At 42.9% G+C, this 142,268-nt stretch overlaps 3 protein-coding genes, 3 long non-coding RNA genes and 1 pseudogene across 11 annotated transcripts in view; 4 read left to right on the top strand and 3 right to left on the bottom strand.

Moving 5' to 3' along the window:
• Positions 1-7,355, top strand: part of LOC310916754 (myosin heavy chain, skeletal muscle, adult-like) — a 16,410-nt pseudogene extending 9,055 nt beyond the window's left edge. Inside the window, exons 21-38 of the transcript XR_014592760.1 lie at positions 871-1,113; positions 1,220-1,396; positions 1,482-1,627; positions 1,715-1,805; positions 1,894-2,283; positions 2,434-2,560; positions 2,738-2,856; positions 3,328-3,524; positions 3,879-4,062; positions 4,149-4,314; positions 4,486-4,610; positions 4,760-5,068; positions 5,163-5,366; positions 5,634-5,759; positions 5,854-6,024; positions 6,112-6,216; positions 6,358-6,453; positions 7,043-7,355. The product of XR_014592760.1 is annotated as a myosin heavy chain, skeletal muscle, adult-like (transcript). The remainder of the gene's footprint in view (positions 1-870; positions 1,114-1,219; positions 1,397-1,481; positions 1,628-1,714; positions 1,806-1,893; positions 2,284-2,433; positions 2,561-2,737; positions 2,857-3,327; positions 3,525-3,878; positions 4,063-4,148; positions 4,315-4,485; positions 4,611-4,759; positions 5,069-5,162; positions 5,367-5,633; positions 5,760-5,853; positions 6,025-6,111; positions 6,217-6,357; positions 6,454-7,042) is intronic.
• A 24,038-nt stretch (positions 7,356-31,393) lies between these two features.
• Positions 31,394-74,263, top strand: LOC310916752 (myosin heavy chain, skeletal muscle, adult-like). 3 transcript variants are annotated; one of them, XM_083874544.1, is made up of 40 exons: positions 31,394-31,449; positions 31,642-31,689; positions 33,036-33,276; positions 33,361-33,504; positions 33,596-33,752; positions 34,070-34,097; positions 34,196-34,313; positions 34,407-34,499; positions 34,722-34,785; positions 34,971-35,069; positions 35,172-35,275; positions 35,351-35,489; positions 36,128-36,246; positions 36,346-36,495; positions 37,157-37,327; positions 37,472-37,781; positions 37,936-38,018; positions 38,524-38,611; positions 38,705-38,822; positions 38,980-39,103; positions 39,183-39,319; positions 39,422-39,677; positions 40,607-40,849; positions 41,040-41,216; positions 41,302-41,447; positions 41,535-41,625; positions 41,709-42,098; positions 42,336-42,462; positions 42,562-42,680; positions 42,945-43,141; positions 43,507-43,690; positions 43,771-43,936; positions 44,108-44,232; positions 44,383-44,691; positions 45,424-45,627; positions 45,961-46,086; positions 46,181-46,351; positions 46,439-46,543; positions 46,672-46,767; positions 47,359-47,637. In XM_083874544.1, exons 3-40 carry the CDS (start codon positions 33,073-33,075, stop codon positions 47,509-47,511), a joined length of 5,835 nt encoding a protein of 1,944 aa, XP_083730670.1. In that variant the 5' UTR covers positions 31,394-31,449; positions 31,642-31,689; positions 33,036-33,072; the 3' UTR covers positions 47,512-47,637. The 3 variants fall into 3 exon arrangements, with proteins under 3 accessions (XP_083730670.1, XP_083730669.1, XP_083730671.1); XM_083874545.1 differs by lacking the exons at positions 31,394-31,449; positions 31,642-31,689; positions 33,036-33,276; ... (35 more) ...; positions 46,672-46,767; positions 47,359-47,637 and adding exons at positions 57,960-58,019; positions 58,216-58,262; positions 60,205-60,446; ... (35 more) ...; positions 73,250-73,345; positions 73,740-74,263; XM_083874543.1 differs by having other exon boundaries at positions 38,524-38,822.
• LOC310916759 lies at positions 46,554-51,417 on the bottom strand. Its single transcript, XR_014591348.1, has 3 exons — positions 51,373-51,417; positions 48,607-48,734; positions 46,554-46,672 (listed from the first exon to the last, which is right to left on the bottom strand). It is a non-coding gene; the product is annotated as an uncharacterized lncRNA (long non-coding RNA).
• LOC310916758 lies at positions 55,251-61,274 on the bottom strand. 2 transcript variants are annotated; one of them, XR_014591346.1, is made up of 4 exons: positions 61,169-61,274; positions 60,291-60,432; positions 57,650-57,807; positions 55,251-56,132 (listed from the first exon to the last, which is right to left on the bottom strand). It is a non-coding gene; the product is annotated as an uncharacterized lncRNA (long non-coding RNA). The 2 variants fall into 2 exon arrangements; XR_014591347.1 differs by lacking the exon at positions 57,650-57,807.
• Positions 61,322-78,682, bottom strand: LOC310916757. Of its 2 annotated transcripts, none has more exons than XR_014591344.1 (4): positions 78,493-78,682; positions 77,930-78,004; positions 77,741-77,851; positions 61,322-61,413 (listed from the first exon to the last, which is right to left on the bottom strand). It is a non-coding gene; the product is annotated as an uncharacterized lncRNA (long non-coding RNA). The 2 variants fall into 2 exon arrangements; XR_014591345.1 differs by lacking the exon at positions 61,322-61,413 and adding an exon at positions 73,167-73,250.
• A 13,128-nt stretch (positions 78,683-91,810) lies between these two features.
• On the top strand, positions 91,811-107,591 carry LOC310916691 (myosin-1B-like). The gene is made up of 40 exons (XM_083874418.1): positions 91,811-91,847; positions 92,048-92,091; positions 93,011-93,248; positions 93,337-93,480; positions 93,572-93,728; positions 94,331-94,358; positions 94,457-94,574; positions 94,654-94,746; positions 94,845-94,908; positions 95,005-95,103; positions 95,209-95,312; positions 95,399-95,537; positions 95,889-96,007; positions 96,098-96,247; positions 96,817-96,987; positions 97,229-97,535; positions 97,713-97,798; positions 98,378-98,465; positions 98,560-98,677; positions 99,371-99,494; positions 99,574-99,710; positions 99,812-100,067; positions 101,003-101,245; positions 101,352-101,528; positions 101,614-101,759; positions 101,847-101,937; positions 102,015-102,404; positions 102,520-102,646; positions 102,879-102,997; positions 103,239-103,435; positions 103,803-103,986; positions 104,073-104,238; positions 104,410-104,534; positions 104,721-105,029; positions 105,166-105,369; positions 106,001-106,126; positions 106,221-106,391; positions 106,479-106,583; positions 106,725-106,820; positions 107,319-107,591. The coding sequence occupies exons 3-40, from the start codon at positions 93,045-93,047 to the stop codon at positions 107,469-107,471; spliced, it is 5,835 nt and encodes a 1,944-aa protein (XP_083730544.1). The 5' UTR covers positions 91,811-91,847; positions 92,048-92,091; positions 93,011-93,044; the 3' UTR covers positions 107,472-107,591.
• Positions 107,592-114,607: 7,016 nt separating this feature from the next.
• On the top strand, positions 114,608-132,151 carry LOC310916756 (myosin-1B; the record flags this gene model as incomplete). Its single annotated transcript, XM_083874549.1, has 38 exons — positions 114,608-115,271; positions 115,359-115,502; positions 115,594-115,750; positions 116,069-116,096; positions 116,195-116,312; positions 116,392-116,484; positions 116,583-116,646; positions 116,743-116,841; positions 116,947-117,050; positions 117,137-117,275; positions 118,491-118,609; positions 118,710-118,859; positions 119,520-119,690; positions 120,107-120,416; positions 121,021-121,097; positions 121,376-121,463; positions 121,550-121,667; positions 122,485-122,608; positions 122,688-122,824; positions 123,566-123,821; positions 124,645-124,887; positions 124,989-125,165; positions 125,251-125,396; positions 125,484-125,574; positions 125,663-126,052; positions 126,747-126,873; positions 127,424-127,542; positions 127,865-128,061; positions 128,438-128,621; positions 128,708-128,873; positions 129,045-129,169; positions 129,360-129,668; positions 129,768-129,971; positions 130,847-130,972; positions 131,066-131,236; positions 131,324-131,428; positions 131,693-131,788; positions 131,999-132,151. The coding sequence occupies exons 1-38, from the start codon at positions 115,068-115,070 to the stop codon at positions 132,149-132,151; spliced, it is 5,829 nt and encodes a 1,942-aa protein (XP_083730675.1). The 5' UTR covers positions 114,608-115,067.
• Between the last annotated feature and the right edge of the window lie 10,117 nt (positions 132,152-142,268).

The raw sequence follows: 142,268 nt of genomic DNA, 5'->3' as shown, positions 1-142,268 counted from the left end.
AGGCACTCTAATGTTGAGTAAACAGGCACTGGCAGGGGCATAGTGAGACTCCTGGCAGACTCACATGGCACTCAACACATCCCAGTTGTCTGAGGAAGAGTCATGTAGCACCAGCCAATGTGTATTGAACAGCAGAGAAGTCAGAGCTGGAACAGAAATATCTATGCTTTCAAAACAGTACTTCTGTCTAACACAGTACAGACAAACCTGAGGAAGACCGACTTCCTACTTTCAGCTATACAAGAAAGCCTTGATTATTTTAGGAAACATGGATACATCCCATTCAAACTCGAATTGGACAAGGACTTTATTAACACCCAATGAAATGAGCAGCTAGTTACCACAGAAGATCACAGATGTGGTCTGGAAAGAAGCCACAGAGGTAGCTGATAGGCAAAAGCTCTATTGGCCATACAGTCTTTGAAAAAGTGATACATTTCTTTCTCAAAAAAAAAAAGGGTTTTCAGATATTGAAAAGCCTCTAAAGACCAAATATTTTAAGGCTTTGTTCAGACAAATAAAAAGAAAAAGTGAATAGATACAATTTCCCTGAGAAAAAACCCCATATTCCAAGCCCTTGCTCAGGCTGAAATTAGAAATTGAATTACAATGTTCTGTTCTGCATTAGCGCTTGTGCTATGAGGCATTCTCATAGATAACTACCCCAGGAGACAAATTTATGAGGCACAAAACCTTTGGAATAAATATTAATTCCAAATGACAAGATTTCCCAATAGACACCAGTCAAGATCCTTCTCTTACTGGACTTGAAGGTCAGGTTCAGCTGCTACTTTTAAACCCACCTATTCTTGATTTAAAAAGGCAGGGCAGATAAACTTCAAAGCCAACAAAATTCTGTCACCCCACCAGGAAGCAGATAGCTTGGCTGATGCTGAGGAAAGGTGTGACCAGCTCATCAAAACTAAAATACAGCTGGAAGCCAAAATTAAGGAGGTCACTGAAAGGGCTGAGGATGAAGAGGAAATAAATGCTGAACTGACAGCCAAGAAGAGGAAGCTGGAGGATGAATGTTCAGAGCTGAAGAAAGATATTGATGACCTTGAGCTAACACTGGCCAAGGTGGAGAAGGAAAAACATGCCACCGAAAACAAGGTATGAGGTAGAACCTGTCATCTGCACTCCAGAAAACGGGCTGTGTGCTATTACAGAACTTCTAGATCTACGTCCTTTATTTACATTTGCTCCTTTCTTTGTGAAGGTGAAAAACCTGACTGAGGAGATGGCAGCTCTGGACGAAACCATCGCCAAGCTGACAAAAGAGAAGAAAGCCCTCCAAGAGGCCCATCAGCAGACCCTGGATGACCTGCAGGTAGAGGAAGACAAAGTCAATACTCTGACCAAAGCCAAGACCAAGCTGGAACAGCAAGTGGATGATGTAAGCACACAGACATGGAGCAGGAACAGGACAGGTATGGAGCCTGAGCTGGCAGGTAGAGCCCTGATGGTCTTGTTGTGTTTAGCTGGAAGGGTCCCTGGAGCAAGAGAAGAAACTGCGCATGGACCTGGAGAGAGCTAAGAGGAAACTGGAAGGAGACCTGAAGCTGGCCCAGGACAGCATCATGGACTTGGAGAATGATAAGCAGCAGCTGGATGAGAAACTGAAGAAGTGAGTGTGGCTCTGGGGCACCTGAGTACTGGGCTGGAGCACTTGTCTTTCTTCTTTGAGCTCTAACACGGTTCACTTCGTCCAAAGGAAAGACTTTGAAATCAGCCAGATCCAGAGCAAAATCGAAGATGAACAAGCCCTGGGTATGCAGCTTCAGAAGAAAATCAAGGAGCTGCAGGCAAGTCTCTGTTCCTTCCCCTCCCTTGCTCAGGCTCAGCTCACGCAGGAGGAGGGCACGGGTGTGAAGGAACCCTGGTGTTGTGCAGGCCCGCATTGAGGAGCTGGAGGAGGAAATTGAGGCTGAGCGAACGTCTCGCGCTAAAGCAGAGAAGCATCGGGCTGACCTGTCCAGGGAGCTGGAGGAGATCAGCGAGCGCCTGGAAGAAGCAGGAGGGGCCACAGCAGCTCAGATTGAGATGAACAAGAAGCGTGAGGCAGAATTCCAGAAGATGCGCCGTGACCTGGAAGAGGCCACGCTGCAGCACGAGGCCACGGCTGCCGCGCTGCGCAAGAAGCACGCGGACAGCACGGCTGAGCTGGGGGAGCAGATCGATAACCTGCAACGTGTGAAGCAGAAGCTGGAGAAGGAGAAGAGTGAGTTGAAGATGGAGATTGACGACTTGGCCAGCAACATGGAGTCTGTCTCCAAGGCCAAGGTATGGAGTTGCAGGAGAAAACACTCACAGGAACAAAGTGTGGCACAAAAGCTGCCTCTTCCTGATACATTCCCAGAAACAAAATCCCCGCTGTAACAACAGGGGAGAGTGCTGTCCATCATCTCTTTCCCTCCTGTGTTTCCTCTCTAGGCCAATCTGGAGAAGATGTGCCGCACACTGGAAGATCAGCTGAGTGAGCTTAAAACAAAGGAGGAGCAGAATCAGCGCATGATCAACGACCTCAATACGCAAAGAGCTCGTCTGCAGACAGAGTCAGGTAAGACATCTTCATGCCCAAAGTTCAGTGGCAGGACCTACATGCCCTGAGCAAGCCAGAGGGCACAAGATGAGAGCTGGTGTAAACTCTTGAGGCCATTCCTGGTTACGTGGTTTTACAGGTAGAAAGTGTCATAGGAGGAACAATCTGCTTCCTTTTGTCCATTTCCCTTCCCAGGTGAATTCTCTCGCCAGGTGGAGGAGAAAGATGCTCTGATTTCTCAGCTGTCCAGGGGCAAGCAAGGATTTACCCAACAGATTGAGGAACTCAAGAGACATCTAGAGGAAGAAATCAAGGTCTGGAAGTACCCTACTGTCCATAGCCTACATCACCCCCAAAACCATCTGGAAAATCCTGTCAGACTCTAGACTGCTTCAATGTTCCTTCCCTAAACATGCATTGGAGTGGAGGGAACAACACTAATGCACAACCACCCACTCTTTAACTAGAGAGGGAACGAAGCAGGATACTTTAACTGCTGGAGGAAGGCTTGCGCACGACCTTCATCCATGAGATTCTAGTGATCCTCTCTAAGACATGATTCAGCCACACATGTCACATACAACATATACACAAACAACCGATTACTGTCCCCAGAGGAGCTCTCAGTAACATGTCCTGCTGCTCTAGAATGTGTCAATGAGGACTACACTGGCTCCAAACTCTACATTTGCCCAATAAAATTCCATTCCATTTTCACTGTCAAGTCATAGTCAAGAGGCATTTCAAGATAAGTATTAAAGTTACCAAACCCAATGTCCCCACAGGCCAAGAATGCCCTGGCCCACGCCCTGCAGTCCGCTCGCCATGACTGTGACTTGCTCCGGGAACAATATGAGGAAGAGCAGGAGGCCAAGGGGGAGCTGCAGCGAGCCCTGTCCAAGGCCAATGGGGAAGTGGCCCAGTGGAGAACCAAATACGAGACAGACGCGATTCAGCGCACGGAGGAGCTCGAGGAGGCCAAGTATGTGGGGAAGCAGGATAGCAAATGATCGGTTGAAACTGATCAAGAGAAACTGGAATATCTGAGTAGGTTAAGACAAGAATGAGATGGAGGCAAGGATATACAGTCTTTGTAAGAAAAAGGGGAGAGATGAAGGGAGAGAAAAAATGTAGATTGGAAGGGAAAACATAAGCTTTAGAAGTGCTAAGACATGCCTAATCCTCCATAGGTGATAGGACACAACAAAGGATAGATCCTTTTGTATCTGTCAAAAGTGCTTGGCTCAAAACCCCCAAATGTGATAAACCTGCACTCTTAGGATGTTGTAGAATTGACACCCTTCTGAGCTCTAACATGGCACTGTACATCTCCCAGGAAGAAGCTGGCCCAGCGCCTCCAGGATGCAGAGGAACATGTTGAGGCTGTCAATGCCAAATGTGCCTCCCTGGAAAAGACAAAGCAGAGGCTGCAGAATGAAGTGGAGGACCTGATGATTGATGTGGAGAGATCCAATGCTGCCTGCGCTGCTCTGGATAAGAAGCAGAAGAACTTTGACAAGGTCTTTTGGCCTCCAGCACCAGCACCCCTGGCCAGAGCAGGGCCCCGTGATGGCCACAGCTCGACTCACACCCCGTTTCTCTCCAGATCCTGGCAGAATGGAAGCAGAAGTATGAGGAAACGCAGGCTGAGCTGGAGGCCTCGCAGAAGGAGTCGCGCTCTCTCAGCACGGAGCTGTTCAAGATGAAGAATGCCTATGAGGAGTCCTTGGACCACCTGGAAACAATGAAGCGGGAGAACAAGAACCTGCAGCGTAAGTCCCTGGCCCTCTGCTCCTCACTGGCCTTGCTCACAGTCAGCCATTATCACCATTGTTAATGGCTCTGTGCCTGCAGGGGTGCAGAGATGCCTGTCACCTTGGTGGGACAGGACCCTTCCCATTCTGCTCTGTGCCTGACCATGCCATTGGTCTTTGTTCCCACAGAGGAGATTTCTGACCTGACGGAGCAGATTGCGGAGGGAGGGAAGGCAATTCATGAGCTGGAGAAAGTCAAGAAGCAGATTGAGCAGGAGAAATCTGAACTGCAGGCCTCCCTGGAGGAAGCTGAGGTACATACAATGTTAAAAAAGTGGTGTTCCCACAAGGCGTATGGGTGTAGTTCTTTGTAGAGACAACTGGAAAGGAAGCCCACGTTTCATGTGGAACTGCATAAGAGATTACTCAGAAAGTAAGACTCTCTTCTTGCTGAATTGTTTAGGCCTCCCTGGAACATGAGGAGGGGAAGATCCTGCGCCTGCAGCTTGAACTCAACCAAGTCAAGTCTGAGATTGACAGGAAGATAGCAGAGAAGGATGAGGAGATTGACCAGCTGAAGAGAAACCACCTGCGCGTCGTGGACTCCATGCAGAGCACTCTGGATGCTGAGATCAGGAGCAGGAATGAAGCCCTGAGGCTGAAGAAGAAGATGGAGGGAGACCTGAATGAAATGGAGATCCAGCTGAGCCATGCCAACCGCCAGGCTGCAGAGGCACAGAAGAACCTGAGAAACACCCAGGCAGTGCTCAAGGTCTGCTCAATAAAGCTACAGAAAGAGAAATGAGATTCCTGATATTTTTTCCACAGGACCGACACCTGGTTATTTCTCTTGTGTCTCTTTCCAGGACACTCAGCTGCACTTGGATGATGCTCTCAGGACACAGGATGACCTGAAGGAGCAGGTGGCCATGGTGGAGCGCAGGGCAAACCTGCTGCAGGCTGAAGTTGAGGAGCTCCGGGCAGCCCTAGAGCAGACTGAGAGATCAAGAAAACTGGCTGAGCAGGAGCTTCTGGATGCCACGGAACGTGCACAGCTCCTCCACACTCAGGTCAGACACTGCTGGAAATTATTCCCATTCACAAATGATCAGAAAGAATTCAATTCTTATGCATCTTGTAAGTGATTGCTCTGTAGACATTTGAAGAACTGTGCTGCAATATGTGCTGTCCAGCCTGCCCTCAATATCTGGTTTACTGCTCTGCTGCTAAAGAAGTCTTTTGCACTAAAGACTTTCCTAAACTCTACCTGCATTTTTCGGCCTTGATGTGGAGGCATTTGGTCTGAAAGTAGGAATCCTGTCTTTCCTGTTGCACAGAACACCAGCTTGATTAACACCAAGAAGAAGCTGGAAACAGACATTTCCCAGATCCAGAGTGAAATGGAGGATACCATCCAGGAAGCCCGCAATGCTGAGGAGAAAGCCAAGAAGGCCATCACTGATGTGAGTTGGACACTCCTGGACTTGCTGATGGTCAATGTACTATTCCCAAAATATGTCCAGCCCCAAAATGGCTTTGACCCTTTGCTCTGATCAGGCGGCCATGATGGCAGAAGAGCTGAAGAAGGAGCAGGACACCAGTGCCCACCTGGAGAGGATGAAGAAGAACCTGGACCAGACTGTGAAGGACCTGCAGCACCGTCTGGAAGAGGCCGAGCAGCTGGCACTGAAGGGAGGGAAGAAACAACTTCAGAAGCTGGAGGCCAGGGTGTGTAGGGCTGGGCTTGTGAGTGAGTGAGCGTGTCCTTGCAGAGACATTGCCAGAGAGGCTGCAGGGCTGGGCTTGTCCTTGCAGGTGCGGGAGCTGGAAGGGGAGGTTGATGCTGAGCAGAAGCGCAGCGCTGAAGCCGTCAAGGGTGTGCGCAAGTACGAGCGGAGGGTGAAGGAACTGACCTACCAGGTAAGGCAGGAGGAGACTGCTCTGACACTCTTTGCTCACAGCAAGGCACATCTTGCACACACCATCCCCAAGGGGAATTGTTCCCCTTGAGTGATGCAGAACCAGGAATTGACTTTCTTTCCTGTTTGCCAACCACTCTAGTCTGAGGAAGACAGGAAGAATGTCCTCAGGCTGCAGGATCTGGTGGACAAGCTGCAAATGAAAGTGAAATCCTACAAGAGACAAGCTGAGGAGGCTGTGAGTATTGCTTGCAGTATGGGAAAAGGCCACATTATATTGGGGCAGGACACATATTGAATGAGGCTGAATACCTGCAGAGGATTATGAAAGATATTCCTGAGACACAACTGTCTTGGTGATGCTGTTTTGCTATTGTGTCATGAGGCCTTGGTGAGCTCTGGGTACCCGTGGACAGGGAGATCCTTTAAGGGAAGTTGTGCAGCCTGTTCCACACAGGAGGCCCCAGTAAATAAGCCCAGGGGCCACACCCACTGGCTGACAAATTCTTGAAAGTCTGCCAATAATCAGCAGCAGAAGACTTCAGGGTCGTCTTAACCCAGTAAGTCACACTGACAATTGGGTAGAAGTAGAGGGAGGATAAATACAAAAATGATAAATCCAAGGGCTGAAATTTCTCCTGACTTGTGTCACAGTCCTGGTGAATCTTGTCCCAGTAGGGTCCTGAAAAGGGGAGGATGAGGAGCTCTGTGTGAGCCTGATGTGAGAGCAGTGGTGGGAGGGGGATGAAGATTTTTAAGGCTGACTTGCAGCAGGAATGAAATCCCTGCCCTGTTCTCCTGAGCCTTGATTTCCTTTCCTTACACAGGAGGAACTGTCCAATGTCAACCTCTCCAAGTTCCGCAAGATCCAGCACGAGCTGGAGGAAGCCGAGGAGCGGGCTGACATTGCAGAGTCACAGGTCAACAAGCTCCGGGTGAAGAGCCGGGACATGCATGGCAAGAAGATAGAAGAGGAAGAGTAAGATCGTCCTAAGTCAGCAAAGTGACCTGAGGGCTGCACAAAATGTGAACCCTCTGTCACTGTCTTTGATTTGATATTTGCAACTATCTCAATACATAGGGAATAAAGAGTAGATTCATTTGCATTCACATAAAGTGCCGTAGTTTTCATTTGTTTTTCCCTTTTACAGGTGAGGTCTGTATCACCATTAGTCTTTGGACATAAGTTTTTTCTTTTAAAACCCTTGTGTATTTTTGTGGTGGTACAACTTTTTATCATCTAATTTCCAAATGATTATCCCTTCTAGAACACTTTAGCCAATGATTAAAGAAAACTTCTTACTCACATAAGGAAGCCTGAAAGACAGAGAGTGAAAAAGAGAAGTTATTTGTAGTTTTGCCTGTGTTGGTCAAGCTGCTGTTAAAGTAAGAATGGTATTGAACAGGAATAACACATTTTCAATGAAATTATGTTATTTCAGACACTAAAGACAAGAAATGATTCATTAAAAATGTGCATTACAAGGATTCCTTGACATTCAACAAAAGTGCCATTAAATAGTACACCAAATTTGATACTGTTATATCACAAATCTGTGAGGAAACAAAATGCAGTGTTATCTGTGAGGAGATGGACTCTGGGCTGAAAATCTCCCATTAGGAGGGAGTTCTGCTGCATGTTCTGCATAATTGTGTGAAAATACCAGCTTATTTCTCAGCAGTGGTAGCAGAATAGAAACTAAGAAGAAATGAGGTCAAGGAGACCAATTATACCCAGGGACTTCGGAAGATAAGTTTTCAAGGATAACTTTGTATAGAAGGAAAAGGGCAAACTGCACTTCTGTAAGAAAATGCATCATTTATTGGAAATGTGTATAAAATGCTGTCCCTATCTCAGGAGATAGTCATAGAGGTTTGAACCCTGCAGGTGGACCTAAAATCACGGGATGTACACATGGAGGTATATGAAATGGTGTAAACAAGTCCCATCAGAGAGATCAGCTTCAGGCTGGAGGCCCAAGGCAATGCTGGGCAGTGGGCAGGATGGTGAACACCCCCCCAGCTTTGTGGAAATTGAGATGAGGAGTAAGGGATTGCAATGAAACTGCCTGTGTGCTCCCCCACAGGTGAAGACATCCTGCAGAGACTATGAGTGTGATGAATCAGTGACCTACTGTCCCACACGTACTGTCCCAGGCCTTGGTGACAGGTGAAGAAAGCACAGAGAGCTGTGGTGATGCCCCAGGGAGGGCACTGGTGGTGTAGGGCACAAAGACATCACTTGGACTGTGGCTGTGCCTTTTGCCTCACCATTTAGGCTGTTGATATCAGGGCAAGGCTCCATCAGCTTTATTCTGAGGTTCAGGCCTCATCAGGCTCCTGTCAGTCACAGGGAGCTCCCGGAGCAGCAGCTGAGCAGGTCCCTCTGCTCCAGGCACCCAGTGCCAGGGGATGGCAGCCTGGAGCCATCGAGGGGACCTGCTCTGGGCCCTGCTCCACTGCACACCAGCAATGAGATCTTGCTTTAAAAAGGAAACCTTGGTGCTTTAAACCTGCCTAAACTGCCTGGCCCATCTCATTGAAATCTTGGGGCTTTAAACCTGCCTGGCCTACCTGTTAGGAACAAATCACAGCAAATGGGTTAAAATACAGCCAGGTGGGTCAGCCAGTTTCATGTGTTCCCCACTGAAACACAACAAAGACACGTATGATGGGCCAAAGGACATGTGGAAATGTTTGGGTCATCAATGCTGGAAGAAAAGAGCTGAGGTGGCAGGAGCAGCCAGTGCTCAGCGCACAGGGCCTCATCTGCACTGGGCCCTCTGCCCAGAAAGGAAACCAGGGAGGTGTTTGGGAGTGTGTGACTAAAAGGACAAGATACTGTGTCAGTGGTCCTGCCAGCTCCATTGCACACCCTGTGGAGCAGCCCTAAGGAGAGTGACTGGGGGAGAAGAGAAGGCTTCAGGGAGACCTCCTTGTGGCCTGCAGTACATTAAAGAGTCTTACAAAAAAGAGGGACAGTGACTTCACATAGGCAGTCATATGAAAAGACGGGAAACTAGAAGTTTTTAGAGTAAAAGAAGAGAGGTTTAGAATAGATATTAGGAAGAAATTCTTCCCTGTGAGGGTGGGGAGGCCCTGGCACGGAGAGGTCCTGGCACAGGGTGCCCAGACAAGCTGTGGTTGTCCCTGGATCCCTGGCAGTGTCCAAGGCCAGGTTGGACAGGGCTTGGAGCAACCTGGGACAGTGGAAGATGTCCCTGCACATGGCAGGGGGTGAGTAAACAAAGAGGTGTTAGAGTCCAGCAGGACTTTAGGGTCTCTTCCAACCCTAGCCAATTATAATTCTGTGATTCTATGAAATCAGAGATTTGCCTCAATATCATTTTCCTGTTTCACACTAAATATTAATGAGGACATGCTCAAAGGCTCCCCATGCAATCACTGCTGATTCCACCACAGTAGAAAGTGCAGAAACCAGGTGAGGAAGGGAATGAGAGACACCCATCCCCAAAGATGCTGTTTTTATCCCAAAGGGGACAGTTCCATCTGGGAGTCTCTGCAGCAGAAGCTGCAAGGCACAGAAGTGCTCTCCAGATCCAGTGCTCTCCAGTTACCTCCTTTCTCTTGCTGACAGGAATGAGATCTTTCCTCTCCTTCTGCCTTGGCATATGGCAGTGAGTTGCCCAGCATTTTTGAAGATATTAAAAAAAACCCTCAAAACCTGTATGTAGTAAGAAAGCAGTGATGAGTGAAATCGTCCTCATAGCTTAAGATGGATAGGAGATACACTAACAAAGTTCAGGCAAAACATAGTTTAGTTTTCTTTCCCTGCATCATGTCTGAGAGTCCCACATCAGAGTTATGCTAATCTGCCTGCACCTTGAAACCTCTCCAATCCTGTGATAGACAAAGGTCAGCTAAGGGAATCTGCCCTCTGACTCCTTTTTCTGAGTCATTTGCATCCTAACAGTAATGTCAAGCTATCAGCTGTAATTTCCCTTCCATACACCTCTCTGTCCTTCTCTGACTCTTTTTACCACCTGTCGTCCCTCTACTTTCTGCACTTTACTCAGATATTTCTAAGCCTTTTTACTTCACTGGGCTGTTCTGTAACTGGAGTCACTCAGTTGCTTAAATGTGTGAAGGAAATGACATTCTGTGTGTCACCTGAATGTTACCTACTATTTGCTGTGGAAATGTGTGTATTGCTCACCTTGCCTGCACCTTCAGTAGCATCCTTTTCCAATCACAGGATGCACATTTACCCACCTTTCTACCCTCAGCTGGCTGTTTCAGCACCTCTCCAAGCTGGCTTAGACTTATGTGTGAAACAGTTATTGTACTGCTGGAAAGAGAAGACTTCATGTGTATGGAAGTCCATTTGCTACATTCTCTGTTTGGACACATGGAATGTTTGTTTCCCTTTTAATGTAGTAAGGCTAAATTATAAATACACAAGGCATTACAGATATTCAGTTCTTGAAAGGAAGTGCAAGATTAGGAAAGAGGATGGGTAACTCTGCTACTGCCTTCTATGAACTGTCACACAAACTGATCTTCATAAATAATATTCTTGGGAGATTTACATTTAGTCCTAGACAGTGCCTCCTACATAAGCAGATAAATGAATGGTTCCAAGTGCCTTTCTTCCTAGAGAATGACTCAGCAACTCACATTAGTAATGGTAATTACTGGTTTATCTCAACAAATCCATTCAAAATTCCATCTCTGTCCTCCCCAGTACACCGAGTCTTTATCAGGAACATTCAAATGGGTTCTTAGAGGAAAATTAAGAAAGTAGTAAGCATGTTAAGCTCTCTATTTAACAAACACGTTCTGTAGAGGACATAAAAGGTCCTCACAATAATTATTTTAATCTGAACCTGTATTTATCATATTTAATAAAAAAGTGTGTCCTTACCATCTCCAGGTCCTGTTCACACCAACGAGTTAGTCAAAGTATAGCAATGAGAAGATTTGCTCTGAAGGATTAGTGTCCTAACATTTCTGCTAATCATCTGCCAACATTCCTAGAAGATCATCTTTTACCCAGGGAGCAGCAGAATGAGGCTATGTTTCCTGCATCATATCATACACACTGATGGTTTCCAGGCCATATTAATCTTTCCAAGCATGCTGTTCCAATTCTGATAGCAGAGCTGATGGCTGTATTTGCAAGTTGCAGATTACATAAAGTTAATTCTTTGTGTGTCTGTTGTTGTTTGGGTTTTTTGGTGGATTTTTTTTTTTTTTTTTTTTTTTTTTTTTTTTTTTTTTTTTAATGTAATTGTCAATAGATTTCCTGCTACTCTTCTGGGTTTGTTTTCTTATTATAAATCTAACCTTTTATCTGGTCTTAGCTGGACTGGAGACATGCAATAACAACTACTGAAGATATTCTGGCAGTGTCTCAGGTAGCTAGTGAATGACAAGCATGTTTGGAAAGCTCCACAGTCTGCCTGGCTTGAAAGTCACAAATGCTATCATTTCTCATCTATGTTAAACCCACTAATTAACAAGTCAGTGTTGACAAGTAGGAAGCTTGTTGGAAAGTACATCAGTCAAAGAAGAAAGAAGAAGAATCTTTTAAAATAAATAGGATTCTGGAAGACGAAGTGTCCTACTTCTATGTCTTGTTGAATAAAGTCTGAGTTACTAAGGCAAATTCAGTCATATTTAGAAACCATTCCCACAGATATTCTCTATGCAGATGGAGAAGACACCTAAAGAGCCTTTGGCTTATAAAAGATGCAAATATAGTCAAGAAGAGCTCCTTTCTATTCAGAAGTAATTCTGAGTTATAGAAGCAACTCAAGAAAAAACACTTCATTAAATTCTCAAGCACTTTGTCTTGTTCTAGACATTCTCAAACATTTTGTCACACCTTCTCAAAGAGTCAGAAGTGGGAAAGTTGATAATGTATTGGCTAGAGCGTTATTTCCTGTGTGTATCTGAAGTTGCCTCCTATGGAAAGAATGAAGTATTCTCTCTTCATTAGATTTTTTTGGCTAACTCCCAAGGAGAAATTAAAATACTGCTCAGAGAACAGGAATCTGAGTTGAAGGACTTTAATTTTCAGATGTCAAATGAGGTGGTCAAAGAAGCAGAGCATAATAAAATAGCAATTCATCTGTTACTTCTTCTTAGATTCATTATCTTATTAGGTAATTCCTATTAACCTGGAGGTGAAACTAAATATGAGATGTCAAACACAGGTGATGATATGATGTAAAAGTAACTTTTGAACCAATGTACTAAAATCTGAGCTTTCTCCCTCATTTTTCTGTGTGTGGATTTGAATGCCCTATGAAGAAAATTATTCTGTAAAGAATATTTTCCATTAATACCTGATTTATTGATGCTGTAATGACTCTCTAATTGGTTGTTTTCAAATTATTAAGAGAATGGGCTAAAAAAATGTGACAGATCATTTGGTCTTAGATACTTTTCTCAGGCTTTCTCTCCTTTGGCTATGAAAGGAGGTTCTGATAATGACAGAAATTTGAATTTTATATATTGGAAGCTCAGAGACAAAGACAATCCATTCCCTAACTCCTTCCAGGTACCTCCAGAGAGGAATTTTGGAACCCAATAATTTCTGAAGTCCTGAGTTCAATAACTTTGAAGGGTGGTTTCTCTGAAGAGCTAATGGCTTTACAATTATTTGGTCCATTGAACAACATTTCATTCTGCTTCAGTACACAAAGTATGGACAAAGAGGGAAAAATATTTCAATAAGTTCCAAGAGTGACATTAAGGAATCAAAAACTGAAGAAACTATAGCCAAGAATATAATTACTGGATGCATAATAAAATTCCCATCAGAGGGTTTTGGAGGCACCAGGAAAGACACTGTATATTTATCCCCACTATATTATTAAAGTTCACTCTCAGATGACTTGTCTTATTAACATAAGCCAAATTGAAGGAATGTCTAGCATGAGAGATTCTGTACACAGAGCTAAATCAACAGGGAAATCCAAGGCAAATTACCTTCTCTCCAATTACAGAGCTTAAGGTGGGAGCAAAGACTCCTGTTTGAGCTCCTGTGGCATCCAGCTGCTTCCTGGCACACTCAGCAATCTGATATACTCTGGAAAGGACACATTTCTGAATGGCTCAACCATTTGCTGCTCCAAAACAAGGCTAAACTGAAGGCAGTTAGGTCCCGCCTAGGAGAAGTGGCAGCAAAAATTAGGATTAAATTCCACATTAGAAAACTGTTCCTGCAGACTGTCCTTTATCAGTGCTCATTGTCTGAGAGCTCTGACCCTGCTGTCACCCTGCAGACAGCTGTTTGGCTTTTCTCCACACACACCTGCACTTTCACAGGAGCTTTTTACAGGTCTGCATGGTTTGCTATTGCTGAACTCTTTGTGATTGTCCTCAGCCATTTTTTCTTTTGTCTTCCCCCAGATGTTGTTTGTATGCCCTTTGTAAATCAGTATCCATGTTGAGTAAGAATCTTGGTAAGCGTGTCATCTTGTGCCCAAAATCTTTAGGTTCTCAATGTCTTATCGACTGGATGTGCCCCTGTGTGGCATGAGAACACATTACATAGTATATGTCTCACTTTTGTGGTCAAGACTGAAATGAAGAATTGTCAGATGATGATGGCATTGGTACTTTGCCAGGTTCTTTGTTCCATTGGTTGTGTTCACAATCCAACTCTGAAACTATTAGCATGGCTAATTGTGTGACTACGGAGGTAAATTTGTTAAAAGAAACTTGTTAAAGAAGAACTAAGCTACTGGACAATCTGAAAATGCTCAGCTTTGTTTTGCTTCTTGGGGAATGAAATTACACACTCCTGAAGATTTGCCAAAGTCTAGAGACAGTCGTGTGATGCACCTGCTCCTGTCAAAAATGGTGTTGAATTTCTTATGTGATTTATTAACATGTCATGACTAATGGACTGCTTGTGATCCAGCATGAACTCTTGCTACAGAGCATGAGCTGTGCTGTTAGGAACTAATGCTTGCAGGAAATCTTTCTCCAGTGCACTCTGATGCAGACACTTCAAATGTATCATATTGTATTCCTCCTTCTCTCCAGGGTTTTTTTTTCCTGTTCTTTCATTTCCTAACTATTTGATATAGATGGATCATTTTAATTCTTATCTCTTATGATTATGCAAAAATTAGAAAAAATATTTAGGGGCACACTACTACAAGCTATAATGTAGCACTGTGTGTGCAGGGGAACAGGCTGGGACCGTCAGCAGAGAATTTCACTGCCAAAGGAAGAACAGTGTACAGGAAAACATGGCAGGGACTTAATGATTTCCTATGGATTTTTGCTAAGATTTACAATTTCCATTGCCACAGAATGGACAAAGGTTTGTCCCCCATCAATGTGGGACCTTGCACAGGAGTAAGAACTGCTGTGCCAAAAAACCAGCCTGTTCATGGTTACTCTTTTGGTGTATGGATCACTACAGATTTATTTTCACCATGTTGGCCTCAAAAACAACAACAACAACAACAAAATCCTAAAAAGATATTTTTGTTACAATGTTGAAATGATCTGACTCTGTGGAAGTTTGAAGAACACTTTAAATACTTACTCATGCAGACAGAGAGTGAAGGGCTGTGATTTGTATGCTGGTCAGCTTCCAGGGCAGGGTTCCCCTACTCTGAAATGCAGTGCTATTCTTGAATATCTTGCCAGTCATGATAGCCAGCAATTTATAATTGTAGCTAAAAGACAAGGGACACAGCTTGTGTGAGCCTGGGAGTTGGTTATCAAACACCCTCTCTTGAGGACAGTGTTCTGTAAGGATACCAGTGGTTGTCAAATAAGGAACAAGGAGGCTATCCTTCCTGCAACCTAGAATGCCTTCCCAAGGTGTCAGATTGAGCCTTAAACCCTTCAGATAAAAATACGGTTTTAATTGTTTATATTAGTCTTTCTGCAGGAAAACCATGAGTTGTGCAAGGGTATGCAGTCCCTGACATAAGAGCAAAAGCTAACATGCCATTTTGCCTTCCTGAACGCAGCATCTGACAGTTTAAAATTTCTGAAACAACAGGTTGCTGCACTTTTGTGGTCCCTCACAGGTAATTTGCATTAATGTTCTTCACGTTTTGACTTGTGGGAAAAAAAGTTTAACAGAAAAATGGTGTTGTGTTCCAGTGATCAAACCAAATGCTCACATTCTTTCAACATCTTCATTAGTATTCTAGATGCTGGAATAGAGTACACATTCAGCAAATATGCTGATGATACAGAGCTGGGAGGTGTGGTTGATAGACCACAAAACTGTGTTGTTATTTAGTGGCATATTGGCAAGTTGGAGAAACAGGTTGACATAAGTTCAGTAAATAAAAATGGACAGTTCCATACCTGGGGAACAATAACCCCATGTACCAGCACAGGTGTGGGCATGACTGGCTGGAAAGCAGAAAAAAATCTGGTAGGCACAAGGCCAAGAGCATCCTGGGTTTCATGATGAAAAGTGTCCTGAGGTTTTGCATAAGATTATAGAAACAAGAAGTTCAACCCACTAAAGGGTTATTGGGCACTAGTGATAATTTTTGGTACCTGGATACCAGTCTGGTGTCCACCAGAGGGACTGAAAGTTATTGGAGCCATCCCAGAGTCTTTCATAACACTATAAAAGAAAGGACAGAATGTGAATCTTTCAATTGACATATTGCTCTTATGAATGCCCTAAAAGATTGTATTTAAAGTGTAGAAAAGTTTGAAGTCTATGTTGATTTGCTGAAGAGCTTATAGACTTTATAACTACCCATAATCCATTCTCTTTGCTTTGGATGATGTCACAAAAGATATGTAATGAATGATACATATTTATTTTAAAGCAATCACAATATTTGTATTTTTTCTTTCTTAATTAATTAATTATTATTTTGCAGTGCTTTGCACAAACTACTTGATATTGTAGAATTCTTTTAATAGAAAAAATCTACAAAATCTTAAAATTAAAAATATCGGTTGGCTTTTTTGTTATAAATGGTATCTCTAGGCAACACAAAATTCCCACGCATTGCACTGTGCAGAACTTCCCTACACAACCTGTAACTTACAGAGGATTATCGGGATCAAAATGGAATATTAATAGAGGTGAAATGGAAAATTAATTTCTCTTCACTTTGTGATTTGTTGCCATACATGGAGGACAGGCATCATTTTGCAGTGACACACTATTCCTGGAGTCAGGCTGCCTGTCAGCTGGTAAGTGCTGATGTAAAGGTAACTGATCTTGGGAAAAACATGGATCCATAATAGGCATAAATGTACACCTCTGAGAGAAAGCTTAAAATAGATGCATCTATAAAAAGCTTAAAATAGATACCTTGTTTTTATTGCAGAGACTTCCAAGTCCATAATAATCTTGATGTGAAAGAGTGACAGGTATTTCTTAGAGCATAAGAGCTCCATTCCCTTTGCTGTCATCAGAGATGGATGAACACGTCCCTGTTCCACAGAAACTATTTTTCTTGAGTAACTTTATTTACTTAGTACTAGCTAGTGAAAGTCCTTTACCCTGAATATTCTAATGCCCAAAAAAACCACAGTATCTGATTTGTCGCATGTAATTTCAGGCTCGATAGTGGCAATTTTTTCACTGTGGGGAATATTCACCATTTGCACATGCTGCTGGGCTCTTTCAAAGTAAGGAGGAATTATGAATAAATATTATTTCAGCAGTGATAAGTTGAGGTTTGCAATCTTTAAAGGCAAATGTATTATTTCAAAAGAAGGAGCAAAGATGAATCTCTGGGAAATTTCGGGTGAAAAGATCCACCAGCTTTGGGTATATTCTGTTTTTCCACCCAATTTCATCCCCATTGTCCAGTACCTTGATGACTATCTCTTTGAGCCCTGGGTATCATGGGAAACAGATCAATTTGCCAGATCTCTTCTTTTTCCTGGTATTGCCGGAGGTGCAGACAGGTTGTGTCTGGTGCCTTCTCACACCACAAGTGCTTGTGAGCAGGAGAGCCAAAGAAACAGCTGAAAACATCAAAGGAAGGGGAAGAAGAGGTACTGGTGGTGTCTGGGAGGACAGAAAGTATTTAGGACACTCCTGAGAACTCACTCACTGCGGGGTGAGCTATTTTACAAGCAGGTGACTCTTGTAAATACAGATGGAGTGTGACCTTCATGCAAGCAACTGTGAAGCATAAAGCAGTGAGATCATGGTCCTTCTCATGAGGCCAGCCTTACCCCTGAAGTGGCCTATCCTATGCAGAGAAACACTGTGAGTCTTGGGTGTCTTGGAAAACACTTCCAGTCAGTTACTGTCAAGATACTGAAAGGATTCATTTGAGAAGAAAGAAATATTTCTTTCTGAAGAAGGTGGTCATTAGAGTTAGCACTGAGCTGTAAACGCTTTCTCCCACTGCTTGAAAACAGCCTTCCCTTTACTCACCTCTCTACTGTTTTTTGTTTTCTTCTGACTCCTGGTTCATATTGCACATCTCTCTTGTTCCACCCCATCAGAATTATTAAAATGTTCATGAGAATGGATGTACTCTTTTATGATGAGAGACTTGAAAAGATTGGCTTGAATTATGATGCGTCACACTTGCTGAGTGATTGGAAAGATAGTCTAGGGAGATGAAACTGATACAAGATGGATTTATTTATATAACCCCACTGAGGAGAAAAAAAACAAGAAGAAAAAAAGGCTGAAGGAAAATATTAGAAGCAAAACGAATGAATGCAAAGAGTCCATTTGCTAATTCATTTTGAGAATTAAAGGTACATTTCTATTCCTCAAACACCTATATACCCACATTTTGAGAATTTTAGAGGTAAAATAAATTTTATAGAAATTACAATCTGGAAGATGCCATAAAATTCTGGTCACTGCACTGGTGAGCAGCATATCAGAAATTTTTCTCCATCCTACTTTTGGTTTTCACTATAACTTGACAATAATTTGTGACCTGATGAGATTACAGAATTGACTGTAAGTTAGGTTGAGTGTTACAGTGAGATTGGGGAGGTGTCTGTTTCTGTGTTCATATACTTCTCGTTTCCAAATGACAGCAGTCTTGCTTTTAATGTAAGGCTCGATCTTCTTTTTTGTTCGAGATGGACTTCCAGGAGTTCCAATGTTCTTCTGCTCAAGAAGTTTTTGCTTTGTCATAGATAACAAATGAATGACAGAGATATTTATCGCGTTTCTGTATCCAGACAGATGTGCAAAGCAGAAACTATAGTCTTAGATAAACAAATGATATAACAAAATGCCCACTCATGAAGAGCAATCTGCAAATCATGAAAGTCATTTAACAGAAGCCTTCGTGACATGCCAAACATTTCTCACCATTAAGGAGAGAATTGTCTGGGGGAGAACCATGTGTCTTGTAAATACTGAATTTATAACAAGGGGTGGGAATTTTGCACTGACTATTGTGACTTTATATCTGTTCTTCCAAAATGACTGATGGGATGGCTTCTTTCCAGAGTTACTGTTCATCATTATATTACATCACTTTTTTTTTTTTCCACTTTGCTTCTCTTTGTCTATATTATTAGCAGGAGATTAGTTCTCCCCATGCTCCCTGCCTTCTTTTCTGGATGAGCTGCTCACTGGAGGTTATAAAATACCATGCTAGGAAAAGGTTCATTCATGCCACATTGTACTCCTGACACTAGGAGAGGAATCACATTCTTCCTGCACATGCCACTTTGTTGGCCTGCATCAGGAGAGCCCTGAATGCTCTGCATAAAACAAAATCCAAACTTCCTTGTTATGCAGATAATCCATAATGTCAACTAGATGCCATGCCATGGGCTCTTCCCAAACAATCCAAGAAGCCATTGCATGTGTGGATTGTTTCCTGGGCATGTTAACAAGTCTTTTGCCAGGACTGCTCTGTCAGGACTGCCACATGGAACATCGCAGCTGAGGACATGAGGGAACTGCTGCTCTGGAAAGAACTGCATGAAGCCCAGCACCTTCCTCTGAGCTAAATGCAAGTCACCATCAACAGCCCTGTTTCCCCACAGCTTTGAGGAGACCCACACCAGGGGGTTGTTCTGTCATGCCAGGGAAACAGAAATTTTCCCTGATGGGAGAAAACCGTCAGATTGACACAGGGGCAGTGATTCTTTCATAGTTTGGGGCGGGTGAGCTACTTCAGCTGCACTGCACCAGACAACTTCTAAGACTCCTCTCTGGCCCAGTTTTCCCTAACTTCTATCCCTGTCCCTCGGGAGATGATGATTCTGTTCTGACCCAGGGCTGACTGAGCCATGCTGACTCTGGTAGGCAGGTTCCAGGCTCTCTCACTCCTCCCTGTTCAGTGGCTCTCAGATGACAGCAGAAGAGGATGACAGCATCCCCAGTCACTAACTCCTGCTCCCAGAACTTCTGGGAAATGCTTCGTTGAGCAGCAATCGAGGGAGGGAAGGATGCATCTAAGCACAGAGCATATGGTTGTGTGAAATCTTCCACAGGAAATTCCCTGACAACTTTGCTGCACTGGTGCCTACTACAATTTTTGATACTGAAGATGGAAGTGGGGGCAGTGGGCAGGATAGCACAGAGAAGCTCATGCAGACATTTTTTAAGGTACCTGTGATGTGCCCAACACATTCCCTAAGGAGCCCTGATGCCACACAGGAGATATTTGTCCAGGTGAATTCTATGGAAATGAGACAAGGGGGACATTTCTATCACCTTTTGCCAATGTGATAGAAATTCTTTTTGCCAAAAAAAAAAAAAAAAAGGTGTCCTCCCCACCTACATGGAAAATCAGCATTGGAAAAATCTCTGTTCCAGGAATTTTTTCAGTACAACAGTCTAGGAAGGTTTTCACCCCTTTCGTGCATTCATGCAGAGGTTTCTTCCCATGAAGAGTTCAAGCTCTGCACAGCCGCTGCAGGATCAACACAAAAAAAAAAAATTATGAGAATAACATAAAGATTGTGCAGGCAAATGCGGGTGTACTTCCATTTTCCCATGAATTTACATTTCAGTTTCCTGAATTCGGAAGACCCTCACATTTTAGCATAATTTATGATGTCCTGAATTGTAAAAATCCTGGTGTTCTTATTATAGGAACAGATTATATACTCTGTGCAGCTGACAGAGACAAATGCCACACTTACTCCCTGGAGAATTCTAATCTCCCCCTCAAATTTTAAGATGTCAGTGAAAAACAATCTCCCTGTTTCTGAAACCCAAACCCAAGGAGCAATGATACTACCATCCATAAAAATAACTGGTCTGGGATCCTTAGGGATGTATTACTGACAGAATTGTTCAGGCCGAGACAGTGCAGATGTCCACATCATAAATCTGAAAAGGTTATGGTTCATGTGTGGCAGAAAATAGAGGAGAGAAGGTTCTTGGCCCAAAGAGTGCTTCCACTATGAAAAGAACCATCCTTTGGAGACCATTTAGTATCACATATTCCTCAAAATGCTTGTAATTAATCTGAACTGCTCATCACCAATGATGCAGTGGCTACTGAAGGTTTGCATTCATTCAAAAATCTGCCAGACAAATCCATGAGAGGAAAAATCAGGTGCCAACTCCTGATCCCACACAGAACAAAGCAGGATTGGGATGTGCCAGAGCCAGGAGCACTTGAGGAATGGGGTAGTTTTAAGGAAAAGCCTCAGCACATCTGCCTGTCTCATCACTCCTGTGCTTTTTAGCCTCAGACATTACTGAGGCTGAGCCACTGCCAGGAAAATGCTCTGGGCTGTCCTTTGGTCCTGACATTGAAAAGCCTAAAGAGGCTGCCTAGAACAGGAGCTAGACAAAATTAAAGGAATAAAGTAGGGATTTATTAAAAGGCCTTTACGGATACACCTTGGGCAGTACAAGAGCCTGGCCATGGCTCCACCCAAGATGGACAGTGGGTCATGAGTTTCCACACTTTTATAAGTTTTGGTCCATTTCCATATTGGGGTTAATTGTCCAATTACAGTTTCAGGTTATGAAGTCCCATCCTTCCAGTTTGCTCTCCTCAATTCACTGCTGTTTGCACTTTCTAGGCCTGAAGCTGTAATGGTGTCCTTGGTTCTGGGGCTGGAAAAGGATTGTTTTTTCTGACTGAACTGTAAGAACTTTCTCACCCTTTATATGAAGTTCAGAGTTACATACCAATGCAGTACAGAATTTGGAAATTATGAAAGCTGAAACTTAAGGCATCAACATGTCTGTCACAAGAAGCCAACAGGACACAGCAGGGGAGGGATGTCCCCCTTGCCAGGAGGCCATGGAGAGCCTGGAGCCCAGGTGCTGCTGCTCTGCAGCCAGGACAGCCCTCTGCACAGGCAGTGCCAGACACAGCCACTGCTTGTGGCTCTGGGCAGAGCACACACCTGGCAGGCAAAGCTCTCTGTGTGTTCATGGAGTGCACACAGAGCTGCTTGAGCCAGACCCAGCTGGGGCTTCTTCTTGCCTGGGCAGAGCAGCTCATGCCATGCCCAGTGACACTGGCTCCAGGCTGATGTGGGTTTCAAACCTGGCAAAGCAAGTTTGCAAAGGGCATGAGACAGAGCCTGGGGAGGCAACGTGCAGTAGGATGGATTTGTAATGATCTGAAGCACCTACAAGCAAATGGGTGGCTCACTGTGTAATGCTGGGATAGCATTACACAAAATATTTCAGCAGAGGTGCCACCAGAACGTTATACGGAGCCACCTGTGTGTTCCCTAACAGACACTGGTACACTCCACATCACTGTGCCTGTTTGGGAAACCCACAGAACACGTGGTTTTTGCTAATGCTCTCAGCTCTTATTTTCAGTCACTCTTTGCTCCTGTGCTCTCATCTTACCTCTGAACTAATGGGGGATTATTTTATTTACTGCAGTGACACAGCCCATGTGGATCAAATATTAAGTTACCATCTCAGTTGTCAAAGACAGCAACAAACAATCCAGATTTTCATGTTATAATGCAGATTTTCCAGCAGTCACGGCTAACTTGGTACACCAGTGACTGGCTTTAGATGCAAGGGATTTAATGAGCAGTACAGGCTTCTCCCACAAGGCTTGTGGTGTTCTCTATTTCTCAGAAGAGTTATTGCAAGAACTCTGCTAATTAAAAAAGTGACATCATACCTCCTGTTACTCTTTCACCCTGGGATTTCCTATTAGTTTCTTTAATTAGAGCTTTCTGCTAGCTTTGAGCTGATTTAATACTGATGCCTAAGATATATTTTAAGGCTGAAGAACTGGCAAGTTGCTAATCCAGTAAAAAGCACAGGTATTACCTTCTATTTTCCCTCCCCATTGCCTTTTTCATCCTTCCACATTGCAGATCAGGAAAAATATCTTGACCTGAAACTTTCCCAGCAGAAAAGTAGGACTACACCTACAACAAACTTTCACCACCTATAATCCAGACAACAGCAATGAGCAGCAGAGCCACTCTCCCCCACATGCTGGGAGATCCCTCAGGGGCCCCTTTATCCACCAGAAGAGGATTTGCAAACTCTGTCTGCTCTTCTTCAGTGTCTCCCTTGGGGAGGTTAAAGCCAGGACCCTAATAACTCTGGCAGTTATGGAAGCCATGCGCTCATGGATGTGAAGGGAGGGCCAGCCCATGACGTGGGGAAAAATATACTTGGATCCTGATATCCCTGCTGACTTTTTCCTGCCATCCCCAGGACTGAGGCTGTGGTTTGTAGCTCTAGCCTGCATCCACATGCCCTAATGATGGCTTTATCAAAAATGTAATTCTTTTGTGTGTGATTTTCATTTGCTTAAGGTAACAAGAAGCCAGCAGCTGACAGGGAAGGTTCCAGCAGATAACTCAGTGTCCCCATTTTCAAACCAAAATGCATCTATTACTTAGCTTTTTAATGCCCTTTGGATGATGGAGGTGCATGATTCCCTTATGCTGAGACAATCTTCCCTAAATATTCACAGCATCTCCTACTCATTTTATTGGCTACAGGATACAGGAGCCCAGCTGAGAGATTTCTTGTCTGTGACACGTCTGCTTTCATCCTGTGGGTCTCTGTAAAGGCTTCATTTTATTAATACTTATAAGAAATAGTGACATATGTAAAGACAGATTTTTTTTTTCTCTCTACTTGTTAGAGCTTGAATTCTCACCTGAGAAAGGCTTTGGACTTTATTGCCACCCTGAATAATCCCTGCCTTGTCTAGCTGGGGCGACAGTAGCTCAAGAACACTATTGAGCATGGCTAACCATGGAGTCTGTTTTCTTATCCCTTGGCTTCAACTTCCATTAGATAGGTAAGAGTGTCACTGGCATGTTAAACACCAGGACTCTCCATGTTCACCGAGGCACAGGATTGCTACCACAGGTATAAACAGAATAAATCTGAATGCAAGGGCAGACAAATTAAATCTCTGTCACTTAAATCCCTTAACGTTATTGGCAACTTTGCCAACGGTGCAATCTATGACTCATTTATAGGGCTTTGACTGAGATTTTGAAACATAAGAGACTCCTTGTGAGCCACAGGGGAATTGTTCTCAGTAACAACTGCCTCCCAGCTAGTAATTAGCTGCTGATTGAAAAGTTGAGGCAGTTCAGACAATTTTCAAAGGTTACAACCACCCATTTGTCCAGCCTATCCTCAGCTTCCAAACGAGACACCTGCAAGATATACTGTGAAAACACTTTACATAGCCTCAGGATGTTCAGCAAGGTATTTCATATCATGTGTTATTTCCACCTCTATCTCCTCATCCACACACTAAAGTCAAGTTTCTAGTTCCTGAGCTGAATGGTACCAAGATAAAAACACAGATAGGGGTTCAGGACGGTGTCCTAATGAGATACAGACTAGTATTCTTGAGACGCCCTTCCTTTCCCACTTGACTCTGCTGCCTTATTGTAATTCCTGCTCCTGAATTCACAGCCAGTCACAGAACATGGGAGAGGGGAAGCCATGGTTAAGAGTTGGCAAAGGATGAGGCAGCTGCCCGGTCTCCATCTCAAGAAGGATCTATTTTCAGCACAATAAAATCCTCCCTCTTCCATGGGAATGTCAGCACTGCAGATCCTTGTCCCCTCCTCACTATTGTGCAGGACAGCCTGGAGCTGGAGTCCACCCTCAGTCTGTCTCTTTTCTTTTGACTTTGCTGTGGTTTGCATCCAGCTGCAGTGGAGTCCAGCCCTGAAGAGATGGAAGCATTGGCAGAAAGTTAATAGAGGCACAATCGACTTTAATTCCCTTTTTTTCATCAAGGTGTTGTTGCTTCTTGCAGGAGGTCCTTCATTTTTGCTCCTCCAAACCTTTCCAGAGTAACACAGCAGCTACACTGGTAAATTAAAGATGTCCAGGAACTTAGGCCAATTGGCATGGAACTGTTTATGCTTATAGAAGTGAACTATTTCTGTATCAAGCATGGTGAGGCTGGATGCGGACTGTATTGGGAAGGGTCCCAGAAAATGCCAGCTGTCTAGTTATGCATTTAAATCTGTTTAGGAGATATGTTGTTGGCATAGGTCAAAAGCTTGACAAGAAATGTGCTAATGATTTATCAGTAGAAGTGATTGGCTTCCCCGTCTGCAAAAGTTCCCTCGCATGAGGCAGTGTTCTAGGAAAGGCAGCATGGAATGGACTTTTCTCCAGGGTAATTCACTGTCTGTGAACTTAGAGCAGATAACCAATAGGACTGGGGACTTTGGATTCTTTACAAGAAGCTTATAGGCCAACATGCCAGTAAATTAAATTAATCATCAGTGGGAGAAGGATCAGCTCTGTAAAAGAAGATAAAGCTGCCATAAAGAATGAATACTTCAGATTCATCAGGGTAAGCTCTTGTGAGAGGGCAAGAGTCTGAACAAGAATCTGGGCATGAGTCTTTCAGTTTTGGCTTCTTAGAGAAGAAGAACACTTTGGAATATGCTGCTTATAAACTTTCTTTGATTTCACCATGCCAGGTTGTAGGACAAGGGGTAACAGATTTAAACTGAAAGAGAAGAGTTATACATTAGATATTGGAGAGAAATTCTTCCCTGTGAGGGTGGGCAGGCCCTGGCACAGGGTGCCCAGAGAAGCTGTGACTGCCCCTGGATCCCCGGAAGTGTCCAAGGCCAGGCTGGACGGGGCTTGGAGCAGCCTGGGAGAGTGGAAGGTGTGTCTGCCCATGGCTCTTTCAGGCTCTTTCCAACAGAATCCATCCTATAATTGATTCTCTGATTTCACTGCAGGAAATTAAAGAAGTGTTATCAGTATGGGTAGTTTCAGTGAAACAAAAACCTTGGATATCCACAGATTTTCCATTACGTTCTTTTCATATTTATCTTCATCTTTGACCTCTATGAACATAGTCCAAATTACTTTTTCTTTCCCACTTTGCCTTAAAACTTGCATGTAATTTGTAGTTTATTTGCCTTGATATTATTCATTGAGATTACTTCCCAAAATTCCTAGCTTGTGAAAGGAGCTAAGATGGAAAAAAAACCAAAACCAACACACAAATATTTTGTCAAAGATTACTTAAGAGTTCTTCAGATTATTGTTTCTGTATGTTTTAGTTTAACTTTTTCAGATAAATTACACTCCAATATTTCTTACCTGTGCTTCCATTGTCTTTGTGTGTTTTCCTAGTTCAAAGCACTACTGACAATACTGATTAAGTCCCTGCACAAAGCCTTTGTTAATATATAAAGCTTCTCTTGGAAGACTTATGCAACACTGTGCTAACATCATTGGTTATATCATCTGCCAAACTTCTGACATGCATCCAAGTCATTCATGGCACCGTGCTATTTTGCAATGATTTTATCAATACATTTTCAAGCAAGATGTGTACATTTTTCATCTAAATTCTCTTCCTTTATACTTGTTGCTTTTTTAGTCAAAATGTCAAAAACTGACAACATTTTTCAGTTGGCCTGTAGCTCTTTCTTCCAATGAACAAGGTGTTTTACAGCAGTGTACTAAAATATCAGCTAAAGAATTGTCCCTTTTGTATATTCTTATTTAAGTGAAGGTAGAAGACAACAGTCAAATTAAAACATAAATATTTTAACATTTTTATTTTTATTTTTAATTTTATAGTATACCTAATTTAATACCAGCAAGGGACTTCATCTGAAACAGAAAATACACAGTGAGGTGTCACCAGGAGGCGTCAGCTGGGATTTGTTAGATTAAGATGACCAGATTTGCAAAGACTAATGACAGTCCACCAAAACAATTAAGGCATCAAAATGTCTTTTTATATTGAAAGTTTTTCTAGTATTTTGCAATGCTATTATGTGGTTACAAACACTCGGAGTAATGCCTTTTCCCTTATCATGTTTAGCGTAAACAGATATTTATGTTGCCTGCCCATTCTTTTTGTCTTCCAGGTCTGTTGAAGCTTGTAGGGAATGGATGATGACTTTAGCACCTCTCTATCACACAGTGTCAAATAAGATAAATCGAGACACATGAAATCAGCTTTTAATTCCAGCTATTTAATAGTTTTATTACTTTGTTCTGATATTGAAACCACCATCATTTAAATCTCATTCCATAATTAAATTCTTCTAGTTATAGATTGTTGGAGTTTAATCAGTCCTTGAGCTCATCAGATATCTGAGTTTCCTACAAGACACGAGGCTGAAGTCCTCCCAAGCTATTAGTTAAGCTGTCTCTAAATTATCACCTGCTTTTGAAAGAAATAGAACTTCCCATTCCTGGCAGGATTCTGGCATTGCAGGAGCATGTTTATGGCACTGCCTACTGAGATGGCAGGGTTTCTGCCATATGATACATCTCTGGCAACTATGACTCTCCTTGCTGCTCAGGTGGACAGAGCGTCCTGTCACCAGAACACCATTAAGATACTTCTAATTCTCCACTGAACTCTGAATTTTCTGAATTAACTCAAATGTAAGACCACATTCTTCAATACACACATACTACTGCCTCAAATAAACTTGTCAAGAGTTATCTGCTGTTGAATAGGACCAGAGCTAGACCAGGAATAAATAAATTCAAGAAATTCAGTTTTATTAACATATCCTTTTGAGATCATCTCCACTACCTTGGATCCTGGATCTTGTGAAGCAAATACAGCAGCACTACAAACTTTTCCTGTCCTAGTTCAGCATGATGTTATTTCCCTCTGTGTTTTTACATGGAAAAAGAGAGGGACAAGGAAAAGGGTTCAGGTACATATCACCCTTCAAATAGTGGGCAAAGAAGAGCAGACATTAATATCAGAGAGAACACATAAGAAGAAATTGATTTCTCCAGCCATCCCCTGCTGAGTTTTCATTAAGTCCTGGCAGCAGTGGGAATCAGTGACTTCTTTTCTCAGCTGTTGCTGTAAACTAAAAAGAGCTCTGAAATGCTCCCTTGAAGGTCACATTGAGAAGACAGGTCAGTGCTGCACTAGATGTGGCTTATGGAAAAGGCAGCAGCACAGTTTCTTTTGTGACATATATTTTATCATATTTTAGAGCAGCTCAGTACATAGGTATTTTCCTCAGCTTCCCTGGTAGAGCATAGATAATTCTATTCTTCACTCTGTACACTGAAAATTACCTGAATTTGTCTTTATTCCTGAGTGCATACAAACATAATCAGGTTTAAAGTGCTACTATTCTCTCTAAATTGATTTCACTCAATGTGTAGAAACTGTGTGAGGCTCCATAAACTAAACAAAAGTTCTTCATCATTATGTGTTTTAATTTTTTTTTTTTTTTTTTTTTTTTTTTTTTTTTTTTTTTTTTTTTTGCATTGTCTTTGGACAATATGAAACAATCATATCAGGAAAAACTGCCTATAATTTGAATTTGAGAACACAATTCTGTAAAAAGATAATAAAAAATATTTGAAATATTTGAAAATGCAGAAAACCACTGTAACTGTCTTTGTAATGATAAAGTGTGTTACCTGAGTTTAGGACCGTCAAATATACTGGCAAAAAGTATGTTGCTCATGTACAGAAAAGTTGTAAAGCAGGTAAGAATTAGAGGTGAATATCCATATATACTTACATTTAGATATTTTAGGACTGTTGCATACCATAGTTACGGATGTTATATTGAAATGTACACAACACTGTATTTTGTCCTGTAGTAAAATTGGGAATTGAGCATATCTGTCGTTCACCTTTCTGCAATAACTTCACAAAGTCCTTCACAATTTTTTCACAAATAAGAAATAAGGATCTATTCTGCTATATAGCTGTGGAAAGCTATATAGCAGAATAACATATAATATAGCTGTGTAACACAGGCGACTGTTGTGTCCTCCTGGGAACACTGACCAAACACACTTGGCCTTTGACTAAATAAAACTTGAATGATTTGCAGCTAGAGAAAATGTCATCTGACTACTGAGGGCATTAGGGAGCAAGGAAGGAATTCTTTCTCATAGCCTCACTCACATGTGAGAAGCTACCTTAGGTCCTGGCCTGACAGCACCGCATGAGACAGGGTTGCTGGATGCCACTGAGAGCAGGACTTAACAGAAGGGCAGCAGCAGCTACTCAGAGAAGACCTCAGGGATACTGCTCAGAGCCTCATCAAATCCAACCTTCAGTAGTGGCACATCTCTTACTTCTCTGGGAACCCCATCCCTGTGTCTCACCATATTCATCATAAAATATTTTTGCCTTATATCTATTTGAAATCTACCTCTTTTTTCAGCTTAAAACCAATGCTTCTTGCCCTTTAAATTCCTTGCTCCATCTTTCTTGCAAGCCCCCTTTAAGTATTGAAAGGCCTCAAGATGTCCTTGAACCTTTCTCGTCTCCAGGCTGAACAACCCCAACAACTGGACATGGCACTTAGTGCTGTGGTTTAGTGAGGGTGGTGGTGTTTGGTCAAAGGTTGGATTCTGTGATCTTGGAGGCCTTTTCCAATCATAATGATTCCATGATTCTGTGAAGTATTTCAGCTTTTTTTCATAGGAGGGGTGTTCCAGTTCCTAATCCTCCTTTGGAACCATTCTAACTGCTCCAGGACTTTATTATGACAATACTTTCTTCAAGTGATAGAGGAGAAGGTTGTGTTGGACCTGGTGTTGGACCTTGTGTTGGACCTTGTTCTCACCAACAAAGAGGGACTGATGGGAGATGTGAAGCTCATGGTCAGCTTTGACTGCAGTGACCATGAAAGAGTTAGAGATCCTTGGGGTAGCGAGGAGGGGACACAACAAACTACTGTCCTGGACTCCAGAAGTGCAGACTTCGGACTTCTCAGGGATAACTCAAGAGTGATGCATCCCAGCAAAGAGGAGGTCAGCCAAAAATGCCAGGAGGTGTGCATGAATGAACAAAGAGCTCCTGGATGAACTCAAATACAGAAAGAAAGCGTACAGAGGGTGGGAGCACGAACAGGTAGCCTGGGAAGAATGTAGAGAAATTGTGAAGCCAAGGAGCAGAGGAAAGATAAGGATGTGATAGAATTAAACTTGGCCAGGGACATCAAAAGCAACAAGAAAAGCTTCTGTAGGAATGTTGGTGATAAAAGGAAGATAGGAAAATTTGGGCCCTTTCTGGACACAGGAGAGCCAAAGCACTGTGTGGTTGAGACCCATCTGGAACACTGTATTCAGTTCTGAGGCCCCCACCATAAGAACAACATGGACCTGATGGAGTGAATCCAGAGGAAGCCATGAAGATGCTCCGAGAGCATTCTCTGCTCTGGAGCCAGGCTGAGACAGCTGGAGGTGTTCAGCCTGGTGAAGAGAAGGCTCCAAGGAGACATTCCAGCAACCTTCTAGCCATTCTAGCCTGAAAGGGGCTTGAAGCAAGCTGGAGAGGGACTTTTGACAAAAACAAGGGGGAATGGCTTCCCACTGACAGGGAATAGCTTTAAATTGGATATTAGGAAGGCATTCTTCCCTGTGAGGGTGCTGAGGCCCTGCCACAGGTGGCCCAGAACAACTGTGGTTGTCCCATCCCTGAAAGTGTTCAAGACCACATTGGATGGAGCTTGGAGCAACCTTGGATAGTGGAAGGTGTCCCTGCAGGTGGGAAGAGCTAAAGGGGCATTTGATTTTTTCCTGGTTGGTGCATTTGACAGTGGAAGCACTTAGATGGGAGACAGGCTTTCAGCTGAGTCCATGGCTTGTTTATGTTAGCAGAAATGGAAACAAGGATAAACTGAGGGCTGCAAGATTGTCTTTACTAAGGTTGTCTTTTGGATGTCTGAGCTGAACTTTGTAATAGTGAAGGGGTTTAAAATTCTGCAGGAGCAGAAATTTCTGCAGGAATTTAAATGTAGACTCTGTAATGATCCATTATCATTCCTTGTTAAAAGGGGTATGAATATTCAAATGGCATAGATTTCTACATGCCCAAATCTTTACCTCAAGGATTTCTTTTATTTATGGTACAGATTAACAGGTCAGACTTGGAAAAAAAAGACATAAGAGACAACTGAAGTCCTGTCCTGGACTGTAAATATGGGTACTTTCTGATTAATTAAAACATCATCAGGAAAACAAAGAAACATCTGTTGTTAAGCTGCACTGATCTTACATAGCAGAAATCACAGCACATCTTACAATACTCACCTTAGAACAAATTCATGCACAGGCTTATAATAATCCTTCTTGGAGAATCTCCCCCTTCTTTTGCAATTTCAAATGTACAGATTGGTATATCTGCACTAATTTACATATGCTCTTCTTCATGTATCAGAAGTGACCTCACATCTCTCTCTGAGATCCATCCATCCATACTTCAGCTACAGCCCAGCCTCTTATTTCTGTGACAAAATCTTTGTCTCTTATACTATCTTGCCCTGCCTGTGACTCTCAGGCACCAGCATTATCACACTATCACAGAGATTGTTCCTCTGCTTTCAGAATCTTACCAGCACCTCCACCAAATGCTTTTCATAATACTTACTTCCCTCTTAGTGGCTTACCTAATGTATTCCTCTTAGGCATTTCTTACAAGATTCACACCATCACAAGGGAAAGATAAAAGCTGACATTCCCATTGTACAGCTGGGATAGCTGCAGCACTGACATACCAAGCAATCCATTCCAGGTCGTGCAATGAGTCGGTGGGAAAGCCAGCAATAGAATCCATAAGTCCTGAATCCAAGTTCTTTAAGTGCTTTGACTAGTCCAGATTCCCTCCTTAACACCCTTGTCACATTATTTATAGGAGATGTATTCATATAGCCACTAAGACATCAAAATTTTCTAATTATAACTAGTCATGTCAAATGACAATTATGCCCTTAGTTCAGTTTGCCAGACAATGCTTAGCCAAAGAGGGTTTGCCAAAATATTTTTGACCGAAGAAAGAGTAGGCATCTGTAGCATCTGCAGGCGAGATCGTATAAAATGTCCCTGCAACACGTCTGCCCTGGCTCCACAGAAAGCTCCAAGGTAAGAGGATGGGGTCTGCAGGCTGGCAGGAAGGGGATGGCAGCCTAATGTGCCACCACATTCCTGCTGCCTCTGGTGCTCCTGTCCAGGAGAGGACTCCATTATCAATCTGTTTTCAAGGCACCTGCCTGTTTTCACTGATTTTGATTTCTGCACAGCAGCAATTTGGGAACTGTCATTTCTGTTTTACAGTACTGACCAGCTGCCAGCCCACAATCCACACATCTGGTGTCACAAGAGGTAAGAAGCTGATTTACTAATTCTTAGGGACAGAGACAGATCCTCTGAGGTGGGGTGTATGTATGGCTGAGTGAATGGTCACTGTTTCACTGTATATTCTTAAGTCCATTGTAGTCACAGTATAAGGTATTAGGGTGCTGAAGGTTAATAAGGTTTTCAAGTGAATTACTGAGTCACAGACCAGTCCAAGTTGTAAGGAATCTCATAAGGTCATCTGGCCCATTCTTTAAGGAATATTGTTTGAAGTCTCTGACAATTCATGGCAGGCCAGAAAATCCCAATGGGGACATTCTTCACTTCTGCTTACCTAACAGGGAGTGAGGTGCACTGCCTTCCCATCATTGCTGTTGTAGCTGTGTAACTGAACTAAGAAGACAGTAGGAAAACTGAAAAATTCAGAATTTTGTCTCAGAATATGTAAAGTAATATGATATTTTGTCCAAAATTTGCCATGAAATCACTAAAGCAGTGAGAGCAGAAAGAGCTGTAATATAAGAACCCAAGCTATGACTGTCACCTCTGTAAAAGGCAATGCTGCCCTTTGTTCCCTGCTCTGCAATTTCTTTTTTTTTATTTATACAATATTTACAAATGTTTACAATTTAAGCTGCCCACTTAGGGGTTTCTTTTTGGTTTTTTTTTCCTTGGGGCAGGGGGAAGAAAAATATTTCAGAGAAATTAATACAGGCTTTAAAATCCCTTATATTTAAATATTTCATTTGAGCTTTAAAACTTTAAACTTTGTTTTTTCCCTAAAATTCTACTAATTTTTAAAAAACCAAAACAAAGTTCTAGAAAAGGAGCTATCTCAGAGTGGTTCGAACAGCATTAATCTTCTTTTAACAATCATGTTGCAATTTAGACCTGGATTCAAGCAGTTAATAAAATTTTACAGAAGTTTTTAATACTGAAATTGAGCCATTAAGAAGTTTGAGTTTTCAGTATGCAATTCAGACATTGGAGTACAAGCATTCTGAGCTTTGCGAAAAACTATCAATTGTGAGGAAAGAGCATTATAATAATTCCAAATTAATTTTAAGAGTGCTTAAGCACTTGAAAGGATTTTTGAGGTTCTTACTTCCACAGTACAGTGCCTGAATAGTTGAATTCTATGTGTCTATAGATTATTTAAATGTGATTTAGGCATAAGCCAAATATTCTCCCAAAGTATAATTTTGATGTTTTCCATAAATTTTGAATTGCACCAATGCAAAAATTCGCAATTCCTTCCAAAAGCCTACAAGCAATACTAATGTAGTTCCTTTTTTCTCCACAATTTCTTTTTTCTTCTCCTTATAAGTGCTTGTTTTTGGGCAAATTTGAGAAACATATCTGCTCTTCCACAGTGTTTCCTGCTGACAAACCCCTCCACAGAGCGCAGCCATGTCTTCGGACTCGGAGATGGCCATCTTTGGGGAGGCTGCTCCTTACCTCCGAAAGTCAGAGAAGGAGAGAATTGAGGCCCAGAACAAGCCTTTTGATGCCAAGTCCTCCGTCTTCGTGGTACATGCTAAGGAATCCTTTGTGAAAGGGACAATCACGAGCAGGGAATCGGGAAAAGTCACTGTCAAGACTGAAGGGGGAGAGGTGAGTCAAAAATAAGGCTGAAGGACAACATTTGACCCCCACTCTGGCTCTTAGCTGACATATGTATCCTTCTTCCTCTGACAGACTCTGACCGTAAAGGATGACCAGATCTACTCCATGAACCCTCCCAAGTATGACAAAATCGAGGACATGGCCATGATGACCCACCTGCACGAACCCGCTGTGCTGTACAACCTCAAAGAGCGTTACGCAGCCTGGATGATCTACGTAAGTGGCAGCAGCAGCTTCCTTTGGGCAGCCTGGGGAGCTGCTGGGCCAGGCTCAGGGGAAGCCAACGTGCTGTGTCCCTTCCTCACAGACCTACTCGGGTCTCTTCTGCGTCACCGTCAACCCCTACAAGTGGCTGCCGGTGTACAACCCCGAGGTGGTGTTGGCCTACCGAGGCAAGAAGCGCCAGGAGGCCCCTCCACACATCTTCTCCATCTCTGACAATGCGTATCAGTTCATGCTAACTGGTGAGTGCCTCTGTCTCTCTCACAGCCATTAGACCATTAAATTCTCTGAAGAGATACTCTGTCTCAGCCAAGTGAACAGACTTTTTCAAAGCTTTCTTGCTTCTGACACACACATCTGTTGTGGGGTTTACTGTCTTCATAGCATTGTTTCTACTATTTTAAATGAAAGACACCTCTGCACTCAGTCATGTGCTTTGGATGTCTACTTGTTTAAGTCAAGCTGATATCAGCCCAAACATTAAACTTACCTGACTATGTTTCATTCTTTCTCCGTTGTTCTTTGAGTTTTGAATGCTGTACTTCTGCCTTGTTGACAGATCGGGAGAATCAGTCCATCCTGATCACGTACGTACACCCCCTGCGCGGGTCCCTGCAGGGCTGCCCGGGGCCAGGGCACCTCCTGCCTGACCATGCACCCTCTGCTTCTCCCTTGGCTTTGGCAGCGGAGAATCTGGGGCCGGGAAGACTGTCAACACCAAGCGTGTCATCCAGTACTTTGCAACAATTGCAGCCAGTGGGGATAAGAAGAAGGAGGAGCAGCAGACCTCTGGAAAAATGCAGGTGAGTTAGTAGACAAATGGTGGGATCAATGCTTTTGTCTGTTCCTGTCAGGATGTTTGGAAGGGATAACTAGCAATAATTATGTCCCTGCAGGGAACACTTGAGGATCAAATCATCAGTGCCAACCCCTTGCTGGAGGCCTTTGGGAATGCCAAGACCGTGAGGAACGACAACTCCTCACGCTTTGTGAGTTGCTTAAAAAAAATAATTCCTTTAACAAAGTAAACAGGAGTTTATATCCTGTTGAAAATTAAAAAGACAACTTTATGTTAGTGGTGGAAATACAGCTGATTTTAAGAAAATGTCTCTAAGCTCAAATCTAATGCCCAGTGGAATAAATTACAAAATTCTTCATTTTGGATATATTTTTTATGCTGTACATCTTGAAACACATTTATTTCTTTAAAGGGCAAATTTATCAGAATCCACTTTGGTGCCACAGGCAAGCTGGCTTCTGCAGATATTGAAACATGTAAGACACTTTCCTGAGCATTTCACAATCTTTCCATTACCCATCTATCCATACAAAATATTTTCACCCCACCATCTATAGTGCCTTCCCTGTTTTCTTCCCATTTTTTTACTTTTTAAAATTTGTTTTTTAAATTTTATTTTTGTTCCTGTTTCTATTTGTTTCTAACTAAATTTTCCCCCCAGATCTGCTGGAGAAGTCCAGAGTCACTTTCCAGCTCAAGGCGGAAAGGAGCTACCACATCTTTTATCAGATCATGTCCAACAAGAAGCCAGAGCTAATTGGTAGGAAGAATTACTAACTTGGAGGAAGATTGCTGGATATCAGTTCACCCTATTACTTTCTTGACTAAACTAAGCCCACATGACCCATCTTCTTATTTCCAGACATGCTCCTCATCACCACCAACCCATACGACTACCAATTTGTCAGTCAAGGTGAGATCACTGTCGCCAGCATTAACGACCAGGAGGAGCTGATGGCCACAGATGTAAGTAGCAATTCGGAGTATTATAACTATTTTCATCTCCCAGGCAAAGCTTTTATTTTACTGTTCCTATTTCAGAGTGCTATTGACATCCTGGGCTTCAGTGCTGATGAGAAAACAGCCATCTACAAGCTGACAGGAGCTGTCATGCACTATGGGAACCTGAAGTTCAAGCAGAAACAACGAGAGGAGCAGGCAGAGCCTGATGGCACCGAAGGTATCAGCAAAATCTTTGGCTGACATGTTAGAAATAGAAGTGGCAATAATAATTCAGTATTTGGAAGATGGAGTAGAAATGTGTTTAGGTGAGATGGTACATAGGTATGAAACTGCCATCCAAAATACACTTTCTTCAATTACTGTTTATTGTTATCTGCACTACCAACTAAATATATATCCAAAATTTTCTCCTGAGCTACCACTCTGAATTAGCATAACTTTCTCAGTATGCTTAAACCCACAGAGAAAGAAAAGTGGTTTTTTTTTTTAAATTTGTTTCTGCTTGATAGTTAAAGAAAATTAGGGCATTATATTCAGTTACAGAACTTCTACTTCATAAATCGCTTTTTTAGGGCAAAATTACTCATGAATCCCAGAATAAATTTTTAATAAATATGTTGTTTCTAGATGTTTCTGTGAAGCTTTTTAAAGATACATAAAGCCTTTAGATGTCCTGCTCTATAAAAAAATGCAAAGATGATTTCATTTGAGTAATAATGTCATGCTTCCTCTGAGATCTAGTAAGAAAAATCTGATTGCAAGAACATTAAATATTGCAGCTGCTTTGGAAAGGTTTCATCACTCAAAGTCCTGAATGTATTGCTAGCCTTAATTTTTCTATCTTCTTGTACTTAGTTGCTGACAAGGCTGCCTACTTGATGGGTCTGAACTCAGCAGACCTGCTCAAGGCTCTCTGCTACCCCCGAGTCAAAGTGGGGAATGAATACGTGACCAAGGGCCAAACTGTGCAGCAGGTAACAACAACCAGTCAGTGACTGGGAACCTCTGACTTGAATCACTTACTATTTGCTCTGGATATTGTATTTCTTCTACTCTATTCTCCTTTGGTTTAGGTGTACAATTCAGTGGGTGCCCTGGCAAAGGCTGTCTATGAGAAGATGTTCCTGTGGATGGTTGTTCGCATCAATGAGCAGCTGGACACGAAGCAGCCCAGGCAGTACTTCATTGGTGTCCTGGACATTGCTGGCTTTGAGATCTTTGATGTAAGGATTTCAGGCTTGAGAGCTGCTCCTGAAAGGAAGGATTGTTATGTCAGAGTGCGATTTTATGCAGAAAAAACCCAGTCATTTTGTTTTATAGCAGAAAACAAAATGCTCAAAAGCTCCATCAGTACAAGCAGTCATGCTGTTTGTGCAGAAGCAGCAAATAGAATTTTATACGTTATAATATTACAACTATTTGAGCTTAATGCTAAGGATTAAATGACCCAATATAATTCCAATGAATTTATAGAAGAGCTTTTGGAGAAGAACTAGAAGATGCATTGGCAAATATATAAAGAATTTAATGTTCAAATTGCTGAAAGAAACAATAAATGAATATTTATGCGTTTAATCAGAAATATCAAGGGTTTTCAATTTGGGGACAAGGGCATGCACTCATCTCTTTTGCTGAAAAAAAAAAAAGGCCAAAGTATTTTATTAATTTAAGGAGATTCACTTAAAAAATCTGCTCTGAAAAAAATCCCTTATTTTCATTATGTAGGTGTTTCTTTCTGGAGCTTCATATAGGTTCTGTTATGGTAGGATCCTGATAATAGAGTTGTGTTTTAACTGGGGAGATTTATAAAAGGTGGAGGAGAATGATGAATAACTGGGCATACTGATGAGGGTTGGTTTTTGTGGTTTTTTTTCCACTAAGCAGTTCAACAGCCTGGAGCAGCTGTGCATCAACTTCACCAATGAGAAACTGCAACAGTTCTTCAACCACCACATGTTCGTGCTGGAGCAGGAGGAGTACAAGAAGGAGGGAATTGAATGGACATTCATCGATTTTGGAATGGATCTGGCTGCCTGCATTGAGCTCATTGAGAAGGTGTGTTTTTAATCATTTAACTCGCTGAGAAATAGATTTACACATGGCAAAGTTTGTTTTTCAGCTTCCTGTCTTTTACTACATTCCTTTTAAGACCAAACCATAATCATATATTCTACAGGCATTCTCTCTTGTTTATTTCAGCCCATGGGCATCTTCTCCATCCTGGAAGAGGAATGCATGTTCCCCAAGGCAACGGACACCTCTTTCAAGAACAAGCTCTACGACCAGCACCTGGGCAAGTCCAGCAACTTCCAGAAGCCCAAGCCTGCCAAAGGCAAGGCTGAGGCCCATTTCTCCCTGGTGCACTATGCTGGCACAGTGGACTACAACATCACTGGCTGGCTGGAGAAGAACAAGGACCCTCTGAATGAAACTGTCATTGGGCTGTACCAGAAATCATCTGTGAAGACTCTGGCTTTACTTTTTGCTTCTTATGGTGGAGCAGAAGCAGGTTATTTTACTAAATTTTCTTTTTCAACATTTGGGATATGTAAAGATGCAACAAAGAAAGGGTGTATTGAAAACGTGGTTTTTTTTTTTTTTTTTTTTTTTTTTTTTTTTTTTTTTTTTTTTTGTTTTTGTTTTTGTTTTGTTTTGTTTTAAAGAGGCTAGTGGCGGTGGTGGTGGTGGCAAGAAGGGTGGCAAGAAGAAGGGTTCGTCTTTCCAGACTGTCTCAGCTCTTTTCCGGGTAAAGTGTGGATACATTTTCTATAAAGTGACATGAATATAGTACCAAAACTGAGCTAAACACATTAAGGTTTGTATTTTGGCATTGGTTTTCTAAAGAAGCAATATGAAGCATGAAGTGCCTTTCATAGTGATTTACTGTTCAAATTTAGGATTCAGTCTTCATTTGGCTCTCTGAATTTCTTATAAAATTTAACTCTCATTTTTTGTGAAAAATATTTTTCAGAATCTATCATGCAATACAAATACTTATCCCATAAAGGCTTGTGTTACAATATCTATAGAGTAGTGTTTTACTTCCTCCAAAATAAGGTGAAGAATTTTAAACATTTTTTAAATGAAAATACTTTTCAACAAAAGATATAGAAATTTTGATTAAATCTAAACCTTAAATTTGGAAACTTCTTTCTCCTAAGATTTATTATATTAGTTCCTTGCCATCTAGGTCCAAAGTATGCCAAAGTAAATTTCTTTTATCTAAGCCACTGTAATGCACGATCCCACAGGAGAATCTCAACAAGCTGATGACCAATCTGCGGAGCACTCACCCCCATTTTGTGCGCTGTATCATCCCCAATGAGACTAAAACACCTGGTAAGAACCCCAGGCAGAAAGATCCTGGCTCTGATACATCCATGCCCCTCTGCACTGCCATCTGTGTCATTCATTTGTGCTCTGCATTGTTAGGGGCCATGGAGCACGAGCTGGTGCTGCACCAGCTGCGCTGTAACGGAGTGCTGGAAGGGATCAGGATTTGCAGGAAAGGGTTCCCCAGCAGAGTCCTCTATGCTGACTTCAAACAGAGGTGAAAGCACGGTGCTTGTCAGCATCATTAAAAGCAATGTTGGCTCATTCATGGGTCCATTTAGGCTATGCTCTGTTTTCAAAAACAGTTGGTGCAGTTTAGTGGCTACTGTGTGTTGCTTGGAAATAAATAGACTTATCTTCCTGTGATTCCACAGATACAAGGTGCTTAATGCCAGTGCCATCCCCGAGGGACAGTTCATAGATAGCAAGAAGGCTTCTGAGAAGCTCCTTGGCTCAATCGATGTGGACCACACCCAGTACAAATTTGGACACACCAAGGTACAAACCTCCCCATCCACTGTCTGCCTGGGCTTTGCTCTGCCTGACAGTGATGTGCTGCAACATTCCCTCTCTCCAGGTGTTCTTCAAAGCTGGGCTGCTGGGACTCCTGGAGGAGATGAGGGATGAGAAGCTGGCACAGCTCATCACCCGCACTCAGGCCAGGTGCAGGGGCTTCCTGATGAGGGTGGAGTACCAGAGAATGGTGGAGCGGAGGTACACCTTCCTCTTCTTCATTTAAAATCACTTTGCTCTTGCCAAAAGTGTTGACACTTGTCAGATTGAGAATATTCATTGTACATTTTAATTACTGCTCAGGGAATCCATCTTTTGCATCCAGTACAACATTCGTGCATTCATGAATGTCAAACACTGGCCATGGATGAAGCTGTTCTTCAAGATCAAGCCTTTGCTGAAAAGTGCAGAATCTGAGAAGGAAATGGCCAACATGAAAGAAGAATTTGAGAAAACCAAGGAGGAGCTTGCAAAGTCTGAGGCGAAGCGGAAGGAGCTGGAAGAGAAAATGGTGAAATTGGTGCAGGAGAAAAATGACCTGCAGCTCCAAGTGCAGGCTGTAAGTAAGATTTTTCTATACTTTTATGAGTAAATAAGACCTAACTCTTCTTTCCAGCACTCTGGATTACATACTAAGCTTTCTAAAATACTTTAAACTTAGTACTATGTAACTAAAGGTAAGATAGAGGACACGTTCTTTCTTCACTCAATCTTTCTATTCCAAACTGGAGTTTAAAAAGTATAAGTTTTTAGTCTTCATACCTGTATGTGTCCATGTGAGTTCATGAAGCCATATGAGAGATATTATGTGAGACATAAAGCCTTATTTTAGTCACTGTAGTGTATCTAGTGTAGGAGCGACAGCAGTTTGATAAGCCTACTACTCTGCCTTAACTCAGTTGTAAAAATGAAGAGCTGATTACCATTTCTTAGCAAATCTAACCTCACCTCCTGTGCCTCCTATTCCCAGAAGACACACATGCCCACTACAACTTATAACACAAGCACCATCTCCATATGTCTTTTGGCCTTCCAGAACCATTAAAAACATTTTGGCCTTACCCTTGAGTTAAAATGTCTATGTCAGAGAAAGATAAATCTTATTGTATTGTCCACTGAAAGCATTGGCTGAGTATGAAGCTACTAATCAGAATTTTGAATATTCCCTCAGCGGTAGAGTTATTAACATTTCTCACCTCTTCCACATAAATTTGAATTTACTACATAATAATATACCACTATTTTCTAAAGGAGAAAACAAAAATACCAATTAAACCTAAATGACCTTCTGATATACTCAAAATAAATAAGGGCAAATGAAATGTAACTAAACAGAGCTGTATTGATGATACAAAAGGTCCAACAAGATTTGTAGTTAGTAATGTAATTGCAGAGCATGTTTTTTCCCAAAAAAGTAATTCTGTAAGTGTTACCAATTCACATCAGTTCCTTTAGTATTAAATAATATTTCCTGTATATTCCCACCAGGAAGCTGATGCATTGGCTGATGCTGAGGAAAGGTGTGACCAGCTCATCAAAACCAAAATACAGCTGGAAGCCAAAGTTAAAGAAGTTACTGAAAGAGCTGAGGATGAAGAAGAAATTAATGCTGAGCTGACAGCCAAGAAGAGGAAGCTGGAAGATGAATGTTCAGAGCTGAAGAAAGATATTGATGACCTTGAGCTAACACTGGCCAAGGTGGAGAAGGAAAAACATGCCACTGAAAACAAGGTACATACATTGGCAGTTACATAAAGGGTCAGGACATTATTGACTCTCAGAGTAAGAGGCAACTTACCAAAAGACATGCTGGCTTTGGAAAATCTTGAGCTGGGCTTCTCTGAGCATCCAAGAGATAAATAAAACACAAAACCAGTGAGCATGTTTTCTTTCAAATTTTAAAAGATGCACATATTTATAGGTTAAAAACCTGACTGAGGAGATGGCAGCCCTGGACGAGACCATTGCCAAGCTGACAAAAGAGAAGAAAGCCCTCCAAGAGGCCCATCAGCAGACCCTGGATGACCTGCAGGCAGAGGAAGACAAAGTCAATACTCTGACCAAAGCCAAGATCAAGCTGGAACAGCAAGTGGATGATGTAAGCACACAGACATGGAGCAGGAACAGGACAGGTATGGAGCCTGAGCTGGCAGGTAGAGCCCTGATGGTCTTGTTGTGTTTAGCTGGAAGGGTCCCTGGAGCAAGAGAAGAAACTGCGCATGGACCTGGAGAGAGCTAAGAGGAAACTGGAAGGAGACCTGAAGCTGGCCCAGGACAGCATCATGGACTTGGAGAATGATAAGCAGCAGCTGGATGAGAAACTGAAGAAGTGAGTGTGGCTCTGGGGCACCTGAGGGCTTGGCTGCAACACTTGTCTTTTTTCATTGAGCTCTAACATGGTTCACTTCATCCAAAGGAAAGACTTTGAAATCAGCCAGATCCAGAGCAAGATCGAGGATGAACAAGCCCTGGGTATGCAACTTCAGAAGAAAATCAAGGAGTTGCAGGCAAGTCTCTGTCCCCTCCCCTGTTCAGGCTCAGCTCAGGCAGGAGGAGGGCACGGGTGTGAAGGGTCCCTGGTGTTGTGCAGGCCCGCATTGAGGAGCTGGAGGAGGAAATTGAGGCTGAGCGAACGTCTCGCGCTAAAGCAGAGAAGCATCGGGCTGACCTGTCCAGGGAGCTGGAGGAGATCAGCGAGCGCCTGGAAGAAGCAGGAGGGGCCACAGCAGCTCAGGTTGAGATGAACAAGAAGCGTGAGGCAGAATTCCAGAAGATGCGCCGTGACCTGGAAGAGGCCACACTGCAGCACGAGGCCACGGCTGCCGCGCTGCGCAAGAAGCACGCGGACAGCACGGCTGAGCTGGGGGAGCAGATCGACAACCTGCAACGCGTGAAGCAGAAGCTGGAGAAAGAGAAGAGTGAGATGAAGATGGAGATTGACGACTTGGCCAGCAACATGGAATCTGTCTCCAAGGCCAAGGTATGGAAAAATATGAGAACTGCATGAAAATAAATAATGTTGATGTATATTTATAATTATGGCCAGGTCACCATCTAACTCCCTGTCTCTGTACGGAACTTGTTTCTAACCTTCTAACTCCAAAGAAAAGTCTGTAACTTGCAAGTGTGTTCATGTTTTTCTGGCTAGAAACATGCTGTTCAGATTAAGATGGGCATCTAGATACTAATCTTCTTTCATTCCCTGTGATCTCCACAGGCAAACCTGGAGAAGATGTGCCGCACACTGGAAGATCAATTGAGTGAGATTAAAACCAAGGAGGAAGAGCATCAGCGCATGATCAATGACCTCAATGCTCAAAGAGCTCGTCTGCAGACAGAAGCAGGTGAAAGAGACTCCCATATGTTCTGGCATGAGTCCTAAACCAGCTTGGTTGGGTCATAAATGACAACTAGAATGTCTTCTTATTTGTGTGCTTCCCCAGGTGAATTTTCGCGCCAGGTAGATGAGAAAGATGCTCTGATTTCTCAGCTGTCAAGAGGCAAACAGGCTTTCACCCAACAGATTGAGGAACTCAAAAGGCATCTGGAAGAAGAAATTAAGGTTATTCCTAATTTCTTACCACTGGCCACTGAGAACACTTGTGGCTCACACTGCCTAGTGGGGACAGGATCTGCTTAGCACAAGTCATCCTGGGGAAAGGGTTCTTTTCGGCAACAAGTTCGATTAATGGATTTTGTGCTCCAGGCTTACATCTCTCCTTCGTCACAACACTCCTACAGAAGTCATGTTTGTAATGTGAAATTAATTCTTTGGAAGAGATTTCCTGGGATTCCATTCCTTGACCCAACACCACTCTCTGTCTAGGCCAAGAATGCCCTGGCCCATGCCCTGCAGTCCTCTCGTCACGACTGTGACTTGCTCCGGGAACAATATGAAGAGGAGCAGGAGGCCAAGGGGGAGCTGCAGCGAGCCCTGTCCAAGGCCAACAGTGAAGTGGCCCAATGGAGAACCAAATATGAGACGGACGCGATTCAGCGCACGGAGGAGCTCGAGGAGGCCAAGTATGTGGGGAAGCAGGATGACAAATGATGGGAGAAAACTAATAGTGGTCAATATAAATTGGAATCTCTGAGAGTGGGTTAAGACAAGAATGGGATGAAGGGAAGGATATACAGTCTTTGTAAAAAAAAAAGGGAAGGGAGGAAGTGAAGAAAAAGTGTTGATTGGAAAGGAAAATACAAGCTTTAGGGCTAGAAGTGCTAAAAAGGGCCTAATAGGTGACAGAACACAGCAAAGGATGGATCCCTCCAAATCTCTGAAAAGTGCTCAGTTCAAAACTCCTAAAGTGATCAGCTGTCCTCTCACGACAATATAGAACTCATGTCCTTCCAAGTTCTAATATGGCAATGTATTTCTCTCCTCCTAGGAAGAAGCTGGCCCAGCGCTTGCAGGATGCAGAGGAACATGTTGAGGCTGTCAATGCCAAATGTGCCTCCCTGGAAAAGACAAAGCAGAGACTGCAGAATGAAGTGGAGGACCTGATGATTGATGTGGAGAGATCCAATGCTGCCTGCGCTGCTCTGGATAAGAAGCAGAAGAACTTTGACAAGGTCTTTTGGCCTCCAGCACCCCTGGCCAGAGCAGGGCCCCGTGATGGCCACAGCCCGACTCACACCCCGTTTTTCTCCAGATCCTGGCAGAATGGAAGCAGAAGTACGAGGAAACGCAGGCTGAGCTGGAGGCCTCGCAGAAGGAGTCGCGCTCTCTCAGCACGGAGCTGTTCAAGATGAAGAATGCCTATGAGGAGTCCTTGGACCACCTGGAAACAATGAAGCGGGAGAACAAGAACCTGCAGCGTGAGTCCCTGGCCCTCTGCTCCTCACTGGCCTTGCTCACAAGCTTATCTCTCTGCCACACTTAATGGCTCTGGGCTGAAGGAATAAGAACTTGCCTGGCCCCTTGGTGCACCAGAGCCCTTCCCATTCTGCTCTGTGCCTGACCGTGCTGCTTTTCACCCTTCCTTGCAGAGGAGATTTCTGACCTCACGGAGCAGATTGCGGAGGGAGGAAAGGCAATTCATGAGCTGGAGAAAGTCAAGAAGCAGATTGAGCAGGAGAAATCTGAAATCCAGGCTGCTCTGGAGGAAGCTGAGGTACATGACCATAATCACTGGTGTCTGCAGTAAATAAATGCAGAAATAGGGCTGAAAAGGCCTGGGTTCCCCTCTGTTCTGGCTGTGGAGTGCAGCTGAGATTTCTGAAAGTATTTTTGATTTCATCAATGTTTGTATTCACTTGTCCAGGCCTCCCTGGAACATGAGGAGGGGAAGATCCTGCGCCTGCAGCTTGAACTCAATCAAGTCAAGTCTGAGATCGACAGGAAAATAGCAGAGAAGGATGAGGAGATTGACCAGATGAAGAGAAACCACCTCAGAATTGTGGACTCCATGCAGAGCACACTGGATGCTGAGATCAGGAGCCGGAATGAAGCCCTGAGGCTGAAGAAGAAGATGGAGGGAGACCTGAATGAAATGGAGATCCAGCTGAGCCATGCCAATCGTGTGGCTGCAGAGGCACAGAAGAACCTGAGAAACACCCAGGGAGTGCTTAAAGTATGTTACACCAAAAGTTTGCACTTAAGGGTTTACTTTGTCCAATACTGGCTTTGCTGCAGGCCTCCAGATATATTCCAATCTCTTAATAACTCTCCTTAATTGAAGAGCCCAGAACTGGATGCAATACTCAATTTGAGGCCTCACAAAAACTTAATAAAACAGTAATTCAGCTCCTGCTCTGCCTTGGCTTTCATAACCCTATTACTACACATCCTTGTAGCATCTCTATATTCTTCCAAGGTCATCTGGTGCTTTTCTACCACCTCTGCCTTTCCCTCTTACACCTCAGTTACACCTGAAGGTTCTTGCTCAGCCATGCTGATCTCCTGCCTCTCTTGCCTGATTGGTTATACATGTGAATTGAGAGCTTTGTCATTTAGAAAAGCATTCTTAAGTCTTTTTTGGTTCTTTATTCTTGAGAGGGGTTTCTCAAGGGGGTTCCATCCAGGGATTCCTTGAAAAACTAATGTCCACTCTCCTAAAATTCAGGGACTTGACCTTATTTCTAGCTGTCCCAGATCCCCATGAATCAGCTTCCTACTGACTTTTCTAATATTCTGTGCATAGACGGACAATAGGTCCACATATAAATATATACCTATAATTATATATATTATACTTCAACAATAATTATTGGACTCGTGGCAATTGCCATTGGGCAACAGTGCTGTGTCGTCTTATAATTTCTCTTTATTCTTCTCCTTATAATTTCTTTTTATTCTCTTAAAGGACACCCAGATCCATCTGGATGATGCTCTCAGGACACAGGATGACCTGAAGGAGCAGGTGGCCATGGTGGAGCGCAGGGCAAACCTGCTGCAGGCTGAGATTGAGGAACTCCGGGCAGCCCTGGAGCAGACTGAGAGGTCGAGGAAAGTGGCTGAGCAGGAGCTTCTGGATGCAAGTGAGAGAGTTCAGCTACTCCACACTCAGGTTAGATTCAAAATCCCACGGGTCTTTTTCTTCCCTTACAGATTTTCTTCTGTGTAAATTCCTAAACCTACTCGTCTAATAAAATACTTTATCCAAACCAGAATTATTACACTTGTACAAAGAAATAGATTACAGAAAAATGAGTAGGATTGCGTTAGCAGTCAGAAGGGCTGCGTCAAATTTCAATAATTCTCTCTATCTAGCTATGTATGGCCTGACAAGTTAGGTCAGGAAGATGTTGATATTAGATTACTAGAGGATAACTTTACAGTAAATTTCTTAAATAATTGTTCTCTTTTGGAAATAACTGCACAAAATTTTATTGTTCAACAGAACACCAGCTTGATCAACACCAAGAAGAAGCTGGAAACAGACATTTCCCAGATCCAGAGTGAAATGGAGGATACCATCCAGGAAGCCCGCAATGCTGAGGAGAAGGCCAAGAAGGCCATCACTGATGTGAGTTGGACACTCCTGGACTTGCTGATGGTCAATGTACTATTCCCAAAATATGTCCAGCCCCAAAATGGCTTTGACTCTTTGCTCTGATCAGGCGGCCATGATGGCAGAAGAGCTGAAGAAGGAGCAGGACACCAGTGCCCACCTGGAGAGGATGAAGAAGAACCTGGACCAGACTGTGAAGGACCTGCAGCTTCGTCTGGAAGAGGCAGAGCAGCTGGCACTGAAGGGAGGGAAGAAGCAGATCCAGAAGCTGGAGGCCAGGGTGTGTAGAGCTGGGCTTGTGAGTGAGTGAGCGTGTCCTTGCAGAGACATTGCCAGAGAGGCTGCAGGGCTGGGCTTGTCCTTGCAGGTGCGGGAGCTGGAAGGGGAGGTTGATGCTGAGCAGAAGCGCAGCGCTGAAGCCGTCAAGGGTGTGCGCAAGTACGAGCGGAGGGTGAAGGAACTGACCTACCAGGTAAGGCAGGAGGAGACTGCTCTGACACTCTTTGCTCACAGCAAGGCACATTTCCCAAGGGGAATTGTTCCCCTTGAGTGATGCAGAACCAGGAATTGACTCTCGTTCCTGTTTGCCAATCATTCTAGTCTGAGGAAGACAGGAAGAATATTCTCAGGCTGCAGGATCTGGTGGACAAGCTGCAAATGAAAGTGAAATCCTACAAGAGACAAGCTGAGGAGGCTGTAAGTATTGCTTTCAGTATGGGAAAAGGCCACATTATATTGGGGCAGGGCACATATTGAATGAGGCTGAATACCTGCAGAGGATTATGAAAGATATTCCTGAGACACAACTGTCTTGGTGATGCTGTTTTGCTATTGTGTCATGAGGCCTTGGTGAGCTCTGGGTACCCGTGGACAGGGAGATCCTTTAAGGGAAGTTGTGCAGCCTGTTCCACACAGGAGGCCCCAGTAAAACAAGCCCAGGGGCCACACTCACTGGCTGACAAGTTCCTGAATCTCTGCCAATAATCAGCAGCAGAAGGCTTCAGGGTCTTCCAAACCCAGTAAGTCACACTGACAATTGGGCAGGAAGGAGTGGGAGGGTAAGTACAAAAATGATAAATCCAAGGGCTGAAATTTCTCCTGACTTGTGTCACAGTCCTGGTGAATCTTGTCCCAGTAGGGTCCTGAAAAGGGGAGGATGAGGAGCTCTGTGTGAGCCTGATGTGAGAGCAGTGGTGGGAGGGGGATGAAGATTTCTAAGGCTGACTTTCAGCAGGAGTGTAATCCCTGCCCTGTGCTCCTGAGCCTTGATTTCCTTTCCCCACACAGGAGGAACTGTCCAATGTCAACCTCTCCAAGTTCCGCAAGATCCAGCACGAGCTGGAGGAAGCCGAGGAGCGGGCTGACATTGCAGAGTCACAGGTCAACAAGCTCCGAGCCAAAAGCCGGGAAATCGGCAAGAAAATAGGAGAGGAAGAGTGAGGATGTCATGAGGCAGCAAAGTGACCTGAGGGCTGCACAAAATGTGAGCCCTCTGTCACTTCCTTGTTCTAGTGTTCATAACCATGTCAATGTGTAGAGAATAAAGATTATAGATTTCTTAGCATACACAGCAGAATCAGTGATTTTGGTCATTACAATTCAGTTCTGCAATTATACAAGTTAGGAGTATTTTCAAATGAAACAGTAGAGCTTTACTCATCCCATCTCCAGTATTTCTCCACTGTCTTACTCCATTACCAAGGAGGAAATAAGACTAATGTAATTGGCACACTGGGAGAGGATCAGGACAAAGGCAGGACAAGCACCTTTTCTGTCCTCGCATAGAAAAAATATTTTTGCCTTTGTGAGTCGTGTTTAATGGGACCATCATTGTGAACTCGGAGGTTCTCGTTGGTGGTCCCATTATCACTTGGGCAAGTGGTATTTAGAGGCAAGTTGCCCCAAAGGTAGACATCTGTAGTCCCAAAAGCATTTATATGTCTCTGAGTCCTTATGGAGGAACTTAGGTAAGGACAGATGTGCTGCCTTAGAACAAGGGAAGTGAAGGCCAATAACTTTAGAGAGGGCCTTGTTACTGAGCAAATTTAAAGATCATACAGCCTTTGTAATAACTTCAAGAATATGGTGTTAACAATCAGTTTTAAAGAAAAACAAACAACATATTATGTGGATAAGAGGATATTGCAGAGCCTTACTTCCTCTGTGAGGCAGAATGGCCAATATAAATACAATATGTTCCTGTTGTAAGTGAAATTGAACCTAACAAACACCTTGGTAGAAATGTGAACAAGAGGATAAACCCCAAGCAATGTAACATGTAGAGCCACCAGAACAAGCTAGAACAGGTGCACTACTGTGTAGTGTTTCCACTACTGAAATGTATAAGCTTTTGTGCTAAGGAATAAGTAAGAGTTATGTGCAAATACAAAAAGCTAAAAGAGCTTATTTTTGTCATGCAAGATAAGTCTTCAAGTGGAAATTACACTGAGAACATTACAACTTGGAAGAAATCAAAAAATTTAACACTTTACAGAGATAAAAATCCATAGATAATAATGACAAACTATGTCCTACCTGTCTGACTCTTGAAGCCCTGGATGTGGGATGTAGATACCAACTGTATTTGGGCTGAACAGGGAAGAAACAAGACATCTACACAAAGTGTACTGGTCTGAAGTCTTAAACACATGACAGGCTGTTTCCTGCAAGGCAAGAAGCAGTACTTAAACACTTAAAAAACACCTTTGTAGCAGTACTGGACCCAGGCACATCACATAGCTGACAAGGGCAGATTCTACATGCAGATACCATATTCCATTTTACCATTGTAAAGGAGACTTGGCTCTATCACACTACAGGAACATTTGTGGGTCCCTCAAGGTTCCTGGCTAGGCTTACACCCCTTTATTTTTGGGGAGTGCTTCAAGGAGCTGTGAAACTGCTGGGGAAGGGAGCTGGAGTTGTTGGAAAGGAGATGGTGAGAAAACAGAAGGAAGGAAGCCTTTTGCACTGACCACAGCAGTCAGTGTGTTTGCAGCAATAGCATTCAGGACTGGGAGATCCTCCTCCTCCCGAACACACCGAGGTTTACACACATAGAATCCTCCCATGTTATAACTAAATATGGAAATATTTTTCTGGGCAGCAGTTAAATATATTTGAGGAAAAGATGGCACCCTGTGTTGACCCTGTTGTCACTGTAAATGATGCTCCTCAGAGACATCATCTCTATGTGTGAAACTGTGAAAACTTCATCAGTGCTAGTGATACCTGGCAACAAAGAAGGGAAATTACTCCTCTCCTTTTCGCTTCCCACAATATACTCCTAAAAGATAGGTGGAATTCTTTATTTCCAGACAAACCCTTACCTGCCATACCTTGAAAGAAAGCAGGAGAATTTTGTTTCTTCTGCAGAACGCCTTTGTTTACAAAAAACAAACCAACAAACAACCCCAAAAATGTAATTCAAAAATCAGTGTGTTGCAATTGTGGTTCAGTGAAAACATGGAAAAGTATTTCCAGCTCCATCTGTACCTTTTTAAACCTGCTGACAGACTAGAAAATACCACAACAACTTTGGGGATCATATTTCAATGCCAAAACCCCCTGTTCCCTTTGGACAATATTACAAACACCTTCCAAAATGAACAAGCTGTTCCGACTGTGCAAGAATCAGGATGCACTTGAAGCACCTGAAACTCTTAGGGCTTCTCTCTCACCTGTAAGAATTTATGGCCTGAGGATTTGCTACTAAATGCTCAACTGGTGAGAATTTAGTAGCAAAGGTGAAAAGTAACATTGCAGGTTCCTTAAGAGACATCACCTTGGGCCAGAATTCCAACTGCACAGATGAGAGAGGGAGAGAAATCACACACACTGCACTGTGCAGACCTGCCCTTGCCACCTGGAAAGCATGGCTGGAGATTTTTGGAATCAGAGTGGAATATTAAAGGGATGAGTAAGGCAAACCAATTTCTCCTCACTTTGGATTTGCTGCCTTGGCTGGAGGACAGGAGTCATTTTGCATCAACACACTATTTCTGGAGTCAGGCTGCTTGTGATACAAAATGTGCTGATGCACAGGGAACTGATCTTGGGCCCATAAGAGGCCTAAAGAAACAACTCTCAGAGAAGGTTTAAAATAGATGCAGCTGATGAGCTCCACTAGAGCTGCTGCCCCATGTGGACTATGGAGTTCTCTGACCTTCAACAGCTTGGGCATGGACAACTGTGTCTCTTGGGCACAAAAGCATCAGCACTTTAAGAGGCATTAATGCGTTATATGTGAGTCATATCACATCATCCTTTCTTTTTATTTTCTCAGTACAAGGTGGCCTTTTTTCTTTCTAATACTGAACTTTGAACACTGATTTCTGTCATTTCTTCTTCACTTTCCACCATCTCAGACATTTCCAGGCACTAATCCTCTTCCCATTGGCTTCTCAGTCTTTCCACTCTACTCATCTTCTGTGTAACTGAAGCTCCAGTGTGTGGTGAAAAAAGTATCCTCTACATCACTGTCATATTATTTAGAACACTGCTCAGATGTCATCCTCTCATGTTTGCTGTACTGGTAGAAGGAGAATGATTAGCTAATTCTGATGCACTTTCAAGAACTGTTTGTCCTGACATTCCAGGTCACCGTTTTTACCTTCCTCTGCTCAGTGAAATGACACCTTCCCCTTAACTGCAGATAATCTGCCACTGCAGCTTTTCAGGAAGCCACTTGGAGTCCACAATTAAAAAGAATGGCATCACCTTTACAAACTTGTAACTCACAACAGTCCATACCAGGGAAAGTAACCACTCTGATCTCTATGAACTGAAGCAAGATCACAAGCATAGCAACCACTAAGACTAGAGGAACAGAACTTGAAGAGAGAAAAGCCACCAATTCATACAAGTTAACAAACAATAAAATCAACCTCATCCCCACCCCCCCCACCCTAAAAATCCCCACCAAAAACCTGCCCCCTGAATTTCACCAGCAGTATTTTCCTGGAGCTTATGCTCTACTAGGGTTTAAGCTCTCATCTCTCATACCCTGTGCAGTGAACATCTTGAACTGCTTTACATCCCAGAGGATGCATTCAAGTCTGTCATTACTTATGAAAATTAGCAGTTTTCTTTGAGGTCAGTTCATGTTTCTTACTATTTTTTTTTTCCATTCTCTGTACCAGCATGGATTAAAGATGCCTAATAGACCTCCAAACCATTTTTCTTTGCTGGGCAGCTCATCATGCCAGCCACAGTATGGCACACAAACAGCCTGCAAGAAATACACTTTACTTTAGTCTGATCTGATTCTTTCTGGTTTTTATATACGAAGTATGTCCTTACCATTGCAATGGTCCAGTACTCAGCTAGCTCTTAGCAGAAGGGTAGGGATGAGAAGTTTTGCTCTAGCAGATCAGAGCATCAGCATTTGTTTCCAGCATGTGCTAACATTCCTGGGAGCTCTCGTTTTACACAGAGGCAGCAGAAATGCTGCTGCAGCAGAGTGTGAATATTCCCTGCCAGACAGTTAATCAGGGTCCACAGGGTGCACTGATGCCTCCAGCAAGCCCTGTTCAAATGACAGCATGGCTGACAGCAGCACTAGCAAGCTGCAGATCCCTTGGAGAAGGGTTTTGAATAAAATATCTAGTGTATCAGATAGTTCAAAGTAGTAGAAAACTGAAATGGAACTAGTGGTAGGTTTGTCTGTGTTATCTGTGAGTTTTTTGGAAAGCTCAGGAAAAAAAAAAAAAGGACAAACCAGTGAATTCCTGGAAGAAAAATCCATCAAAAGCCATGAGGCTCATGCAGCTCCTCCTCCCAAAGTGGGGGCTGTGGGGAGCAAGGTAGGGGGAGAGTTCTTCATTTTCTTTCAGGGCACATCTACACTAAACACCTTAATCCTTCCACTACACAAGACATCAGCCCCTCACTTAGACATACGTGGATGTCTCTCTGTCAAGGCAAAGCATCTGCTCACCATCAAAACAGACCATTACTCTTCACTAATCCCTGACAACCTTTAAGATTAGCCACCTTCTACTTCGTGAAGTTTCCTCAGGATTGGGAATTATATTTAGGAAGTTCAAGGTTCAGGCACATGTAGTGAAAGCCTCTATCAAAAATACAAGTAAACTTTCATGACAACAAAGGCAGCTCCTATCTGCTGCCTGCCTGTAGGCAAAAAAAAGCTGAAGTTTACCTATATTCCCTATTTTATCTGGACCCCATTCTGATTCAAATTTATAAGAGACTGACTAAATGATCCAGAATGGTGAGGAATTCTCAGTGAAGCTAGAGAAGATTCTCCCACCAGTCATGCCAGCCCTGAATGCCTCTATGAATCATGAGATTCTGGTGTTCTGCCCACTGAAAGCTCATTCTGGAGTGGCTGCCATGGAGTGCTCTTGTGGCCATTACAGACACCAGACCATAGTTCAACATTTGGTAGGACCAGATGACAGGCTGGGGAGAAATTCTGTTCTACTGGGACTATACCTGCTCAGTGCCCCTTCAGGAGGGATTTCCAGACCTGCCTCCATACACTATGTATGGACTAGAGTAAGGACTGGGAATGACAAAGTCTGGGGAAGGAATTACTTTCCAGAGGGCTGTGATCTTCAGCAACACCTGCAACAGTCCATGCTACAAGGAAAAATGGATGAAAGACAGTTTGTCAAAAGCAGGCCAAGATAGATGAACTTGTCATCTTCTTCAGATAAGACTGTCCAGGCAAAGGAGCTGTGGCATTCCTGATCTAGCTGGATCAGAAGAGCCAGGATGTGGGAAAAATCCAGCAGGAAAACTACTGTTAAGGTGGAAAACAGGCAGGCACTGAGCACTGGGAGAGAGGGAAAGGAGTGCTCCCACCAGACAGCCAAGCTGCCAGCTGATGCCCTTCAGCTAGCAGAGCTGCAGAGGACTTTGCTGCTCCAAATATTCTGGCAGTGTCTGAGACAACAAGGGAATGACAAACATATTTAGCAAGTTCCTCTGGCTGACCTGGCTGGGAAGGCACCGACCTCCCTATTTCTTTTCTCTATTAGCCACACGTGTTACTTGTTCAGTGCTGACAGGGAGGAAGCTTGATGGGAAACAAGTAGATCCAAATGAAAGGGAGAGAAAACACCAGAATGGTGGGGTTGTGATCAAAGTGTCCAGCTCAGTATGTCCTCAGAGAAATATTGATAAAATCTTTGGGACAAGGGAGCCAAATTTATTTATTTGGGACATTTCCCAGGTCCATATGAAGAGAACAGGCTGTCAAAGGGCAAACCACAGAAAAGTTTTCTTTCCTGAGTGAAATGAAGATGTGTTGGCACATGGAGCTCACCCTCAGGTGGCAGTGCAGGGAGCAGGAGAGGTAGGAGCGTATTTGGTTCAAGGTGGTAGAAGACGTATGCAGACACTGCTTCCACACAGCCTCAGACACCATTGAGGCTGAGCCACAGCCAGGACAATGCTGTGGGATGGCATTTAGGTCCTGACATGTCTGTCCCACCAAAAAGCAAGTGGGTGGTTCATTATAGCCCTTGGGAACTGGCCAAGGCCAGAGGGAGGAGTTCTGGAGCAAGAACTTTAGGCTGGCACATTTTGGAGAGGGAAGAAGCTGAATGACTGGGACTGATGGCAGACCTGAAACACCATCAGCTGCCTTTGGAGTTTTTGAGGGGCCAGCAAAGTGCCATATCAGAAAAAGGATCACATAGGGTGGCACAAATGTGAGCTGGGCAGACATGGTGAAGCACATTGTCCCAGGTCTGGAGCAGAGCAAAGCTTTGCTCTATTGGGTGAGTTGAAGCTTAAGGATATCTTGCCCCTACAGTAGACTTGGCTGAGGTTGTACAGGGTATTTCTGTGTCACTGGGGTCTTACCCCGTGCCAGTACTGTGTTAGCTCATAAACTCAGCATTATTTTGCCTCTTGGTGAAGCCTTTACAGCACTCCTGTGACTTCCTCTGATGCTCTGAACTCTGTCCCATCCTTTCTAACGAGCTCTCATCCCATCTCAGAATTTAAATAGGAGAGTAGTATTTACGCCATTGTCACACAGCTTATGGACCAAACATCAAGTTTCCACTCTCATTTTAACCTTCAGAAAATACATACTTCAGGAAAATTAGAACTTTGCTTCTTGGAAGTGATTTGTTCCTTATTTATGCCAGCATCCTTTACAGACATGGTGATAGTTAACATTCCACTTCCTGGGAAAGATATAAAAATGCCTATTTTCTTACCCAGAGACTGCAGTCAACTTACATCCAATTGACACTGTTTTTATGTGTCCTCATGTGTCCTCATGCCTGGGAGTCCGAATTTCTTAGCATTAACTTTTTCCATTTTTTTTTGCAAATACAATCTCAGCATTGAATTCTCTGAATCTATAATGTTTATATTTATGACAAATTCCATTCATTTTTTGCCCTCAAATAATTACTATTTTTCATGTCATCTGCAACCTTGTTCCCTGGGTTTTTCTATCATTGAGAGCAGGAAGCTCACTCTTCAACAGCAATGCCTGCTTTTTTTTTTTTTTTTTTTTTTTTTAATTTAAGACATTTCTGTAGGCCTCAGATTTGCATAAATAACTTTGTGAACTGGATTTAAGCAAGTGTAGTGATAATTCCATTACATGACCTCCAAGGCACTATGGATCTGATCTCAGTTTCCAGGGGTGGCTGAAGATTTTCTTGTATATACTGGCACATTATTGTCCCTGTAGTGACAGAGCCTTTTTTAAGTGTTGAGAACCACTGGGGCTTCTGGGAGCATTACAACAATCAAGATGGTGGATATAACCCTATGTCTACATCTCAGTCAAATCTCTCTGCTCTTTAGCACGCTGAAACTGTGGAATTGTGCTTTTCTTTTTTTCTTCTTTTTTTAACCAGGTCGCAGAACAAAAATTTTGCTATGGAATACATTAGGTTTTGCACCAAAATGATGTGCATGTCCCTCTGGTGTACAACTACCTGATGCCAGGTAATGAACAAATTCATAGTATAAAAGTTAGATTTAAAATACATCAAAGACATTGCCACTGACTCAGAAAATCTCTAAGCGACACATCAGAGAGGCTGTGGAAATGTTCTTAGCATGATCAGTACATGCATGTTATATTTACATATTCTAACTGGGAGCCCTCTATTGGCAAGTGTTAGAGGAAAGACCCATGAAGATGTTGGTACAGATATTATGTTCATTTATTAAAGAAACTCCCCTGTCCAGCCTCTCACAGTCTCAGTGTCCCACTACTGGAGCTTCACAACTGGACCCTCACACTCTCACAGTCACACCAGTGTCCCACTGTTGAATATCAGACATCCAGATCCCTAAAATAATGTAATCATGGTGCAATAACTGTCTTGAGCTAGTGCCTCCAGGAGGGACCCCAAACAAAGGAACCCCTGGGTTTTTATCCTCTCACAGTCTAAGAGGAAAAATCTGGTCTCATCACTTCCTGCCATGTCTCTGAGTGTTCCTCACCTGTCTGGGACACAGGTCCCCTGGCCCTTGGTTGTGCAAAGGGTCTGCAGGTCACAGCCTCTTGCCTTGGGCTTGAGCTCCTGCTCCTCCAGAGCTCAACCTGCAGCTCCACTCCAGCTGCACCCCAAAAAACACACATCAAATGTATCCCCCAACGCATCCCTATAATACAGACAACCACGAAGACTCAAATGTGCCAAGGGGAGTTTCACAGGGTCAGAGACAAGAATTCTTGAGACATTTGCACAATTCAGTCTGCTCTAAAATGTGGCCTCTTGCTTTCAGACCCTTTTCAATAATCACAGAACACGGCTGAGAAGCAGTTGGATCACAAATTGTGGCAGAAAGTGAGTTTGGAGTGGCTCTAGGTGGCAACTGGCTCTAGGTGGCCCCTGCTCATGGAGAGGATTGGACCAGGTTCTGTGGTCTTCTTCTCATCAAGAGCCTGTCTTCAGAATACCTGAATTCCCTTTCCTCCATGGGGAATAGCAGCACCCCAGTGCTTTGGCCAAGCTGCATTTCTGTGCAGAACAGACTGTTTCCATGCACATCCTTCATTCTGTCCTGTCTCGTTCAGCTGGGCTGTGTTTTGCTTCCAGCACTGATGGAATCCAGCCCTGCAGAGATAAATGGATACAGAAATGGCAGAAAAATAACATTAGGCAGGAACCACTTATTTTTCTTTTTGCTTCAAAATTTGAGTAATTCATTACATATTTTCCATAAGGAAGGACTGATGCACTATTTAGGCACTCTTTTCCTAGGTGCATTTTGTAGACATGGTAAGTCAGTGCTGCCCCAGCACTATCCCACTGTACTCAATTGAATTATCCAAGTGTGGAAACAGGAAGAAGCAGTGGTAATTACATTTCAGTATAATAACAGTTCAGAATCCTCTTAAACATTTAACTCCTCCACTTAACAGAACTGTCAGATGAAAAGAAACATTGCTCAAATTAATTCATCAGTTTTACGTGATAAATGTTAGACTTTTTTTCCCCCTTTTTCAGTCGGTTTAGAAAAAAACCCTCTTAAATACTTGTTATGTCAGTGGGTGGTGTCACAAATAAACCTGACTTGACCTTTCAGCCCCACTGAGCTGCTTAAAGCTGGCAGTGGCAGAGGTTTGTAAAGACTGAAACTTGAGTTGAACCCAAAGAAACACTTCCTCAAGATGAGGTGTGCTGAAATGGCAAATTTGGTCTGCATGCAGTAGGATATCGCACTTTTCTCCAACACCTGCCTTCCAGGACTCAACAAAAATGAAGAGCAGGGGGAAGAACAGGGAGAACAAAAATCTCTTTTTTCCACTCAGTAGACCGTCACAGTTGTTTTAGCAATACCTAAGTTTATCCAATGGATTTGGTTGAGGTTGAGTTAATTTTCTTCAGAGTGGCTGCCACGGGGCTGTGTTTTGGGTTTGTGCTGAACTCAGGATTGATAAAATTGAGTTGCTGTGCAATGCTCACACAGAGCCAGGGCCTTTTCTGCTTTTTTGCTTGCCCACCTTGAAATCAGGAGAGTTATTTGCTTTCCTGTAGCCTTCAGGTTAAGTTAGTACTATTTAGCATGTTATTTAGAAAGGTGTTGTTTACTTTTTTCTGTTTTGGGAAGAAATAAGGATTTAAAAGGAAATAAGTACCATCAAAGTAAAAGACTTTCAATTAATTCATTTAAACTATAAATATGAATGTCAGAGAGCTTTTTGGGAGCCAAAAACTAAAACTGCTCTTCAAGTGATAACATCAAAAGAACAACAATCTAGCAGACTCTTGAGGCCACTCATGGATCCTTCTATGAATGTCTAAACTCGGAATTTCCAAGAATATCAGAAGATATGCAAATTAATTTTATTTTATATTTATATCTAGCAGTACAATACAACTTAAAGAGCACTTAGAATGGTTCAAGGTGGCTATTCTCCCTGAGTGTGCTGTATTATGTTACAACTGACAGAAGTGAAATAGAGTAATATGTAATAATCTGACTAAGGTAAGCAATGCAGACAACAGTGACATCCACGTATCATATCCAAGATGTGTAAGTAGAGAGCTCTGTGAAAGGATGACTGTCATCAGACATATGATGTCCTCAGAAAAAGTTGAAGTATGCATCCAAATGTCACTGTGCTCGCCCAGGGAATGGTTGTCTCCTGCTCCCTTAGCTCAGATTCATGGAGCATCCATGGCCTTACAGTTATTAGTGGTTACCCTCATTCCTCTAGTCATCATTAGCTGTATTTCCCTCCTTAGGAATCTTCTCATATTATTTATAGGCGATTTCTTCACATAGCTAGGAAGAGACCAAAATTTTCTAATTATATCTAGTAACATCACTTTCCAGTTTTCAGTTCATTCAGTTTGCCAGACAATGCTTTGCCAAAAACAAGGTTTGCCAGAAATGCTTTGCCCAAAGACAGAGGAGGCATCTGCAGCATGCGCTGACCAGACCCTATAAAAGAGTCCTTGAATCTGGGCAGTTCTGTCTGCAGAAGAAACTTCATGGTAAGTGCACATCTCTGGTTGGCAAAAAGGGGCAGTGTCCCTGCAGCCCCACTTCAGCCCTGCTGTCCTGATGTATGTACATGCACCTGGAAGGATTTGATATATGTTGATAAAGCACGTTGGTATTTTCACTTTGTGATCTGTCTGTGGAATTCTGTGCTGCAATAATGAGACATCTGCTGTTTCTGCATTACAGCACCGATCACCTCCCAGCCTGCAAGGCATCTTCTCACAGCAAAAGAGGTAAGAGCCACATTTGCTTGCATTTAAGGGGCAGAAAAAGGTGGAAGATTTCTGTAGAACAGATTTCTTCATGGTGGCAAATTGCTGTAAAATTTTGTAGGCAGTTGATGTATGCCTATGTGTTCCTGGCCACAGCTCTGCTATGACAAATAAAGCATGCTGATGGTTGGGCTGACTGCTCACAGCTAACAAGATTTCCTAAGTGGCTGTGCTTGAAGACACTAGCCACTATGTAATTCCAGGAAATGCTTCTTGGGGATTCCTTGTGTTTAATTATGGAACAGTGAGGTAAATGATCTGTTCTGGCATGAAGTCCAGACAGACAGAGCTAGCCAACAGAACAGAATGTTGCAAAACCTTACAGACTTGTAAGTTGTAATTATTACTGCGTATGAAACTGGCCAATAAATGTCATGAAAATACTTTCAAAATGATACTTCAGAATTATAATCTGCATGTAAGCCTCCTACCAGTAAACTTGAAAAAAATTAAAAATAGCAATCCAACTAACCAAACAACAAAAAGAGGGAGGTACTGATCCTATTCCTCTGAAAGAGGATTGAGTAAAATGGAGGATCTGCATGCTACTAGAAGTACCTGCAAATGTTTGGTAAGATTTTGGTTATTTGCCTGACTAAAAGTTATGACGTGTCATCTTATCAATCTGCCTGTTTGTCTAACTTCCTTGGAATTCAGATACTTTCTATTACTGGCCATGTGCTATTTCTTTGGAAATCCATTATTGCATTTAGATATCTGGCTTTGATTTATAAATTCTTCAGCTGAGGTTTCTGTCTTTGCCTATAGTTATTTTCACAAACAATGTAAGAAGAAACTGTTGGTTGTACATTATTTGAACGTGATGAATTATTTGTCCTTACATGGTAATTGCTCACATACTACTTAGATCATTTGGGATGAGAAGCAAACAACTCTAGTGAATGATTCAGAGCATCAGCAAAAGACAGTGTGCCCTGGATAGTCCTCAGAGCACCTTCTGGACCATTAACAACCCAAATGGTGCATGGAATGCATCCTCAGGAACTCTAGATGACAACAAACAGAGAGTTGCAATTATGCTACAGAGCAAGGTTGCCCTGGAGAAGATCCTCATAAGACTTCACCCTGAAGCTGATAAGAACCTCACAAATTTTAGAAAAGGCAATGTGAAATCCTGCATGTGAGAAAGATCAGTCCCATGCAACAGAGTATGTTGTATTTCATTTTGGCTGGAAAACTTTGCAGAAAGGGGTCATGAATTCTGGTGCAAATGTTACAGTGTGCATTTGGAGGAAGGAAGATCAGCAGCACATTGTCAGACACTCATAACAGCATGGTCAGCAGGTAAAGACAAGTGATTCTTTCCCGGCATTCACCCTGTTTAGTTTGGTGATTTCTGGTGACCAGAGAGTGACATTCTGGAATGAATCCAGTGGAGATCTTTCAAGAAAAGTAGGAGAAAATTACATATGAAAAGAGGCTGCAATGGTGAGGTTTGTCTACACTGAGGATGGAATTTAAACATGGATATCTTAGTGTTATCTTCAACAAAAAGGAGATGTTTATATCATAGAAAGAGTCAGACTCTTCTCAAAAGGGTAGAGTGAATGGCTGACTGATAAAAAACCACAGTTTTCAGCCACAGAAATTTTGATTAGGGAGAAATTTTAAATAGGGGGGGAAATCACCATCAGGATCATCAGACATTAACAAGGCTACAAAGGGACTGAGAAATTTCCATTCTTGGACATAATAAAAACATTGGAAAAAGCTGTGGGAACTGCATCCAACATTTGCCCTGGTTGCACAGGAGGGTGAACAAAAGAGTTACTCAAGCTTCCTCCCAAATCACACCTTCTATTACGCTGTTAGGGTCTATCAATAAAATGGGTAACAACAAAAAGTATTGACTCATTTGGGTACTATATCTGCTCTTCAACAGTGTTCTCTGCACTGCAAGCATCCCCATAGAGTGCAGCCATGTCGTCAGACGCCGAGATGGCCATCTTTGGGGAGGCTGCTCCTTACCTCCGAAAGTCAGAGAAGGAGAGAATTGAGGCCCAGAACAAGCCTTTTGATGCCAAGTCATCCGTCTTTGTGGTACATGCTAAGGAATCCTTTGTGAAAGGGACAGTCACGAGCAGGGAATCAGGCAAAGTCACTGTCAAGACTGAAGGGGGAGAGGTGAGTCAAAAACAAGGCTGAAGGGCAACATCCCAACTCTCAGCTTTTCAGTGACATATGTGTATTTTTGTTTCCTTGGCAGACCCTGACGGTGAAGGAAGATCAAATCTTCTCCATGAACCCTCCCAAGTATGACAAAATCGAGGACATGGCCATGATGACCCACCTGCACGAACCCGCTGTGCTGTACAACCTCAAAGAGCGTTACGCAGCCTGGATGATCTACGTAAGTGGCAGCAGCAGCTTCCTTTGGGCAGCCTGGGGAGCTGCTGGGCCAGGCTCAGGGGAAGCCAACTTGCTGTGTCCCTTCCTCACAGACCTACTCGGGTCTCTTCTGCGTCACCGTCAACCCCTACAAGTGGCTGCCGGTGTACAACCCCGAGGTGGTGTTGGCCTACCGAGGCAAGAAGCGCCAGGAGGCCCCTCCACACATCTTCTCCATCTCTGACAATGCGTATCAGTTCATGCTAACTGGTGAGTGCCTCTGTCTCTCTCACAGCCATTAGACCATTAAATTCTCTGAAGAGATACTCTGTCTCAGCCAAGTGAACAGACTTTTTCAAAGCTTTCTTGCTTCTGACACACACATCTGTTGTGGGGTTTACTGTCTTCATAGCATTGTTTCTACTATTTTAAATGAAAGACACCTCTGCACTCAGTCATGTGCTTTGGATGTCTACTTGTTTAAGTCAAGCTGATATCAGCCCAAACATTAAACTTACTTGACTATGTTTCATTCTTTCTCCGTTGTTCTTTGAGTTTTGAGTGCTGCATTTCTGCCTTGTTGACAGATCGGGAGAACCAGTCCATCCTGATCACGTACGTACACCCCCTGCGCGGGTCCCTGCAGGGCTGCCCAGGCCAGGGCACCTCCTGCCTGACCATGCACCCTCTGCTTCTCCCTTGGCTTTGGCAGCGGAGAATCCGGGGCCGGGAAGACTGTCAACACCAAGCGTGTCATCCAGTACTTTGCAACAATTGCAGCCAGTGGAGACAAGAAGAAGGAAGAGAAGCCAGGAGGCAAAATGCAGGTGAGTCAAAAAGAACAGACTGAATGACCTCTCATTGCCCTGTCAACTAAACTTACTGAATAATTCTGAATAAATATGTCCCTGCAGGGAACACTTGAGGATCAAATCATCAGCGCCAACCCCCTGCTGGAGGCCTTTGGGAATGCCAAGACTGTGAGGAACGACAACTCCTCACGCTTTGTGAGTTTTTGATTAGAGAAGTTGTCCTTTATATGGGAACGAGGATGTCAGAACATGCTGTCATGTCTGAAGTGTCAAAGTCAGATGATTCTATTCATTGAACTACTATTTTCTGTGTATTTTTGCCAATTAAAGTAGACTATCTAATTAAAAATAATCCTTAGAAATACAATATTGCATACCTAGGGGAGATAATTTAAATAAGTCTTAATACCTACATAATTACATAGATATAAGTATATATACACATATTCTTAATGTCTGTCATACAACCATCAATATCAATTTCAATATTCTTGCTGTCCAGACTGGTAAAATAGGTCTTGATTGACTTTCCTGCTGCTTTCAGGGTAAATTCATCAGAATCCACTTTGGTGCCACAGGCAAGCTGGCTTCTGCTGACATTGAAACATGTAAGATGCCCTTCTGGCATGATCCCCTTCCCTCCAGCCTTCCCCACTTCTTGTGCTTGACTCTGTCCTACCATCCTTGCCAGATCTACTGGAGAAGTCCAGAGTCACTTTCCAGCTGAAGGCGGAAAGGAGCTACCACATCTTTTATCAGATCATGTCCAACAAGAAGCCAGAGCTAATTGGTATGAAGTACTCTGAATTGTTTGATAAAATCTGAATGTGTTTAACATTTATCTTCATTCTCACACCCAGATACATCCTATTCCTCTTTACAGACATGCTCCTTATCACCACCAACCCATACGACTACCAATTTGTCAGTCAAGGTGAGATCACTGTCGCCAGCATTAACGACCAGGAGGAGCTGATGGCTACAGATGTGAGTGTCACAGAGCATATTGGTGTGGTAAAACTGCCTTGTAATGGTCCAGAGGTTTATTTGACTGATTCTGTTGCCAGAGTGCCATTGACATCCTGGGTTTCACTGCTGATGAGAGAACAGCCATCTACAAGCTGACAGGGGCTGTCATGCACTATGGGAACCTAAAGTTCAAGCAGAAACAACGAGAGGAGCAGGCAGAGCCTGACGGCACTGAAGGTATTAAAACCATATAGAACTCCTAATAACAGAAACAGTTACGTAGCTGGAAGTTGGCAATCATGTATTTTCCTTCTGGTTACTTTCACAAATACATAAATCTCAGCTTCCAGACTATGCAATTTCCCTTCAAAAATTTCAGTGCTGACCATCAGCTACATCTAGAGTATATAATCTTTCTTCCATCTCTTCTCTTCTGTCACTTCCTCCCTCTCTCTTCCTCCTTCTCAACGTGTTTAGTTGCTGACAAGGCTGCCTACCTGATGGGTCTGAACTCAGCAGACCTGCTCAAGGCTCTCTGCTACCCCCGAGTCAAAGTGGGGAATGAATATGTGACCAAGGGCCAAACTGTCCAGCAGGTAAGAATTTGACTGGGAATCTCTGACTTGATTTACTCTCTTTCTTTGAGTACTATTTTCCTTCTACTCCATTCTCCTTTGGTTTAGGTGTACAATTCAGTGGGAGCCCTGGCAAAGGCTGTCTATGAGAAGATGTTCCTGTGGATGGTTGTTCGCATCAATGAGCAGCTGGACACGAAGCAGCCCAGGCAGTACTTCATTGGTGTCCTGGACATTGCTGGCTTTGAGATCTTTGATGTAAGGACCACACAAATCATAGTCAAATCTTGTAAAAGCAACTAGTTGTCAAGAGAAATTTGAGATTTATGCTGGTTTGGTTTTTTTCTTAAACATTAGACTCACTTGTAATTTCAAATTAGTAGTGAATTTTTAAAAAAATATTTATTTGTTATTTTCTGGAAATTTTTTCCTTCCTTCTATATGTCAGTGCTTTTTCATTTGGCCAATCCATGAGCTTCAATGAATCTTTATATAATACCTTTAGATAACACACAAGGAAGAAGTATCTGCCTTTTACGTAATTAGCACAAATGTCACATTTTTTCAATAATTTGAACTTAATATTAAGAACAGCCCACAGAAAAATAGCACATAAATATGCAAGATAGAATATTATAGAGTATATTAAGAGAAAAGTAGACTTAAGTCTCACACAAAAGTTAACCTCTTTTTGGAAAAAGAGACCAATATAAATATACTTTTCTTCTTAAGAGCTAAAGGGTGATTCCAATAGGAAGAGTACATTGGCTGTTCCAGTTCAGACTGCGAAGTTCTACAGATATATGTGGAGGGTATCTGAGTCCAGTTCAGGGCTGCCAAACACTGAGAATGTTTAACGTTTTTATAAGGGCAATGGGAAAATTTACGTAAATTAAGAGAAAGGAGTGATGTAAATTATATTTTGATAAGACTTAAAAAAAAATAGGAAATTCAACTTTAAAATAAATCATATATTTAAGCATCATTAAAGTAGAAAAGAGTAGAAGACAAATAAAGATGCCCCATAATCAAAGAAAAAACCTCTTAATAAAAGATAACTGGAGGTTTTAACATTAAAAAAAATTGTCTTAATTTGGCATGCCTGCACAGGATTCTGAGATGGGATTCTGAGGGTGAAGGAGAAAGCTCTAAAGGCACCTTTTTTACCTTGAAAATGAGTAAAACTTATCTTTCCACTGTGCAGTTCAACAGCCTGGAGCAGCTGTGCATCAACTTCACCAATGAGAAACTGCAACAATTCTTCAACCACCACATGTTCGTGCTGGAGCAGGAGGAGTACAAGAAGGAGGGCATTGAATGGGAGTTCATTGACTTTGGCATGGACCTGGCTGCCTGCATTGAGCTCATTGAGAAGGTGTGTTGATTACATTTAAGATTTTGTTATCAGTTTCATAATAGAATTTCAGGATTTTTCTTTAGGCTTACTTTTTCTTGCACTAATGTTTCGTAAACCTACCTATTATTATCCATTTATGTTTCTGGCTATTCAAAAAGTGCCATTTCAGTATTGTATGTATGTATTATGAAAGTAAGTTCTAAGAACACTTTTGATGAGGCTGCAAATGAAGTGCTTTTTGGTTATCCATTAACTGCACCGCTATTAATTTAAAAAAAAAAATGAAACGTAATTTTTCTTGTATGGCAATAGAAGCATCAGTGTAATCACACATAATTGCATGAAAAGTATTCTCTGGAGGTAAGTTTTCTGGTCTATAAAGATGAAAGATCTCTTTTCAGGGCTCAAGACACAATTTCAATATTATTATTGGAATATTAACACTGGGGTTTCTGGAACATAGAAATGGAAAGAGATATATCTGCAAAAAGTAAGATTTCAGCAAAGATCTGTTGTTTTGTTGCACTAAGGTCAGATATAGTAAGACATCTTCAACTGGACAGATTACTTTGTGAAAGCAATAATGTAGAAAGCAGATTATACTTCAACACATCAGTTTCAAAATTACTTAGAAAATTTTGTGTGGTTAATGTGATAATATCAGTCATTAAATGCATTCATTTCAGACACAATTTTGTATTTTGTCTAGAGCTGCGAATGCAAAAGTTAACAAAGATTGAATCCATTTTTGATCCAAAAATTCAACCAATTTCTCAGTTTTCTGTACCTTACTGAAGTCCCCTTCTGACAGCAGATCTGTATTTTATCACTGCTATTTCTTACTGCCTCTCCCAGCCCATGGGCATCTTCTCCATCCTGGAAGAGGAATGCATGTTCCCCAAGGCAACTGACACCTCTTTCAAGAACAAGCTCTATGACCAGCACCTGGGCAAGTCCAACAACTTCCAGAAGCCCAAGCCTGGCAAAGGCAAGGCTGAGGCCCATTTCTCCCTGGTGCACTATGCTGGCACAGTGGATTACAACATCACTGGCTGGCTGGAGAAGAACAAGGACCCTCTGAATGAAACTGTCATTGGGCTGTACCAGAAATCATCTGTGAAGACTCTGGCTTTACTCTTTGCCTCTGCTGGAGGAGAGGCAGGTCAGTTCTCTTAAATGTCATCCCTTTGATGTCCCCAAAGCAACATATATTTCATTAACTTTACTTTCTCAGAGGCTAGTGGTGGTGGTGGTGGTGGTGGCAAGAAGGGAGGCAAGAAGAAGGGCTCTTCCTTCCAGACTGTCTCAGCTCTTTTCCGGGTACGTAAACATCTTTTCTTTTTCATATATGCAGAGAATTATTCTGCATTTTTAGCTCTCTCAGACACAGAAAAATAAAGCAAAAAATTCCCAATAATCCGCCAACCAATCAAAAAATTTCTGAGTATAACTTGTCTTTAGACAACTGTTGGAAACAAAATAGTTATGGAATGAAAAATGGCACTGTAAAAACCTAAACTTACAATTAATATAAACATAAATTTTGTCATTAAAAATTGCTCACTTTCTATAGTTCATAGGGTTGACGTAAGTTTTTTCTTATCCTACAAAGTGATACTTAGTGCTGAGATTCAGAAGGAATTAAGCTAATGACTGAGGCAATCTCAGCTGACAATTTTCAGCTCAGTCTATTTCCATTGATGGGTCTTTCATGTCAAATTCAAAGAAAGCAAAGGATAATTTTTTGCATTTTACTTATAAATGCACAATGAATCACGATCCCACAGGAGAATCTCAACAAGCTGATGACCAATTTGAGGAGCACTCACCCCCATTTTGTGCGCTGTATCATCCCCAATGAGACTAAAACACCTGGTAAGAACGTCAAGCAGAAAGATCCTGGCTCTGATGCATCCATGCCCTTCTGCACTGCCATCTGTGTCATTCATTTGTGCTCTGCATTGTTAGGGGCCATGGAGCACGAGCTGGTGCTGCACCAGCTGCGCTGTAACGGCGTGCTGGAGGGGATCAGGATCTGCAGGAAAGGGTTCCCCAGCAGAGTCCTCTATGCTGACTTCAAACAGAGGTGAGAGCTATGAAATGAAGAGTTAAGTCAGGTGTCCTCAACAACTGCACCGCATCACACAACTGAGTTTTGCCAGGGTATCTAAGTATGAAGGGATGAAATTTCAACTTCCTCAGCCTGATTCTGCTGCAAACACTGCTCTTCAGTAAAAAGAAAAATCTTATGACTGGACATTGTCTTCCTCCTATTTCCTCTAATTCCACAGATACAAGGTGCTGAATGCCAGTGCCATCCCTGAGGGACAGTTCATCGATAGCAAGAAGGCTTCTGAGAAGCTCCTTGGCTCAATCGATGTGGACCACACCCAGTACAAATTTGGACACACCAAGGTACAAACCTCCCCATCCACTGTCTGCCTGAGCTTTGCTCTGCCTGACAGTGATGTTCTGCAACATTCCCTCTCTCCAGGTGTTCTTCAAAGCTGGGCTAATAGGGCTCCTGGAGGAGATGAGGGATGAGAAGCTGGCACAGCTCATCACCCGCACTCAGGCCTTGTGCAGGGGCTTCCTGATGAGAGTGGAGTACCAGAGAATGGTGGAGCGGAGGTACAACTTCCTCTTGTTTAGTTAAAGCCACTTTGCTCATGAGAAAGTGTTGATATATGAAATATTCTCAGTCTCACTCGTCAGACCGAGAATGTTCATTGTACATTTTTATTATGCTTCAGGGAATCCATCTTCTGCATCCAGTACAACATTCGTTCATTCATGAATGTCAAACACTGGCCATGGATGAAGCTGTTCTTCAAGATCAAGCCCTTGTTGAAGAGTGCAGAGTCTGAGAAGGAGATGGCCAACATGAAGGGGGAGTTTGAGAAAACCAAAGAAGAGCTTGCAAAGTCTGAGGCAAAGCGGAAGGAGCTCGAGGAGAAAATGGTTTCTTTACTGAAGGAGAAAAATGACCTGCAGCTCCAAGTGCAAGCTGTGAGTATCACCATTTATTTCATACTCAGAAAAAGCACCTACTCGTTCTGACCACCCTGTCTTGGACAGAAGGTCAGGTGTACATTTTATTGAACATGAAGATTAAAAAGTAGTGTCTAACAGTAGCATACTGATCTCTCTGATAGACAGTAAAAGAAGCAAGGGGCTTCAAGTGGGTGTAAGGGCCCCTGCTTTTCTGAGGAAGATGCCATCTGTCGATATCGAGGACAGGATTGTACCTTAACCCCCTACTCCATTTATTATTGTCACAATTACAAATTCTGAGAGATAGTTTTGAAAGAGTAAAAAACAAACAAAAGAATTTGAACATTCCAAACGGAGAACGTGCGTATCGATTTCCCAGGCAGAAAAGCTGACAACATTGTAAAGCTATTTGACTAGATAGGGTAAAAGATAAATAGGAGAAACTTTCAAATATTATAAACAAACAGAATCTTTTTCTACCCACCAGGAAGCAGATAGCTTGGCCGATGCTGAGGAAAGGTGTGACCAACTCATCAAAACCAAAATACAGCTGGAAGCCAAAATTAAGGAGGTCACTGAAAGGGCTGAGGATGAAGAGGAAATAAATGCTGAGCTGACAGCCAAGAAGAGGAAACTGGAGGATGAATGTTCAGAGCTGAAGAAAGATATTGATGACCTTGAGCTAACACTGGCCAAGGTGGAGAAGGAAAAACATGCCACCGAAAACAAGGTATGAGGTAGAACCTGTCATCTGCACCCCAGAAAACGGGCTGTGTGCTATAACAGAACTTCTGGATCTACTGCCCTTATTTACATTTGTTCCTTTCTTCTCAAAGGTGAAAAACCTGACTGAGGAGATGGCAGCCCTGGACGAGACCATTGCCAAGCTGACAAAAGAGAAGAAAGCCCTCCAAGAGGCCCATCAGCAGACCCTGGATGACCTGCAGGCAGAGGAAGACAAAGTCAATACTCTGACCAAAGCCAAGACCAAGCTGGAACAGCAAGTGGATGATGTAAGCACACAGACATGGAGCAGGAACAGGACAGGTATGGAGCCTGAGCTGGCAGGTAGAGCCCTGATGGTCTTGTTGTGTTTAGCTGGAAGGGTCCCTGGAGCAAGAGAAGAAACTGCGCATGGACCTGGAGAGAGCTAAGAGGAAACTGGAAGGAGACCTGAAGCTGGCCCAGGACAGCATCATGGACTTGGAGAATGATAAGCAGCAGCTGGATGAGAAACTGAAGAAGTGAGTGTGGCTCTGGGGCACCTGAATGCTTGGCTGCAACACTTGTCTTTCTTCTTTGAGCGCTAACATGGTTCACTTGGTCCAAAGGAAAGACTTTGAAATCAGCCAGATCCAGAGCAAAATCGAGGATGAACAAGCCCTGGGTATGCAATTTCAGAAGAAAATGAAAGAGTTGCAGGCAAGTCTCTGTTCCTTCCCCTTCCTTGCTCAGGCTCAGCTCAGGCAGGAGGAGGGCACGGGTGTGAAGGGACCCTGGTGTTGTGCAGGCCCGCATTGAGGAGCTGGAGGAGGAAATTGAGGCTGAGCGAACATCTCGTGCTAAAGCAGAGAAGCATCGGGCTGACCTGTCCAGGGAGCTGGAGGAGATCAGCGAGCGCCTGGAAGAAGCAGGAGGGGCCACAGCAGCTCAGGTTGAGATGAACAAGAAGCGTGAGGCAGAATTCCAGAAGATGCGCCGTGACCTGGAAGAGGCCACGCTGCAGCACGAGGCCACGGCTGCCGCGCTGCGCAAGAAGCACGCGGACAGCACGGCTGAGCTGGGGGAGCAGATCGACAACCTGCAACGCGTGAAGCAGAAGCTGGAGAAAGAGAAGAGTGAGATGAAGATGGAGATTGATGACTTGGCCAGCAACATGGAATCTGTCTCCAAAGCCAAGGTACACAAATATTTCATAGGCTCCTTGACCCAATGAAATAAAACACAGTTCTTGAACCTGGCCTTCTTTAGAGTGTGGATGGTTAGTTAGTCACTTTCCATGTGCTGAAACACAGGCAAACCTGGAGAAGATGTGCCGCACACTGGAAGATCAGCTGAGTGAGCTTAAGACCAAGGAAGAGGAACATCAGCGCATGATCAATGATCTCAATACTCAAAGAGCTCGTCTGCAGACCGAGTCAGGTGAGACACCCACATCTACATGTGCAGATCAATATTGTCAATTTTTGTTGTTGCAAAAATTACTCTTCTTTTGACATGTGGTCAACAGCATTACAACTCTTGTGTATCTGCAAATTTTCTCAGGTGAATATTCACGCCAGTTGGACGAGAAGGATGCTTTGGTTTCTCAGCTGTCAAGAGGCAAGCAGGCTTTCACCCAACAGATTGAAGAGCTCAAGAGGCATCTGGAGGAAGAGATAAAGGTGATACCTCCTCCTAGAGGTGCTCCAGACGCTTATGTGACTACTGAACCACCATGATGTGACAGGGGGAAAAATTTAATGTAATTTTGTTCATGTCGTCATGCTAACTTTTACCAAGTGTTCATCCACTATTTCTCTTTTTCACTCCCAGCTTCTTTCCACATTAAGTGCATGATTGTCTATTATGCATAAGAGGATAATCCAGTGTCCAGTTATTATTCAGTCAGATTCCTGGTTTTTTTTTTTTTTCCATGAGCCTATTGGCCTACCCTTGTTGCTGCAGGCCAAGAGTGCCCTGGCCCACGCCCTACAGTCCTCTCGCCACGACTGTGACTTGCTCCGGGAACAATATGAGGAGGAGCAGGAGGCCAAGGGGGAGCTGCAGCGAGCCCTGTCCAAGGCCAACAGTGAAGTGGCCCAGTGGAGAACCAAATACGAGACGGACGCGATTCAGCGCACGGAGGAGCTTGAGGAGGCCAAGTATGTATGGAAAGTGAGGCAGGCTAGCTGAGATTAAGATCAGAATTTCATTGTGATATTGTCAGGAAGAAGTCAGTTTCCTGCTTGGCGCAAAAGGAGAATAGCAAATAAATTCTGTAATGCATGTGGTGTGGGAGAAAAAATTACAGGTAAATATGTAGGAGACAGGGACAGTCAGAGAGATGCAATATAATATGTAGAAAAATGGAAGAGGAATATGGACCACAGACTGTGAAATGGCTAAACATGCTCTTGAGAAAAGCATGACAGAACTGAATTGCTTGCTGCCTGTGCACTTACCAATGAACCAAAGACATTCTATTGTGAAAAGCTCATCAATTACAGGCCCCAAGTTCCCCTTTTCTCTTAAAACATGGAATATGTTTAACACAGGAAGAAGCTGGCGCAGCGCCTCCAGGATGCAGAAGAACATGTTGAGGCTGTCAATGCCAAATGTGCCTCCCTGGAAAAGACAAAGCAGAGACTGCAGAATGAAGTGGAGGACCTGATGATTGATGTGGAGAGATCCAATGCTGCCTGCGCTGCTCTGGATAAGAAGCAGAGGAACTTTGACAAGGTCTTTTGGCCTCCAGCACCAGCACCCCTGGCCAGAGCAGGGCCCCATGATGGCCACAGCCCGACTCACACCCCGTTTCTCTCCAGATCCTGGCAGAATGGAAGCAGAAGTACGAGGAAACGCAGGCTGAGCTGGAGGCCTCGCAGAAGGAGTCGCGCTCTCTCAGCACGGAGCTGTTCAAGATGAAGAATGCCTATGAGGAGTCCTTGGACCACCTGGAAACAATGAAGCGGGAGAACAAGAACCTGCAGCGTAAGTCCCTGGCCCTCTGCTCCTCACTGGCCTTGCTCAGAGTCAGCCATTATCACCATTGTTGATGGCTCTGTGCCTGCAGGGGTGCAGAGATGCCTGTCACCTTGGTGGGACAGGACCCTTCCCATTCTGCTCTGTGCCTGACCATGCCATTGGTCTTTGTTCCCACAGAGGAGATTTCTGACCTCACGGAGCAGATTGCAGAGGGAGGTAAGGCAATTCATGAGCTGGAGAAAGTCAAGAAGCAGATTGAGCAGGAGAAATCTGAACTGCAGGCCTCCCTGGAGGAAGCTGAGGTAAAGCCTTCTGTTGATAATAGATGAGTTACCACACAGTTCAGCAACTTCAGATAATATTTGTGTAATTCTATGCATTGAGAATGGAGTGGAGGCACAGGAAACAGGGTTTCTTTACACCACTAAAATATTTGAATCCATGTGTATGCTTTTTTTTCCTTTCTTGCAATCTCAGACCTCTGGTTATACATTATTCTTTAATGTATAATTCATGCAAAGTTGTTGACATTGTTATTTTTTTTATAAGCAACTCGGTTTTATACTTTTTCAGGCCTCCCTGGAACATGAGGAGGGAAAGATCCTGCGCCTGCAGCTTGAACTCAACCAAATCAAGTCTGAGATCGACAGGAAGATAGCAGAGAAGGATGAGGAGATTGACCAGATGAAGAGAAACCACCTCAGAATTGTGGATTCCATGCAGAGCACTCTGGATGCTGAGATCAGGAGCAGGAATGAAGCCCTGAGGCTGAAGAAGAAGATGGAGGGAGACCTGAATGAAATGGAGATCCAGCTAAGCCATGCCAATCGCATGGCTGCAGAGGCACAGAAGAACCTGAGAAACACCCAGGCAGTGCTCAAGGTATGGTATTACTAACCAGGTGCTCCCTTTTTATTTTACGCAGGTACAAATATTTCTCTTTTATAGTTCTATCTTTTCTATAGAAATATGAAAATGGAAAATAAGTAACTAGGAAGAATATGCCTCCCAATATGTTGTATCTTTCTTTCCAGGACACCCAGATCCATTTGGATGATGCTCTCAGGACACAGGAGGACCTGAAGGAGCAGGTGGCCATGGTGGAGCGCAGGGCAAACCTGCTGCAGGCTGAAGTTGAGGAGCTCCGGGCAGCCCTGGAGCAGACTGAGAGATCAAGAAAACTGGCTGAGCAGGAGCTTCTGGATGCAAGTGAGAGAGTTCAGCTCCTCCACACTCAGGTAAGTTCTACAATTGAAGACATGTAACACCTACCATTTTTAGAGAAGTGAAATTAGCCATAGGTCTATGTTCCTTTTTTAATTCTAATATAACAATCAGTCTACATCAGTCTTCCATTGCTGTTTTTCAGTTATTTGTATTCTTCATATAAAACTGTAACAAACACATAAATAAAAATAAGTAATATTATTTTTGTAAAAATGCTGTGAAGCACCTGGAGAAAAAAATATTTTTTCCTTCAATAGAACACCAGCTTGATCAACACCAAGAAGAAGCTGGAAACAGACATTGCTCAGATACAGGGTGAAATGGAGGATACCCTCCAGGAAGCCCGCAATGCTGAGGAGAAGGCCAAGAAGGCCATCACTGATGTGAGTTGGACACTCCTGGACTTGCTGATGGTCAATGTACTATTCCCAAAATATGTCCAGCCCCAAAATGGCTTTGACCCTTTGCTCTGATCAGGCGGCCATGATGGCAGAAGAGCTGAAGAAGGAGCAGGACACCAGTGCCCACCTGGAGAGGATGAAGAAGAACCTGGACCAGACTGTGAAGGACCTGCAGCACCGTCTGGAAGAGGCCGAACAGCTGGCACTGAAGGGAGGGAAGAAGCAGATCCAGAAGCTGGAGGCCAGGGTGTGTAGGGCTGGGCTTGTGAGTGAGTGAGCGTGTCCTTGCAGAGACATTGCCAGAGAGGCTGCAGGGCTGGGCTTGTCCTTGCAGGTGCGGGAGCTGGAAGGGGAGGTTGATGCTGAGCAGAAGCGCAGCGCTGAAGCCGTCAAGGGTGTGCGCAAGTACGAGCGGAGGGTGAAGGAACTGACCTACCAGGTAAGGCAGGAGGTCTCTTTGTGCTGATGAACCCTTATTCCATCAAACAAAAGATGTTCTCATGGACTCCAAGTATAAAGGCTGTATTGTGGTGTGCAGAAGCAATAATTCACTCTTTCCGCTTTGCCAATGCTCCAGTCTGAGGAAGACAGGAAGAATATTCTCAGGCTGCAGGATCTGGTGGACAAACTGCAAACGAAAGTGAAATCCTACAAGAGACAAGCTGAGGAGGCTGTGAGTATTGCTTGGGAAACGAAAAGCATCACTTCCTGTGGGTGTCACACAGACGTCCAGGAGAGGCAGCAATTTTGAAAATGTCAAAAATCATCAGTTGAGAAGGGGGACTTTGTCATCCAGATTTACCCCCCCCCAGCACATGAGCACCAAACAAAGGGGGGGATAAGTACAGAAATGACAAATCAAAATGATGAAATTGCTCCTCGAGTGTGACACAGTTCTGGTGAATCTTGTCCCAGTAGGGTCCTGAAAAGGGGAGCATGAGGAGCTCTGTGTGAGCCTGATGTGAGAGCAGTCGTGGGAGGGGGATGGAGATTTGCAAGGCTGACTTGCAGCAGGAGTGAAATCCCTGTCCTGTGCTCCTGAGCCCTCACTCCCTTTCTTCACACAGGAGGAGCTGTCCAATGTCAACCTCTCCAAGTTCCGCAAGATCCAGCACGAGTTGGAGGAAGCCGAGGAGCGGGCTGACATTGCAGAGTCACAGGTCAACAAGCTCCGAGTGAAGAGCCGGGAGTTTCACAGCAAGAAAATAGCAGAGGAAGAGTGAGGATGCCATGAGGCAGCAAAGTGGCCTGAGGGTTGCACAAAATGTGAGCCCTCTGTCACTTCCTTCTGCAACTAGGCTTTATAAATTTGTCAGTGTCTAAAGACTAAAGACTGTAGGTTCCTTTGCATAAATAGAAGTAGTTACATTTTAGTTCTGCAGTTATTTAAGCTTTGATTGCGTTGAAACAATTAATAGTCAGGAGTAAATTCCTGAATTTTCTGGTTGTAAGATTCAGAAACTCCAGTACTCCAACTACAGTAAGAGTAACAGGCATGAGAGTGTTTCGCAGCAATGGAATTGAAATTTAAAGTTAGAAAAAATAAATATTAAATAAATAATGCTCTTCAGGAAGAGAAATTGTAAATCTATCTTTTACACGGTTACAAGCACACATATCATAAGGAATTGTTTTCATTTTCTAACACTTGAATTGATAGCAACTCTGTTAACACCATAAAGAAATCTCTAAGTCTGACACCCTGAGAATACAGAGAAGCACTAAATGTGGTGTTTCCACATTGCCAAAGAGTCCTTCCTGTTTTCTTAGCTGATAGACTCTGGCTTTTCATCCCACATGGTTTAACACTGCAGAATATAATGCATGAGTAGGACAAAAATGAAGAAAACTGACCATGAGGAAGAACAAGTCTGCAAGGATTTTTACCACCCCCAGCCATTCTCGTCAGTGCCTCAGTGGGGGCTGTGCAGACTGAGGTAGTGAGTCTGGAGAACACAGGTACCTCCACCCAGAAGCAAAGAGCTTGTGTCCACAGGGACATCACAATGACACTCACATTTGAGCTTCCTTTGTCTGGAATAGATGTTTAGAGGCAACCTGCACAGCAAGCAGCAGTGCAGCTTAACATACCAGTCACCAAACCCTGGCACGCCAGGTAGCTGCTGAGGGAAGATTCTACAAGCAGATGTGGGGAATGGTAAATGGGACTTCAGTTTGACTACAGGGACACTTACAGGTCCCTCAAGGTTCCTGGCTATTTCCACACCTCTACATTTACAAGGAGTACTTCAAAGAGCTGTGAAATGGCTGGGGAAGAGTGCTGGAGATACTGCACAGCCTTTTGCACTGACCACAGCAGTCAGGGTGTTTGCAGCAACAGCTTTCAGGATTTGGGGGTCCTCCTCCTCCCAAACACACTGAGGTTTACACCCATAGAATCCTTCCATGTTACAACCAAATATGGAAGTAGTTTGCTAGGCAGGAGCTAAATATATTTAAGGAAAAGGTGACACCCTGTGTTGACTCTTGTGTCACTGTAAGTGATGCTCCTCAGAGACATCATCTCTATGTGTGAAGCTGTGAAAACTTCATCAGTGCCAGTGATATCTGGGCAACAAGGAAAAGAAACCTTGGGTACCTTTTTAAACCTGCTGACAGACTAGAAAATACCACAACAACTTTGGGGACCATATTTCAATGCCAAAACCCCCTGTTCCCTTTGGACAATATTACAAACACTTTCCAAAATGAACAAGCTGCTCCGACTGTGCAAGAATCAGGATGCACTTGAAGCACCTGAAACTCTTAGGGCTTCTCTCTCACCTGTAAGAATTTATGGCCTGAGGATTTGTTACTAAATGCTCAACTGGTGAGAATTTAGTAGCAAAGGTGAAAAGTAACATTGCAGGTTCCTTAAGAGACATCACCTTGGGCCAGAATTCCAACTGCACAGATGAGAGAGGGAGAGAAATCACACACACTGCACTGTGCAGACCTGCCCTTGCCACCTGGAAAGCATGGCTAGAGATTTTTGGAATCAGAGTGGAATATTAAAGGGATGAGTAAGGCAAACCAATTTCTCCTCACTTTGGATTTGCTGCCTTGGCTGGAGGACAGGAGTCATTTTGCATCAACACACTATTTCTGGAGTCAGGCTGCTTGTGATACAAAATGTGCTGATGCACAGGGAACTGATCTTGGGCCCATAAGAGGCCTAAAGAAACAACTCTCAGAGAAGGTTTAAAATAGATGCAGCTGATGAGCTCCACTAGAGCTGCTGCCCCATGTGGACTATGGAGTTCTCTGACCTTCAACAGCTTGGGCATGGACAACTGTGTCTCCTGGGCACAAAAGCATCAGCACTTTAAGAGGTGCTATGACATGGAGAAAGTCTCTCTGACCTTATAACACAGGTTCCTCACAGAGGCTTCTTGCCAACAATTCAGCTTTTCAGTTCTCCAAGTACTCATTGTCTATGCCCTCAGCTTGTTTCAACAGCAACATGACCTTGACCAGAAATGGCTTTCTTTCCCAATGGCAGAAAATAAGGGGGGCAAGGAGTGAAGAACAGAAAGGAATAGAGAAGCAAAGGAGGGAGAGGCAGATGGAGCAGGAGAGGGAGAGCAGAGGGAGAGCAGAGGACAAGTCGGTTGGGTAGATACTGTGAGAAAGAAATGGAGAAAGAGAGTGAAACACAGAAAATGACAGAGAAAAGAGAGGAAGGGAGGGAGATACTGAGAAAGATGAGAAAGAAAGCAAGACTGAGAAAAATTATTGAGATGGGGAGCAAGAAAGTTCATGAAGAGGAGAGGAGAAAGAGACAGAAAATAGAGCTGGAAGGAAGGAAAAAAAGGAAGAGAGCAAAAAATTTAGCATCATTTGGTTGTTGGTACCTGAGAATCTGACACTGGACTTAACTCTGCAGCTTTTGATCACTGCTGTTGTAAACCTTCTGTCCACTGACCCATATCACACCCAATACCCTACAGTGGGTGCCTTCCTAAGAAGAGTAAGAGAGTGTCTTGAGAAACACATCTGTTCTCTGAATCTCTGCTCTGTCCTGACACTGCAGGTGGGGCAGGCACATTGTGTCTGGTGCCTCCTCACATCCCAAGGCCTTGTGAGCAGTGATGTTAAAAGAAAAGGCTGAAAACCCTGAAGTGGGGCAGCTTGGGAAAGCAGAAGTACTCGTGGGGACTGGGAAAGATGAGGAGAATGCGAGACACTCATTGGAGAGTGGAGAGAATGGGTTCACACTGCAGGCTTTGCATGACATCTGACTACTTTGCAAGCTGCTAATACTTCTAGACACAGAGTCTGAATGTGATGGTGCTCATGGCAGACACACAAGTCAGTGCACAGAGTAATAGAATTTAAGCTAGGCAGGAAGTTTTCCTATCTTTAAATGCTCTTGGAAATGTTTGTAATTCCCTCCTCTTTTGGTATTCCAAAACACTTTTTAATGTTTGTCCCATCCTGAAAGATACTTGCCTTGGTTAGCCAAAAATCTGTCCTTAATGAAGAACAGACTATGTTCATGCCTCCACACTGCAATACAGAACTACTGAAATCAAACAAGGAGATGCTTAGAATTAACACAAAGAAAAATCCGTTTTTTCCTAGGAGTGATTTGAGATTGTGAATGAGCCCTCGTGGAAGTTAGGGGAAAACTGGCATGAAAAACATCCTACAACATAACCCACAATAGTTCTATGTGTAACTGCCTGAACCATACTCTGTTGCAGGAGGCATTATGGGTGTTAAAACCGGTTTTTAGGTCATAAGTAACATGTGACAATTCTTAAGAAGGGTGCAGCCACATCTCAGACAAGGATACTAAATATATTTCTTCAAACCATAGTATTCAAAATCAAGGTTTTCAAAAACAGATGTCTTTATGGCACCTGTTATCTGCCAGTGATTTCAACTACTCAACGTGTTCTCCAATGTTTTCTGGGAGGAGCAGTCACGTTTTCGATGTTGGACTATTTCAGTAACCCTGCTTTCCTTTTGATCCAGATCCCGCTCCACCTTCAACTCCTTCTACCACCTGTTGCCTTTCTTCTTGACCGTTCCACCCAGACACCACCCTGCTCGCCTCACACACCTGTTCTGTAACAGGAGCTCCTCAGCTGCTTTGGTGAGTGATGGAAAGGGCATCCTGAAGGTCATGTCCTCATCCAGGACCCACTCTCCAGATCTCTTCCATGGATGCTCCCTGGAAAGACAGGAGGAGCTTAAGTAACTGTGTGACTTTGATACTCACTCAGCACTTGCCCAGGTGTTATATTTTTACCTTCTGCTCCACTTTACAGCCAAGTGATGCTGAGATGTCTTTGGAGCTGCCATTTCGCTCTTCCTTCTCTCTCTTCTGAAATACAGAAATGTGAAACATTGTATATGCTTATGTGGCATACTATGCTATGCCATTAAGCTATACCATAAATGCATTGAAAAAATTAAGCTCGAAGCAGTCTCAAGAAAGTACAATTAGGAGACAGAAGGATCTTCAAAGTCCCTTAATGCTTTGATGCATGGTACAGGGCAGTCTTCAAAACTAAGTTCTAGCCCCAGAAATATTAGCTTACTTTTGCCATGGCCAAAATTTCCCTGTACCTATTCTGTATCTCTCCCCCTGAATATTTTTAAGATTCTGGGGGTTCTGTTCATCAACCCGTTCTACTCAAAAATCAATTAACCCTTCCAATCTTACCTCATATGGAATTTTTGAACTACATTGCACTATGACACCACTTTGGACTAGACATTTTCTGCAGGGAAGCATGCATTTCACCAAATCCACACACTTCGTTAGTCAACAGGACAAAGGGATGTTAGGTTAAGGAAAGTGTGTCCTACCATCTCCAGAGTCCAGTGCCCAGCTGCATCTTAATACTGGGAAGTGTTGGGATGAGGAGCCTTGCTCTGAATGATCAGTGTTTCAGCAATTCTGTTTCTTTGGTGCTAACATTCCTGCCAGCTCTCGTTTTACACAGAGGGCAGCAGAAATGCTGCTGCAGTAGGAGCTGAGCATTCCCTGTTAGAGGGCTCATCAGGGTTCCACAGAGCACACTGATGCCTCCAGCATGCCCTGTCATACTGAGACCATGGCTGACAACACCACAGGCAAGCTGAAAATCCCATGGGGAACGTTTTTCAAATAGTGTTGCAGTGAATAATCCACAGATTTATAAAATCTGACCACCTTTTATTCCTTTTTTTTTTTTTTTTTTTCCTCTTCCTTTATCTGGGGATCTTGATGGTTGTAATTACATGTGAATCACAGTTTAGTCTTTTGTCTAACAAGATTCACATCTGGCACAGCTGAATATAAAGAAGAAAGAATACTGTTCATAGCAGGGGAATAAAATTGTTTCCATGATAAGATTAGCAATGGCAGTCTGGAAGGCGTAATTGCTCTATTGTTGACCATTCAGAGACATGCTGTAATAGCAACTGAGTGCTGCACCAAGAATAATTTTTATTGACGTGATTAAGAGAAAAATTAAAGCTATTTGTGCAGCTAGCTCTAGATTACCAAAAATCCCATGGGAGTTACTTGTGAGTTTTTTTTGTTGCAATGAAGACTTCAAGAGCATCTAAAAAGCCAACAGATGATCAGGGCATGGACCTGTAGCGAAAAGCTGATTTTTCAGTAGAGAGCAATTAAGAATGTTCCCGCTATTTTTTTTTAAATTACAGTAGGTTTTGGAATAAATAGAAGAGTAGCAATACATTAAGAACAGAGGGTACTCATCCAATATTGCTAAAGGAATTAAAATCTGCAGAAACTGAATTACTTTCTGGTGTATATAAACAGTGCTTAAATCAATTGCAGGGAAATGGAAATTGCAAACAAAATATCAGGCTTTAGGAGGGACTCAGGAATAAATCTGAGAATATATTCCAGCGCATTCCATCAATAAACACTGCTAAATATGGGAGAAAACATGCTGCAAGTAACAACACAGTGTTTGTAGAGTAAACCAAAGTGTGTGCAAAAAAGGTGTTATCATCAATGTTGGGTACTTCAGTGCTCAGGCTGGAGCAGAGAAATTCAGTGGCAGCAATAGAAGCTTCCTGCCAGCTCTCTGCTTGAGGCCAGAACTACTCCAGTGCAGAGCTGTGCTCAATTATGTCTCAAAAGCTACCTAAAAGGTTAACCAGGAAAACAGAATTTTCCATTGATGGTAGCTAATTTCTCTACTTAGATGACAAAGATTGTCCATAAACTGTTATTTTCATTCCAAGCCTGAGGTCTTTTCTAGGACAATAGGATTCAATGTAGGTAGTTCATTTGTGAAGAATGTCTGAAGTGGAAGAGACATGAAAAATTACGAGATGCCCTCTTTTTGACATAGTTACTTTTAACTTTGTCTATTTCTTTATTCAGTTCAGGTACAGTATCAGAAATATTTGTCTTTCTCTACACATGAGGGAAGAAGTTTGAGATAAGAATTTGCTTAACCAATATTGTTACCAACCCCCTCGCAGACATTATTGGAAATAATCAATATGTTGGGTGTGGACCAGCTTCAAATATCTTCAAATCAATGTTACTAACATTATCAGGTATTCTATCCTGATTAGCCCATGGGAATTATTGGCAGGAATGGGCTCCCAGCATAACAACCTCAGAAAGAATGTAAAAATAAGTAGGTCAGAGAGAAAGAAATTGAAAAAAAGAAAAAAAAAAAAAAGAAGACAGAGTCCCAAACTGTGGAGTAGAGTAAGAAAATTACCATCAACTTTAGAAAGAAGTTCAAAAAGCAAACATATGAATAAAAAAAGAATAGTGAATAAGACTCTATGAAATTAAATGCAATAGAAATTAATGGGAGTAGTACAGTCTCTGGGCTGAATAGCAGCATAGGCATGCAGTGCCTTTCTGACTTTCTGACACCAAGACTGGGCACAGTGTAGCCACAGCACGAATTTGCTGTGCAACTGCTGTAAGCAGACATTATCACAAAAGTTTCGGGGAAGAAAATCCACTGGGATACCCATATAGGCAGGGCTCTGATTTCTGACACACGGATGTGGGAATAGAACAGAGTCAAAGTGGAACAATTACTTTTCTAAATTGAGGAAATCAGCAATGTCGTCTTTTTGGGATCAGGCACAAGTCAGATGCCAATCCACATCACGACCAAACCGTGTCTCCAAATGGCAAGAAGGGGTCCTCCATCAGGAGTCTATACACTGAAGTCAAGCCCAACACAAGGGAAGGAATATATAACTCCAGTTTATTTCCTCCTTTTCATTATCCAGCGATTTAGCCCTTGCTGAACAATGTGGAAGAGTTTTATCCATATGAGTGACAGCAGCTGACTCATCAAGCAGTACAGTTAAGCAGCAGCACACTTGTTCTCTGCTCAAGAAAGGCAAGCCCAGAACAATGGCAAATCTGGTGACAACTACAAGGGAATTACTGTCATCAGGGAACTGGAGCTGCTGGAGCCCAGACATACAAACACTTCTGGGAAAAAATCATGGGCTGCAGGTTTCTGCAGGTTTCAACAAGATGTAACTCAGGAGTGTGGGAAGACAGTATTTTGTACAAAAACAACAACAACAAAAGCAATTGTTATTAACAGACCAGTAAAATAAAACATTGAAGCACACCCTAAAAATTATATAAATTATATCCATGAACCTTGCTTTATACAATGGCAGTAGGTAATCCAGCACAGGTTACCTGAAGAAGTGGGGAAGTCCTCTGATTCCTTCAGATATCCAACACCTCTCAGAGCTGCCTTTGTACAAGTTATGAGGAACACACCGTGTGGCATGAGGAGACTGGAATCCAGGGACAGGTCTTGGGCACAGGGAATGTCTATGCCCAGATACCAGCAGGTTCCCTTTGTACTTATGAGCATCTACACTGACTCTACTGAGTCATCCTGTACTGCCCAAAGGGAACATGGTGAGGTCTGTTGTGCCCTTGGTATTTGTGCAAGTGCTCAGTGTGTTCACCTGGTCTGACATGTGGCGAGCTGTGTATTTATGTACATACATGTTGCATACATGTTCTCCATGTGCCTGTGCCTTCTGGGAATTCTTGCTCAGCCTCACTACTTGGTTGGACCTGGAAATGGATCTGTGGCAGTCTTGTCTCTGTCACAGTGCCAGGCTCAGCCTTGTTATCTGACAAGAAAACCTCGGGAGCAAATCCTGTGTGGAAGCTGCTGTTAAGATGGAAAACAGGCAGGCACTGAGCACTGGGAGAGAGGGAAAGGAGTGCTCCCCACCAGACAGCCAAGCTGCCAGCTGATGCCCTTCAGCCAGCAGGGCTGCAGAGGACTTTGCTGCTCCAAATATTCTGGCAGTGTCTGAGACAACAAGGGAATGATAAACATATTTAGCAAGTTCCTCTGGCTGACCTGGCTGGGAAGGCACCGACCTCCCTATTTCTTTTCTCTATTAGCCACACGTGTTACTTGCTCCTGCTGACAGGGAGGAAGCTTGATGGGAAACAAGTAGATCAAAATGAAAGGGAGAGAAAACACCAGAATGGTGGGGTTGTTATGAAAGTGTCCAGCCCAATGTGCTCTCAGAGAACTATCAGTAAAAGCCTTTTGCCACAGGCAAATCAGGCTTGTTTATTTGGGACATTTCCTGGCAGAGGAGATGGCAGAGTATTTGGTTCAAGGCAATAGAAAATACAGGTGTGTGTTAGAACCCCTGTTTATTTCCACAGAGACACAAACTCTCACACACACACACTCCCTCCTGCACAGTTATATAGCCTAAAAATGGTTCCCTCATCATCTGCAATTTGACCATTGCAATTCAAGGAACACATTTCCAGCACTTTCTTCTCTGAGTCTTATGGCCAAACCATTTATTTCCTTTTACCTTTCTGAGAAGACAAAGGTGTGCTAGTATCAGCACCCAGCCTGTGCCCTGTCCTAGCTTTGAACTCCTTGCTCTGTTCATACCTCCCTGCTAACACACTGCCTGTGCTGGAAGCACCCTGAATGTTTTACATAATGTGGAAGCCGATCTTCCTTGTTATGCAGATGAATAGATGCCATCCTACAACCTGTTCCCACACAACCCAAGTAGCCATTGCATAAGAGGATTGTTTCCTGGGCATGTTAATTGTCCTTTGCCACTGGCAGGATTGCTGCATGGACATCTCAGGTGAGGACATGAGGGAACTGCTGGTTTGGCAAGTGTAAACTGCAGGAAGCCCAGCATCTTCCCTGTAGCTAAATTCAAGTCACTGACAACCACAGCCCAGTATTGTCCAGTCTCTGTGGTACATTGTCAAGTTCCCAAAAACACGACTCCCTTTTCTGCAATATTTCTGTGACCAGGGAGCACATGCTGTTTTCTCTGGCACTGATGTATCATTCCTGGCTGAACAGCAGGAGAATAGAACTCATCTGAGCATGAAATAGGTTGCTAAGTGAAATCTTCCATGACATTCAGATATGAAGTCTTTCCTCCGTGGTTTTGTTTTGTTTTGTTTTCCTAGTTAGTGCCTCTGGAGACTCCTAATATTGAACAGAGAACAGAGATGCTGCAGACACTTCTCATGAGCCAAACACATGATGATCCTGGTTCTCTGTGGAAATCTGATGCCACAAAGGATACCTCCCTCCTGTTGTATTACACAGGTAGGAGTTAGTCCAACAGGATACAAGGACTTTTTTTCTGCAGTTCCAAACAACACTTCTATTGCCACAGGAGGAAATAATTTCAACTCCCAATACAAAAGTAGAAGTGGACAAATCACTCTCTCTGGACCAATTTTATCACCTAATAAGAGGAAAATATTTACTCTGTGACACAGAGGAACCTCTTTTCTTATCAGAGAGAGCCATGAATGCTGTTTCAAATACTTAATTGAGAATTGGGACACCGAAGCAGAAAAAAAGGGAGTGAATATGGCCACAGCCAACAGTGTCCACAGTTCTCTGAGGAAAAACTAATCCACCTACACAGTCACACAGAGATTCATTCCCTGGGGGCTTCAGGCTCTGCACAGCAACAGCAAGGCAAATACAGATCAGAAACATTAGAATACCATAAATGGTGTGAGACAGGCATATGTGGGTATGGTTGTGAGGAGAACTATCACTTTAAATAAAATTCTAACATCTAAAACAAATGTATAAATCCCTTAGTTTTTATATTTGGCCCAGATCATGTTCCCTTTGCAGCTGGTGGAGTCAAATGCTTCAGAGACCTCTAACCTCCCCCTCAAATTTTACAATGTCAGCGAAAAATTAGATTCTTTCTTCTGAAACCTGACCCCTGAGAGCACTGATATCAATAGTCTTAAAAATAGGCCCATCAGCTGGGGTCATCAGAGATGTGTTTGTATTGGAATTGCTAAGCCAAGAGATTTTCATACCAAATCAAGCTCCAGTGGGTTTCCCCAGCACAGGCAAGTTCATTATGAGAACCTCACAGGCTTTATGTACACTGCAGACAGACAACTTTTTCAACTCTTCAACACTAATATGAGTCAGAATAAGGAATATTTTCAAGCACCCTGCACCATCCCTCCCACTGAAAACAGCATTCAGTGTCATCCGACACAGGCATCTGAAATGTCAGCTCTTGAAAGTGCTCTGTCAGCCTTGGCCCCTTCAAGCTGAAGAGGAGGCAGCCAGCAGATGTAAGATACAGTCTGTAAAATCAAGAAAGGACAATGAAAGGGAGTGGATGGATTGCTGAACTTCCCTGTACCAGAAGTAGGGGCATCAGGTGAAGTCAGCTGATGGCCAAAGACAGAGGGACAGGATACTTCAAACCAGCCTTTGTTGTCTACTCAGATCATCACCTCCAACCAGGTGGCTATTGAAGGTTTTCATTAATTCAAAGATCTGCCACACAAATGCAGGTACCTGGCAGAACCAGGTGCAGACTCCTGATCCCACATACAACAAAGACATCAAGATTGGCATGTGCCTGAGCCAGGAGCACTTGAGGAATGGAGTGGTGTTTAGGGAAAGCCTCAGCACATCTGCCTGTTTCAGACTTCCCATACTGTCCAGCCTCATCCACCATCCAGCCACTGCCAGGACAATGCTCTGGGCTGGCCTTTGTGTCCTGACATGTCTGTCACAAGAAGCCAACAGGCAGGAGTAGGGCAGGGATGTCCCCCTTGCCAAGAGGCCATGGAGAGCCTGGAGCCCAGGTGTTGCTGCTCTGGAACCAGGAGAGCCCCCTGTTTGCACACGCAGTGCCAGACACAGCCACTGCTTGTGGCTCTGGGCAGAGCACATGCCTGGGAGGGGAAAAGCTTCTTGCATCCATCCCATGGGGCTTGAGCCACAGTCTCAAATGCCCACTGGGTTCAGATGCCAATGTATGACCACAGCACAGCTGGGCCTGCTCATAGCTGAGCAACTCCCACTCCTGGGCTGCTATGGGCAGTGGGACACACCAGCAGGGCTTTCAGCAAAGCTGCTGAAGTTTATCATAGATCCTGGGTTTCTTCTTCAGTGCCTGGCCCATAACCTCAGTGTTAATGCTGTCTGATGAGACACAAGCTGACTTAGTGAGCCATTGCATGTCTGTACCACAATCGCCAAAGTCAGGCAGCAATGCCTGAACCAGATATGTGCTGCTTCATACCTAAGTAGAAGAGCTTTGCTGTGCTGCTTAGCCTGCTCCCTATCTGGGATCATGAAATCATTCAGAATAGCTGAGATTTCAAAGCTGTTCAAAGGTCATCTAATCCAATACCCTATTCAAAGCAAGCCAAATTACTTCAGGCTGCTCAGGATTTGTCCAGTCACATTCTGCACACCTTTAAACATGGAACCTCTCTGGAAAACCTCAGATAAAATGAACGATGTGATAATCATTTGTCATGGCATTCTTTGGAATACAGAGCTTTGGAATTCTTTGCTTTCATTGAGTTCTTATTAGTTCTTTCTCACTCTTTCCTGCTGACATAAGTTTCCAGAAGGATTTGCCTCCTATAGAGATTCAGCAATGTCATTAGCTCTTCTGTAAAATTAAGTCATGCCAGAGGTTAATTCCTTTTTGTCTGCTGTGAGAAGCAGCCTACTCTCACCCACCTCCCACAACAGATCCATAGATGAGCACCTCCTTGGAAATTATGGCAGGGACCAGGTTTGGTCCTTTCAGGTATTCCACATGTGAAGGGTTTTAATATTTAACACCAGATTTACTTATTTGAAGATGTTTGATATTGCACATGATTTTGACTCAGCAGAATGACACAGCAGTGTGATGGAGCCACAACACAAACACAACAGAGTGACTGCAATGTCCAGTGGGATCACAAATCACATTTGATTCCTGTCACCCAGCTCTACACACTCACCATGCCTGAGGGGCTCTGAAGGAATATCCATCCCATGCTGCTGACCAGTTGTCGTCCCACACTATAATGGCTGTGAGGCCAAGACACAAATCAGTTAAAAGCCTGTCTGGGCAGCCATCTCTGTACAAAAAGAAGCTTAAGCTGGAATTGGTTCATGAAAAAAGGGATATAAGAAACCACTTACTTAAGAAGTAGCAGAAAACAGCTTGTCTTTGAATGATAGTCAATACCAAACCTGTCAGTGAAAAAAGATACATGGAAAACACTTTCTGGTGGAAGGAAAGAGTGTTTACTCTAAAGAACTGTTAAAAAAAAAAAAAAAAAAAAGGCACCATAAAACTGCCAAGAAAATAACATGGTCACAAACAACTCTGGGTGAGAATTTTTTAATTGCACTCAGATTGGCAAATCTAAATAATTTCATCCTGCTCTCACTTCCTAATATAGTACCTTGCTCACAGGAGAAGTAGGGAAGGCAGTTAAGTAAATTGTCCAATTGTCCTAGCACACCTAGTTTGATAGTTATTTTTGTCTATGAGAAAGACATGCTCTTTCCAATTAGCCCGCAAAGAAGGATTTTCACAGTAACTCAAGATGAAATCATGCCTTGAAGTGAGAAGGTGTGAACAAGCTGCAGATTTGCAGGCTGATGGGAGCAGACAGGGAGGAGGAGATGGACAATGCAGGTTTTTTTGTGGATCTCAATAAGAAAGGTCCAACAAAGTCTGGTTTAATAAAATAGCCAGTTGAATAAAATAGTGTTGTGAATGTTATTCTCCAGTTTAGTACTCCCTCTAAAACCATGTGCCCTTTCTCCCTCTTCCTCCCCTGCAGCACACAGGAGAGGGGGACTGGAGGCACAAAAGGCAAAGATCAGAGATTGAGATAAGGACAATTTACTGGAAATAGCAAAGAGATAAGAACACGAACAGCAACAGCAACAATATTAATGACAGAGAGTACAAGAAAAGATATTCATACAGAAAACAACCCCTGACGATACCAATGGCTCCCTCAGTCACCATCACTGGAAGGGACTCTCCTCAGAAGAAACTCCCTTGCCCTGCCCCTGGCAATGATGTGAGGTGGTACAGAATGACCAGATTCTGAGTAAATCTCTTCAGATGCTCAGAACCCCACCTCCAGGTGGGCCCAGGATGGGTTTTCTCATGGTGCACCACACAGATCCACTTTGTGGAGAGGTTTCCTGTTTTCAAGTAATTCAAGCTACTACAATTATCTATAAAAACATGATGTCCACATCAGAGCTTCTTTTGGCACTTTTAAATACAGACAAGACCATGCAGGTGATGCAAAAACATTACAGAGAGGGAGATGCCTGCAGGGATAATCTGACTGAGTGTGCCCTGCAAATAAGAGATTTGTAATGTACAGCACAGCCCTAAGGTGGTGCAGGATGGGCAGCATAGCTCATTGTGGGCCTGGGCACACTGAGGTTAACTGTGATGTATATCATTGACTTCTCCATGTACAGTGCTCTCCTGGTCAGGATTGAGACATTCTACCCCTTGATACAGACACAATTTGCCTTTCTCATAGGTATTTTAAGTTAAAGCCTACGTTAATAATATATGGAATTCTAAAATCCACAGCACAAGGACCAGCTGAGTAGGCATCACCAACCCCTTGAATACATTTGTCTTACACAAGGCTCCAAAGACAAATGGTCTCTAATAAGAGTCATTTTTCCATCCATGACCCCAAATCAAATCCCTGGCACAGATCTAAGATGAAAATTTCACTGAAAATTAATTGCAACTGAGGACTATGAAAATCAACAAATTCACAAATCTTTGCAGCATAAATCATTTTTGTAATGTGATAAAATCAAAACTATTACACTCCTGAGCCTAATATTAATGTGAAGGATAGTGTGTAAGAACAGAAAAAAATGCAGAAACAGCACATCCAGCTCTGGGAAGCAGCCAGTAACCCAGGAGATTAAAAATAAAAGGCGTGGGAAAGATATATCCCAAGTATTCCTAGCAAAATACATCAGTACATAGGATGGGTGGTCAAATCTCCACAAGCTGCAGAAGGCCTCATCCAGGCTACAACATCCATTGTCCCAGTTTCTAATTCCATCATCCCTAGATACCTTAGGAAGTGTAAAATGTCCATCAACATTTTCCACCTTCTGCTATACCCTCATTATCTGGTTTTGTGGTATATTACTCAAGTTTCTGAATTAACTTGCCAGACTGTTATTCAGTGGAGGCAAAATCTCCATGGAAACTTATTTCATCTACACTGGATGACAAGAAGACCATTGGAAGTCCTCAGCAGAAGAAATAATATCTGATCAAGCTTTCTGTGATGAAATTACCATTTTAGTGAATAGGAAAAGAGAAGTGTCTGTTGCTGAGTTTTACCTTAGTGAATGTTTAGTTTCTTTTGGTCCTGTGTTCCATCTTGTTAAATACAAAGGAGCCGGAGAAGGTGCTCCAGGCACTGGGGCAGAGATTTCCTTGCAGCCTATGGAAAGGACCACTGTAGAGCACTGTAGAGAAGATACCTACATGCAGCTCAAGGACTCAACACTGGAGGAGGTGGAAATTTCCTGGAGGAATTGCAGCCCATGGAGACCTCATTTTGGAGTAAGGGAGAAGTATGAAAAGAAATAAGCAGCAGAGAGAAACTGTTATGGAATCACTTCTACTTCCCATTCCCTCCTGAATTGGACTGCTGGGAGATGGAGGCAGAGGGATCAGGAATGAAGAAGTGAAGCTGAGTCTAGGAAAAGGTGTTGTTCTAATTTTTGTTTCACAAAGTAACTGTGTTTATTTAATTGGCAAAAATTAAATAAATTTTCCTCCAGAATGGAGTCTGTTTCGCACATGACAGTAAGTGGTAAGCAGTCTCCCTGTCCTCATCTTGAGCCATGAGCATTTCCATCCTACTGTCTCCTTATCTCCTGTCAAGGAGGGGATTGCAAGGTCAACTTCCTATCATCGTGACTTTTCTCTGTGGCATGTTGTGATAAGGGGCAAGAGGCACAAACTAAAACATTGGAATTCTCATTTAAATAGAAGAAAAAATTATTTAACAATAAGGATATTGAAGTTCTGGAACAGATTGATGAGATAGGCCAAACCTGGTACAAAATTCATATTCCTACTCCATGCAATACCATAACCTCTAGTTGGAACTGCAAGAAAATTTAAGTTAGGGACGTCTTGCCTAATAATTGCCATAATTTCAGTTATAGCCTGCCTGTTCTATGGCTACCAAATTTGTCAGCACACATGGCCTATAAGGATTTTAGTGTGGCAAAGAGCCTGGGGAGTGGTTACAGCCTTATAATTTCTTGACAGACCATCAAGGAAGTGAGGAAGACAAACTCTTGGTAGAGTTACCTAATAAAGCACAAGAAGCAGCTTGGAAGCTTCAAGCTTCATATTGTTTTTGAGTAAGTGGAGAGCATACCATGGCAACAAATCTTTGAGGGATGTGAAATGATTTCATTACTTGAAAACATGACTAGGGACCCATAGCAATCCCGTATCACCAACTCTTCTATGGTCTTACGAAGTTATTGCTCTTTTTCTGCTGTAGACAGATGAATCTGGTGAGTAAAAACCTGCAAAGCACCAAGCAAAAGCTGGCAAAGGAGAAAGATGAGTTGAAGACTGAGGTCAGTAACTTGTCCAGTAGTGTGAAGTCCATGTCTACAATCACAGGAGAAGTAGAACGCTCACTTCTCTGTATTCATGAATCTTTTTTTCCATCCACAAGTGAAAAACCTTTATGTAATCCGTTCCAAAATTTGAAAATAGGAGGAAATAGCTTAACCACATGTTGACACTATCTCATCCTAGTTAAAAAAGTTCTGTAAAAAGTTTGAAATATAATGGGCTCAAGAGATGTCACAAAGATGGAAAAATATTCAGAAAATTTATAGAACATGAAAAGGCAAGGCAATGTACAAGAACTCAGAGCCCTAGAATGGCTTTTGGACCTGATGTTGTACTCACAACAGGAAAAAAAATATAAGGGGCTATTTCCTGAACAAGGCAGATGAAAATCAGGTTGTAGAAAGTGGTCCTTTATTGTCAGGCTTCTAGGTTAGGAAGAAACAGAAAAACAAGTCATCTGTCATTCCTCCTTGAATCTGTTGCCTTCCCAGATGATTCCCATTACTCTAGGAGGTGAAACAAAATGCAAGATATCAAACTGACAGAGAGGATGATATACTACAAGTGTGATCTTTGAACCAGTGCACTGGAATCCATGTCATCTTCCTTAACTGACATGCGCAGAGAACCCAGGAGGGAAAAAGAACTATGAATAATAATATTTTTTTGCAGTTGCAACTGGACACCTAAACATAGTAATAACTGTAAAAAGGGATATTGGATTGGAGCTTTCTTATGGCTATATGGCTCTCAGCTGGACAGTTTTAAGTTCCCATATAACTCAGAAGTCATGTCAGCAGTGAGACAAATTTATCAAAAAACTGCAAATTCATCTTGGAGTTAATTTCATGTGACACAGAAAGAACAGTAAAGTCTATTCTTTGTTAGAGTATTATGCAATGCATTAGAAGAAGAGGGGGAAAAATCTCTCCTTTCTTTCTATTCCTTTACGCTCTTTTGTATGCCAGAGGATGATGTTTTCTTCACTGACAATTCTACAAATAGACAATATTAGTTTTCAAACAGAAATTATATCTACATTTATTTTTCCGAAAGATACTGGCAATCTCTTAAAAGAATACATGATGTCAGAGGTTTCAGTCATACATGCAGTGTTATAAGCACACAAATATTCTTTAAACAAATGAGTTGAGAAGGCTGGTCATCCTCTCTGAACCTTCTTACATTGCTTCAACTTCCTGATGTTTGAGAGAAAATGTGAGTCTTCAGAATATGGTAGAGAAACACATCACATCCCAGCTCCATGGAAGAACTTTGAACAGCAGATCCTTCCTAATTCTTTGCAAAGGAAATGCAAAGCCTCTCAGGAATTCTCTATATTTAAGTGGCATTTGTGTTTGTGTTTGGGAAGGCTGAAGGAGGACAGCTTGGAGTCTAAATCCTATTCTTGCATTTGGTAACCACAGCACTGTCCAAGGTTTCTAAAATGGCAGGAGGTTGGTGAGTTAAAAATGTCAATAAACTTAAAAGATGAAAGATGCAAAATGTGTCCTTATTCCTTCTAGTGTGACCTCACTGAAATATCTGCTGGACATACATCAGAGCAAACCAGAACAGCCAGATATGGAGAATGGGTGAATAATACCTTTAAAATTGAATTTCAAATCACAGCCCATCAGTAATACTTCAGAATGAGGTAAAAGATGTAATTAAATGCATGAATAAAGGGGTGTAATCTGTCTTATCTGAACTTTTGAAAGTACCCACCAAAAAGCTAAGGAGTTATAAATAGGTGCAGTTACACAAGCACGATATAGTCATTCAGTCTTGGAATTAGACTATACTAGATTATTCCTATTCTTTATTTCCAGAATATTTCAGAACAGGTTCCCTCCAAGGCTCTTGTAATAGTAACCCTTCTCACTACTGCTGAGTCCTGAGACACACAAATCTTATATGTCAAGCAGCAATTAACAGGAGAAGAGAAGCCAACAATTCCAAGATCCAGTGTCGCGCTCTTTTTGCTTGACAGCACTTCCTCCTTCCTAGATTCCTAGTCATAATATTTATAGGAGATTTATTCACATAGCTAGGAAGACCTCAAATATTTCTAAATATATCCACGAGCACGAATGGGAATCATGCACTCAGGCAAGTTTGCCAAACAATGCTTTGCCAAAAATTTTTTGACCTAAGAAAGAGGAGGAGGGAATTGAATGTGCAAACCAGAACCTATAAAAGTGCTGGTAGGACAAGCCTGTTCTGTCTGTGTGGAAGGATTAAAGGTAAGAATAGGGACAGTTGGGTGCTGACAGAATCCCACAGCATTCCTGCTGCCTGTGGAACTGCTTTCCTCATAGAACTGTCTCTCTCAATAGAAATATATTCCCTTCTCTCTTGAAGTCACTAGCATGTTTTTGCCCTGTGACTTGTGATTGGGAAGCTGTGCAAGGATAAGAAAGAAGTTGTCACTTCTCTTTTTCAGTATTGACCAGCTTCCAGGCTAAGAGTCAACTGGTGTCACAAGAGGTAAGACTGATTTAACTACTCCATAGGACAGACTCCAGGTTTGCTTTTTTAATGCATTTCTAAGGCCATTTCCCATACCCCTTTGCACACTAAAGCAATGCCATTCTACCTGAGCTGTGCTGTCTAAAAAAGCAAGTTTCCTTTTGTAACTGTGTTGGACACATTTGTTTGATACCTTCTGGGAAATAATCAACCTCTTACACACAGAACTCTTAAAATAAGATTGACTGGAAACAGAAATCCAGGGAAGAAAAGGTGAAAGAACAGCACATGTATAGTTAAGATTTTGTCAAATCCCTCCAAATGTTTTTTTGTTGAGAAGTTTTCCTTTTCTATACTAGTTAATATTAAAGGGTGAGCTTGAAGAGGAAAAAGCAGAACAATTGGAGAAGACAAAACTCTGATTTCTCTACAGTGGAAAAAGATTTGCATAGACAACTCATATCTCTGCTTCTGCTTACTCCACATCTTTCCCTGATGATACTCCATAGTATCAACTACTCTATAGTTGGCACAAATTACGTGGACTGAAATGGAAGAGAGATAAAGAATATAAGTGGGCTTTCATAATGTTGATAATATGACGTCTCTTGATATCTCTTCTGCTTCTGCTTGGTATTTCTGCTGCAACTCTGATTACCAATGAATCTGCCAATCAATCTAATATTCGGCATAGCCTATTAAAACACAGTGAGATCTTATAACTGAAAGTGTAAACTGGAAAAAGGGAAAAAACTTAACCTCAATCAAAGACACCAATCTTCTTTGAGATTAAAGTAAATAAAAAGACATCTAAGATAAAGGGCAGGTAAAGCAGAATCGAAGACCATAATAATAGGCAGAGCAGAACACTACAAAACCTAAGATGGCTGCTAAAAAGAAATTTTCCCCTTCAATCAGAACTGTCTCTCCATTCCAGCGCTGTGCCTTGCTGCACGCGGTAAGCCACAGCCATGTCTACGGATGCTGAGATGGCCATCTTTGGGGAGGCTGCTCCTTACCTCCGAAAATCAGAGAAGGAGAGAATTGAGGCCCAAAACAAGCCTTTTGATGCCAAGTCATCCGTCTTTGTGGTACATGCTAAGGAGTCCTATGTGAAGAGCACAATCCAGAGCAGGGAATCAGGAAAAGTCACTGTCAAGACTGAAGGGGGAGAGGTGGGTAAAGTGCAAATTTTACAAATAAAATTTAATTCCCACTTTGGGTTCTTAGCTCACATACATGCATCTCTCTGTTCTGTGGCAGACCCTGACTGTGAAAGAAGATCAAATCTTCTCCATGAACCCTCCCAAGTATGACAAAATCGAGGACATGGCCATGATGACCCACCTGCACGAACCCGCTGTGCTGTACAACCTCAAAGAGCGTTACGCAGCCTGGATGATCTACGTAAGTGGCACCAGCAGCTTCCTTTGGGCAGCCTGGGCAGCTGCTGGGCCAGGCTCAGGGGAAGCCAACGTGCTGTGTCCCTTCCTCACAGACCTACTCGGGTCTCTTCTGCGTCACCGTCAACCCCTACAAGTGGCTGCCGGTGTACAACCCCGAGGTGGTGTTGGCCTACCGAGGCAAGAAGCGCCAGGAGGCCCCTCCACACATCTTCTCCATCTCTGACAATGCCTATCAGTTCATGCTGACTGGTGAGTAGCTCCTATCATAAGCATCAGATCACAAGTGTTCTGCTTTCTCTTGATAAAGCCTGTCATGAAAAATGAAATAGGATTATCGAGTGCTGAGAGTTTTGCTTTTGCCTTTTTTATTCCTTTCTTTCTCTGTGCTATTGAGTTCCTTAGTATGACCCATGGTCAAGATTCCTTTCTCATGGGTCTTAACTCTCTCTGCTGTTCTAAAAGCAGTCTGTGTAGCAGAAAATTAAAACAATTTACTATATTCAGGAAAAAAAACAACCCTAGAGTGGAACAGAGAAGCAGCATGTGACTCTTCAAGAGTTTCCAATGTCCATGGCAAAGCATTATAGAATATCAGAATGTTTTGTGCTGGAAGAGATCTTTAAAATTGTCATGAGACTTCCCCATGACATTTGGAGGGAAATCTGTGCATATGTTTCAGGGAAAGAGTGCAAGTGCAAATTGCTGTGCAAGGAATTGAAATAGAAAAAAATGGCTTAGGAGTAAACAAAGTAAAAAATGCAGTTTTTTTTTCTTGTCATAACTTATATTAATTTTCAGTATTTTTGTCCTCTTCATTTACAAAAGTCTATTTGTTTCTGCCTTGTTGACAGATCGGGAGAACCAGTCCATCCTGATCACGTACGTACACCCCCTGCACGGGTCCCTGTGGGGCTGCCCGGGGCCAGGGCACCTCCTGCCTGACCACGCACCCTCTGTTTCTCCCTTGGCTTTGGCAGCGGAGAATCCGGGGCCGGGAAGACTGTCAACACCAAGCGTGTCATCCAGTACTTTGCAACAATTGCAGCCAGTGGAGACAAGAAGAAGGAGGAGCAGCAGACCTCAGGCAAAATGCAGGTGAGGCCCCAGGGCTAGGAACCTGCAACTATTCAATTTCCTGATCAGCTAGATCATGACAAGAAGGCTTCTGTTTTAGGGGACACTTGAGGATCAAATCATCAGTGCCAACCCACTGCTGGAGGCCTTTGGAAATGCCAAGACCGTGAGGAACGACAACTCCTCACGCTTTGTGAGTTGTTACTTGGGACAACTGTCAACACCAATTTCAATATTCTTGCTTTCCAGATTGGTAAAATAGGTCTTGATTGACTTTCCTGCTGCTTTCAGGGTAAATTCATCAGAATCCACTTTGGTGCCACAGGCAAGCTGGCTTCTGCTGACATTGAAACTTGTAAGAGATTCTCCTGGACCGCACCCATCCCTTCTCCAGTTGCCATCTCCATGTATATTCCCACAAGTGCCTAACTCTTTCTACCTCCCTGGGCAGATCTTCTGGAGAAGTCCAGAGTCACTTTCCAGCTGAAGGCGGAAAGGAGCTACCACATCTTTTATCAGATCATGTCCAACAGGAAGCCGGAGCTAATTGGTAGGGGAGATCACTGACTCTTCCAGGCAAAGGTCATGGAACAACATTGAATTTCTTTTGGTGCTGATTGCATTTGACCTGGGTCGGTTTTGTCTTTTTTTTCAGAGATGTTACTGATCACCACCAACCCCTATGACTATCTGTATGTGAGTCAAGGTGAGATCACAGTTCCCAGCATTAACGACCAGGAAGAGCTGATGGCCACAGATGTAAGTAGCAGAAGTTTTCTTAGGTGAAGTTTCATTTCTCTGACCTTCAACAGGTGGGGCACTCACCTTTACAACTCTTTTGTTAGAGTGCCATTGACATCCTGGGCTTCAGTGCTGATGAGAAAACAGCCATCTACAAGCTGACAGGGGCTGTCATGCACTATGGGAACCTGAAGTTCAAGCAGAAACAACGAGAGGAGCAGGCAGAGCCTGACGGCACCGAAGGTACCAGCACAACTCATCCCAGAGAACAGAAGATAGTGAACATTCTCTTAGTTAAAGGCAGCATGTCAGGGTCAGAATGACTGACCCAGCTTGTGCATTTCCCCCGTGCCAGTATTGTAGAATGGCAGTGGGTCCTAGCCAGAGGACTTCTCTGAAGGAACACAATTCAGATTATTTAGAACAATGCAAATTGTAAGGTCCAGTGTCTCCCAAAAACTGCTGCTGTAAACACGTATCCCTTTTTTATCTTTAATAAGCTTTTGCTTTTTACTGGAATTGCTCTTTACTATATTTTGTAAAGGAACAGTAATGTCTACTGTTGCCTTAATAACTGATTTTTTTGGTGTTTAGTTGCTGACAAGGCTGCCTACCTGATGGGTCTGAACTCAGCAGACCTGCTCAAGGCTCTCTGCTACCCCCGAGTCAAAGTGGGGAATGAATATGTGACCAAGGGCCAAACTGTGCAGCAGGTAACAATACCCTCTGTTTTGTGGATAGGTTGTCTGGACTTTCTCTTCTGTTCTGCATGATAACTACATGCTTTCTGTTTTACATTTTAGGTGTACAATTCAGTGGGTGCCCTGGCGAAGGCTGTCTTTGAGAAGATGTTCCTGTGGATGGTTGTTCGCATCAACCAACAGCTGGACACGAAGCAGCCCAGGCAGTACTTCATTGGTGTCCTGGACATTGCTGGCTTTGAGATCTTTGATGTAAGCAGCAGGGGTTTATTAGCATGCTTGTTAAAGTCACACTGTTATGTGACAAAATACTTCAGAATGCATGTTGCTGGTGTGTTGGGTTCTTTGTTGTTTATTTATTTATTTATTCATTTTTAATGGTTTAATCCTGTATAGTGATCTATAGCATTCTGATTCCTAAAGGTTTTTAATTGGAAATAGGTTTTTGTTTTTCATATATGTCAATAAACTGCCTAAGTGCAGATCTTTTGCTGAAGGCTTGGCACACGATTTGAAATGAACATTTGTGACTGTTGGATATAATGTTGCAATGTGGACTCATGTGTAAAGGAATTAGTGCAGTCCAATAGATATCAAAGCTGAGAAAGTCTGAGTTATTAAAACTATCTAAGCTTCTAGAGTCATAAATATATGGATAAAGGTCAGGTTAACAAAAGAGACACATTGAGAGAAGTTCCAATCAAGCTTGATCAATAAAGACGGAGCACTTACAGACTCTCCTGTGTTTGGTAGAAACACTGTTATTTATCCCTAACTTACTTAATTTACATTAATAACAATCTTGATTTGTAATTGTGCAGTTCAACAGCCTGGAGCAGCTGTGCATCAACTTCACCAATGAGAAACTGCAACAGTTCTTCAACCACCACATGTTCGTGCTGGAGCAGGAGGAGTACAAGAAGGAGGGCATTGAATGGGAGTTCATTGACTTTGGCATGGACCTGGCTGCCTGCATTGAGCTCATTGAGAAGGTATTTCTGTAATTCACAATGTGAGGTATTTTCAGAAATGTATTAATTTTATATATATTTCTAAATGAAGCTTGAAATGGTAAATATGATACGGGAGATACATCAGTTTGTATGATTTTATGGTTTGCTGAGCAGAACAATCCCTGAGAACAGTAATAATGTCCCACTCAGGAAGTTAATTCATCTCTGAGTCTTTCTGCCTTTTCATCTTGTCCTCCTTCCTTCCTTGTGCTTCTTCCAGCCCATGGGCATCTTCTCCATCCTGGAAGAGGAGTGCATGTTCCCCAAGGCAACTGACACCTCTTTCAAGAACAAGCTCTATGACCAGCACCTGGGCAAGTCCAACAACTTCCAGAAGCCCAAGCCTGGCAAAGGCAAGGCTGAAGCCCACTTCTCCCTGGTGCACTATGCTGGCACAGTGGACTACAACATCTCTGGGTGGCTTGACAAGAACAAGGACCCTCTGAATGAAACTGTTGTGGGGCTGTACCAGAAATCGTCCTTGAAGACTCTGGCCTTACTCTTTGCATCTGCTGGAGGAGAGGCAGGTCAGTTCTCTGAAATTTGCATTTCCATGTTTATTTAGTGACTCTACCAGAGCCATAAATATCAGCTATTGCTCCTTTCTTTGTTCCATTCTTATCATGACTAGTATAAATGAAAAAACTTGGTCTTTGCAAGTGGCAAAACCATCTTTTTTTCTATTTTTTTTTGGTGTTCCTCAGAGGCTAGTGGTGGTGGTGGTGGTGGTGGCAAGAAGGGAGGCAAGAAGAAGGGTTCTTCCTTCCAGACTGTCTCAGCTCTTTTCAGGGTAAATACAGAAGTCATTCTCTCTACTTCTTCCCTGGGTTGTTTTATTTTGTTTTGAGTTGAAGATTGTAAAACCTCACCCCAGCTGCAATAAGCCATTTAACTGCGGCTGTTAACATTTTTCTCCATTGAGAATAATCCCTTGGTTATTCATATATGAGCTGACAGCAAATTAGCTGAGGTCAGCTGAGGAATATTTATCTTCACCATGCCTATCTTCAGATGCTGGAAAAAGCACTTTGGTCAGGCTACACACCAAGGTACAAACCATAGGAATATGATTATTACAAAGAAACTTCTTCTACTCAAAATTATGCTTTTTGCTATGAACAACTGGTCATCATACTCCATAGCTGTTCTGGCTGAGTGTAGATATACCCCAGTCTTATAAGAACACATTCCAAAGTTTTGTGGCTTTCTCTCCTGCTCAAGAGTGAAAGACAGAAGAAACCTCACATTAAAATGGCTATAGTTGGGAATTGCATATCTAGTAATGCTTTACAAGACTTTTCTCACATCTAAAAGTGTAACTGAGGAAGTACTATTTGTTAATTAAAAACCTATACTCATGAACCCACAGGAAAACCTGAATAAGCTGATGACCAATCTGCGGAGCACTCACCCCCATTTTGTGCGCTGTATCATCCCCAATGAGTCTAAAACACCTGGTAAGAACCCCAAGCAGAGATTAAAAATAGTGTGATGCAGCCATTATTCTCTATGCTTTATAATGAAATTACAAATAATTGTCTTCTTGCTTAGGTGCCATGGAGCACGAGCTGGTGCTGCACCAGCTGCGCTGTAACGGTGTGCTGGAAGGGATCAGGATTTGCAGGAAAGGGTTCCCCAGCAGAATCCTCTATGCTGACTTCAAACAGAGGTCAGTTTCCTTTCTGATTTCCATTCTGTCCTTCCTACCGATGGTTTACATCTGAACTATTTTATCACTAGAGGATATTCTTTAACACTAGCTCTTTCTGGTTATAACCGGAAGAAAAGGGAATGTTGGGGTGCATAACAAAAGGCAACATATATGGCATATGGCTACCAAAAGAAAAATTGTAGAAAAATGACTGTCCTCAGATGCTGGGGCATCTGAGTATGGAAGCACAGTAGAGCTGCAGAAGCCAAGGATTACAAGATTAATAAATGCAATTTGGGAGTGATGGGAGCAGATTCTCAGGTAAAAATTACAAATGAAGAGTTCATTGGCCATTGCATCAGCTGCAAGTTTCAGGGTAAGAGGCTTTTCTCCAATACAGACAGTATAGGAAAGTGGCAATGTTCCTCTCAAGCAATTTTCTACAGCATAGTTTCAGTAAAAGGATATGGTCTGAACTGACCTCTTCAATTACTTCAATGTCCTCTTCATCGTGGCTGGTCCTCTAAAGACTGGAAAAGTTAACTTAAATTTGTTACTGGGTTAAGTCTTCATCAGAAGGATATCTCTAAAAAAGGGATGAAATTCCAACTTCTTCAGCCTGATTCTGCTGCAAACACTGCTCTTGGTTTCAGTAAACAGAATACTCTTGACTTGACATTGCCTTTATTTCTATTTCCTCTAATTCCACAGATACAAGGTGCTTAATGCCAGTGCCATCCCTGAGGGACAGTTCATCGATAGCAAGAAGGCTTCTGAGAAGCTCCTTGGCTCAATCGATGTGGACCACACCCAGTACAAATTTGGACACACCAAGGTACAAACCTCCCCATCCACTGTCTGCCTGAGCTTTGCTCTGCCTGACAGTGATGTTCTGCAACATTCCCTCTCTCCAGGTGTTCTTCAAAGCTGGGCTGCTGGGACTCCTGGAGGAGATGAGGGATGAGAAGCTTGCAGAGCTCATCACCCGCACTCAGGCCAGATGCAGGGGCTTCCTGATGAGAGTTGAATACCGGAGAATGGTGGAGCGGAGGTACATCTTCCTCTTCTTCAGCTGAACTCACTTTGCTCATGGAAAAGTGTTGACACTCGTCAGACTGAGAATGTTCATTGTACATTTTAATTATGCTTCAGGGAATCCATCTTCTGCATCCAGTACAACGTTCGTTCATTCATGAATGTCAAACACTGGCCATGGATGAAGCTGTTCTTCAAGATCAAGCCCTTGTTGAAGAGTGCAGAGTCTGAGAAGGAAATGGCCAACATGAAGGGGGAGTTTGAGAAAACCAAGGAAGAGCTTGCAAAATCTGAGGCAAAGCGGAAGGAGCTTGAGGAGAAAATGGCATCTCTAATGCAGGAGAAAAATGACCTGCAGCTCCAAGTGCAATCTGTAAGTATCATTAGTGTATATCTTCAATGTATCCTCAGAGTACATAACTCACATGTTACATAAGAAATTGCCTGAGAAAATATTTTAATATGAATAATGGAAGGTAAAATTCATACCACTCAGTGTCGCCATTATAATATGAGGTTCTAGCTTGGGAATGACTTTTGAAGCAGATAGGCTCATAGGTCTGTTTCTCCAGGCTCATAATATAACATCCATTGTAGTCACTGGAGATTTAGTATTTAGAGCTAGCAGAGTCTGTAGAGCAATTCATTAAACAACTTACTCTGGTTTCAATATCTGTATGCCATTTTGTATAATACATGTTATGTCACCTGTCTTTCTGCAACCACTTTTCCAGGAGGACACAAAACCCCTTTGAATTCTGTCACAGTTTTATATGTATCTCCTAAGTCCATTGGGAGATCAAGGGAATTGTCAATATTTAAACATTACCTTGTGTCTAGATATTTTGCTCCACAGATTCAAAACTCAGGTGCAAATTGAAACCTCTGATTGCATCTAGACTATATATCAATTCTTCTCACTCAAAGAAAATTAATCCAAAGTCAGTCTTGCCAAGAAAAGCTTCTGAAAAGATAAAGAAAAAAAATCCTTACACATTTATATATACTACATAATTTTCAGAGAATGTAATCAAAACTCTTAAGAATGGAAGTATTACTGGATATTATCATGTTATCCATTTAAAAAAAGGGAATAATTGACAAGAGTAAAAAAATAAAACAGAAAAAAAACCCCCTACTCTGATTTAAAAGAGAGTGGGCAAAAAAAATCCTAAAAAAAAAAAAAAAAAAAAATAAATAAAAAAAAAAATAAATCCATTATCTTTTTCCTCTGTGAGAAATACCATTACTCTATTCAGCTTTTGCAAACAGTTGTGATTAGCAAACAAATCCATATTTCTCTAACAGGAAGCTGATGCTTTGGCTGATGCTGAGGAAAGGTGTGACCAGCTCATCAAAACCAAAATACAGCTGGAAGCCAAAATTAAGGAGGTCACTGAAAGGGCTGAGGATGAAGAAGAAATAAATGCTGAACTGACAGCCAAGAAGAGGAAACTGGAGGATGAATGTTCAGAGCTGAAGAAAGATATTGATGACCTTGAGCTAACACTGGCCAAGGTGGAGAAGGAAAAACATGCCACCGAAAACAAGGTATGAGGTAGAACCTGTCATCTGCACCCCAGAAAACGGGCTGTGTGCTATAACAGAACTTCTGGATCTACTGCCCTTATTTACATTTGTTCCTTTCTTCTCAAAGGTGAAAAACCTGACTGAGGAGATGGCAGCTCTGGACGAGACCATTGCCAAGCTGACAAAAGAGAAGAAAGCCCTCCAAGAGGCCCATCAGCAGACCCTGGATGACCTGCAGGCAGAGGAAGACAAAGTCAATACTCTGACCAAAGCCAAGACCAAGCTGGAACAGCAAGTGGATGATGTAAGCACACAGACATGGAGCAGGAACAGGACAGGTATGGAGCCTGAGCTGGCAGGTAGAGCCCTGATGGTCTTGTTGTGTTTAGCTGGAAGGGTCCCTGGAGCAAGAGAAGAAACTGCGCATGGACCTGGAGAGAGCTAAGAGGAAACTGGAAGGAGACCTGAAGCTGGCCCAGGACAGCATCATGGATTTGGAGAATGATAAGCAGCAGCTGGATGAGAAACTGAAGAAGTGAGTGTGGCTCTGGGGCACCTGAATGCTTGGCTGCAGCACTTGTCTTTCTTCTTTGAGCTCTAACATGGTTCACTTGGTCCAAAGGAAAGACTTTGAAATCAGCCAGATCCAGAGCAAAACTGAGGATGAACAAGCCCTGGGTATGCAACTTCAGAAGAAAATCAAGGAGTTGCAGGCAAGTCTCTGTTCCTTCCCCTCTCTTGCTCAGGCAGGAGGAGGGCACGGGTGTGAAGGGTCCCTGGTGTTGTGCAGGCCCGCATTGAGGAGCTGGAGGAGGAAATTGAGGCTGAGCGAACATCTCGTGCTAAAGCAGAGAAGCATCGGGCTGACCTGTCCAGGGAGCTGGAGGAGATCAGCGAGCGCCTGGAAGAAGCAGGAGGGGCCACAGCAGCTCAGATTGATATGAACAAGAAGCGTGAGGCAGAATTCCAGAAGATGCGCCGTGACCTGGAAGAGGCCACGCTGCAGCACGAGGCCACGGCTGCCGCGCTGCGCAAGAAGCACGCGGACAGCACGGCTGAGCTGGGGGAGCAGATCGACAACCTGCAACGCGTGAAGCAGAAGCTGGAGAAAGAGAAGAGTGAGATGAAGATGGAGATTGATGACTTGGCCAGCAACATGGAATCTGTCTCCAAGGCCAAGGTACACAAATATTTCATAGGCTCCTTGACCCAATGAAATAAAACACAGTTCTTGAACCTGGCCTTCTTTAGAGTGTGGATGGCTAATTCGTCACTTTTCATGTGCTGAAACACAGGCAAACCTGGAGAAGATGTGCCGCACGCTGGAAGATCAGCTGAGTGAGCTTAAGACCAAGGAAGAGGAACATCAGCGCATGATCAATGATCTCAATGCTCAAAGAGCTCGTCTGCAGACAGAGTCAGGTGAGACACCCACATCTACATGTGCAGATCAATATTGTCTTGGAGTTATTGCAAAAATTTCTCTTTTTTTGGTGTATGGTCTGTCCAACACACTTTGTGTCACATCTTCAAAATGCTTGAAATGGGATCATAAATTAAATGGACTGAAAAGTATCTGGTTTTACATTTCCATATGTTAGCAGTATCATGATAAATAGCATTACAACTGTTGTATATCTGCAAATTTTCTCAGGTGAATATTCACGCCAGGTGGAGGAGAAAGATGCTTTGGTTTCTCAGCTGTCAAGAGGCAAACAGGCTTTCACCCAACAGATTGAGGAACTCAAGAGACATCTAGAGGAAGAGATAAAGGTGAGGAGGCTTTTTCCTAAATATATTAAATCAGTTAATCAACAAGATGAAAGGGATAAAAAAAACACTTAGATAATGGAGTGCAAATTATCCCAGAGTAGCATTGCTTCTCTTTCCCTTCAGTCTATCCAGTAAATCTTTTGCAAATTCACAGATCGTTTTCATCACAGGTCTTCTCATTAAGGAGGTTTCCCAGGATATTTCTATTCAGTGTCACATTGTGGGCGTTTTTTTTCCCAAGGCCAAGAATGCCCTGGCCCACGCCCTGCAGTCCGCTCGCCACGACTGTGACTTGCTCCGAGAACAATATGAGGAGGAGCAGGAGGCCAAGGCAGAGCTCCAACGAGCCATGTCCAAGGCCAACAGTGAAGTGGCCCAGTGGAGAACCAAATACGAGACGGATGCGATTCAGCGCACAGAGGAGCTTGAGGAGGCCAAGTATGTGGTGAATGTGGAGAACACTGGCTGCGACTAAGAATGGAAATTTGAGGAACGGATTGTTACATTGTCAGTGTCCTCCTTTAGGTGGGGTCACAAAGAGACAAATATGTGACAGAAAGCAGTTATGCATTAGGGAGAAGCAGAAAAGTCCAGAATAGCACAAAGAGGCCAGGAGAGAGGAAACTGCTGCAGGATTGCTCTAGAATTCAGAATAAGCAAAATATAGTGGCTATCTGGGAGCAGTCTTACACCTATCTTTGAATGGGGGTCACACAGTACAAAGAAGCCAAGTTTTCTCTTGCGAAACACATGGTGCTTCACACCATAGGTTCTCATTTACTTACTAATGCCTACCACTATACAGGAAGAAGCTGGCCCAGCGCCTCCAGGATGCAGAGGAACATGTTGAGGCTGTCAATGCCAAATGTGCCTCCCTGGAAAAGACAAAGCAGAGGCTGCAGAATGAAGTGGAGGACCTGATGATTGATGTGGAGAGATCCAATGCTGCCTGCGCTGCTCTGGATAAGAAGCAGAAGAACTTTGACAAGGTCTTTTGGCCTCCAGCACCAGCACCCCTGGCCAGAGCAGGCCCCCATGATGGCCACAGCCCGACTCACACCCCGTTTCTCTCCAGATCCTGGCAGAATGGAAGCAGAAGTATGAGGAAACGCAGGCTGAGCTGGAGGCCTCGCAGAAGGAGTCACGCTCTCTCAGCACGGAGCTGTTCAAGATGAAGAATGCCTATGAGGAGTCCTTGGACCACCTGGAAACAATGAAGCGGGAGAACAAGAACCTGCAGCGTAAGTCCCTGGCCCTCTGCTCCTCACTGGCCTTGCTCACAAGCTTGTCTCTCTGTCACACTTAATGGCTCTGGGCTGAAGGAATAAGAACTTGCCTGGCCCCTTGGTGCACCAGAGCCCTTCCCATTCTGCTCTGTGCCTGACCGTGCTGCTTTTCACCCTTCCTTGCAGAGGAGATTTCTGACCTCACGGAGCAGATTGCAGAGGGAGGAAAAGCGATTCATGAGCTGGAGAAAGTCAAGAAGCAGATTGAGCAGGAGAAATCTGAACTGCAAGCCTCCCTGGAGGAAGCTGAGGTACGTGACCATAATCACTGGTGTCTGCAGTAAATAAATGAGGGAATAGGGTTGAAAAGGCCTGGGTTCCCCTCTGTTGTGGCTGAGGAGTGCAGAGAGCTGAGATTTCTGGAAATATTTTGCATTTCCTTAGAATGTAAGAAGGACATTCATTGGTGTTATCAATGTTTGTGTCCACCTGTCCAGGCCTCCCTGGAACATGAGGAGGGGAAGATCCTGCGCCTGCAGCTTGAACTCAATCAAGTCAAGTCTGAGATCGACAGGAAAATAGCAGAGAAGGATGAGGAGATTGACCAGATGAAGAGAAACCACCTCAGAGTTGTGGATTCCATGCAGAGCACTCTGGATGCTGAGATCAGGAGCCGGAATGAAGCCCTGAGGCTGAAGAAGAAGATGGAGGGAGACCTGAATGAAATGGAGATCCAGCTGAGCCATGCCAACCGCCAGGCTGCAGAAGCACAGAAGAACCTGAGAAACACCCAGGCAGTGCTCAAGGTATGGAACAATTAAAGATGTGCTGATTTCTGAAAAAGCTATAATTTTTTATGTGCTACAATTCTAAGTTGATGGGAAAATAGGAAATATGAAAATAGAAAACACACACCTCCCAATCTGTTGTATTTCTTTCCAGGACACTCAACTGCACTTGGATGATGCTGTCAGAGCACAGGATGACCTGAAGGAGCAGGTGGCCATGGTGGAGCGCAGGGCAAACCTGCTGCAGGCTGAAGTTGAAGAGCTCAGGGCAGCCCTGGAGCAGACAGAACGCTCAAGGAAAGTGGCTGAGCAGGAATTAATGGATGCCAGTGAGCGTGTGCAGCTGCTCCACAGCCAGGTCAGCCTTCAAACTATTGCTCCATACAGGTAAAAAAATTTAAGACTGGCTGAGCTGTAAAAGCATTTCATTAAATGCAGTGGCTTTCACAGTTAATAAGAAGTAATAGAAAATATTAAGACTTTCGTTTCAGAAGTAGATACAATATGAATTTCACTAGACTACAGTATAGATACCTTTATGTAAGTAATTTCAGAGAAATGTTTGAGGTTCTTACCCTTTTACTTGAGTTCAACAGCTTTCACATTTCCATTTGAGACTTTAAAGGCAAATGTAGGTTGACCATGAACAAAATAGGACCACACTAACTGTGTCATTAATGTAATTTAACAATGTCAGTATAAGTATTCTATAGAACCATCTCAAAGTTTTATGGTCACTACACTGAAAATAGTAAGGAAAGTTTGGGGTTTTTTTAATTTTCAGTATAAATTCCTTTTTTGTTGTCTGAGAAAATGGGAGAAAAAAATTCATGGAGGATGTTCACAAAACACCAAAGGACATCATATCTGAAAAAATAATAGCTACAACAGTAGTCTTAGAATCCAATCTGACCTGATGGCACAACATACTGCACTTGATATGATACTGCAAGCTAACAAAAAGAAATCTTGTTCATGCTTTTCAACAGAACACCAGCCTGATCAACACCAAGAAGAAGCTGGAAACAGACATTTCCCAGATCCAGAGTGAAATGGAGGATACCATCCAGGAAGCCCGCAATGCTGAGGAGAAGGCCAAGAAGGCCATCACTGATGTGAGTTGGACACTCCTGGACTTGCTGATGGTCAATGTACTATTCCCAAAATATGTCCAGCCCCAAAATGGCTTTGACCCTTTGCTCTGATCAGGCGGCCATGATGGCAGAAGAGCTGAAGAAGGAGCAGGACACCAGTGCCCACCTGGAGAGGATGAAGAAGAACCTGGACCAGACTGTGAAGGACCTGCAGCACCGTCTGGAAGAGGCTGAGCAGCTGGCACTGAAGGGAGGGAAGAAGCAGATCCAGAAGCTGGAGGCCAGGGTGTGTAGGGCTGGGCTTGTGAGTGAGTGAGCGTGTCCTTGCAGAGACATTGCCAGAGAGGCTGCAGGGCTGGGCTTGTCCTTTCAGGTGCGGGAGCTGGAAGGGGAGGTTGATGCTGAGCAGAAACGCAGCGCTGAAGCCGTCAAGGGTGTGCGCAAGTACGAGCGGAGGGTGAAGGAACTGACCTACCAGGTAAGGCAGGAGGAGACTGCTCTGACACTCTTTGCTCACAGCAAGGCACATCTTGCACACACCATCCCCAAGGGGAATTGTTCACCTTGAGTGATGCAGACCCAGGAGTTGACTCTCTTTCCTGTTTGCCAACCACTCTAGTCTGAGGAAGACAGGAAGAATGTCCTCAGGCTGCAGGATCTGGTGGACAAGCTGCAAATGAAAGTGAAATCCTACAAGAGACAAGCTGAGGAGGCTGTAAGTACCAGTTTGTTCAAACTAGACTCTCTTCTGGTGGAGGTGGAATTCTGTATTCTTGTTTTCCTCTGTACAGCTTTTTGAAATCTTGACTGTTTTGATGCAACACAATGATATTTTGAAACAATGGGGAATGTGAGAGTAAGACTTTGCTGGGTTTGGGAAGAAATATACTTCTCTACCCTATTTTTGTTACTGTAAGCCTCAATTCCCACTCTATTTCTTTGCTTATATCCTGCCCTGGATGTCAGAAGCAGCTGTCTGTGTATTCAGGACTATGACATGAACTCTGCCTAGACCATATTTTGTAGAATGTATTTTTGACATTCCAATACCCCTCTTTTCTGACACACGTAACACCCTGAGCAGCCTCTCATCTTAGTTTTGAATCTGCTCTGCTAGCCCAGCTGTAGCGTTTGAATTTTTGTTTGCCCATTTTTTTGATAATAGATGTCCACACGCTGCCTGTTGTTTTCACCACTCCCTTTCCCCACACAGGAGGAGCTGTCCAATGTCAACCTCTCCAAGTTCCGCAAGATCCAGCACGAGCTGGAGGAAGCCGAGGAGCGGGCTGACATTGCAGAGTCACAGGTCAACAAGCTCCGAGCCAAGAGCAGGGAGATTCATAAGAAGGTAGCAGAAGAGGAATGAGGTTCCCAAGACTAAAAAGTGACCTGAGGCATGCATAAAATGTAAACCTCTGTGTTGCTTTGATCAGTAATTATAATTTATGTCTAGGTAATAAAGAGAGTAGAGACCCTTGCATATGAACAGTGACTATCATGTTTTATTTATTTATTCTAGCATTCTTTACTTTTGAAGTGCACATTCACAGTTCATCTTCACATTTAAAAGTGTATTAGACAGCAAAGCATTTTTTACATTTGCTTTTTTAAAAATGCATGAAGAATGGTAGTAATTATATGGATTCATTATTCCTCTTGCGATTCCTAATTAAATATAAAAATAACATTTGAGCAGCAGATGACAGCTGGAATGGGGAAGAGACACTACTCCATCATTGTAGAAATGATAGTTTAGGATCCATCACAGCTGAGCATCTCTGGGATTCTTTGGTGCTCCCTTGAACTCTCTGGGCCCTTGCAGCACGCTTCATATGAACAGCACCTGTGTTCTCTGTGACTGGTGATGTCAAACACAGCCCAGCTGCATAGCCCAGTGTGCTACTAAATGCCCTGCTCTTCTAAGGGCTCATCAGAGACCTCCATTAACACATCGTTGTTTTTGTACCAGCTGCATTTCAGAAAGGTTGGCAGGGTGAACAAGGCAAGTGCACTTGAGCTGAGCAGCAAAAAGCTCATTTCTGCTCTTCTAGCATGTTGCATTTCTCCTCCATCCAATAAGGTTTTTGCTGTGCCAGAACCCTTGTGTGGACAGATCCTGGCTGGAGATGGGGCCCCACAACACTCCTGCCCACCACAAAGGCCACAATAAGGGTGGAAATGCTCCTGGAGCCAGCTTCAGGAACTGCAGTAACCAAAGAGGGGCTCTGCCAGCAAGGGAGAAGAGGGAGAATGAAATTCAAGGAGTCCGGGCCCAGACGATCAAAGGGCCTAAGCCCTTTGAGTTTCCTTGTGACTCTGCCCCAATGGTGATTTGATAGAGGCAGCCTTGATCCAGTTGTCCAAACAGGAATTTTAATAATGCAAAAATAACAGACAAGAAGGAGTACACTATATTGGAGCACTGAAACAAAGCAGTAAAAGGGGCCAAAGGCAGGGTCCAGGGTCAGACAGGGGTACTTAAGCACCCCGGTGTGGGGAGGAGTTAAGGCAGAGTCTGAGGGAAGGGTCCAACAGGGAAGAATGATTGGGAATGTTAAAATTCCTTCACCAAAAATCAATCTATGGTAACACAAAGAATGAGGAACTTTTTTTTTTTTTTTTTTTGCAACAATTCTCTAGCAACAATTGCATGTTTGAACTGAGGGAACATGTGAGTACAATTTGCATACTTGAACTGAAGGAACATGTACTTAGAAAGGGATTTCCCAGGGCATTAAGCAGGGGTTGTCTTCCTCCCTAGGGGGAAACCACTCTATAGAGGAGAACTTTTGTTTTGCTAATGCAAACGTATTTTTATTTCCCCATGTAGCTGCTTACCTGTATCCAGCTCCTTGTGGTGCAAAAGCAGGGTGTGGGAGGCAGGGAGGGGAGTAGTGGGAGGAAGATGCTGGTTGGGCACAACAGGAGACATGGGAAGCCTCCACCAGGACTTTGAACTGTAACGATGCAGTTGGACCCTCCAGGCAGGTGCAAAAGGGAATCTAATTAATTGCAAAAACCATGCCTTTTCAAGCAATTAGGCTTTTATCAGTTACATTTGTTTTAAGCACGACAAACATAATTCAACCAACCACCATTCACCACAGTGTGACCGTGTAATGGTTACATAACTTGTTTTTCTACTTCTAATTCAGCTGAGTAATTCCCAGAGTCCTTTTCTACTTAGCCAATGTAACAGCAATGAGCCATGATTTTACAAGGGTAAGGAGGCCTTCATTATGTAAAGTTTTGTTTATCCCCAACATTGAACCACCCTCTCCTGTGCTGTTGGGGCCCTGCCAGAGGCAGTACAGAAACACAGACCCATAAATGACAGCCATGAGCTAGTTTTAAAGCACATCCAATGTTTTATCCATCTTTTCTAGGCATTTCAGCAGTTCCCTTTCCACAATTTTTTCAGCCTCTGTCACCCTGGGCTTTGCCCTGACATCCCCCAGCCAGCACCTTCCCAGATTGGATGCAACTTCTTTGTCCAGGCACAAGGAATGAGGGAGGGGAGCAGGGGGTGACCCTATCAGAGATAGGCAATAAAGAAAAATATTGTGGCATGATGATTAATTAATCCTTTTTCCTACTGATGAAGCACTGATGATGGCAGATAGGAAAGTATCAGGGAACTGACAGAGACCCAGACAACTTCTAGAATATAGATAAAATGGGAAAGAATCTATTTTGTTCTCTATAGGCTTTTTTTTCCCCCAGGAATTTATCCTAAGTTAGCCTTTATGCCCCTTCAGGTTTCAGTAATTTGCTTAGTGAACAAGCACCAATCAGTTGCAATTGCTTTCCAGCTGGTGTTTATCAGCTATTACAGTTTATCATTGTTGGCTGCTTAGAAAGCTGTGTTTTTAGCCTAAACTGAACACACTGTGAAGTATGAACAGGTTATATTAAAAAGGAGAAATTTTTGTTGGCGTAGTTTTTGCCATCATGCTCAATAAGCAAAGTTTAAGTGCCTTAAACATCTTCTTTTTGAAGGAGCCTTTTAACAGATCTGTGAGCTGGCTGAAGAGGCTGCTCAGGGCTCCCACTTTACTGCAGACTCGCTAAAAGGATTTATAGATTCCTCTGCTCAGACAACTGCTGTCTCCCCTTTCTCAAGCAGCAATACAGCAATTCTATCTTCAGTAGCTGTTGCCTCTGTGAACACACTCAGAATGAAAGAAGAGGCAAAATCAGCACAAACTGGACACAAGGAGAGAGAAATATCAGTGAAGGATAGAGGTTCAATATTAGGTTTGTTACATGTGTGGGTGAGATTCAATTCCAAACTCAAATATCTATTTTTAGTCGTCTCCATGCCCAAATGAACCTGTAGGTGAGTGAGCTGAATGTCTGAGCTGCCATTGTAGACAACACTACAAGAGTCAAGAATATGTTTCAGCTCAGTCAAGGTAGACAACTACATTGGGACAACTGATGCATTTTCCAGTCCCTATGAGCTCAAGCTCCCACACTAGTAGGACATTGACTGGGAATAGAAAGACAAATAAAGGAAAGGAAAAATAGAAGTGAAAACAGATCAAACAAGATGTTACAGGTTGTGCAAGATTTCAATTTCATGTAATTTTGAAAAATTATTTCTAAAACTACTTCCTTTTGAGTCTTGAAAACTTTATAGATTATTCTTAATCTATTTGAAAAAAATCTTGCAAACCAAGGCTTTTAGGCAGCTATCAGCTTTATGCCAGTATTAAATATGACTGTGGAAAAACCATGAGTTTTTCTTTCTTTCTTTCTTTGTAGCCAGTTTTAATCCAGGTAAAAAACTGCATGTATCAGCAAAATAAGACAACAAACAGACACCTTGAAACTAAACCTTGAAACTAAACCTGAATTCCAGTTCTCACACAATATAATTGCATTAAAGACATGAAAAATGTGCTGCTTCATGTTCCAATGAGGGTTTAGCTGTTAGGCCTAAAGCATAGGCCTCAGTCTTATCTTCAGTGGGAATTTACTCCGAACATGAAACTGATGTATGTCAATCTCCTTCCCACACCCAGGATTACAGTGTCTTCACAGAGATGCAGACAGCTGAGAGAAGAGGAGGAAGGAATTACCTCACTTTCTTATCCAGACCTCTGAGTAGGAGATGCTAAGAAAGACAGGAGCACAACTGGGGAGGCAATATGCTGTGGGACCAGGTGAAGCTGCTGAGATGTGACTCACTTCAGATTTCCTTGTTTGTGCTGGGAACTGCAGTTTGGAAAGTGAAGACCAACACATGAAAAAAACAGCAATGAAACAAAACCTGAAAACACAAAGAAAAAATCCCAGCAAACCCAACAACCAAAACCACCACTCTAAAAAAAACCCAGAAAACAATCCAAACCCAAATACCCCCAAACCCTGAACAAATCCAGATCTATTGCATGCAGAGGAAATTGCTTCTCGGTAAAGTGAATGGTTCCACTGCTCTCTTCACCACTCTGATCCTTGTGAACGTAGAATGTGTCCCCTCCTTAATCTGGGTGACGAATATCCCAGAGATCAGAACAGTAGATTGGCTTCTTATACAAACTATCATGAGATTCAGATCCCTCTAAAAATAGTTGCCTGTCTTCCAGAGCAGCATAGATTATATCTGACTCTATTTTAGAGGATGTAAATTTATTAAATCTTTCCTAGAACGCTTGTTTTGCAAAAGTAATGCTGAATGACTACCCTATGTTGAGAGAGCAGCTGTCTCTCCTGATTCCAATGGGATATATTTCTTAAGTTCAGTACAACACTTCCATAGTGCTGTTCATATGATCTTTGAAAACCTTCAGCTCCAAAACCAAGAATTTGATTCCTGTGCCTTTTGTCTGGGACTTAACTCAATGACCTCAGGCTTTGAAGCTTTTATCTTTAGGCTAAACTTGTTCTCTTCTTTTATTGCTTCTTTTGTCCATGGTGACTTGCTGTTATCCCACTGGAATCACATCCCTGTTTACTTCACAGAATCAACTAGGTTGGGAAAGACCTTTGAGACGGTAGAGTCCAACCTGACCTAACACCACCTTATCAACTAAACCATGGAACTGAGTGCCACATCCAGTCTTTTCTTAAACACCTCCAGGGAATTCCTCTTCTTTATTCACATATCCTTCCTTATCACTACATTCAGACTCATTCTTCCCCCCTTCACTTGCTTTGGCTTTGGTCCATTCTAGTCCTTGTCATTTTTATCATCTCCTGATTCTCACTTCTGCAACTTCTGTTCCTTTTCAGATGCTTCCTCCTGCATTGGGATTTTCTTCCTCTAGCAATAACCCTGCCTCTCAGTAGGCCCCCTCCTGCTTTTCCACACTGAGGACTCTGAGTGCTTGCAGCAGGCAGGAGCCTGTGCCTTCTCTCCATCCCTACATGTTTCCTATGAGACACACTGGCTCTTACTCTTCACTTTTTCTGTGTGAGTCAGCATCCGATGGATTACAGAACCAGTGTTGCCCCTTTCATCTCCTTTAGCACACCCTCCCACTTCCCCCCCTTCTCATGCTTTCTTGTCAAATTATTTATAGGACATTGATTCACAGACCTGTTATGTCTAATTATATCCATTCACTTCTAATATGAATCGCAATTCTGTTAGGAGTTAAGATTGCCAAAAATGTTTTGACCTAAGAAAGAGGAGGTGGTGGCTTCATATGCAGATCAGATCCTATAAAAGTACCCTGGAATCTGTGTGTCTTGTCCTTTCTCAGAAATCTGTAAGGTAAGAGTTTCAGGGCTTGGGACTAGGGAGTTCAGGAATGAAGGGAAACTGGCCCTGCATTCCACAAGTTCCAGTTCATTCCTACGGATGCTCACACTCATCCAGTGGGGGTCTGCCAGTGTCAGCTGGGATTTTCAGTCTGCTTTCCGACCATCCATATGTTTTCAGTCTATAAATGTTGTCTGGGATGCAGCAGTAAGAAGTAAGTTACTAATTCTGGTTTATAGTACTGTCCGTCTTCCAATCTGCAACCCTTTGTCTCACAAAAGGTAAGAACTTGATTTATTCACTTTTTAGGGGGAGGTAGAGTTGCTGTAAGGCAGGGCTTCTATGGAGGTATGCTGGAAGTCCTGGTAGTCATTATATTTGTGTCCATGTATAAATACAGTATGAGAATTGGTCTGGATTGTTGATATTTGTGTCACAAGATTCTTAAAAGAGTGTGATCTTTAAAGTAACGATCACTGCAGTACTGCCTACGCTCTCCCCAGGAATCACCAGTAGACACCAGTTGCTGGAGAAACTGTCCTGAGGGGAAAAAAAACTACCAGAAAATACTTTTCAATTTTTTGGGGTGGTTTTTTTGCATTTATCTCAAAAATCAAGGGTTACTGGCACTGACTGTGAAGCGACAGGAAAGGAAATATACATTTAAATAATGTTAATATGTTCACATGAAAACTTGAGGAATGTGGTTAGAATTTTGTGTATCAAAATATCAAAGTGCTAAAAGCAAACAATTCAGTCTGGGCCTCCTTATAGGCTTGTTTCTGCCTCTGAAAATATAGCATAATTTTGACAAAATTATATAAGCAAATGTTTGTAATCATAAGGAACGGAATAAAGGATGATACCTACTTGGATAACTGGAAAAAGAGAGATGGAACTGCAACTAAATTCAGTTTTAAATATTTACACTGAGGAAAATAAACTCTTCACATTTACATTCTACCATAATTTATATTAATTTTGCAAATATTGTCACTAGAATATATGCCTTAAAATTATAAAATGTCAACAAGCAATCCTGTAAGGAATATAACCAGCATGCTTTGAATCAGTGGAGAGTTAGCGTAGCATTGATTTCAGGAAATATCAAACAAAACAATCAAAATAAAATAGTTTAATACTTTAAAAAGTCAATTTACTGACAAATTACATACATATATTAATATATAACAACCTACTATATATATTATAGGTTTTGATAATATCATAAGGATATATTGTGAGAAAAGCATCCAGTGTCTATAAAATAACACAATGTACAGTATAGGTATAATATACAAATATAAACTAATATACTATAATATATAATAACATAATATATATACTGGCATAGTATATAATAAGATACATAATATAGCAATCTTATTCCTCCTAGGAAGAGTTAGTACTATTCCTCTAAGGAATCTTGTAAGAAAATGTGAGATAATATAAGCAGTGTTAAAATTGCTGGTGAAAAACTGGGACCATTTTTCAACCTTATTATTTTGTGGAATGGTCTCATTTGAGTTATAACATATTAATCAAGTGGAAAAATATGTTTTTAGAGACAAAACCAGTCAGGAAATTGCACCCATTCATTTGAATTGATAACACCAATTTGTGTTGTGAAGTTTGTCTTTGGCTAAGAAGGCAAAGTAATTTTTTTTGTACTTGTAAAGAATATTCTTCCTAGTATCTAATCTAAACTCCTCCTATTTCAGTTATGAGCCGTTCCCCTTTGTTTTGTTGTTCCAGCCCCTTGTCTAATGTTCCCCTTCAAGTCTGTTGGAACTCCTTTAGGTAATAAAAGGTTGCTAGAAGTTCTTCTTGGAGCCTTCTCTTCTCCAGACTGAACTAACCCAGCTCTCCCAGCCTATTTCCAGAGCAGGGGGGCATTATCCCTTGGAGCACCACTATGGCCTCTTCTGGACTCACTTCAACAGCTCCATGTTCTTCCTCAGCTGGGACTCCAAATACAAAAACACAGAAAACATTCTTCTGTAAATCCAATTGTCCAGTAGGACTAAAGATGTGACCACACAAAATAATAATAGAAAAAAAATTACGGAGGAGAACTCTGAAGTAGCATTAAAAAAAAAACAAAAACAACAACAAAAAAAGGCAATTTAGTGGATACCTAAAGAAGAGCAATCGAATGTGTTGTAGGAGTGTTTCTTCCATCACACACTATTTTAATATATTCCCTACCCTCATAGGTATTTGCTGCATTACGTGTGGTAAGCAGAAGCAGCCATGTCTACAGACGCTGAGATGGCCATCTTTGGGGAGGCTGCTCCTTACCTCCGAAAGTCAGAGAAGGAGAGAATTGAGGCCCAGAACAAACCATTTGATGCCAAGTCATCCGTCTTCGTGGTACATGCAAAGGAGTCGTACGTGAAGAGCACAATCCAGAGCAGGGAATCAGGAAAAATCACTGTCAAGACTGAAGGGGGAGAGGTGGGTAAAGTGCAAGATTTACAAAGAGCAGTTCATTCCCACTCTGGATCTTAGCTGACATGCATGTATCTTCCTGCCCCCTGACAGACGCTGACCGTGAAAGAAGATCAAATCTTCTCCATGAACCCTCCCAAGTATGACAAAATCGAGGACATGGCCATGATGACTCACCTGCACGAACCCGCTGTGCTGTACAACCTCAAAGAGCGTTACGCAGCCTGGATGATCTACGTAAGTGGCACCAGCAGCTTCCTTTGGGCAGCCTGGGCAGCTGCTGGGCCAGGCTCAGGGGAAGCCAACTTGCTGTGTCCCTTCCTCACAGACCTACTCGGGTCTCTTCTGCGTCACCGTCAACCCCTACAAGTGGCTGCCGGTGTACAACCCCGAGGTGGTGTTGGCCTACCGAGGCAAGAAGCGCCAGGAGGCCCCTCCACACATCTTCTCCATCTCTGACAACGCGTATCAGTTCATGCTGACTGGTGAGTGCCTCTGTTTCTCTCACAGCCATTAGACCATTAAATTCTCTGAAGGGAATACTCCATCTCAGCCAAGTCAAGAGACTTTTTCGAAGCTTTCTTGCTTCTGACACACACATCTGTTGTGGGGTTTACTATCTTCATAGCATTGTTTCTACTGTTCTAAATGAAAGACGCCTCTGAACTCAGTGATGTGCTTTGGTTGTTTGCTTGTTAAAGTCAAGCTGATATCAGGCCAAATTTTAAACTTACCTGACTATGTTTCATTCTTTCTCCATTGTTCTTTGAGTTTTGAGTGCTGCATTTCTGCCTTGTTGACAGATCGGGAGAACCAGTCCATCCTGATCACGTACGTACACCCCTTGAGCGGGTCCCTGCAGGGCTGCCCAGGGCCAGGGCACCTCCTGCCTGACCATGCACCCTCTGCTTCTCCCTTGGCTTTGGCAGCGGAGAATCCGGGGCTGGGAAGACTGTCAACACCAAGCGTGTCATCCAGTACTTTGCAACAATTGCAGCCAGTGGAGACAAGAAGAAGGAGGAGCAGCAGACCTCAGGCAAAATGCAGGTGAGGCCCCAGGGCTAGGAACCTGCAACTATTCAATTTCCTGATCAGCTAGATCATGACAAGAAGGCTTCTGTTTTAGGGGACACTTGAGGATCAAATCATCAGTGCCAACCCACTGCTGGAGGCCTTTGGAAATGCCAAGACCGTGAGGAACGACAACTCCTCACGCTTTGTGAGTTGTTACTTGGGACAACTGTCAACACCAATTTCAATATTCTTGCTTTCCAGATTGGTAAAATAGGTCTTGATTGACTTTCCTGCTGCTTTCAGGGTAAATTCATCAGAATCCACTTTGGTGCCACAGGCAAGCTGGCTTCTGCTGACATTGAAACTTGTAAGAGATTCTCCTGGACCGCACCCATCCCTTCTCCAGTTGCCATCTCCATGTATATTCCCACAAGTGCCTAACTCTTTCTACCTCCCTGGGCAGATCTTCTGGAGAAGTCCAGAGTCACTTTCCAGCTGAAGGCGGAAAGGAGCTACCACATCTTTTATCAGATCATGTCCAACAGGAAGCCGGAGCTAATTGGTAGGGGAGATCACTGACTCTTCCAGGCAAAGGTCATGGAACAACATTGAATTTCTTTTGGTGCTGATTGCATTTGACCTGGGTCGGTTTTGTCTTTTTTTTCAGAGATGTTACTGATCACCACCAACCCCTATGACTATCTGTATGTGAGTCAAGGTGAGATCACAGTTCCCAGCATTAACGACCAGGAAGAGCTGATGGCCACAGATGTAAGTAGCAGAAGTTTTCTTAGGTGAAGTTTCATTTCTCTGACCTTCAACAGGTGGGGCACTCACCTTTACAACTCTTTTGTTAGAGTGCCATTGACATCCTGGGCTTCAGTGCTGATGAGAAAACAGCCATCTACAAGCTGACAGGGGCTGTCATGCACTATGGGAACCTGAAGTTCAAGCAGAAACAACGAGAGGAGCAGGCAGAGCCTGACGGCACCGAAGGTACCAGCACAACTCATCCCAGAGCACAGAAGATAGTGAACATTCTCTTAGTTAAAGGCAGCATGTCAGGGTCAGAATGACTGACCCAGCTTGTGCATTTCCCCCGTGCCAGTATTGTGGAATGGCAGTGGGTCCTAGCCAAAGGACTTTGCTGGAGGAACACAACTCAGTAGAACCTGTAGATTATTTTGAACAATGCCAATTGTAAAATCCAGTGACTCCTGAAGCATGTTTCTGTTTTCTGTCAGAGTAGGAGTCAGGCAAAAGTAAAGCAAGCTTTGCTGCTGTCTTGACTGGAAGCTTCCAGAGTAGACACAGAACCAGAAGCAATTATCAAGTACTAATGAATAATGATATAATTGTAATAGAGTAGCCTACATACAACCAGTGTCCATATCCATATCTATATATCTACATATCTATATATCTATATAGATATATAGATATCTAGATATCTATATCTACAAAACTGAAATTTTCTTCTTGTTTCATCTTTCTAGTTATAAATGTGCCTTAAATGTCTTATTAGAAATAATACATAAAATGGAAGCAGCTCAAAATTAGCATCTGTGTATAAATCCTATATAATGAGGTTTGGCCTTCTCTCATTGAAGAACTCTGTAAATAGTACTGGTGCTTGGTCTCAGCTTCATTGTGAGACAAGACAGGCAGCAAATTGGAAAGTGATGACAGAGTATATGCAATGCTGTAGTGCTTGTATTTGTTAACCTAGCTGCAGATAAAATGAGAGCTGGGAAAAATGTGTTTGATATTTATCCTTAGGGACAACACAGTCCGACTATGAAAGTTGTACAGCATGTCTTATTCATACTTTTATACCTCACTAATCTACCTCTCTCTCTCCAATGACAGGAGAGTTTCACTGACTATAGTTCTCGGTGCAATGTACTTAAACACCAACCACTATCCTATTTTGTTTATTCAGAAATTGTCACTGTTTGATCTGCCATTTTCATGGCCCTTGGTCCATTTTTCTGTCTAGTCTCTTGCATGTTTACTGTAAAAGTATTGGAATAATATTTACCTTTATTAATCATCTAGACTAAATCAGAAAAAAAATAGCAAGTCAAGAAAAATTGCAGTATTTTAAAGGACATGGTAATATATATGTGACTTCCGTAGAAATCTGAATTACTGCAAGATCCTTTCACTGGAGAGCTGATATCTGATCTTGCTCCATGCTTGTTTCCTTAGTTGCTGACAAGGCTGCCTACCTGATGGGACTGAACTCAGCAGACCTGCTCAAGGCCCTCTGCTACCCCCGAGTCAAGGTGGGGAATGAATATGTGACCAAAGGCCAAACTGTGCAGCAGGTAATAAACAAGTGATAATAGCAAACAAAATGACTTGAATTAAAAATTTTGAACTTCCTGTTCTGCTGCAGATGGTAGCTTTCTTTTAATGTTTTCTTAGGTATACAATTCAGTAGGTGCCCTGGCTAAGTCTGTGTTTGAGAAGATGTTCCTGTGGATGGTTGTTCGCATCAACCAACAGCTGGACACGAAGCAGCCCAGGCAGTACTTCATTGGTGTCCTGGACATTGCTGGATTTGAGATCTTTGATGTAAGAGGAGTTTCTCCATAAAGCTTTCCTGGAAGAGGCATTAGGAAATTGGAATAATGTGGGGGTTGGGGTGTGCTTTATTTCAATTATGGGTTATTTCTATTTATTGGATAATCCTGCCTTTCCTCTAGGAATGGTGCCCTTCTGGTTCTCATTGCATTTAATATCCCACAGGCTGTATTTATTTGTAGATGTTGTTGCATGCAGAAGTGAAAATTGCATGGAAAACTGTGGAACAACTGATAAATAAGAGCAGAGAGAAACTTTGAGAAAGTTATTTTTATAAGGCATATTTTAATATGCCTTTCTAGAGGAAGATTTTGTTAATCTGGTTGAAGCCAGATTTCCTCTGAATGCTTGGGAATAGACAAGTAATGTACAAAATTCAAATAAATGAAAAGCTGGACTTGGACTATGCTTTGAAGATCTGTTCAGAGCTCAGAAATATGTTGAGACAGTGCCAGTTGAGATAGGGCCTAAAAGGTTAGATATATTAGAGGATGGAATATGCCAGTCACCTGTCCCGTTCCAGCACTAGAAATTCAATTTTCCAGTCTCCAATCATGGAAAGCTTAGTGGAATAAGTATAAAGCCTATTGGAAGATGGAAGGTGCTCCTGGAACGGAACTTCACAAGTAAGTAAACCTTTGCCTTCTGTAGTTCAACAGCCTGGAGCAGCTGTGCATCAACTTCACCAATGAGAAACTGCAACAGTTCTTCAACCACCACATGTTCGTGCTGGAGCAGGAGGAGTACAAGAAGGAGGGCATTGAATGGGAGTTCATTGACTTTGGCATGGACCTGGCTGCCTGCATTGAGCTCATTGAGAAGGTTATTGGTGCCCACATACTTAAAAGTTTTTCATTTATAAAACCTCTGTTTTAACATTCCTTAAGAAATTTTCAGTCTCATTTTAAAGAAAAGCATACAGGAAGTTTAAACTCTTCCTTATATCTGAATGCTCCTACTTTCATTCATTTTGCTTTCCACTTTCACCAAACATGTACAAAATTAATTTCTGCATGCTAGATTTTTATTACATCACAACCCTGAATCTTATGGGGGAGCTTTTTTCTCTATAACTGATGGCATATCCACTAACAAAATGCCCTTTCTGGAGAAACATAAGATTACACATACTTAAGAGGATTTTTTGGTATAAGTTTTATCTTCCACTCCTCTCTCTTACATACATCACCACTGTATCTTCCTTCCACACTTTCTTCACTTTTTGTGATTTCTCCCAGCCCATGGGCATCTTCTCCATCCTGGAAGAGGAGTGCATGTTCCCCAAGGCAACTGACACCTCTTTCAAGAACAAGCTCTATGACCAGCACCTGGGCAAGTCCAACAACTTCCAAAAGCCCAAGCCTGGCAAAGGCAAGGCTGAGGCCCACTTCTCCCTGGTGCACTATGCTGGCACAGTGGACTACAACATCACTGGCTGGCTGGAGAAGAACAAGGACCCTCTGAATGAAACTGTTGTGGGGCTTTATCAGAAGTCATCCCTGAAGACACTGGCCTTACTCTTTGCATCTGCTGGTGGGGCTGAAGCAGGTGATTTCTATTAAATCAGTTTCACTATAATTTACAAAAAAAAGAAATTAAAATCTTGTAATAATATTTTGCAATGATATTACAATTTTACATTTCTAAAATTGAAAACTCAAGACCTCATCTACTTTTTGGATCTCAGTCTAATAAAGGATATTACAACTCCCTAGAGACCTTAATAGATCCATAGGTTCTATTAACCAGATCTCTGCGATATGCGCCATTCTCAAATACTTCAGGGAATACAGTAAAATGTATCAACGTGCTGTTAAATTTATGCACACCCTTAGATGTAAGGATACATAAACATTGCATTGGGTGTATTTACTAGCTATTAGTTTAGTTCCTCAAATATCTTTCTATGCAAAATATTGTATTTTATTCCCCAAATGCATTTTCAAAATTTCAGCTTGAAGTCATTAGATTTCTTTCTACTGTCATCTGAAAAATTCAGGTCTCTTTTTGTAACTTTAACCACTGTCTGTGTTTACAAATTTTGATAATATTATTATTTTTGCTACATTTTTAAAAGACAAACATAACGAGTTTTTCAGATTCTGTGTGCTATTGTTGTTCACTTCTTTATATAAAATTTATTACTTTTTAGAGAGCAGTGGTGGCGGTGGCAAGAAGGGTGCCAAGAAGAAGGGTTCTTCTTTCCAGACTGTCTCAGCTCTCTTCCGGGTACTGTAGAATAATCATTCTAAACTTACCACATAAAATTCAGTTCAGAAAAGCTTTTGATTGATCTAATATATCTTGTGTTCAAAGAGGATAAAATAGTTTGCTTCTAGTAAAGAGGAAATCTTGCTGAATCTTGGGAAGTATTCATTCAGATCTGCCCAAAAGTTCTGTAAAAAAAATTACTGATCACGGTTTTACTGCAGTGTTTTTATCTCCACCTAGTATTGAGATCATGTAAGTGACACTTTAAAACCCAAGGCTTTGTTCTTGCTTCTAAGGAAAATTTAAACAAGCTGATGAGCAATTTGAGAAGCACACATCCCCATTTTGTGCGCTGTATCATCCCCAATGAGTCTAAAACACCTGGTAAGTTGTCAAAGTTCAGAGGTGTGATATAGCTGATCTTCTCTGTGCAGTAAAATGATACACAATTTCATTCTGTGATTTATTAGGTGCCATGGAGCACGAGCTGGTGCTGCACCAGCTGCGCTGTAACGGCGTGCTGGAAGGGATCAGGATTTGCAGGAAAGGGTTCCCCAGCAGAATCCTCTATGCTGACTTCAAACAGAGGTCAGATTACATTTCATTACCCTCCATCATGTCCACAAATGCTGAATAATTGGCATTTCCTGATTGTTTTAAGTACTGTGGAAGTTATGGGAGAGGTTCACTGCACCTGTCTTTAGGTATACAAAAGTCAATTGTCCAATTGAGTCATCCAGGTTCTTTCTATAGCTATTGAGGAAAAAAAAGACAATTTCAAAGGGATATTATTTATTCCTGTTCTTTATTCATATTCTGGTATGAGAAAAAGTATTTTTTTAACTAAGTATCCAGAAACGAAGTTGACTACCTTAGACTTAGGCATCTGGAGAACCAAGAAAGATGACTTTCACCTGTCAGCACAGATATGTGAATAAGGACACTAAAAGGCATTCTAGACTAATTTGTTCGAAAACCAAATACAATGAAAATATCTTACTTCTTGTTCTTCATCAGCTGGAAAATACTCAGATAGTACATACTGCCACTATTCAGGACTGAGATTTGCTTCTCCCTGCCACATACTTTGTTCTTGCAGATAAAGTTCTCATTTAGAAATAAGGAATTTAGATAATATTGCTGTGAAATACATCAGTGGTTACCCATGGAAATCAGTACCCATTCTGTGGCAAAAGTCTTTGGACTAAGGGAAGTGCACAGTTTTCCCTATAAACATATTTACCCATCAGAGTGCAACCTCTATACAATGGAAGAGTTCAGATTTATTCACCTACCTTCCACTCCTGATCCCCCTTCAGAAAATCTTAACAGTGACATCGGTTGGTACAGGTTTGGTTGAGCTTTCAAGAATCTGACCATCTCCATATTCTATTTCCTGCCACAGATACAAGGTGCTGAATGCCAGTGCCATCCCTGAGGGACAGTTCATTGATAGCAAGAAGGCTTCTGAGAAGCTCCTTGGCTCAATCGATGTGGACCACACCCAGTACAAATTTGGACACACCAAGGTACAAACCTCCCCATTCACTGTCTGCCTGGGCTTTGCTCTACCTGACAGTGATGTGCTGCAACATTCCCTCTCTCCAGGTGTTCTTCAAAGCTGGGCTGCTGGGACTCCTGGAGGAGATGAGAGATGAGAAGCTGGCACAGCTCATCACCCGCACCCAGGCCATGTGTAGGGGTTACCTGATGAGGGTGGAGTTCAAGAAAATGATGGAGAGGAGGTAGATATTCACTTAGCTTGCTGGGCCAATCTTTGTCAGATACTAATGAACAGAACTGAAAATAAGCTGCTTCACAAAAAACCTCATTTATTTCTCATTGATTCAGTTTGTTGATATGGAAATATATCTTGAAAATAGATGAAGTAGTACAAAACCCCAACTTAGGGAAACAAAGAGGTTTTTTAATACTTTTTTACTAATAACTGCTGAATTCATTAAATCACTATATTATATGCATGTCCAGAAACTCAATATCTAGTCTAAGCTAACTATTTTAGGTTACTGCTAAATAAAAAGAGGGAAAGACATATTTCTATCACAAGAGAAGCATTCTCTTCCCTTTGATAACTTTCATAAAAGTGCCTTAGTCAACTTACAGAAGCGTTCCTTTTTATTGGCCATGAAAGCAAGCCAAACACCTGGACTCCAAAATTGTCCATACAGTTTGATACTCTACATAACACTAGAAGGCTTTCTGTAGAAATATATATATACATATAATATAAAATATGATCTAAATATTATTAAGAAATGTATATGGAATAATACATTATAAATATTTTACAAATAGAGATATACAGAATTATATATGTATACATATATACTTCATATAGATTACATATATATACAACTAAAATGTATCAGGTATTGAATTTCATGTTAAACATATCAATATATTCTGTTAAATAGGTTATAGATTTTAAAATATGTACCAAAATATATTTTGTTATTACCTTTCAGGGAATCCATCTTCTGCATCCAGTACAACGTTCGTTCATTCATGAATGTCAAACACTGGCCATGGATGAAGCTGTTCTTCAAGATCAAGCCTTTGCTGAAGAGTGCAGAGTCTGAGAAGGAGATGGCCAACATGAAGGAAGAGTTTGAGAAAACTAAGGAAGAGCTTGCAAAGTCTGAGGCAAAGCGGAAGGAGCTGGAGGAGAAAATGGTGGCCCTGGTGCAGGAGAAAAATGACCTGCAACTCCAAGTGCAAGCTGTGAGTATTGCTAAGGTTTTTGGCTTGTGACATCCTATATGAAATCATCCCAAATGTCTCAGTAAAGACATATTATCCCAAAATAACAATTATTTTAAGAAAATACACATATTTTAAAAAAATAGGAAGAAAAAACACATTGAATAGCTAAGAAACATGAATACGTCTGCAATTAACTATTGCAGATGGTTCCTTATACTTTTAAATCAAGAGAGAAATAATCAGTTTCCAGTGAGCAAATAGTGCAGTTTACAGTATGTCGTTTTAATCCTACACATAACGCACAGAAACAATTAGAATTACAGAATAATCTGAGTTGGAAGGGTCTCAGAAGGATCATGATGTCCAGCCCTTAAGTGAATGGCCCATATCAGGATTGAACCCACAAAGTTGGTGTTATTAGCACCATGCTCTGACCAACAGAGCTATCTCAGAGTCACTACCATATCTTTATAGAACTTTATATATTTTACAATTTTAAATGTTATCAACTAACTTATTAAGGTTATCTGGAGATCCCATTGCCACATTTTGTTTGGAGAATCACAAGTGAATTCAGGTGGAGTAGGGAGGGCTGAGAGTGTTGGGTATTTCTCAGGCATCTATAGTCCCTGCCTTTTTGAGAAAAACAGTGAAATGATGAAAGTTCACTGCTTACCTTTTTCCCTGGAAAAAAGAATGTAGCAACAATAATGTCCTTTAAACTGTATTTACAAGCAAGTATTTGGATTAATCTGAAGCCATTTAGATGTCTACAGCCTAAAAGTACATCTGAGGAAGTGGCCTCTGGTTGAAAACTGTTTTATTTAAATGAATCATGTAGGAAGCTGATGGTTTGGCTGATGCTGAGGAAAGGTGTGACCAGCTCATCAAAACTAAAATACAGCTGGAAGCTAAAATTAAGGAGCTGACAGAGAGAGCAGAAGAAGAAGAAGAGATGAATGCTGAGCTGACAGCGAAGAAGAGGAAACTGGAGGATGAATGTTCAGAGCTGAAGAAAGATATTGATGACCTTGAGCTAACACTGGCCAAGGTAGAGAAGGAAAAACATGCCACTGAAAACAAGGTATGAGGCAGGACCTGTCAATTGCATTCTGGAAATTATTTGTCTTGTTATAAAGTCTTAACCACCACTTTGTGTCTGTGCTTGCTCCTTTCTTCTCAAAGGTGAAAAACCTGACTGAGGAGATGGCAGCTCTGGATGAGACCATCGCCAAGCTGACAAAAGAGAAGAAAGCCCTCCAAGAGGCCCATCAGCAGACTCTGGATGACCTGCAGGCAGAGGAAGACAAAGTCAATACTCTGACCAAAGCCAAGACCAAGCTGGAACAGCAAGTGGATGATGTAAGCACACAGACATGGAGCAGGAACAGGACAGGTATGGAGCCTGAGCTGGCAGGTAGAGCCCTGATGGTCTTGTTGTGTTTAGCTGGAAGGGTCCCTGGAGCAAGAGAAGAAACTGCGCATGGACCTGGAGAGAGCTAAGAGGAAACTGGAAGGAGACCTGAAGCTGGCCCAGGACAGCATCATGGACTTGGAGAATGATAAGCAGCAGCTGGATGAGAAACTGAAGAAGTGAGTGTGGCTCTGGGGCACCTGAGTACTGGGCTGGAGCACTTGTCTTTCTTCTTTGAGCTCTAACACGGTTCACTTCGTCCAAAGGAAAGACTTTGAAATCAGCCAGATCCAGAGCAAAACTGAGGATGAACAAGCCCTGGGTATGCAACTTCAGAAGAAAATCAAGGAGTTGCAGGCAAGTCTCTGTTCCTTCTCCTCCCTTGCTCAGGCTCAGCTCAGGCAGGAGGAGGGCACAGGTGTGAAGGGTCCCTGGTGTTGTGCAGGCCCGCATTGAGGAGCTGGAGGAGGAAATTGAGGCTGAGCGAACATCTCGTGCTAAAGCAGAGAAGCATCGGGCTGACCTGTCCAGGGAGCTGGAGGAGATCAGCGAGCGCCTGGAAGAAGCAGGAGGGGCCACAGCAGCTCAGGTTGAGATGAACAAGAAGCGTGAGGCAGAATTCCAGAAGATGCGCCGTGACCTGGAAGAGGCCACGCTGCAGCACGAGGCCACGGCTGCCGCGCTGCGCAAGAAGCACGCGGACAGCACGGCTGAGCTGGGGGAGCAAATCGACAACCTGCAACGCGTGAAGCAGAAGCTGGAGAAGGAGAAGAGTGAGTTGAAGATGGAGATTGATGACTTGGCCAGCAACATGGAGTCTGTCTCCAAAGCCAAGGTACATCTCTATTTCTTCTCATTAATTCAAACATAATCCGATATTTCTATTTTAACAGAAATTTTATTTAGTCATATTTTAGAATATATTATTGCACTTTGCAACTTGAATGTTTGTTTAAATATTGCAGTATTATTTAAATCACTTTTGTGTCCTTTGGATGAGAACTAAAATCTTCACCTAATCTAAGCACTGAGGTCTCGTTGCTTGGTTCACAATATTACAAAATGAGAGGCACTGACCATATTACTTTTTACGTTTTTCTAAAATAGAAATGACCTTGGTTTCTTCCTAGAATACAAATCACCCTCTCCTTTTTATTCTTATTTTTTTTTGTCTTTACTTTAAAACTTCAATAATATGATCTCTGAGAGACAAACAGAATTTTCAATTAATTTTTCATTTTACAGGGTCCCATCATTCTTTTTATGTTGAAAATAAATTTGTGAAAATTAATACATCATAGAATGGTTTGGCTTGAAGAAAGTTTAGAGATCATCTCATTTCATCCCCCCTGCAATGAGCAGGGAATATACAGGTGTTGAAACTGGGTATGCAAATTTCATAGAAATATTTATCAGTTAACTGAGAAATTTTGGCTTCTGAATCATTCTTTCTTCTTTCATAAGACTTCAGATTCTCATAAATTATGAGTTGAACTAAACATCTTTCCTTCCATTCCTCATACAAACAGGCAAATCTGGAGAAGATGTGTCGTTCCCTAGAAGATCAACTCAGTGAGATTAAGACAAAGGAGGAGGAACAGCAGCGCATAATTAATGACATAAGTGCTCAAAGAGCTCGGCTACAAACAGAATCCGGTAAGACTTTTGTGGTTTGAAGAGAATATTGTATATTACCTGGGTCCTTTAAAAAAATGGTTAAAATCACCTGGAGTCTTGGAGGATTGAACATGAATTAAGTTAAACCTCAGCCAAAACTGTGTTTTTGTGATGAAGATGGCCAACAGAACTCTGAGAGAATCCTGAGTTACATTAGGATAAGCATTGCTAACGGGTTAGTGGAGAGTGATCGTTCCCCCTACTCAGCACATGTGAAGCCTCTCCTGGATTGCTTGGCTTTGTTAAACCTCCTGAGATTCTCATGGGCCGTAATCCCTCTGGATGGCACTGTAGTACTCATTCTGTAAACTCAAGGCTTAATGCAAACATACAGTTAGGCTGGTTGGATTTTACATGACAGGTCATTTCTAGCCTTGAAGAAATATGGGTAGTTATCAGTGATTAGGAATCTATGAAAGAAGTAAAATTTTCTTTAATTCAAAGTATTTTTATATGAGCATTTATTATCAAGATCAATACTTTAAATAAGTCATAACAAGTTTATTTTTATTCATCTGAACACTGCCAGGTGAATATTCACGCCAGGTAGATGAGAAAGATGCACTGATTTCTCAGCTGTCAAGAGGTAAACAGGCTTTCACCCAACAGATTGAGGAACTCAAAAGGCATCTAGAGGAAGAGATAAAGGTAAGAAGGCTCTGAGTTGTCCATTGGATTCCTTCTGCCTAGGAGGAGCTTTAGATACATATGTAATTACAGAATCAACAAGACAAAAGAGAGGAAAAAAACACTTGGGTAATACAGCGCAAGCCTTCCCAAAATAGCTTTGTCCCTTCTTCCCCGCAGTCTATATGTTAATTGTTTTGCAGATTTCCAGACCTTCCACTTTCATTCAGTAGCAGAAATCTACTACTGACTTCTACTGTCTCTACTCATAGCAGAATCAGTGCCCATCAGCATTTCAGACAGGATATTTCCATTCATTGTCACACTGCTGTTCTTCCCCAAGGCCAAGAATGCCCTGGCCCACGCCCTGCAGTCAGCTCGCCACGACTGTGACTTGCTGCGGGAACAATATGAGGAGGAGCAGGAGGCCAAGGGGGAGCTGCAGCGAGCCTTGTCCAAGGCCAACAGTGAAGTGGCCCAGTGGAGAACCAAATACGAGACGGACGCGATTCAGCGCACGGAGGAGCTTGAGGAGGCCAAGTACGTGGGGAAAGTGCAGAATGGCAAATGACTGGAGAAGACAGAAATTGGAGTCTCTGAGAGTGGGTTAAGACAAGATGGGATAAAGGGAAGGATATACTGTCTTTGTGAAAAAAGGGAAGAGAGGGAGGGAGGGAAAAAGAGAGAGATTGGAAGGGAAAATATAAGCTTTAAGGCTAGAAGGGCTAAGACAGGCCTAATCTTCCATAAGAGAATACACAGAAGTGATAGACCTTGTTGACTACATGCACTCGTAGAAAATAAAAAACATTGTGGAAAGCATTTGGATCAAAACTTCCAAAGTGACAAACTCATGATAGTAAAGAACTGATGCTCTTCCAAGTTCTAACAAGGCACTGGTCGTCTCTCCTCCCAGGAAGAAGCTGGCCCAGCGCCTCCAGGATGCAGAGGAACATGTTGAGGCTGTCAATGCCAAATGTGCCTCCCTGGAAAAGACAAAGCAGAGGCTGCAGAATGAAGTGGAGGACCTGATGATTGATGTGGAGAGATCCAATGCTGCCTGCGCTGCTCTGGATAAGAAGCAGAAGAACTTTGACAAGGTCTTTTGGCCTCCAGCACCAGCACCCCTGGCCAGAGCAGGCCCCCATGATGGCCACAGCCCGACTCACACCCCGTTTCTCTCCAGATCCTGGCAGAATGGAAGCAGAAGTATGAGGAAACGCAGGCTGAGCTGGAGGCCTCGCAGAAGGAGTCGCGCTCTCTCAGCACGGAGCTGTTCAAGATGAAGAATGCCTATGAGGAGTCCTTGGACCACCTGGAAACAATGAAGCGGGAGAACAAGAACCTGCAGCGTAAGTCCCTGGCCCTCTGCTCCTCACTGGCCTTGCTCAGAGTCAGCCATTATCACCATTGTTGATGGCTCTGTGCCTGCAGGGGTGCAGAGATGCCTGTCACCTTGGTGGGACAGGACCCTTCCCATTCTGCTCTGTGCCTGACCATGCCATTGGTCTTTGTTCCCACAGAGGAGATTTCTGACCTGACGGAGCAGATTGCGGAGGGAGGGAAGGCAATTCATGAGCTGGAGAAAGTCAAGAAGCAGATTGAGCAGGAGAAATCTGAACTGCAGGCCTCCCTGGAGGAAGCTGAGGTACACAGCATTATTTCTTGCTCTCTTATGTGTTTTGGATCTCTATCTTGTTTATCTCATTCCCAGAGAAAAGAGGAGAGGAGGTCTTATAAAAGTAGAGATATTATCTAAAGAGCTTTTTATTTTTTTACTCAGAGCTTCAGGTTCAACATTTATCACATTAAAAGTATTGCTATTTTTTCTTTTTCAGGCCTCCCTGGAACATGAGGAGGGGAAGATCCTGCGCCTGCAGCTTGAGCTCAACCAAGTCAAATCTGAGATTGACAGGAAGATAGCAGAGAAAGATGAGGAAATTGAACAGATGAAGAGAAACCACCAGCGAGTTGTGGATTCCATGCAAAGCACTCTGGATGCTGAGATCAGGAGCAGGAATGAAGCCCTGAGGCTGAAGAAGAAGATGGAGGGAGACCTAAATGAAATAGAAATCCAGCTGAGCCACGCCAACCGCCAGGCTGCAGAGGCACAGAAGAACCTGAGAAATACACAGGGAGTGCTCAAGGTCTGTTAAACAGAAATGCCTAAGACAAATATGTGGGTTAATACTTTCTGTCCATAGGAGCTCTGAATCTGCTTATAATTTCCGTCAATGTCTCTACAGGACACCCAGATCCATCTGGATGATGCTCTCAGGTCACAGGAGGACCTGAAGGAGCAGTTGGCCATGGTGGAGCGCAGGGCAAACCTGCTGCAGGCTGAAGTTGAAGAGCTCAGGGCAGCCCTGGAGCAGACTGAGAGGTCGAGGAAAGTGGCTGAGCAGGAGTTAATGGATGCCAGTGAGCGTGTGCAGCTCCTCCACAGCCAGGTGAGCTTATTGGTGAGGGATGGTACTCTCAGTAACTGGGAGAACACTCTTATGCTTTATTACAGTCACTGTCGGATGCTCAGCTTGGAGGAGGACAGTCCTCTTTTCTGGAGTATTCATCATGTTACTAAAAGAGATCTCTACTGAAAAAAATGTGTGTGCTGGTGGTTTTCCCAGGCTGCACACAATGACACCTGTGCTTCCACCTCATTTGCATTCTCAGACACTTTATTCACAGGGATGTGCGAAGTTCTCTTAGCAGTCAGGGAATGGAACTCAGAGACCACAGCAACATTCATTCCTTGTTGGCTGAAATGTGGCACTGAGGAATCCTCATGCACTTTTTTTCTTGCAAGAAACTGGGGATGAGCACCTAGCTCTAATTTATATTTATCAAGGAGAGTTTGACATGAGCTATGTGTCATAACAGCCATCAAGCAGTCAAGTGCTGAAATCTATGGAAAGTGACCAATTTCAAGTGATGAAATGATTCTGGAAAGGATTCATGCCATCTACATTCCAAACTTTTCCTCTTTTCCATTGAGAGTAGATTACTCTTTCCTGAGGCTGAAGAGGAGACATTTCATTGCCTTTTCCCTAACTCTGTTTCTGTTACTTTCCTGTGCCAGCCTTGATGAATGAGATATGGCACAGATTATATTTCTGAGCACTTTTTCAAATTAATAAATTAATTGTTGGAGAAAAAAAAAAAAAACAAACCAAAATGTTTTTTCCGCAGTGACAAGAAATGTTACTAGAAAAATCTCTAGTATTGATTATTCCTATAATTATGTTTTAAATTTTTGAAAATGCTGTAATGTTCTTGATTTCAAATAATGAACTTACAAAACCAAATCTCTGATGCTGCTTAACAGAACACCAGCTTGATCAACACCAAGAAGAAGCTGGAAACAGACATTGCCCAGATACAGGGTGAAATGGAGGATACCATCCAGGAAGCCCGCAATGCTGAGGAGAAGGCCAAGAAGGCCATCACTGATGTGAGTTGGACACTCCTGGACTTGCTGATGGTGAATGTACTCTTCCCAAAATATGTTCAGCCCAAAATGGCTTTGACCCTTTGCTCTGATCAGGCAGCCATGATGGCAGAAGAACTGAAGAAGGAGCAGGACACCAGTGCCCACCTGGAGAGGATGAAGAAGAACCTGGACCAGACTGTGAAGGACCTGCAGCACCGTCTGGATGAGGCCGAACAGCTGGCACTGAAGGGAGGGAAGAAGCAGATCCAGAAGCTGGAGGCCAGGGTGTGTAGGGCTGGGCTTGTGGGTGAGTGAGCGTGTCCTTGCAGAGACATTGCCAGAGAGGCTGCAGGGCTGGGCTTGTCCTTGCAGGTGCGGGAGCTGGAAGGGGAGGTTGATGCTGAGCAGAAGCGCAGCGCTGAAGCCGTCAAGGGTGTGCGCAAGTACGAGCGGAGGGTGAAGGAACTGACCTACCAGGTAAGGCAGGAATCTTCTTCATGTTGATACACTCTTATTCCTGGAACCCAAAATGTATTTCTGAGGGATTTCTCTTTGTCCTTAGTCACACATACAAAAAGAAAAATGAAAGCACCAGAAGATTACTATCTTTCTAGTCATGTTAACAATATCCAGCTTATCACTTCTGTCTTACTGGGCAGCAATGTCAAATAGAAATATTGCTCTTTATTTCATGTAGAGGAAGGAAAAAGAAATGCTTCTCTGTCTTGTCATTCTTTTTAGTCTGAGGAAGACAGGAAAAATGTTCTCAGGCTGCAGGATCTAGTGGACAAACTGCAAACTAAGGTGAAAGCTTACAAGAGACAAGCTGAGGAGGCCGTGAGTATCACTTGTGTTCAGTCAGTCTTTATCCAGGTGGAAGTGGGATTCTGTGTTTATGTCTTCCTCTGTGTAGCATTATTTGAACCCAGGTCAATATTGTGGTAGTAGGACTCTGCTTCATTTGCCTTTCTTTATTTCATATTTCCACCTAGCATTGTTACAGGGGAATAATTTTAAAACCTGTCTTATGTTTCTTCCTATCTCCAGGAGGAGCTGTCCAATGTCAACCTCTCCAAGTTCCGCAAGATCCAGCACGAGCTGGAGGAAGCCGAGGAACGGGCTGACATTGCAGAGTCACAGGTCAACAAGCTCCGAGCCAAGAGCAGGGAGATTGGCAAGAAGGCAGAAGGTGAAGAGTAAATGCCTCCAGTGCTGAAAAGTGGGAGAATTGCAAAAAATGTGACATTCTGTCACTTTTATTTTGTAGTCACTGCTTTGTCCTTCATTGATCTGTAGATGAGTAATGCCTTAGTAATAAAAATTGTAGAGCTTATGCCATGTAAATAATGAGAAGTTGAGTGTTGTATTTTAATCATCACCCTGAAATCTTCTAAGGTGTACATTTTTCCTTGCTTATTTAAAACTTATTTATTGCATTAAAATCTTGCTTCAGGTATTTTTAAAGTGTTTCAGCCACTTTGAAAGTGGTCTAATGAGACATCCTGCTTTGTTCTCACCAGGAAATTTCATCTAATACTTCCTTAGCTGAGAAAATATTTTTTTCTCTGAAACAAAATGTAATTATCCCTTATAACTGTTGCTTTAAGAATATAATAGATATTATCTAAAATGTTCTTTCCAAGCAATAAGAACTTATTACACCTTCCTTCCTAATTCCACTTAATCTTCAATTATTCTTTTAATTGTTGTGTCTTCTTTGCAAGATCTTACTTCAAGTTAAATTTCTTCAATCCTTCAAGGCACTTTAGAACATAATTTAGAGGATATTTAAACCTAAAATGAGATCTACTTTCAACTTTTGTTCATGCAAGTGATGTGCAAACCAACATTCCCAGGGCAGCATAACCAGCAATTTCATACATTCAGTTGGTCATTGTCTATATTCTGTTTCCAAAACTACCCTGAATTTTCTAAATTGGTCAGGCAGACACCTCCTATGAAGTCTCCAGCATAATCCTGATAACTTTGCCCAATGTGGCCTCACTCAAAATGTGGGTTTTCATTCTTTGTGGAAATCAGCAAACATCAGAGAAACCTCTTAAAAACCACATTGATTGTTCAATGTCATTTCATGCTAATGCACCCAATCTATCTATTGTCAAGAACCTGGGTTACTCTCATCTCCTGGGATGAGTTGTACCATCAGGGACACCTTCCACTAGACCAGGTTGCTCCAAAACTCATCCAGCCTGGCCTTGAACTCTTCCAGGGATGGGACAGCCACAGTTTCTTTGGGCAACCTGTGCCAGGCCTCACCACCCACACAGGTGCTTCCTAATGTCTAATCTAAACCTACTCTCTTTTAGTGGGAAACCATTCCCTGTGTCCTGTCACTCCAGGTCCTTGTCCCAGTCCCTCTCCAGCTCTCCTGGAGCCCCTTTAGGCACTGGAAGGGGCTCTGAGCTCTCCCTGGAGCCTTCTCCAGGTGAGCACCCCCAGCTCTCCCAGCCTGGCTCCAGAGCAGAGGGGCTCCAGCCCTTGGAGCATCTATATGGCCTCTTCTGGACTCTCTCCAGCAGCTCCAGCTCCTTCCTGTGCTGGGCCCCAGAGCTGGAGCAGCTCTGCAGGAGGGGTCTCACCTGAGCACAGGGGCAGAGGGGCAGATTCCCCCCTGTCCTGGGTTGCAGTGTAGGATGTACACAAAGTATTTATTCTATCACCATCTTCATGAACTGTTGAAACCAGGTGGGCTAGTGTTTTCCGAAGCCCCTGCCTTTGGGGTGTCTTCTGCTAATAGCCCATCAATGCCTTGCCCATGACTCACAGGTAACTCCCTCCAGGAGTTATCTCTATTTAATGGGCCATCAAGGACCCACTTCAAACTCCTCATCCCATTGTGAGATGCTCTGCCCAGGGGGAGGAGACAAGCATTCTCACCTGGATATAAGCTGGTATGTGGGACAGTGCAAGCAGCACTTACCTGCTGGATTCCCAGAGAAGCAGAGCTACCAGACCTTTCTACAGGATCACTGCTTCAGGAAGAGCACGTCACCTGGACTGCTTCCACCATCCTGCTCAGGTTGTATTCTGACTCTGTCAGTGATCCTTTTGTCAGGGTCCGCAAACATATGCGGGGAACCTGATGGTTTGTTTTGGAGATCTCAAAGCGCAAAAGACACAACAGGGGACAAACCAGTTTGCTTAAACAAAAAATGCACTTTTATTTAGTGCCCACAATGCGATAGTAGGGAAAGAAAATACAGAATAGTGAGAAAGAGAAAGAGGGGAAGGGAGATTATAGCTACCACGTGGGGAGTCGGCGGTCCTCAAGATGTAGAGATGCCTATAGACGCGATCTTTTCCAGTGGGGTGATCACAAAGGGTGTGCGGGATCTACAGAGTCTTTATAGGCTGGTCGGGAAGAAGACCAAGGCAAGTGGAGCAGAGCCAAAGAGGGCACAGGGCCAAGGCAGGCACCTGCGTCAAAGTTGTGTGCTCAGGAACAAGCGGCAAGCTGTACCCTTCTAGCACAGTCAGTATAGTCAGCTCAGTCCACTGTAACGAGCTACTATTGTTCTTGCATTCTGTTCTCGTGGAGATGCGTATCAGTCCTCGGCAAGCGCCCCACCTCAGCCAGGCCAGGGGCTCTCCCCAGTCTCTTCAGGGGTCTTGGTCTTCAACCATCGGAGACAGTTGTGAGGCATAACACATCCTTGGACAGACTCTGACACCTTTGTGTTATTGCATTTATTTTATTTTATTTTTACCTTTTTACCTTTCTTCTTATTAAATTATATCTCTGACTTGGAGCCTCTCATTCATTTTGCTTTCAAACCACAACATTTTTTGGTGCCCAACATGGGGCAGAGGCACTGAGAAAAGTCAGAACTACAGTTTTGTATTTGAGAAGACACCTGTTTGCTATGATGCTCAACATGCTTACACGTGTCTTATACCTATCTCTCTATATTTTTCCACACATGGGGCACTATCTGCCGGTCTTAATGCTCCTGTGTAGACCAGGGTATGGTACTAAAATTGCCTTATTGGTCTATTATGTCCATTGCTTGATAAACTCCGAGGCAATGAACAGCATTCAAAATATATACCCAGTTTTGGATTCATTTTCTGTTCTAGGATGCTACATGTGGGGCCTCAACAATCTTACCCAGCCCCTGTGGGGAGGAGTAAGGAATGATTTTTTTCCAGCTTTTCAGGCATAACACAGCAGTTTTTGAAAATATTGAGTACCCTCTTGATACCAAGGACAGTATGATGTTGTTGTTAGTCCTGCTTTGTCTTCTCTGCACAGCCCATACCATGCTTAGGATCAAAACACTACCTGGTGTGATACAGCGTGTTCTTAAGGAAGAGGAAGAGGGAAAGAGAAGCAAAACAACAGCATCAGCATCTACACAGACCATCACAAAGACGAAGAGAACCAAAGGCAAGACAACAGTGTCCTCATCTACACAGACCATCGCAGAGGTGAAAGAAGCCAAAAGTGATCAACAGTGTCCACGTCTACACAGACTGTCACAGAGGAAAAGGGAACCAAAGGCAAGGCAACGGTGTCCTCATCTACACAGACCATTGGAGAGGAGAAAGAAGCCAAAAGTGAGGCAACAGTGTCCACATCTACGTGTACTGTCACAGAGGAGAAAGGAACCAAAGGTGTCGTCAGCATCTCCACACAAACCGTCACTGAACTGGAACAACCTAAACCAGTAGCAGTTGCCACCACTCAGAAGAAGTCAAGGAGCAAATCAGTCCGTGTAGTGACTGATGAGGATGCAGCAGGACCTTCGTAGCCAGCAGAGGAGACAGAGATAGAGATTACTACTCGCTCTCTATCCCTGGGTGAGTTGCGTGACCTGCGAAGGGAATTCACCCGCCAGACCAATGAGTCCATCCTGACCTGGCTGCTCCGCATCTGGGACGCTGCAGCCAATGACACCATTCTGGATGGAATTGAGGCCAGGCAACTGGGATCGCTGTCCCGGGATGTGGTCATTGACCAGGGGATTGGGAAAACCCAAGAACCTCTCAGCCTCTGGCAGCGACTGCTAACAAGTGTGAAAGACAGATACCTTTGTAAAGAAGACCTCCAAGTGCACCAAAGAAAATGGAGCACAATAGAACAAGGTATCCAACACCTGAGGGAATTGGCTGTGCTGGAGATCATTTTTCCAGAAGACGAGAGATTTCCTAAAAGCCCAGATGGTGTCCAGTGCACATCACGGATGTGGTTGAGAATTGCACGGCTTGGACCAGAGATGCACTCACGTTACCTGGCAACACTGCAATGGAGGGAAGGTGAGGACAAGGTGGGTGTCTTGGCTAATAAATTAAGAATTTACAAGGACACTGTCACCGCCCCAGTTCACACCCCTGTCTCGTCTGTGGAACAAGACCGGCTGAGCAAGTCCGGAGCTTGATTGAAGAAGGCCATCAGAAATTACTGTACTGGTTCCAGTACACACAGCCAAGGAATGTTGGGCTTCTTGTCAACCAATACTCCCAAGTCCTTCTCCTCAGGGCTTCTGTTGATTCATTCCTCACCCAGCCTGTAGATGTGCCTGGAAAGGCAGTTTATGCATACACACAGATTTTTGTGTGTGTGTATATACACATACACAAATATATATACATATTTATATATGCATACACAAACATACATGCATGTATCTCTATCTCTATTTCTCTATCTCTATCTCTGTCTCTATCTCTCTGTCTCTATCTCTATCTCTATCTCTATCTCTATCTCTATCTCTATCTCTATGCATGCATACTCTCACTCATATAATTTCCAAAGCTATTTTTTTTTTGAGCAGAGATCCAGTTACATGAAAATTTGTGTTATTCTTTCATCACTGATACATAATCAAGGTCAAAAGTAGTGACTCTTTATCATTGAATTTCGAGGCTTGATAAATACTTTACATCTTTACAGGACAGCTTACCCTGACTGGATTCCTAGCTGAGTGTCGTGACATCTCCGAAAATGTTCCCAGAGTCACATGTCAGACACATGAGAAAAGATGTCTGTGGGATTGATTGCCACCTGTGAAAAGGATTGCTATTGAGTTCCTTTTGGTGAAAGAAAAAGTTGACAAATCAGCATGCAGCTTTTGTACCGCACAGATAGCCCTGTTTTAATGTATGTCTACTCTCTTATCTGCCAAGGAACTGTTCAGGTTTTTGGGATCCCGCTTCCTACTTTTTATGATTTTTTTTTTCTGCCTCTGAGTCACGCAGATAATCTTTCTCTTTCTGAGAGCGTGTGGACTTCTAACCAGAGCACAGTTGTGCAATTCCCCCACAGGATGTCCACACATTCTGTGTAAATGTCTGGCTGGGAACACATCTGTAGTCTTGGCTGGACCTGAGGGTGTGGAGGTGCAGCAGTCATGTCACTCTCAGGTTAACTGATCCAGCATGTTATATGGTCCCCCAAAATTCTGAGCTTGCTGAATTGTTGTTACAAAATTATCCTGGAGTTCCTTGAACATACTTTAGTTGGGAAGGCAGGGAAGGTAGCTAAAAAGAATGGGTGCAGAGTCTTGCCTGTTAAATGTGGAAGAAAAGGTCAGTATGGAGTTTTCTGCTTGTTTGGAAAACTAGACAAGTATAGCGCGTTTCACAAATGTCACTCTTTCCTGTACCCATCCTGCCAGATATTTTCATAGCAAGGAAAGTAGCAGTCCTTGCAGCAGCTGGCTTTAGCTTGGCTCCACAGAGCTGCCTTGGAGAGCAGCTCTGGTCTGGATGACTTGAAGCAGTGGTAAGTAGCCCTGACAAGAGCAGAGCCCTGATACAAGCCCAGTGACCCAGTTCTGCACCTGGCTGCTGGCAGGACTGCAGGTGAAAGGTGAGGCTGATGTGGGCAGTCAGAAGGCAAACAGGGAGAAGTAACCTTGCTGTGACAGAAGTTCACTCCTCCACACTGCATTTACTGCCTGCTTTGAAACAGCTCAGGCAAAGCACAGTGTTGATGCCCCAGATACAGAATATATTTTACAAAAAGCAGAGGAGTCCTTAGCAGCAGGCAAGGTTCTCCTGATGCCCTGGTAATCCCTACTGAGTACACAACGAGGGCTGTTTCATAACCTTCTAGCAGGCTCTATGCACAAGGACAGCAAGGGTATAGGGGACATTACTGAGTAGGGCTGGGAGGTTCATCAAGGACAAAGAGCATCCCAGGAGGGCCCTAATTGCAATATACACATAAATAGAACTGCTGGACTGAGCTTTCTCCCAAGCTGCTCCTGGAATTTGCTTCAGATCAAGCCACTTTGGACACTTAGACACCACCCCCAGGGACACTTTTGCATCTACAGCAGGATTATCAGCCTGTCCTTGTCCAGGATCACTTCTCAAACTATCTTAAATAACATCACGGACACAGACTTAGCTTCTTTAAGAAAGGTGATATTCCTTCTCACATGGCTTACAGATATTCATTAAGACAGTACCATCTGGTTCTCCCACCTATCCACATATCTTTGATTCTCCACCAGGTTTGTGGAATACTGCTTCCCTTTACAAATGCTGTTTTGATCAGTGTGTTTATTTATCACTGTGTCCTCAAATTCTAATTATTAACTTCTACTTTTTCCTAGTATTGGCACTAGGTCTAGTGGACCACCATTCCCTGAAACACTTTTCAAAAAATAGCATTTTACTAGGCAACTTCCAGACCTCCAAGGCAGCTTTAGTAAGAGTTCACACACTATAGCCAATAGTCCAGATGTTACATCTCCATGCTTTTAGGGAAACCTTGGGTAGGTACCCTCTGGTCTTGGCCACTTGTAACTGACTATTTGTGTTGTCTATTTGGCAACTGGCAGGATGTACAATCCTCACCATTTAATTAGCTGAAAAATTCTGGCATGGATGTCAAGTCATTTTTATCTCAACATAGGTTTTTTGTGCTGCTACTAGATAAAATCCCAAATATGCAGCATAATTTGCTCTTGTGCAAGGAAACAGTAAAGATATGAGATCAGCTGTAAGTGGGAGCAAACAGTATGTATTATTTCAATTGCTTCTGCCTCTACTTCTGTTTTTTGGTACTAGAATGGCTTTAATTAAAAAAAAAAATAAAAGTGTTACAAATAATAGCCTGGTAATCAATTGTTTTCAGTTTGGTTGCCTCCAAAAGAGCATAAGGAAGGAGAAGATCTGTCATTTAAGGTGAAATAGTTGTGCAGTTCACAGGGTAATAAATAGTTCTTGTCAGTAATTTGTACAGAATATTGGATTGCTGCCAACTTTGTAACTGCTGAAACAACCTGAAGATGTGATCATGCCCCTGGTTTATGGTGGGGGAAGAAAAAAGGATAAATTTAGGATAGACATCCCCTTCCCCCTGAAATATACAGTGTATATAAATGACTATTTTGCAGTGTTCAGTAGTTAGCTGAAAAATATCTTCAGTGCCCATGTTCCAGTATTATAACAGAAGCTTTTCTAGACTGGGGGCGACAGCTGTGGAAAAAAAGAAGCTTGCAAATATATTTTTAGAAAGGAATCCTTCAAAGATTGTCACTAAGTCTATTTGGCCTTGGTGCAGTGTCAAACTCATGTTCAGTGATGCAGAAATCAGCATGAAATATCATGTACTTTTGACAAGTTTAGGCTATCTTCCTGTTCCCTTTACATAAATTAATCTTTGTACTTTCATTAGAAAAGAGTATCATCTAAAGACAGGCTCAAAAGACCAAAGTACGTATTTTCAAACCTCAATACATTTTTTTCTATTAAATGCAGGGACATTTGCTGAGAACAGAAGTTTGTTTGAAGGTATACATCTCTCTGTATATACAGTTTTTCTGGCAATACTGATCAGTTGAGCCTAAAAGTCATCATGTCTAACCTGAGAAGAGCTAGTGAGAAATTCATGCTCTTTGTCCATGGAATAGGAGACTGAACACCAAAAAACTTTCAGTAAAACAGGACGCCACCAAATTAAAGCATGACTTCCCACATCCTCTCAGTATCACCACATTAGAGTTTCTGCAGGGCCTGAATGACTGTGACCCTGGACCACAAGAGATGCTGAGAAATGCTGGAAAACCCTGCTCATGCTCTGCAAACCAGCCACTGTCCCTCACAAGGACAGTTTTCTGAATTGACAGAGGTCAAGATGATTCTGAATATGTAGGGTCACCACTGGCTGGGTGTGCCATTGTAAAGGATTAGTTCTTCACTACACACTGTTTTACTGGTTTTTACCCAGGAGAAAATGTAAAATCATTTTTAACTGCAAAAGAATTAGGTGATTCAAATATAAAAAACCAGTCTCTGACAAAGAGTAATCATGGTTCCAGTATAGCTATGCTTAAGCTAAAGATGCACATAATTAAAATGCAAATATAAATGCACATAGCAAATAATGAAGAACATAGTCAGTAATACAGATATGGGTGACCCAAACCAGGTCTTGAGACTGTTAAATGTAAAAAGTGCCTGCAATTCTGCTGTTGCAACCAAATTTAAAAGCTAATTAAAATGTTTGATACACAACAATTTGCAGGGAAAAAAATGAAATAATAATATTATCTCCACACCTGAGTGATGCCATTGTCATTTCAGAGAGTGTCACATTGAGTGTGCTCACACTTCAGGTCAGACTGGAAAAGACTGTCAATGACTCTGATTTAAAAAAAAAAAAAAAACAAACCCAAAACAAAACAAACAAACAAACAAACAAACAAACAAAAAAAAACCCAAACAATAAAAGCATTGAAAAACATTCTAGAAAGGTCTCAAAAAGAAAAGAGAAAAGACCTAAATAGGATTCCTCTCAATACTGCAGGAATCCGTTTTCTTTTGCAGAATCCAATACAGATGCTTTTGCTTCCTAGTGTAACTGAATCGTGGGCTCCCTGAAGATAATCCAAAACAGCCAAGGAGAACTGTGTAAATGCACTGAGGATGTTCCCCAGAGCAAGCCAATGTGAAGCAATGATAACAATGCATCTGACAATCCATCTCTTCCCACAGAGGAAATCAGGTCATCCCACAAAAAGGTGGTTAGATTTCAAGGACTCTAAATTTAAATAATTTTCTAACTAAAGTTACTTCTGCCTTACAATAAAGAAAAATGGGATGATGATGACAAATCTACTTTGCCACCACATCTCCTGTACAAAATTATATTGTGGCAAGAGTATTTCCAAAGATGTGAGAGACCCTCAAAACTCTTACTTTTTACACTTTCAAATGCCTTCACCAAGCAGTGTGGCTGATGAGGTTTGGTTCACACCACCTCCTCCCTTACCATTTGTCTGGCAGGTTTGTGTCCCAGTATGTTCTCAATTATTCCTCCCTTTCTTACTGCCCCTTGCAGTGTCAAAACCAGCCCTTAAACAGCTAATCTCAAAGGAGCAGACACTCTCCTCCCACTTTCCTTTACAGAGCAACTTACAGTGATTCTCGTTTGACATCCAGTCTGCTCCAAGACAACCCCTGCAGGATGTGGAGTGGCACAAAAGTCAGGCACCTTTCTGCAGGCTGAGACCTTGAGCATACCTTATAAACCCACAGGTCAGGAATGCAAGTCCCTCTTGTGGTCCATCAGCTGGCAGTTGTCTCTCCCTGCCCCAAGACTGAGGCTGGCTCCAGGCTTGCCAGCACCCCGCACAATGGTATAAAAGATTTTGCCTCAATAAATCTTTCTTCTTATCTAGCAGCATGTGAAGACAAACCAGGGAGGATAGGAGGGTATCCATTACTATTATATCCTTCAAGAAGTGATTGTGCACAATTAGGAAAACTCCATCCTGCTGACTAAGGCAAACTCTTGCAATGCAGAGCCAAGTGTTGCCTAATTTGGCTTTATCAGAGCTGTCTTTGGGTTCTTCCATCCTCCATCCTGGCACAGATCAATGTGAAAAGGACAGGTCAGGGCAGCTGACTCCATACAGCCTTAAACCAATCCTGTCTCTGATTAATTAGCAGAGAGATCAGAGCTACAACACATTTACAACTAAAGAGTAAATTATTATTGACCAAAAATAGAGTCCTCGAGTGCTGTGTGGGCAGGAGGTAAGGTATAAAGAGCTGCAGCTGAAGGCAACTTTGTGGTTTGTTACCTCAGCATCTCACGGTAAGTGCCACCCGCTTGCTTCATGCTCTGACCATGGCATCTCCACAGCTCCCCAGAAGGGTGGAATATGAAGGGGTGTTTTCTTCCCATTCCCCACCTCTAACATTCCAGGTTATGTTTTACATGCAAAGTCAAGGTTGTACCACCCAAACCACTCCAAACAGAAACTGAAGAGTCATAGCATGCCATTCTTTGGAAGGGCCTTCTACCAACTTTGCTACCTCCAAGCCCTGTGAACGGCAC

Source organism: Zosterops lateralis (assembly GCF_965231275.1).
Source record: "Zosterops lateralis genome assembly, chromosome: 18".
Taxonomy (NCBI): Eukaryota; Metazoa; Chordata; class Aves; order Passeriformes; family Zosteropidae; genus Zosterops; species Zosterops lateralis.
The sequence above is the reverse complement of the archived record's forward strand: the minus strand, read 5'-3'. Positions and strand labels throughout refer to the sequence as shown.

Bases quoted from the DNA above. Each gene is read 5' to 3' on its own strand.
- LOC310916752 (XM_083874543.1), top strand. From the start codon at position 33,073: ATGTCTTCGGACTCGGAGATGGCCATCTTTGGGGAGGCTGCTCCTTAC. The intron at 37,328-37,471 runs GTGTGTTTTTAA...TGTTTATTTCAG, and splicing joins GCATTGAGCTCATTGAGAAG to CCCATGGGCATCTTCTCCAT. The intron at 37,782-37,935 runs GTTATTTTACTA...TTTGTTTTAAAG, and splicing joins TTATGGTGGAGCAGAAGCAG to AGGCTAGTGGCGGTGGTGGT.
- LOC310916691 (XM_083874418.1), top strand. From the start codon at position 93,045: ATGTCTACGGATGCTGAGATGGCCATCTTTGGGGAGGCTGCTCCTTAC. The intron at 97,799-98,377 runs GTAAATACAGAA...ATGAACCCACAG, and splicing joins CTGTCTCAGCTCTTTTCAGG to GAAAACCTGAATAAGCTGAT. The intron at 102,998-103,238 runs GTGAGGAGGCTT...TTTTTTCCCAAG, and splicing joins ATCTAGAGGAAGAGATAAAG to GCCAAGAATGCCCTGGCCCA.